This window comes from Scomber scombrus, chromosome 15 (assembly GCF_963691925.1).
Source record: "Scomber scombrus chromosome 15, fScoSco1.1, whole genome shotgun sequence".
In the NCBI taxonomy this organism is placed as follows: domain Eukaryota; kingdom Metazoa; phylum Chordata; class Actinopteri; order Scombriformes; family Scombridae; genus Scomber; species Scomber scombrus.
The window spans coordinates 25,369,942-25,514,120 of record NC_084984.1 but is presented as its reverse complement, the minus strand read 5'-3'; the positions used below and the strand labels follow the sequence as shown (position 1 = coordinate 25,514,120).

Sequence of the window (144,179 nt, the reverse complement as noted above, 5' to 3'; positions counted from 1 at the left end):
GTAGACGTCTGGATGACAGATTCCAGTCCCGGACCTTCTAGCTTCAATGTTTATTTTCTATGTGCTTCTCTCTCCCTCCTATTCTTGCTCTCTCTCCCCTCTACCCCAACCGGTCGAGGCAGATGGCCGCCCACTTTGAGCCTGGTTCTGCCTGAGGTTTCTTCCTGTTAAAAGGGAGTTTTTTCTTGCCATTGTCGCTAAATGCTTGCTCATGTGGGAATGTTGGGTCTCTTTAAAATTAAACCTGAAGAGTTCGGTTTAGAACCTGCTCTATGTGTAAAGTGCCTTGAGATAACTTTGTTGTGATTTGGCGCTATACAAATAAAGATTGATTGATTGATTGATTGAAAAATAATTACAATGAACTGGATGAAGCCTAACCCTCCTGTGATAGCACAATGGGTACACATTGTTCTATTTCTAAGGAGATGGGCATCTGTTATTCTCTACCTTGATTACACCAATCACATTCAACCATACATCACATTCTTTATGTGATGTATGGGCCTATATGTTTATGTCTGAATTCACAGAACAGCATTTGTTAAGGCAGTCCATTTACAGACTACTTTTTTTCCCCTTTTAAATGATACCAGTTTTTCTAGATGTCCTTCCTTCTTCCTTTTAAATTCACTTTAAGAGCATGAAAGCTGAAGAGGAACCAGGAACTGTATCTCACACATTCAAGGAAACACAAGGAGGAGGAAGTCCTCACATACCTAACTTTTTGTGTCCACCCACCCACGCATGCACACACACACATTATCAGAAGGAAAGAAAACACTTGAAACAAAGTGTTTAAATGTAAATTTGAGGATTTCAATGACATTTGGAGAAACTTTAAACCATGAGCTGAAAGAACACATTGTGAACTTTTAGTCTTCATTCATAAATTAAAAATACAAAAATGTCAAATGTCAAATGAACTACTGCACCTGAATTATACAACTCCCAGAACTGTCTATCATATCATGCAGGACTGGATAAAACAAATATTATAACTTTACAGATTGAGCATTTTTACAGTTTTTTGGCTCAAACTCTCAACACTAAACTTCACTGCAGAGATAATGTTGCTGCACTGTGTCTGTGGTGGAGGGGAAAGGGTTTCCTGCCTATGTTGTAACAGCAGTCAGGATTCTTGGAGCATCTAGTGGCTGATATAGGAACTGCAGCTGAACGTTAATTAATAAACAGTGAGCCAAGAGCTAACAGCTAGCTGTGCAGCCTCATTTGTTTTTAACAACGAATGATAATAATGCTAACATGATTCAGGAGTATTTTTTTTCTTTTAATGTAATTCACATATAAGTGCTATTCATTGCTATTCTATTACCAAAATAAAAGTTTTTTCATACTAATTTGTCATATTTTTGGAATCTGTTTTAACTGTATGTACCTGTATGAATACATACACTTGTTGACTTAAGTTACTATTAGTAGCCTACTGTTAAAAACATTATTAGTGTATTTAATGTTGCTTTGGGTAAGTGTGACATGTTTTGACATTAACCATCGTTCAAAGACGTAAAAGCTTAAGTTTAGTCTGAATGTGGTAAAAAAAAAACAAAGAACAAACCCGACCTAAAAAACCCCTCATACAACCATCTCTGAATCATGTTTTATTCATGTGCAGTTTATTTCTGAAGACAAGGCAGAACAAAAAGATGAAAATCTGATCCTACGCCACTGAAGATAACTGTGTGATAGGCTGCTACCCAACCGTTGATGGCACGTCTCTCTTTCTCTTTATTTCAGGAAGGAAGTTAAATGTTCTTTGATAGATGAAAAGTGCACAAAATCTTTTTTTGCGATTGAATTCTGATCCAATCACTGACAGAAAGAAGCTTTACTCAGCTGCTGAGACAGGGTCAGAATGATGGTCCTCAAGTACAATGATGAGAGAAGTTATGTGTGTGTGTTTGGCTAAGCATTTTTTGGACAAATATTTTGAGTATCTATGATCTTTTGAAAGCTAATTACAACACAAGAAACATCAGTTACAGGAAATAACTAATAATTGAAAATCATTATATATAGCTGCTGTTACTGAAGCAAGAAAGAATTTTGACCTTAATGCTTTTTAGTGTAACTAATTCCTGTAACTTTCTGTGTGAAGTTGCAAACATTAAGATATAGATGTTTGATTTATGTGGCTTTGAATTTGAACTATGGACAATTTGAATAGAATAAATATGTTAGAAAAAAAGATTTCTAAGGTTAATTAAAAAGCATGTAAAACATTCTTCTTTTTTTTTCTTCAGAAGAAACTGCACTGATTTTATTACTGTTTCAATAATCAGACAAAGAGCACGAGCAGAGGTGGAAATGATCAGATGTAGTTTTATAGCAGCAGGATAGAAGAGTCAGTCGGGGGGCTGAGTGCAGCAGGTAGTGGTGGGGGATTTAACTGCCTGCGATGGCATCTTGAGATTTTAACTTCAGATTTGAGGTCTGTTACTCAAAATAAAACTGCTTTAGGGAAAATATATACTGGAATATTGTAGTGAGACATGTGATGGCTCACGGAGTGCTGCCGCGTGTCAGGCCGATGTTTACTGACAGCGTGTGTGTGTGTGTGTGTGTGTATGTGTTCAGGGTCGGCAGCGCTGGATGAATCGTGGGTACAGGCAGACGTCTCTGATGTGATGTCTGTTCAGGAGCCAGGTGAGGAAGCGCTCCAGACCCAGACCGTAACCACCATGGGGGCATGTGCCATACTTCCTCTGAAAAAAAACACACACACAGCCGCCTGTTAATACACACCACTACACAAATAAAGCAACCCATCGAGGCCAAGTTCTGACACACTTCAACACCTCACTCAGGCGATTTGTCTGTATATCATCATCTGCACATCATGATCGTAAAAATCAACAATTGATCATTCATAACTTGTATTTTTGCCTTAAAAAAACAAAAATCACTTAAATAAAAATGGTGTAGTGTATTGTAGTACAGTGTAGTGTGGTATAGTATAGTGTAGTATATTGTAGTACAGTACAGTGTAGTATAGTACAGTGTAGTGTAGTGTATTGTAGTACAGTGTAGTGTGGTATAGTATAGTGTAGTATATTGTAGTACAGTATAGTGTAGTATAGTACAGTGTAGTACAGTATAGTGTAGTATAGTACAGTGTAGTGTAGTATAGTACAGTGTAGTGTAGTGTAGTACAGTATAGTGTAGTATAGTACAGTGTAGTATAGTACAGTGTAGTACAGTACAGTATAGTGTAGTATAGTACAGTGTAGTATAGTGTAGTACAGTACAGTGTAGTATAGTACAGTATAGTGTAGTATAGTACAGTGTAGTATAGTGTAGTACAGTACAGTGTAGTATAGTACAGTGTAGTGTTGAGTAGTATAGTGTAGTGTAGTATAGTACAGTGTAGTACAGTGTAGTGTAGTATAGTACAGTGTAGTGTAGTATAGTACAGTGTAGTGTAGTACAGTACAGTATAGTGTAGTATAGTACAGTGTAGTGTAGTATAGTACAGTGTAGTGTTGAGTAGTATAGTGTAGTGTAGTACAGTATAGTGTAGTATAGTACAGTGTGGTGTTGAGTAGTATAGTAGTGTAGCGTAGTACAGTGTAATATAGTGTAGTAAATTGAAGTGTAGTGTGGTACAGTGTAATAATATAGTGTAGCACAGTGTAGTACAGTACAGTGTAGTATAGTACAGTACACTGTAGTGTAGTACAGTGTAGTATAGTATAGTGTAGTGTAGTGTAGTATAGTGTAGTACAGTTTAGTGTAATGTAGTACAGTGTAGTATAGTACAGTGTAGTGTAGTGTAGTGTAGTGTAGTACAGTGTAGTGTAGTGTAGTGTAGTACAGTGTAATATAGTGTAGTAAATTGAAGTGTAGAGTAGTCATGGATAATTATTAATTGACATATTATACATCTCTGGGCCTGTTTTTCAGAATTTCTGTAAAAAAACAAGAAAAAAAAAAGAACTGTTGTTGGTGTGTTACCTGGTCATTGTACCAGTAGTACGGGGTTGGGTCAATACCCTCCCTCTTGTATCCCTCCAACAGCTCCTCAGCATCCCAGATACGCATGGAGCCTCCGACGATCTCGCCCACATTTGGCATCAACACATCAACCTAGAGACACGCACGCACACGCACACACACACACACAAGCCCAGGTGGTCAGTTGGTCAGTTACCCACACACTCTGACACAGTCACTCAAATAGTAACCTCAGCTTCCTACGCAGCTTTTAACTGATACCCACTTCATCTACAATACCTTGCTGCACTCCTCAAATAAACCCCCTGATCTTGTGGCCAAAGTTCAAGTAGATTATAGTGTAAAGGTTTTGAGGTTCGTACCGACTCGGTGAGGCGTCTGTCCTCGGGGCAACGCATCATGTAGAAAGATTTGATCTCAGCGGGGAAACGACAGAGCAGGATGGTCTCATTGATGGCGTCCGTCATCAGCCTCTCTGGAGCCTCGGGGATGTCCTGAGACCACGAGACACGACAAAAAAGTAAAAACAGAGAATTAATTAAATATCAAAATGAGGATTCAGTAATTAAAAAAGGCAGTTGATGGGTATAAAACTAATTTCATAGGTTGAAATCCTGCAGTAATAAACATTTCTGGAGCTTGCGAGGAGGAGTTGAGAGCTTCGGAGAAGGTGTGTTTTGTGTGTGTGTGTGTGTGTGTAGAGTCGTCACCTCTCCGAACTCGTAGAAGGTGCCGTCCTCCTTCTTGATGTCGTGCTCTTTGAGCCAATCGATGGCTTCGGTGTAGTTCATCCTCTTGAACGGCCTCTTGGGGGGTTTGAAGTTCTGAAAAGTAATATATCAAAGAAAATATTAACTATTACATATAGAAAATATCTACTCCTAGTGAAGATCATGTGATCAAAAGCTCTAGAACAGATACACTAGGGACTATGAGTAGAAGGACCTTGTTTCAGCTGCTGCCAAGAATAGCAACCGACATTCTGATACACCGATATCTAAATACTGTAACACCCTGTTTATCTCTATTACCACATTAGGTTGATAAGCTTCCCAAAAAGTTAAACCTTTGTAAATACTTGGAGCACATGGAGAAATGTGTGTGTAAAGATCAATTTCTTCAGATACTTAGAAATGTGTAACTTTATTCTCACACACTCTCCTACTGTTCCTTCTTCTACCTGTATTGAAGCCATTCATACATTACTTATTATTATTTATTTCCTGCTTTTTAACTACACTATTTAAATGCTGCTTGTAATGTGTTTTATGATGACCCTGATGCAGGCCACAAGCCCTAACGTGTTGGTCTATTAATAAAGTTCTTCTATACTACGAGTGTTGCAGGAGCTTTGACTTTCTCCAGAAAATTAAACCCTCCCTTCGTGGCTCTAATGTAAGTTTGGCTATCTTTATTGGGTGGTGATCAACCCCATGTATTGCACCAATATCCTGCATCTCATGACCAAGTTCTGCTTTCGCCCTAGCAGGACACACTATGTTTAGTATGCTATCGTCTCCAAAATGTCTTTTAGTTTGTCTTTAGCTTTTTCTGTTGTTTTTTTCCTTTTCTTCCTTTTAATGTTAATGTTCACCCCACCTTACATAATGTTTTCTTTCTACTTGATCATACATACAAGAATTTATTTCTATGTATGTGTGTGAAAATCTTTATTGGAAATTTCCTAAATAAATCCGATATTTGAAAATAACGTATTGACAGCGGCTGATGGAGCGTGACGTACCGGGTTGATGTCGTACAGCAGCTCACCGGCGGGGGATTTGAGCACTCTGTCCACCACGTCACACACCAGGTCCTCCAGTCTGTTCAGCAGGTCATCAAAAGACATGAAGGGACACTCGGCCTCGACATGAGTGTACCTGAACGCAGGAAATTTTAATTATTAAATGTGGATAAATGATCAGAATGCAGGAGGTTGTCACAAATGTTCGTGATCATTTTCCCACTGGGTTTACTGTCAGTGGCACTACATTAATTCTTCTTCAATAAAACGCTGTTTAATTTACATCACTTAACAACCAGTCAATTTTTTTTTTGTAAATGTAAAAAGTATTGGCTATTATATATAGATGTTATCAATCTCTGTTTTTATTAAGACATTCAAACACTACTGTAGACTCACTGAAACTTAAAACAGCTATGATTTACTATTTCTCCTTTCTCTTTTTTATATGGATTAAACTCCTAATCCACAATAATAACATCAATCTACTGAATGAAGAGGTAGGATCATGTGTAGCTGTTATCTAATGACACAATCACCTGTCTCTACTATACAACAGTGGATAATATGTTGTTTATGTTATATGCCTGATCCAATTATACTTCCTCTTTGTGAGCTAAATCTACATCAAACTATCCATTTTTCACATCTTAAACTACAATTTCTCCAATATGTTGTAAATGTCAGTGTTTCACTTTACCTGAATCAGGGTAATTGCCATGTAATCATAATATCACTATTATGATAGTTTTAGCTCTGATAATCACACCTAATAAGAAGAATTTTCCTCTGGGCTCAACTATATTTTTCAACTTAATCTGATATCTGAAGTGAAATTCTGCTGCTTCTCTGGAAGTTAAACCACACTGGGACATCATAGGAGCTAAAAAACTGAAATATCTCAGTCTGAATCATTTTCTCTTTTTCTACTTAATTTGGGTGTTCCTACACAGGACTACAGGAATAGAATAGCATGCTCACTCGGACAAGTGTCTGCGGGTGCGGGACTGCTCAGCTCGGTACGACTGTGAGATGCAGAAGGTGTCACCCAGAGCAGGTATGCAGGTCTCCAGGTACAGCTGGGAGGACTGCGTCAGGTACGCCTGCTCGCCAAAGTAGTTGAGGTTAAACAGCGTGGAGCCGCCCTCCACCTGAGTCTGCACCAGGGTTGGAGGAGTGATCTACATCCAGGAAAGCGAATAAAAGAGGCGGTTAGAGAACATGTGAGAAATACGTGTACCTATCTGCAATCAGACTCAACCTGTGATCTCAGGCTGGTAAAATAATTACTTTAGATTCTGATTAATCTCTTATCTGATCCATCATCACTTCCTTTTGATTTACAAAAAACATGAATTATGATTAGAGCTGACCTATCTGTCAGTCAGCTATTGTTATCACAGCAGATATTGGCCTATAAAAAATATATTGGTACCAGTGTACACGCTGTCCTTTATGCACTCTTTCAAAGACATCAGATGAGACAGTAAGCTACAAGACTATAAACTACAGAAAAAAAAAAAGTTTGTGAGTTGCACAGCTGCAGTAATAAGATTTGAAGACTATTTCAGAATGCAGTTACAGTCTGAAGTCAAACAATGTGGCTGAGATTCAGAAGCAAAGCTGCACAAAAAGAATGCTGGTCAATACTTCCTCTTCCAGTGACCTGTCAATTCTTTTCGTCCAATCAAAGCACTGGCTGCAGCTTATATTATCTGCCATCTGTGACATAAGTCAATTCAACCTCTAAAGAAGCCTTCTATCTGAATGTTGTTTATTTCCCTTTGCAATCAATAAATAAATAAGGGAGAAAAGAAAATATCTGATTTAAGATGTGTTCCTTTGTGCTTAGATCTGCATGTTATTTACCCAACCTTTCTAAAGTTCTGAAGTTAAAAACAATCACCTCGTAGTATCCGCGGTCGAAGAAGTGGTCTCTGAAGCACTGCGTCACGGTGGATCGCACTCGGAGGATCTTGGAGACGTTCTCTCCTCGGATCATCATGTGTCGGTTGTTCAGCTGGACGTCGACGTCCGACTCTTCGTTCACCAGGTTGTCGGCGCCGCCTGCCGGAGCCAAGCCGACCAGCTCCCAGAAGTCGCAGTGCAGCTCGTGGCCTCCGGGCGCCTGGGAGAGGAAGACGAGAAGTGTTTGTTATGATTTGTTTCAGCGCTAAATTCGACTCATCTTAGTGCTGTTAGTATCTGCTTTCTTAGATTTCAAGCAAACATTAAACATGGTTTCTGTAATCAGGGTTGAAGATAAGTTGAAGTTTCAGTAAGAAAGCATGGATTTCTTGGTCATGTATGAATACTGTATAACAAGTTTCCAATTGGCTTTCTTTTATATGCAGAGTCATTAAATTAAAAGACTTTAATATTTGCCATATAATCACTTGTACAGTATCACCAAAATACACTTAAATCATGAGCCACGGTTCTAGTAAGGTCATTTAAGTCTCAACTGCTGCTACAACCAGGTCCCTTCAGTGCATGAACACATGTTCTCTGGTTTATTGTGTGTGTCTAAATGTACTGCAGGTTTCCACTGCTGTAGTGCAGGTGTGCGTTTTTACCTGTTTTCCTTCAGGGACTGCAGTAACAATGCCGTACAGAGCCACAGTACTCTCTGTGGACAACACCAGGCCATTGTAGCACTGACACTGGAAAAAACAAAAACAAGAGAAGAAGTCAGTGGTGGGAGGAATCAGAGGACAGAATGTGACTGTAACATTTGTCTTGAACGGTCAACAGTTTCCCTGTTTAGCCCTGTATCAATTGTTCATTTATCTCTTTATATGCCAAATATGTAAAAAATTACTGTCTTTCTCTTCCTCTAACATAGTTTCACGTGTTTGATGACTCATCCTGCACTCAGGGAAGTTTCTCCAGTCAGGCTGAGGTCTGATTCATTCATCTCTCCTGTATCCTCCTCCTGATCTAACCACAGGTGAGGGAGGTGTGTGTGGAGCCAATACCTCTCTGTATAGTGCTCCATACACACCTTATATGTCTTCTTCAAAACCTGAATCGCTTTTCCTGTTTCACATTCACTGTTTCAATTTAATCCAACTTCAAAATAAAATGACTTTATTATTCCCTTCACACCTACACATTAATGGCTGCAGCGATTAATTGATTATTTGCCAACCATTAAATTAAACCACTACCATTCATTTTGATAATATATTAAGGTGCTTTGAGTCAGAAAAAAGCATTTTGTAATTCAAGCTTCTCAAATGTTAAAATATTCTGGTTTATTTAGTCTTCTAGAATAGTAAACTCAATGTCTCTTAGTTATGGACACAACAAAACATTTAAAGACATCACCTTGGGCTCTGGGAAACAGTGAATGACCTTTTTTAAAAACTATTATCTAACATTTTATGGACCCAAAAACTTGATCAATTATTGATTAATCATGGAAATAATCAAAAGATTGATTGGTAATGAAACTACGGCTCTAGTTCTAATAGCTGCATTTTTATAAACGTCATTAAAGGATAAAACTAACAGCACAGCAATGTAAAAAGATAACAGTCAGATTAATGATTAATTAATGATAAAGCTATAAAAGTGTACCAGTTTATCAGACAGGACACACTGCAGGAAACCGGTTCCATCTCTCAAAACAATGAACATCAGGTTCTTCCCTGCAGACACAAAATAAAGAGTCAACAGTCAGATCTGGATGAACAGCATGAAGTCAAACACATCAAATTCAATTCCTTGTATCAGGCTTCTCACCCTGTCTTCTGAGGCGATGAACCCATCCGAACACTTTGACTCTCTGACCTCTCTTTGCCTCCAGCTGACGAATTTTAACCTGCATGAACACAGTCAACAATTCACATTAGTCACACAAACCAACCCCTGCATTAAAGGCTTTTCACAGCTCAAAAGCTACCCATTTAGAAAAGAAATGTGTTCTGTGAACCTATATTGGCATGTGTGGTTATATTTGAGTATAATGTGTTATCATTTAACTGTTTATACACCAGTTATAAATGTCCAATCTGCTTATAACCACATTATAATCAATTATAGTGTAACAAACCCTTTATTACATGCTAAGATACTGGTTATAAATGTCAAATATGCGTGAATTGAGTGCATCAAGATTATTTTGCTAGTAGAAACAAAGAGAAATGTGAAAGACGGACCAGGACAGGATCGGGCAGGCTGGGGTCCATCTCGATGCTGATCTTCTTGGCTTCTTCCAGGTTCTTCTCTCTCCTCTCACCGTCCTCTGCCTGCACAACAAACATAGAGCAAGAAATTAAACTTAGACATTTTTTAAAAAACTAATCGTGGAGTGAATTTTGATGAGAATGTGAATAATACAGTAAGACATGCACCTCCTTCTTGTCCTTGGCGTCGTTCTTCATCTGCTCACGGTTGAAAGCCTTTTTTGTGTTTTTCATCTGAGTCTTAGAAATCACAGCCCAACGCTGAGGAAGAGAAAGATTAGAAAGACGGAGAGACAAACACAAATTGGGTGAATTTGTGTAAAATAAGAAGGAAAATGTTTAACCAGGTTGTCCATTTTTTTTCTCAGGCATCCAGAGAATCAAACCTTCTTTTTTTTTTTTTTGTTAGTCAAGGTTTTCCTCCTATTAATCTCCTGAATCAAGCAGCCTCATGGCGTTATTGTGAAAGTTTTTACTGCAGCAGCTGACCACAGTGAGATGATAAAATAATGAATGGAAACAGACATCAAAACTTTAGATGAAATGTGATTATTTTCTCTCTAAAACCTGATGGGATCATTTCCTGTGGGAATAATACATGACGAATGTGTAAGTAGACCAACCTCTCCTTCCTTCTGTGAGTCTACGTAGATGGTCGGGAAAGGCTCCTTCCCAGCAAACATCACAGCCTGTGAAGATTTGATCATAAACACAATCAGATTCCTACTACTAACAATGAGTCCTGTAGCACAAAGCAATCTGAACACAATAGAGCTACTTTAAGCTACATGACCACTCACTTTGAGGGGAGTTTTGAAGGGTTTCTGCTGTGAGCCGTCTCCATCCTGGTCGTTGCCGCTTTTGTCCGACACGTACAGCTCACCTGAGAAACAGAAATACAGTTAGATGTGGCACTCCTTCCTGGCACATACAAAATATCTGTTGGAACCCTCGATTATTGTTCTTGTACAGAATGCAGAAAGAATCTTGAGAAAACTAGAAACATTTGACCATATAAACACCAATTCTGGCTTCTCTTTATTGGTTACCTGTGCAAACTAGAACTGATTTTAAGGTTCTTCTTGCACCACCTTACTTATCTGAGCTAATTATGGCATATACACCGGCACACCCTCTTATCTCTAGAATGACTGTTCATTTTACATATTACAGAAGCACGTTCAGTTGAAATATTTAAATCAAGACAGCAAATCTACCTTTAGTCACTTCATTAATTTAAACCCTACCCTAGAACGTAGCTGGGTCCATCACCTTTTCAACATCTCTTTAACATTGATGTTTTTAAAAGAGGTTGTTTCATATATTTTGTCCTGTGTGCTCTTTTTAAATTGTAAAGTGTTCTGGAACTGTGCTGATTCTGCACTTTAAATAAAATAGATAGATTGATTCATTGACTGAAGAGACAGACTAACACCTTGTTAGAAAACGGTTTTCATGAGAACCCTTCTGATGCTCAGAGTGGTAACGTGAGTGAAAGTGAAAGTGAAAGTCAAGAACCTTCCATTGTCACATTTTGAACTCTTGCCAAGTAATACTGAAACATTTTAGACTGGACAAAGATAGAATTGCTGGAACTGATGCAAGTAGGGCGTTGGTGAGGTCACCCGAAGGATTCAGAAGGTTAACTGAGGTTAAATATTCAACACAATGCATTTTGCGGCCATTAGATTAGACTGGTCAGCTGAGGCAAAACACCCAAAAACATACACTACATGGCCAGAACTATGCAGACAGGTGGTGTATGTTACCAAATTACTATATGAGAGCGACTTTGTGCGCATTATTATCGAAAACATCATTGTATTGCCGCAGCATTAAAATCTTCAATCACTGTGGTTCTATTTATGACCTTGGCACTCTGAATGTTACTCTAGGCCAATAATTAAACCTGCCACCCCACCTACAAAACCCTAAAGCAAACATTTTTAACATTTTATCTAAAATCAGGTTTGTGGAGGAGGTGCAAAGTGACCAAATCACTGAGTAACAGTCTAAAAGTATGTAGGCAAAGGTGTCCACATATTGTTGGTCATAGAGTGTATCCCTCTTTAAATCTTTATAAAAATTGACACCAATTTTAACAGTAACTTTAATAATAGACAGGGAAACCATCTTTATTTGTTCTATATTTGTATTGATTACAGTCACAGCTTTAGGAAGGTAAGCACATATCAGCCATCTGAAAAACTGAAGCTCATCACATTTCAGCTATAAGCTATAATACGCAGACAACTAAGGGTCCCCTAAGCTGTGCCAATCACAATCAATCCCGGCCAGTTACAGATTGGTCACACAGGATGGAGTATCTTGACATTACATTAGGGTCAAAGGAAACCGAAACTTTTTTGGTTTTCGAATGTATAACACACGACTGAATTGTCGGTAACAGGGCGCGGCCATGCAGTCTTTTTAGCACGGTCTATTTCTTAATAAAAGCTTCAAATCATCAAAAAAAGAGAGAGAGAGGTCGTTTTCATACACCAGGTTAAACGAATGACGCAGCCCCTTCACTGACAGCTGTCGTGGCTAAATATTAGCATACAGTTCTCTTCTCATGGCTCACATTTTTATTTTTAATTCAAATTTGCACATACGTTTAGTGACTGTCTAAACCTGCTCCGTATGAATGAATATAACCAGAGTCCGAACACAGTGTTAGCTCGAATGCTAACTGCTATCCTCCCTACAACTGATGCAATACGCAGGGCACACATGTCTATGGGAGCTAACGCTAGCTTAGCTAATACTAGTTGGCTTTTGCTCGTTTTTTTTCCCCTTACCAACTGAGACTTCCTCCACACCTTTAGTTATCTCCGTCGCCATGTCAGTCGAGGTGCCGCTGAGTACGGTAAACGAAAGACTTTGGTTCAAAACAAGGTATCAAACTCCAGAGGCGTCTGCCGGTGGTATCCACTCAGACCCAGACACGCAGCTTTGCATCAGCCACGCAAGTCTACACAGCTCTATAAGGTCCGTAGGAGAGGCGGTGACCCGCCTCGCTGATTGGCTGCTAATGGACAAGTCACTTCCATAAGAGCGAATGACCGACTCCCATTGTTTCTGCATTGATGTGAGTTTGTGCTTTTATTGTTGAAAATATTGATGAAAGTTTTAATTTAATTGGATGAACGTACGTATCGTTTGGTCTCATGGAAAATATCAGAAACATTTTCATTAATAAAATAAGATAAATAAATAAGATTATTATAAATATTATATTATAATGGACAATTATTATTTTTATAATGACCAAATTCCATATCTCTAAATGTTACAGGTAAGAAACCATGCTGCTTTATTGCACTTAGCAATGAGATCAAACAATACATTCATTCAGTTCAATTCTCCCTAAAACCGAAAGCGATTAAAACTGTAACACATTGTGCTATGTTAATCTTTATACATATCCTCCATTTCTATTTGTAAAGTGTATATTTTCTTTTACATATGCATGAAGTTTGCTCGGTATTTGTTATATGTAGCCTACCCAGAATGTATACGGTTTTGTACGTTGTGTTTATATATATATTTTAATACTGTCAATAAAAACGAAAAAAAAATCCCAAAGTTTCTTCTTCCCTTTATTGTTCTTAGTGGTTACCGGCGGCCAAAATATCGCATTACCGCCATCTCCTGGAATTAAACTAATATCTCAACTCACTGACTTTCAGCTTCCACACATTTTTCAAACCTCATTCTGTGCTTTTGACATAGACTTGACAACTATCAATCAGTTTAACTTGGCCCGCTTCATTCCTAATCTATCTTTACACAATGTGCTTTTCTGACAAAGCTCCACATCCAGGACTTTTTTTCAAATCCCGATTCATTCACTTTCAACCATGTATGGTTTAATTTTCATGTTCACTCTCCATCTTCCATTTCCCTTGGTCCCTTTCCATTTGTCGGTTCCATCCCGCTGCAAATCCCATTGGTGGTCTTTCATATCAGTTAAAACATGGGTATTTAAAAAAAGTGTTCAATCAAATCAATCAGTAAAATTATGACTAAATTATAAACATTACAATAAAGTAACACCATGTACAGTAATGATTTACTTTAATACACTTTTATGAAAACATGTAGACTGTAAAACATGTTCAAGCTTAAACAGTAAAACCAAATTTGTTACAAGCAAGTGTTATTTCAAAGGAATATCTGATCATATTAACTGAGATTAAATGATTTTTCCCTCAAATACCCAATAATCCACCAAAAACAAACAATTGTAATATTATATTTATCTTGTCCAGTAATGTATTGCTAAATATATGATTTTTTAAATCTCATTATGCTTTTCTTCAAATACAGAGGTCTCACAGTCCTGAAAAAATACATGTTATTAATTATGTCACTACACAGATTTAAAACAAGTCAGAGTTAACATACCTACTTTTTCACTTCCCTCATCATTAATCGTTTTTCAGGTTATCTTTTTGTATTTTTTAGTTCTGTTGATTCATATGCAACTATTTATTTAGAGTATAACAATTCATTCATTTTCAATCAAATGAATAATAAACAAAAAGAAAATAGATGAAAAGTCTCCAATCATCAAGAGAAACAATGACAAGAATGAAGAATGATCACTACAAGTTGTCCCTTGTTTGAAAACTTGTCTCTGCAGGTTTCAATCTTCAAATTAGGTTTGTGATGTCTGCATATCTGTATCTGTATTACAGATTTCAGCTGAAGCTTTTAAATAAAGACCAAGTCCAGGACAGAGTGGCTGAGTGAACGTTGTCTGGACTCTGTAAAGGAGAGTCATGGTGTCAGAGACGCTGTAGAAGGACAGAATACCTGCACTGTGATCCAGGTACACTCCCACTCTGGAAGATTGAGGGCCTGAGATTGACGTTCTGATTTTGTTATGCCTGAATTCATAACTATTGCCAAAACATTGTACTGCCCAAGAATGAGCATTGTGTCCAAATACACTTTCACGTCCGGTTCTGATAATAATCTTGTATGCAACTGCTACAAAAACTTCCCCACGACACTCCACCTCCCAGTAACAACGTCCAGACAGACCCTCTCTGCACAAGACCTGAGACCAGTCCATGAATCTGTCTGGGTGACACTCTTCCATATCTAACGTGCGTCGATAATGCAACCAATCTACTTTTCTCATATTGCAGACTTCTAGGTATGGATGTGCTGTGTTTGCATCCAGTGTGATTTGACATGCATACTTCATGAATTCCTCTCTGGTCTTGGGCTCTGCTTGTGGCAGTAAGGCTTCAACTTCAGTCTCTGTGAGTGAGATCTTGGTCCATTCCTCACTAAGAATGTCCTGGAGTTCATCTCTAACCTCTGAGACAGCTGCTGTCATGTCCTCAGTGTACCTCAGAGGAGGGATATTGATGCTGACTGAGTCTGTAGATTCACTAAGATGTGCCAGGAAGGTGTAATTGTGTAGAAACTGAGTGTGATCCTCTGTGTGTGTGAGCTGCTTCAACTCAATGTGTTTCCTTCTCAGCTCAGTGATCTCCTGCTCCAGCTTGTCCTGAAGCTTTTTGACATGAGTCACTTCATTTTTCTGACGAGATCTGATCTGCTGCTTCACATCTGTGCAGATCTTCTCAATAACCCCCACAGCCTTATCAGCGGAGTGGTTGATATTCTCCACCTCCAGCTGAAGCGTCTTCATGATGTCCTCTCTGTCCTGGATTCTCTGCTGGATTTTTTGCTGACTCACCCCAAGTTCTTTCTGCTTCTCAGTCATTTCTGCTGCAGCAGAAACCATGTCATGTCCTTTATGTTCATCCATGGAGCACAGATAGCAGATACATTTTTGATCAGTGCGACAGAAAATCTTCATCACCTCATCATGATGAGAGCAGATGTTCTCCTTAAACTTCTTGGAGGGGTTGACCAGCTTGTGTTTTTCAAAGGCAGGAGAGTCATAGTGAGGCTGGAGGTGTTGCTCACAGTAAGAGACTTGACACTGCAGACAGGACTTGACAGCTTTCAGTTTTTTTCCAGTACAGACATCACAGGCCACATCTTCAGGTCCAGAATAGCAGTGATCACCTGGAGCAGCTTGGAGTCCGGACGTTTTCAGTTTCTCCATTAAATCTGTTAATGTGGTGTTTCTCACCAGGACAGGCCTCGGTCTGAATAATTTTCTGCACTGAGGACAGCTGTGGATTTTCTTCTGATCCTCTTCACCCCAGTAGCTTTTAATACAGTTCATGCAGTAGCTGTGTCCACAGGGAATAGTGACCGGATCCTTCAGTAAATCCAGACAAATCGAACAGCAAAGTTTGTCCTGCTCCATTTTTTGCTGTGCCATTTCACCTACAGTTGTTGTCAAAGAGTTTCACCTCTAGATAAATGCCGCCCTATGAATCATACTAAAACTCAATTGATTCATATACACTTCCTGATTTGCAGTGAATGGGAGTTACCAGCTCTTGTGCCTTGCAGCATGTTGGTTACACCCATCCATACACTGTCAGATCTGTGGAAGGGCATTATGCAAGAAACACATGTTCTCACGGGGAGGGGACTGACTTTGTTTGAGAAGCAGGGGACTCATTCCAGGAAGAGGAGCGACTTCAACAGGGCGGGACATGTTTATAGCCACTACATAGTTTACTACATGAATTGAAGAGTACAGGCCAAACATGGATGAGGTATGGACAAGACGCCTCAGATTAACCCTGCAAAGATGGGCTCTATTTTCATGTCATACAGTCTTGCAATGGTAAACTGACATGTTCTGCCTCCCACAGATGAAAAGATGATATTTCCTGAATCCTGACAAAACAAAACCAAGTATGATAATCGATTATGGGTTTAAGCACCTGCCAATTAGACAATTTTAGCACTATCACTGGGAGTCAACATTTTATACCTGCAGAGCAACCTTATGAATTATTTTATTATTTAATTTGTTTTATTGGTTTAATTTTGTATTTTGGTGTACTTACATGAATGGATTTCTGTTGTGAGTTAAAGATGTGTACTTACAAGTATTCTTTGTGACCTTACAACTAGTTAGGTTTAGTGTACGACTTCAAAAAATGTGATATGAAAACTTGAAATCTCCAGCGCTCATATATGAATGGACTTTAAAGTGAACTGGAGACCAGCAGTTAAACCTGTTTAAATTCAAAATATTTCCATATTTATAGTTTCTGGATTTTGAATGAGGGTTGGGGTTAGAGTTGATGCCATTATGAATGTTTAACTACTATAATCAGTGTCTGAAATCTCAATCTTCTGGTTACCACTGAGAAAACTACTGATTATCTATTATATATGGTGCAGAGAATGTGTGAGTGTAGCCTGATATCGCATTAGAATCCTTTTCGACAAATTATTGTTAATTTTTTTTTAAGATAGATTTGAGGTTATATGGCAGTTGACTATTAAAATATAAATATATACAGTACCAGTCAAAAGTTTGGACACACCTTTCTATTCATTTGAATGAGAAAGTGTAAGATTAACATATTACAGATTATTTTGGTGGCTGGTGGTCAATCGTTTTTTTTAGGATTATAAACACACACACACACACACACACACACACACACACACACACACACACACACACACACACACACACACACACACACACATACACACACACACACACACACACACACACACACACACAACTTCAGTACCTTAGCCTCTTGCTCCTCAAGAGTGCCTCCCTTGATATCAAGGTACTCCTTGAAGTCCAAACAGGGAGCTGGTCTTTCAGTGACCAAGATGAGGTCTTGGTCCACACAGTCCACACAGTACCAGTCAAAGAGAGAGAGAACGGCTGACTCTGATCCACCTGCAACTTTCTGCATAAGGGCCACTTCTATCAGGATCTTAAACACCTGAGAAACCCCCCCAAAAAAACTGATTGGCTTTTAAGATGATCAGAGATCAGTTTACTTACGTTCATTTGATGTACCACATGTGGTCCTTGAACATGTTTGATGGTTACCTATAAAACAAAAGCAAAGGTTCTTAGATTTACTATCTCTGAGGATGTGGGGAATGATTCAGTGTGTGTATATGTGTGTGTATGGGAGAGGGAACATATATGTGATACTTACCGGTAAAAAATCTTCTATTCTGTAGCCATCATACTTAAACAAAGAAACACAGATATTGGTATCTGTAACAAATGTATATTGCTAATACTACAACTAATCTATTACTAATACCACTACTTCTAACTCTAAACCTTCTTATCTTTACATCAATTCTAGTTTTATTCTTAACCTCCTTCTAAAGCTGAATAATTTACACACTGCATGGATCTTTATTTGTTCAGTCTGTACTTAAATGTAAACGTCAATAATTTGTGGTTTTACCTAGAGGCATGTGCTGTAACTATTAGCGCTTACATTGAAATGGTTACTAGTTACTGTAATCTTTGGCCTTCCTGAGCGTGAAGTGAGGGACTATAGTACTAAAAAGACAACTTAAGAAAGATACCCACTTAATTTGTCTAACTATACACACACATATATACTAACTATATACACATATTAATATACTAATATATTAATAATATATATTCACATATATTAATATACATATAAACTATATACTACACATATATATACACAAATATGAGATTAAATAAAGAACATCTACAATAAAAATAAATGAAATAAGAATAGTCTAAAATAGAGGTAAGTGAGCAGTGCAGGCCTGTGGAAGTCAAATATCATCTCCTTTGTTTTGTTCACATTGATGATGAGGTTGTTACCTTTACACCACTACTAGTTCATTCACTGCCTGTACACTGACTCATTGTTTACCAGTGTTTGAGGCAGAGCAATCTCACATGGTGTGAGTGATAAGCTTCTCTTTATAAGCTTTACATATGTTTTTGATGCAAGTAAGAAGTAACAATAGCTATCAAATAAATGTAGTGGATGAGACATTTCTCAAATGTAGTGGGGTATAAACATAGAGTAGCATAAAATGGAAAAACACAATTAAAGCAGGTACCTCAACATTGTGACTAAAGGACAAGACTTGAGTAAATGTTCGTAGTTACTTCCCACCATGTGTATTTAGTGTTTCTCTAGTGTGAACTGACATTTTGCTTATATACTGTACTGTATATGTAGTACATTCAAAATAGGTGACGACGGTGGTGTTTGTTTTGAAATTGTAACTAATTTCAAGTTGAGCTTCATGTTTACTAGTTGTAATAGGCAGAACAGTTCAGTATGGTGACAAAGGTCCAGAATAGTTACTTTCACATCCGTTGTGAGGAGTGTTAGTTCAGTAGGAAAGTACAGTTTCCCCATGCATGGATTTCCTGTCCCCAGAGGAAAAGTGGTAAGAGAAATGTATTCATGTCTTTATCTTTCTGGTCACAGTATCAGGGTATTGAATACAAATCATGTGTTACCGTGGTACTAGCCTTGGCACCCACATTGTTCCTGTTTTACGCCTCTGTACAGTCTGAGTAGACAAAGTTTCTAGTGGTAAAACTGAAATTATGGCCAGTTGTAAGCACTGACTCAAATTTTTCAAAGGACCAGTGTGTAAGATTTAGAGCCATCCAGTGGTGAGGTTGCAGATTGCAACCAAATGAATAGCCCTCCCCCCTCTTCCAAGCATGCAGGAGAACCTAAGGTGGCCGAAAACTTTTTTAAAGTTCTGGGGAACCGTAGAAACATGGCGGTGCAACACGGTGGCGTCCGTGGAAGTGGATCCTCTTCCTATGTAGATATAAAAAGGGTTAGAGGTAACGAAAATAAAATACAATGATTCTTATTTTCATGAAATTATACATTAATTAAAGCATACCTCTGAATATTATATTCCATCTTTGCCAAGTCCATTCCGATACCGGTAAATTCCACACACTGGTCCTTTTTTTAATGCAATATGTACATTTTTGTGTTTCTAGTATTACTGGCACTGCTAGTCGTGTTGCTTATATTATCACAGCCGCCAATACTACAATCACCACTGCTACTGTTCCCTTTACCACTACTAGTTCTACTACTTTTTCTACCTGCTGTACGTCCCACAGAAAGCTGTCGCGACACACATGCCTTTGAAAAAGGATTGTTTTTATTTACAGTGACTTTCATCAGAATTACAATACAAATGATTTATAGACTGAGAGTCTCCACAGAGAGAATTCATTCAGAACTTTAAGGAGGACTGCTGGAGGTTGTTGTGTGTATGTGTGTGTTAGAGAGACAGTAGAGTGTATGTGGCAGCTTTGGCTGAGGGAAAGTCCTTGGATGTATCTGGAGCATCCTTCTCCTCCTCTTCTTCTTCTTGTACTTCTTCTTCGTCGTCTTCTCTTCCTCGCCCTTCGTTCTCCTGCTCAGTGACTCTCTCCTTTCTTTCCCACAACCTGCGTGGCAACATAATAAAATCAACATCCACGTGTACAAGAAACACACCTAAACTAAAAAAAATCAACTCAAGTCCGTACCCTTTTGAAGTCGTTCATATTGGTGGCCTGCACTGGGGTGCCTATGAATGTCAGGTAGTTGATTTTTGTCGTCTCCTCATCTCCTTGGTTTGACTTGATAAACAACTGCAAAAGGGAAAAAAAGAAATACTATAACTAACAGGAAATCAAAATTGGTCACGTCTACGTTTCAGCAGTGATGTTACAGGTCTGGCCCTTACCGTAACACTCTGTACGTTCTGGAACTTGACGTAGCGCAGAGGAATCAACCCGTCGTCTTTGTAGTCTTCCTCCGACAGATCCAAAGCCTGAGTGGCTTCGCTCCGCTCAGCGTCGTCGAAACCCATCGACCGGGGGAGGTTGATGAACACCTTCACCACCTTAGGGGATTGGGCTGATACAGAGGAAAAAGAGGTGGAAGGAGAGATTATTTGTATTGCAGTACTTTCACATTTAAGTAATGAGAGAGCAGAACAGAACTCACCAAATTCTGAAGACTGTATTTTCATAGAGAAGAGCTTGACGGGCTGGTTGAAGGCCATAGTTATCAGCAACTGTGAAGATATGAAACAGTAACCTATCAGACCAAATTCAACTGAAAAAACAGGCAAACAGACTGTGTGCAATCAACTAAAATGGGGCAGTTCTACTTTTAAGATTATTAGTGTTATTATTATTATTTACTTGTAACACTTTTGCTTTCATTTGACATATCACAGGAGGGAGAGACAATGGTCCTGGTTGGGATTCAAACCAGAAATGTTGTCGTAGGCTGAATTCAAACCAACATCAGGACTAAAAGTGGGGTATTAAACCTCAATTTGTAGAGCTGCAATGTTTGGCGATTAATCTACTTAATCTATATTATTGTTAAGAATAAAATGTATTCTTTGATTTCTGCTTCTCAAATGTGAGGATTTCTGGTTTCTTTAATCTTCTATGTTAGTAAACTGAATATATTTGAAAAGACACATGAGGATGTCACCTTGGACTTGAGAAACATTTATGGACCAAACTCATTGACCTGTTAACTGAAAAAATAATGGATGGATACTGAATATAATTGTTAGTCACAGTTCTTCAACCAATACAATCTGACAGTTTCCTTTGTTGTCATGTAAACTGCACATGTGCTGTATGAGAATAGACATTTTGATTGGCAAATGATACCCAGTTCTGGTAAAAAAAAAAAACAAACAGCAAAATAAATTGAAGGAATCTACACTTTGTGACAGTAAGATCCAGTCAGTCGGTCATTACCTGTTCATCACAGTCAGACTCCAAGTAGGTCGAGTCTTTGATTAAGCAGTTATCGAAGCCACAGTCATCGCTCTCGTTGAGGCACTCGCACCCGGCTTTGTTGACAAAAGGCATGAGGTCCATCTGCAAGCACAAAACACATTACGAATTCAACCTCTGAGTTAACTTTCACTTCTATAGAAACTTTTGATTCCCCCACAACGACTGAAGGTGTCAGAAGCATCGTCTACTCACGTATCCCTTTGGAATGTCAGAGTCCTCATTGTTACCGGGGTCGTTCTCTGTGTGCTGTTTGATCTTCTCCTCCAGACCGGCAGAGTCCGCCCCTTGATACTGATCCACCCGCACCCTGTTCCTGAAGAACAAGAAGGTCGGCGTTGCTGAGATGTTGTTGGCTGCTGCCGTCGCCTGAGGGAAAGAGAGATGATTGGTAAAAGTTGCTTCTCGTCCGTCTACAACTTTTGTTTCATAGTAACATCTGAGACCACGATCATTGTACCTTTGACTGAAACTAACTGTTGATCCAAAGCTATACCAGCATCTGTCTTAGCACTCGTGTTAATTCTACATCTCTGTTACTTTCTTTTGATACAATTCGGTAGTCTCATGAGACAGGAGATGAGCCAAAATAGCATTAGATGGTTGATGCTTAAATTGATGATTGTTGATTCCACAGTATTTGGCCATTGATTCATAATAGAATTTATTTTCGACTGAGCCGACACCCATCACATGCTGACACCCATCACAGCAGATGCAAATCATGTGATGGGTGTACTCAGTGAATCTGCACATTTTTAAAGTACAAATGTAATCACTTTTAAGACCTTTTTAATACTTCTTTAAGGGAAAAATAATACCATTGTGGCCGAAAAAGGATATGACAAATTAGATTCAAATCACAAACTATTATTCAAATCATTTAAAACATCCAACTATACCAAAATCATATATATTCTTCAAACCAATTATTCACAAAAATAAATCTCATCTTACATAGGCAATGCATTAACAAACAAACTTATTTCTGATACAATAATGATAAGTACAACACTAAGTTATGTTATTATTTATAAATGGATAACTTTATGTATTTATTTCTGTAAAGCTTTACTCCTCTGTCATAACAAGACAAATTTGGTGTTTTAAAATTGCTCTGCAAACCTCGGTGGAGGAAGTATTTAGATCTTTTACTTGTGTAAAAATACTAATGTCACATCAGTCATAGTCTGCATTACCACATGTGACTGTTGTACTCATACATTATATATTATGAGACATATAATAATGCAAAAGCAGGATATTACTGTTGTAGTGGGTTGAAATGGAGCTCATTTGGAGTCATTTATATAGGACTGCATCTAATGATTAGTTTCCTTATATTTCCAACTGCTGATCTCTTTCTACTTTAAGTTGAATGGTTGGTTATTTAAAATAATCAGAAAATGATAATAATGATAAATAACATAAAATGAAAAAATATAATTACACTCAAATCAAATTGAATACCTTAACTCCGACAATTCCAGACATTTTTTAGATCTTGAATATCCAAAACTAAATTTAAGACATTTTAAGACGACTTTTAAGACATTAAGACTAAGGATGCGCAGGGACCCTGGTACTGTATGTGGAGGATCAGACGTACCTGACAGACATGAACATCTACTTCGAGGAAGACAACCTGTGGGTACTTGTTGCTCAGCATGTTGAAAGCCGGAGCTATTCTAACACAGGGCCGACACCTGCGGAGACAAGAGAGGATGTTATTGATCTGCTCTGTTCTCTCGAGTACTGCTGGAAACAATGGGTCAATTCATTAAAAGAAACCGACATCTGTTTTAATACTCAATGAAATGTTTCAGTTATTTATCAAGTGAAAAGCGTAACTTTAAATGTGAGAGTTCTCTGTTTATCCCTGTTTTACAACATAGTAAACTGAATCATTACAAATTGGCAACTTCCCAAAAAGTGCTGATTATAGTCTGACAAAAAGTAGATTTTCTAGGCATACTTAAAAAAAAATCTAATTATCATTGGATCACCTGCTTAAATAAAAATCATCAACACATAACATAAACCAATATTTAAGATATCCCTTTTTTTTAAGCCATTGTGAACTGAGTGAGACATGTTACAGTCAAAACATGTACTTGCTGGTGCTCTTTAGTTGACAGACTACATAGACCCTGGTTGTAATGATAGCTGTTATTGGATGACATGTTTACCAGTACAGATACGTCTGTAACAAGTTAATATCCAATGATTTATAGGCTCCGATCTTCAAACATTCCCTGCTACCCACAGCTGTACTTTGTTGCATCTCTTTTAGTATAACTTTATTTCTTCCTTGCTCACAGCAGCAAAACCTGAAAATAAGCAGCTGCTGGAAGTAAATATTAAAAAAGGACTCGTTTGCAGTTTTTCAGGCCTGTCTCAAAACAATGATCAGGTGCTAAAATGAACACTGAAACAGGTTTTTCTAGCTGTAATCATTCCTCCTATTCATACTTAGTATAAGAAGATCTCTAAGATGCGCTTACAATGTAAAAATGTGTAAAAATGTATTTAAACGTTGATCTGAGGCTAAAATGAAGCTTCAGCCGTCCAAATAAGTCAAATCAAGTCTTCTTTGTTTCGACGTTAGTGGTTTTTAGTGCCAAAGCTCCTCCTTTTGTTACTATACTTCCACCACAGCTCAACAGGGAAACACTAAGAGGGAATTTGATGCTAAATAGACTGTAAATGTGGCAGATATCACTTGATATGACTGACTCAGACTGCTGAAGCCTGCAGATCAACTTTCAAATGCACTTGTTACTGTGTGGACACTCTGTGGATTTTAGCCCATATCACTTACATTGAAAGCACAGCATTACAGTGAGTTCAAAGTGATATATTGAAATTATTTACTTCATCTGTTAAACTATTAGAAATCCAATTCAACTTAAATAGGCCAGCTTTATTAGCAATGGAAACAGACGTTTATATTGCCAAACTACATTAATATGATAGAAAAACGTACATTTGAGGTAGAAAATTAAAAATACAATAGGTGAAAAGTATATAAAGACTGTATGATGTATTGTTGTTTTTAATGAATTAATTTAAAGTCACTTTTTCTGTATATACAAGCAGTACGTTACTGTACAGAGATCAACACAGCTGATAAAACAGTCTTGAGTGTGAAGACATACACAGACTGTAAGGAGTCAAATAAATCTTTTGTACAACATTAAGTTGGTGGCAAAGTTGCTGTTTTTCCAGCTGTAGATAACACACTAGAGCTGACAGCCAACTCTCCGTTTATTAATACGACACATATTGAAATCTCAGCACAACTCGACAGCCAAGTTACTGTAATACTGCTATGTCATTGTAAGCAGCAGAGCTAGTGAGCTAACGGCAGCATGCTAACCTACTTTACCTCGCAGTAAAATGAGCTACAGTCACAAAACGCAGCTACTCCGCTCATGTCAGCTCCACTAAACAGTTAAACGATAAGCTCTGGATAGTACCACCATCTTACATTAACAGGATACAACACTGTGTTAGCTTCGCGGCCTCGGAGCCGGGTGGTTATCTTACCCGGCCATTGTGAACTTCACCACGGCGAGCCTAGAGCCGGCGGCCGCTAACTCTGGCTGGAAGTCCGGGTCGCTCCCGATCACTTTAACACCGACCATGGTACAGTTTTGGGCTGTGGTGTAAGCTGGTTAGCCGGTGATATTAACGCAGGAAAGTGGACAAGTTAATAAATAAAAACGTGTTGTGTTTTTCAGCTCTCTGTCACTAGCCGTCCTGTTTCTGATTCAGGATTCAGGATGTGGACTTCTGATTGGTCAACAGCTTTTCTTCTTGATGTTTATTTGCGGTTGGCAAACAACGTTTTGGCGCATTACCGCCACCAACTGGTATGCATGTGGATAAGAATGTTTAGTATTTATTAATTAATTTATTAATTTATTTGTATTGAAACAACAACGGAATACACATTCAGGCAAACACCACAGTCTATACTGTTCAGAAATTAGTTACATATATGAGGGAATACACAATATGACATAATAAATTACATATAAAGATAATAAAAACATAATTAAAATACAAGTACTTAAGTAAAATAAAAAATAAAAAAGGTGGGGGTTCATATATATTTATTAGTCAGAGGTTTCATAGTGGTTTATTAACTCATTGCTTTTTAAAAATTATTTACTAGCTTGAGTGATGTTTTTGAGAATGTCAGTTTATGAATAAAAGATTTGGCATAAATAAGGATAACATTAATAAGCTATTCTGCAGTATTATTCTCTGAGGTATAGTAGCAGATGATATCTTTGAGGTAAAAAGAGTATGTAAAGTTAAAAGCTTCCGAAGGTAAGACTGCAGATCAGTCAAATTTTTTTAAAATGTATATTTCACATTCAAAGAACAGGTGTGAGATTGTTTCTGTTTAATGTTTACAAAAGGTGCAAGAAACATTGATGGTCATGAACTTGAAGTAGGATTTTGAAGTGCATTTCTTTAGCTTTGTTTGTGATACAGATCTAATAGTAATTACAAGAAACTGAAAAAAAAACTATTTAGTTTTAATGAAATAAAATTTGACAACATTCACTTCTCGAGCTTTCCTTTCTTCGCTTTTGAATCATATGTTGTCTGTCTTCCTCATATTTCTCAAAGTGTACCATAACATGTCCTATTGTTTCCTTTTGTCCACAGAATTCACATCATGCTTTCCTAATAGGAATAGTGTACTATTCAATCCTGCATGTCGAACTCTGAGTCTTGAAATGGTCTCATCTCTCCTGTTCCTTCCTGCACACCTCATTTCCCCCTCTTTCCTTCAAACTCTGTAAAACCATCATCCTGTCCTCTCTCCTTCCAATTGCCTTTACCACTTTTCTCTCAATCTGCACTTGATATTACTTTCTGTAGCCTCTTTTGCAATCTTATGTTCTGTCTCATTTCCTTTAACACCAATATGCGCCGGTAGCCATAAAAATACCATGTCAGACCCATCATTTGAATTCTGTATGTTGTACTTCCATCAAAATGTGTGGTCTGCTGTCTGAATGGCTGTGCTGTAGGCTGGCTAATGTTAAACTTGAATCTGAAAATGTTTTTGTCTTCAATTCACTGCATTGCTTAGCCAACAGCAACGAGAAAGGCGGGGCTTTGAGTCTTATCTTCTTCTGAGGTTTTCTTTTAGCAGTTTAACCATTTCTATGCGTTTTGATTTCCCTCCACAGGAGACAGAATACATCAGAATCAGGTTTATTGCTAAGTCAGTTACAAGGAATTGGCCATAGTGTTGTTGTGGTGGTGCATAACACTCAAAAATACACACAAAATTAAATAGTCCTAGTCATTAATTAAGCTTTGGATTTCACCACTTGGAGTTTTCTATCTATGTGTATTACTGCCATCTGCAGATCGAAACAGAATACCCATAAACATGATTGCGCTGATTGTATTTTGAAAGAATTGTTGAAATGGGTAATGCTTTTATATCTGTAGTACAAATGTATGGGACACTGACATGACATCATCCAGGTTATTTAGTAGATGGGGTTATTTTCTCCGACTTGACAAAGCTCTGTCAGACTAATGTGAAAATTCAGTGAAGTGCCCCTTTAATATTCAGAGTTCACCCTGTCTGTTACACAGTAAATAGATGCGATATGTATGCATGTTTATCAAAATAAAGCTTTGTGGTGACAAACATCTGGCATTATCTGTGTGTTGAAATCCATATTTTGGCATTTTTAAAACGTGTTTATTGATGTGGAAATGCATCTCTCTAAACTGAGGTGCAATCAGCAGCAACATAATGGGTCCGTGTTGACATAAAGTTTCAATCACACCTTATTGACTTTTCAGTGTAAATGATGTTTCACCAGGATGTTGACCAGGATTCTCTTTAGGTGGCACTGCAGGTCAGCAAATGGAGCAGACTCCATGAGAACTGACGCGCTGCGCTGTTGACAAGTAATAAAAATGAAATGACACCAGATAGGAATGTAATGATTAACATGACTGTCTGGATAAAAATAAAGCAGACAGGCAGCTGGCTGCAGTTCACAGAATCCAGACAAAGAACTGTGCTCCTAAATTACAACATGTATAAACAACAGTGTAAACAGCATTCATATTGCAGCACTAAAAAAACAAAAAAAACAACCATTATGTACAACCATGCATGATGGATAAATCCTGATTTGACTGATATGTCTTTTATTACAGGGAAAAAGTAGACAGTAGATAACTAAGTCAAAGTTATTAATTATTCATGTTAATTTATGGCTGCAACTAATGATTACTTCCCTTATCAATTAATCAATTAGTTGTTTAGTTCATAAAATGTCAGAAAATGGTAAAGAAAAAAGAATAAAGTTGATTACAAAGTTCAAGATGACATCTTCAACTGACTTGTTTTATCCACAACCCAAAGAAAATCTGTTTACTATCATAGAAGACTAAACCAGAATGTTTCTTACATTTGAGAAACTGGAATCAGATAAATAAAAAATAAAAAAACTTTTTTCTTTAAAAAAATGACTCAAAACGATTGATTGATCTCTCACAGCACTGCAGCTGCACTGTTAGCCTTTCGGTTCCTTTGTTTATTCAATATTATTATGTTTTATTTTATTAAATTACTTACTAATTATTTTCACAAGTGTCTTTTTAGATACCATATGTCTATTTTACATCCTGTATTGTTGTAAAAAAGGCGGTATGTAAATATTATATCTACCATGCCTTACAATAGGTAGATTACTTGATACATTTGAATGTATTAATAATAATTTTATGTCATCTATTTTACCTTAATAATCCCATATATTTCACTTATCAAGCATGAAGGACAACCTTTTATAACATTTTCAGGGGTTAAACTCCTTTATCTTTAATATTCTCTTTTATAAGAGTAAAAAGCAGCATTTATGATCAATTAGATGTTTGAGGAATTATAAATCACTAGTTTTATTTGGTTAAATTGTTACTTTATGCCTATTTGAAATGGGTTTAATGGAACAGAAGGAGGAGCTAAGGTTAAAATTAAGAAATGATGTTGCCACTGTGCATTGTCGTTAATTTACTTTCATGTCACACATAAACGTAAATGTAAAATAGCCTAACTAAAAAATCAAAATAGACCTGAGTAAAAAACACAACATGACATATTAAACAGGAACAGGATGCAGCAGCAGCAGCAGCAGCAGCAGCCCCTTTGTTAAATGACCACCTGGTTGAATTAATTACACACCTTTACCTGTAAGTCATGTGACCTGAGCACCTAGGTACCCACTTCCGCCGCTGCACAGTCCCTATACGTGCCACGCTGCTGTTTTTAACAAGATATTTATTGTGTTAGGGAGCGTGTGGCGTGTCGGACCGGTCTGACAGGTTTGTTCGGGAAGAACAGGTGAGGCAGCGGGGGGAAGAAGGGCGGGGAGCCACCGCCGGAGCTCTCTACAAGCAGGAAGAAGAGCAAAACATGGTGCGGTGACTAAACGCCTGGATACCGACAGACTGAGGCTTCACGTTTTTAAACCCACCTGCGAAGGACATAGAGTAAGTCCATTTAAATACATTAACGTAGCCTACCTGTGTGTATGTGTGTGTGGTTTGGAGTGTTTTGGTATGAGTTCTTGGGCTTAAATACACCTGGGCAACTGCTGCTCAACTCACCTTTCCTCTCCAGGGAGCCTGTGGCGTTTGGGGAACTGAAAATGTTCACTGTACAGCTTGTGTTGTAGTTGCAGGTATTTTTTACGCTTCTTATGGTGCTTGCTATGACTTTTCTATCATAACCTATAGTCAAAAAGTCTTGTAGGGTTTTTGGATTTCCTGATTGAATCTTATCAGATGCAACAAAACTTCTCAAAATTGGACTTCCTGTCAAGTGTAAAAGAAAAAGTCACTTTTGTTGAGCTTTACAGACATTTTAAAGGAATATTGTTAAGATATAGGCCTACAAAAGACAAATATATAATGAATGACTTACAGTTATTAGGTATATCTCTTTTGATTATTTGAATGTAGTGAAGCTTTATAGGCTGACACATGGATTGAAAAACATGTGACCAAAGTTGGGGTTATTATTTCTAGTGTTCTGTCCAACCTTTATTTAATTTTTTTTAAACTACAGCCTTCAAAATCACCATAAAGTTCAATCAACACCTCTCTAAAACAGATTCAGACGCAATTCAACATTTTAATGTTGGTCAATGCAGCACTGTTGTATTTGACTGCATTAGTTTCAGTTTGGCATACTAAAAAAAACCAGCAGTACAGAACTAGTGATATATACTAATCAAAAAAACAGAAACTGGTGGCAATAAGAGAGAGATTGACTACTCTCCTGTTTCTCATTGAACCTGGTCCTATACGCCCCACAGTGGAGAAGTATTTAACCAACCACTTTCAGTATGTGTAACATAATAGATCGAATTAGCTCTAAAATTACTCTATGATGACCCTTTTTGAACTTAAAACTCACAGAATCTACAACTTTTTTTGGTCCTTGAGTAGAAAGTTTGAAATTTCCTAGTAATGTTGAGCCTCAGTATTTCATTGGTACCAAGAGGAGATGTAATTTGAATGATTTTAATGAGGTAATTGGACTTCATATTGAGACACACATTACTATTATTGGTATTATTACAAGGACAGTATCTTTTAAAACAATATGTTACAAGATGTCCTGAAGGAGTCTTTAACATTTGAGAATCCGGGCTTTTAAAATCAGCTTGTATCCTAAATTGGCAAAGTCTTGATAGGCTTAAATTTATTCATACGCACACATTATGTATCAAAACAATCACAAAAGTAGGTATTTTTTCCATTCCATCTAAAGTATGTCTTCCACACCCCTTCCCTGGCTCTGCAGAGTTGTCATTTATGTTGAGAAACATATTTTGAAATCAACATTTTCCAGTACGATGATGTTAAAGTGAGAACTCTACCCACTTCTCTGGTGTCCACCTAGATGATCAGTATGCTGCTGCTGAGTAACTGACATAAATCAAAATCTCATCACAGACTTTTAAAGGCACCTTTCTGTCTACAGTAGGTGAATATTTGATAGTAAAGTGAGAGATTTTGGGTGTACTATCGCTTTACCTTGTCACAACAGAAGCCTTTAAGACTTCAAGATCTTTGAGGATCTGATAAACATAAATTTGCATTTGTTAAAGCGCTCTAACTCTCTGAACTCCCTCTCAGTTGTAGCTGTTGTTGTGTTTGAACACAAGTGGCTGCTGGACGCATGCGTCCAACCAGTCTGCCTGTTTTTCCATAAACAAGTAATGATGTTCTTCTGCACACAAAGCACCTTTGAGTCCTTTGATTAGGGAAATGTTCTTTATGGAAATGGTCAACCTTGAAGACGCTGACAGAGAATTTGAATTGTGACTTGACATGAAAATGGATTGAGGGGTTAGATAAGGAGAGGGCGTCCTGGCAGGTGTTTTAAGTATCCTGTATGTCTCCCAATGAAACCAAGTGAAACCAAGAATCAGCTTCACAGCTAATTACTGAGAGCTGTGTCCAATGTTCATGGCCCCCCTAAACCTCCATGGGTTCTAAAAGCCCCAGTTTCATTGTCAGTTGCCCTGGTTGTTGAAGTAATTACAGATTTCATCAGGGAGTTTGCACCACAAAAGCGCAGTATCAATGAAGGTGGGTATGGCATCATGACCCTATCATGTGGCTCTGCTCTTGTATTGTATTGGGTCACTTTGCCAAAAATCTAGGGGGCCAATAAAGGCCCAACAACTCATCTTTGTTCTGGTGCCCACCAGTAAGTTAATTTTGCAATGGTTGACAGGCAAGAAAGATAGAAAGAGAATGAAGGAGATAATATGCAGCAAGGTCCTCTGCTGGAATGCATTCAAGAGTTTAGCTTTCACCAATTTTGAATTAATAGACAAATGAAGGGATCTCTGGCTAGTGTAAGGTTTTTAGTGTTTCAGGGGAAAATAAAGGATTTATTATAGTTTAAGAGGCTTTTGTTTCATAATGAGTAGGGCAAGAAATACAAACTGTATTTGCACTCCTATATAGTGCAAATACAACCAAGGCAAAGTAGGAGTCAAATACAATTTGACTGCATGGGGGATGACGTTACTTGCAGATGGAGACTGACTGCATGATTTCACTCTGTAAATGAAGGTGTCATTTATCGTAGTTTCTGCTGAGGTCAAACACAACGACCAGGGCTTTAGAGTCAGCGGCGGAAAAACTCATGTAGTAGAAATCCGGAACATCCTCATCATCTGCAAAAGAGTTGAACCTCTAAGTTTGGCAGTGTTAGTGCCTTGCTCAGGTTCCCTGGCAGTGTGGGGTCATGTGGTGCTTGCAGTAGCATTTGGTGTCTCTGTAGACTGACTGTCAGTGAATGGATTTTATTACCTGGACTCCTGCTGTGAGTACAACACTGAAGAATCTCAAGACTCAACTCATTATCCCTTATTAAGCTCCAATAGGAGTCAAAACAAACACACAGCATTTGAGTGAGTGTGAATATGCTTCTATATTTACTAGTACTGATTAGTGGATTAATTCATTAGTTAATTAGCATACAATTAAATGATTTTGATGGATTTTTTTATTCTATTTATAAAGCAAATATCCAGATTCATGCATGTGAGGACTTGTGTTTCCTGTAAACCACCGTGTAAGCTGATATTTCTGACATTTTACACATAACCTATATAAACATAGCCTGCTGTGTTGGCAGTAAATACAAAATCAGTCTCTTAATAATCAGGCTGGAACCAAGATCCTTACTGTCACTGTTTGTGCAAACTGAACATAGTAAATATGAAGTGTGTGTGTTGAGTGTCTATCTGTAACTTTATAAAATGGTGTTTATTAATGGCTCACTCTCTGACTGGTGATGATAAAAGTTTTAGATAATACATGTCCACTTTGTTATAGTATGTAGTATGTGTTTTTTCAGTAATATAATTTAATCATTTCCTCTCCTTTTTTTAAAAACCTAAATATGTGACATACTCCACAACTTACATCCAGTCACCTCACATGAACACACAAATATCTTTACAGAAGTCTTAAAAAAAAAGAAGAAAAAAGGATTTACTGATGAAATTGTGTAATTGTATTCAAGTTTTAGTACATTCAGTGATGAAGAGGTGATAAATCATATTGAATCGGACAAACTGAGACTGGAAACAGCCCTGTGTTAAAGGACTGCGTTGTTGTGGGTGAGTTGTTTCAGGAACAGGATGGAGGAAAAAAAGATCAACTATCATCCAGGATGTTCATTTTGAGTAAAGGTTTGACTATATGAAGCTTAAAGCTTATCAGCCTCAGCCATTTGCAGCCTGTATGGTCGAGTGCAGTATTGTCTGTGAGCAAGGTTCAAACCCTGCTGTGCTAATGCAGTGGCCTCATTGAAATGATTGACTTCATATCAACTTATACACTTTATTATCACTCAGGTGAAACTTTTAGAGAGAGACTTGTAAATGTTGGTAGATAAGATAATGGTGGTTTGTTTTGCTGTGTTTGCAGAATCACTGTATTAAGTGGGAACGCAACAGAAAACGGGCAACCATTGTTCCTTGTGTTTTTCGCCTGTTTATCTCACACACACACACACAAACACACACACACACACACACACACACACACACACACACACACACACACACACACACACACACACACACACACACACACACACCCCGGCTCAAACACATTCCCCTCAGGTGCTGCAGAAACCCGACTCCGCATGATACTGTAGTGTCTGTTCCCGCCCGGCCAAGACGGACACATACACACACACACACACACAAATACCTTAAATTCCATCCACTGTAGCCAAGACAGACCTCCATCACACCAGGAACTAATCCTGACCATGACTAAGTAAAATATCTTCCATGGTTAAACTTATGCTCAACTGCTCTTGCTACAGGACCTGATCACTCTAGAAAGTTTTGAATAATTGTTAGATTGTCTCCAAGGAATCTCAAAAACTACCACCAAGATTTAGATGAAATTTGATTCAAGTCCATATTTTATATTAACCAAAATCTGAGAAGCAAGTGATTTAGATGTGAGGGTTTCAGAAACCCAATAGATCAGCCATTGTGACCATTCATAAAAAAAAAGGTTCAGTTAAAAAACATTGTAGTCTGGATTAACTGGGTCAACATACATTTCTGAAATTTGGATTTTTTTCCCCAGCATTACTTACTTTCACCCCTTGGTACAGAGCACATTGAATTGAGCATCCGTTTCGTAATAACTAGATGACAAATTCTCTTAAGCAATAAGATTAATTCTCTATTTGATGGGAATTGTCAGAACACAGGAATCTCACAGGTAACCGATCCCCCATTATCTACAAAATTGCCTCTGGGGACCGGTGACTTTTGGCGTGTGTCTACTTGTGTTACTGTTTGCTGTCAATGTACTGAAGATAAAAGCTTTCTCCAAATCTGCATATATCACGAATACCACCTGCCGTAGGTAAATATCAAAAGCCATCCACTTTGTTGGTACCGGCAGTTTTTCTATAATGGCCATTCAATGTATTTACATTCAGTAATGATAGAGGACAGTCATCAATACAGTGTGTATTGTTACTGGTGGAGTCTGCAAGAGAGAATCACATTAAACTTTAATGTTGGTAATTAAATTGACAGAAACATTCTTGCAATATTTAATGTAATTTAATCTTTTAATTAACTGATATTTAAACATATGGTCATACGTGTTTGTCACTGACCTGTCCCCTTAAAGCATCTATAATTCACCAGTATTTATCAGTTGATCAAATGACAACTGTTAATGGTTGTGGCTCATAGTAATGAACCAACAGAGAATTATCAGTGACTCTGCAGCTCCCCTCGGCTTCACAGAGCTTTATAGTGAGTTTCAGCTCACGCCCTCTCCTGTAAAATTTCCAGCCACAGCAGGCAGCTGTTTTTCAGAGTAAAAGCTCTAAAAAGCCACTGTACGCTACCTGCTCAGCACCAAACAGCAAACAGACACAGTTAGCTGTAGACTAGCTGGTTAACATAGTGGAGCATTTAGCAGCTAAAGAGCGAGATATTTCCCTCAGGAGTTGGTAGAGAGTAAAAAACAGAGTTAAAAGAGAGAGAATATTGGACTTTAAAAAAAAAAAATATTTGGACACCAGCTGTACAGAAACGTCACTATTAGATGTATAAATAGGCAAATGTTGGCGAACAGGTTCAACATATCAACTTAAAAGGTGCTGAAATGTCAGTGTTGTGCTTACATTTTGTTTCCACTGCTTTCAAGTGGTCAAAAAAAGCGAAATTAAACCTTCTTTTCATTCTCCCCTTTAAAAGAACTATTGAAAGATACGTCTCATCAAAGAACTTACGATATACTTTCAAGTGATTCGTCTGAGTGGTACAACCTGAAACTGAAGGAGTCAGCTGCGTGGCGAGAAAAAGAAATGAACACCTACAGGTCAATGGTGTGATTTCAGTGTTCGTTCAATAGCAGAGGAACAAAGTCTCTCCTTGCTTTTTGTTTCGTTTCTCTAAACCATCCTCATCGCCCCTGCTGTCTGAGCGAGAGCCGAACCAGCCCCCCCTCCTCAGGTTTCACTGTCGTTGCTCAGGTACATCAGCACTCCTCTGTCCTACTCTCTGAACCCCTCCCCCTCCTCCCTGTTTGTTGTCTCTATAGTGACACCCATGGCTATACACCTCACAGTCCTGTTGCTGCTGCTGAGCCTCCCCTTGGTTGTTTGTGTGGAGCAGTGTTTTGGGTGGAAAACGGATTAATTCCAGCCGAAATTCTAACTAAACTATCTTTATTTAAAACAACAACTGCTTTTTTACACGCATGTTTCTCTCACCATGCCGTTAATAGACTGACATATTTGCTCGTTGACTATTAGCTGTTCTTCTATTCCTCCCTGTCCATCTTGTGCTTTACACCTTGTATAGGATAGTTTGTGCAACCGTGGCTGCTAGTCTCTCTTAATACACGGAAATAACACAGGACAAAGCATCTTATCTACTGTAGATCCTAAAATCTTGTTAAACAGGCATAATCAGTGAGCTAGTATGTCTGGGTTGGTATAACTGGCAGTGGTTTCCTTTATGTAATGTCAGTTGAATGTTTCAGTCGATGCTTTTCTAAATATAACATGCAGAGTTCTACAGGGTTGAATTTCGGGACCATTAATACTTTTGCTAAAAATAGTGTTGCATTGAATTGTTAGATGGACTTATGTGGTTATATCCCCAATGTTAAGGCCAATAACACATCTGACCTGTCCTGTGTAGTAGACGTAAGAGAATGGATGTCCACAAACTTCCTTTGTTGGAACCATCTTTTGGTTTTTCAGAGTTTATGCTTGGCCCAGAATATCTTGATGCACAGATAAAGCAGTGTCTTGGAACTTTTTCCAGCCTACAGTTGGCAGATGTTAACTGCGGTGACATGAATTGGTGATTACTAGTGCTGGGTATCAGTTAAAAAATGACAATACCAGTACCAATCCAAGTACCCTTAAAGTGAGTACTTCATTCGACACCCATTATGTGAATCGAAGCATTAAATTGCAACTTCATCATCACAGACGGGTTGGAGCTGTGGCAGTGGACCAATCCAATGTCACATTACATCGAAGAATGCTTGCGTTGATTGGCTGTGAGCAAGTCCATACAAATAGTCATATTTTCTTGCTCTGGGCACAAGAAGGATGGATTGCAGGTATCGTTTGATGGAACATTCGAAACTACTTGTTATAGATTTATTTTGGTCGATAACTTAAGGTACCGAATACCGTTACCCAGCCTTAGTGCTTATTGCCACAGCTTCACAATAAAGACCTCCCGAGCAGTTTCCAGTGAGAAAGTTTTCAATGTCAAGCATCTGCAAGAGGTTTTGGGGATGTATTGTCAGTAAATGAACATTATGATGGATTGATATAATAACATCAAAGCAAAAGAGAGCAAATCAGAAAATGGTGATAACTGATGGTCTAAATATAAATGAAAAAGTGAATCAAAACATTAAACTGCAGCTTTTCCAGTACACAGCTCTGAAACTTCAAAAAAATGCAGTTATCCCTAGACAATCATCCAGAATTATTGAGCCGATCAGATTTATGAGTTTGTCAGGTTTCTCGTTAGTCCACTGTAGAAATGATAAACACTTTACTTGCTTCTGTTTCACAATCAAGGAAGAAGTTGTTTTAATAGCACGCATGCCTTAAGTGATCTCAGGTTTCTAAAACAGCTTGCAGGTGTGACGCAGGGCTTTTGTGGAGGTTGTGTGTTCCTTTGGTGTGGCTCATTGTTTCATTGGATATAATGCATATGGATTTTTCTTAAAAGAACACTTTGTAGTAACATTTATCTCTATATGAAGATATTTAATCTTCTTTTGTCCATCTTGACTCAAACTGAAACTGATAGAGACCCTTAAACACTCCTCTTGGACTCCTTTTTAGTTTATTGTTCAATAAAAAATCTGTCCTGTAAAGACAGTTTATCTCCATCTGAACTGTCATCAAGCATGATCAAAACCAAACCAGTTACTCTCAACTTCGACTTCAAGTGGCATTACCTCTCTCATTCTTTACCTCCTCTGTCTTTTAAATGCTTTGCTTTTCTCCCCTTCAGTTTGCATGTGTAGACTTGTGTGACCAGGCAGAGCTCATTCAGTCAAACATAGTTCTTTGAATGCAGTGTTTGCTTTAAAGGTGCAGTGTGTAGAACTTAGTGGCATCTAGCTGAATGGACTTGGCAGGAATTGAATGTAATATTCATATGTATTTTTTTAATTAGTGTATAATCCTATGAAAATAAGAATTGTTGTGTTTTCGTTACCTTAGAATGAGACCTTTATGTCTACATAGGGAGCGGGGCTTCTTCCACGCGGCCCAAAATGTTGCGCTGTGATGTTTCTACGGTAGCCCAGAACGGACAAACCTGGCTCTAGAGATGACCTTTTGCAGTTTTTTTGTTCAAGTTTCGTGGCCACTTTAGGTTCTCCTTCACAGGTGTGGATATGGATATGGGTGTGGGGTGTGGGGGAGGGTGAAGGGAGAGGTATTCAGTTGGTTGCAATATACAACACTGCTAGATGCCACTACATCATACAAACTGGTCCTTTAAAACTGTGTAGAGGACTGTAGTTGTCAGATAGAGCAGAGGTGACTGGATTCTCATCTCAGTTGAACCATTGTAAAAAATGTTTGCCATACTGACATTTTTGAAGCCTGGAGTTTGAGTGTACCCGCCATTTGAGTACTGGACCTCCAATATTTATAAGTACAGACAAAGATGAGTTTGCTTCATTGTGGGTTAAACTACCTAATACTTAAAAAGTTGGCACTGAATGCCTGGTCAGATTGATTTGATTTTGGATTTTACATTATTTTGGAAGAAATCTGGAAAAGTTAAAAGATAACTGACTTACTGATACTTTTTCTACTGCAGAACTTGCAGAACTAATGGCTTTTCAAGTAACCATCAGAGTAACAAAAAGTAATCTGATCACAGCCATGACTCCTTTTTTCTTTTTTTAAGTCTAGACAGATGCAACTTGTTGACAACAGATTCCAAAGATTCCAAGGTTACAAAAATGCAAGAATGTAGTTCCTAAATTGTTAGTGTGTACATGTGTCACTGTCAGATCAAACATGAAGCCTCTGGTAGTGTGTACCTGTGTCACTGTCAGATCAAACATGAAGCCTCTGGTAGTGTGTACCTGTGTCACTGTCAGATCAAACATGAAGCCACTGGTGGAAACTTACCCGCGACTGTACATTAACATTGTGAAATGTTGGTGAGGCACATGCACACAAAAATACACCAGGCTGTGAGCAGGGAAACATGGGCGTGTCTGACATCCACTTGCAAGCACGCACATATGCACATGCATACAAACAAAATATGCCTTTTGTCCCTAGAGCTTTTGTTCAGTCTATGTTAAGACATCTGCCCCTTTTTATTCATGATGTGCTGGCAAAGGTTGGGAAACCTGTTAGGATGGAATGTAGGAATGGCAGTGAATGTCCAGCAGCTGATGGTAATGAACTTTTTTTTTTCCAGTTTGGCTGAAGTATCAAAAAAAGCTCTCACACTTGACTGTCATAGCAAAGTGTATTTGGAAATGTTAAAGGCATCTGCTCCACTGTAGAAACTATTGGTCCCTCAAAGTAATGAAAAAAGCTAAATTAGCTAAAAATGAGCAAAATTAATATCACATTGCCTTCACATTTTCCATAATGTAAGATTACCCCGGAGATCTTTTAATTACGTCATCACATCCGTTTAATTACGTCATCACAATGTAGCCCAAATTTGGGCTACATTTGTATAGAAATTTGGCTTATAAAACATCACAATAGGTTTTTTTTCCACAGCAGACTTTTTGATGTAACATTAACAATTGCTCTGTTCTATTAAATTGTCACAGAAAACCTGGATGTCTTGTATGCACAGTGATTAGGTAAAAAACAAACCCAAAAAATGAAATTTGAAATACACACAGAAAAAAAGATGGAAGTTAAGGCAGCAAAAATTGACTACAGAAATAGAAATATCAGTCTGCTTAAATGACCCCTTCTTTCCATTTAAAACATTTTACAAATTTGAGTGCTGCCATGGTCCCAGCCTGGTCCCATTTGGGGCATTTTAGGCATGTTTGTTTTTGGAAACCAATGCGTCTTATCAGCTGTGCTAATGGACTCCTCCACATCATTAAACATTCAGCTGCCTGTCAGTGCCAATCCAAACCTGGCACCTGCTAATCACGGGCAGTTAGGCGGATGTCGCAGGGATTTCCCACGAGAAAGCGGGTTTGTTACATTGTTGGTAAAGGCAGATATAAAAAATGATCGTCATTGCGTCAGTTATTTTATAGCTACTGAGCAAACCCTATTTAACATCTGCCATAACTGTCTATTAGGTCCCAGTCAACTGACAATTTATGGACATTTGTCAATGACTAATGCCTTATTTTTTCAGCACAAATTCAGCTTTAATCATGAACGGTTGACTGATTGTCTCAAATTATAAAATTATTGAAGTATTCTTTCTTTGTATCCTACAACATTTTATCTCCCTTCTCTACACTGTCTAAGGTACAAAGCCCCAATATTACAGATTCCTATGGAAGACACAAATCTTTAAGAACAACTCACAAATGTATAGTTTCTTTAATAAAAAAGGATCAGTAATTTTCTCAAACAGTTGGGGACTGCAGTTTTTAGCAAACGTAGCTTCAACTGAAGTGTGTGTGGAATTAAGTCAAAATAAATTACATTGTGTTAGATTAAAATATAGACTATGGTCCTTTTTAAAAAGACAGATTCTGCATTTCTGGTAGATTTTGTCCATTCATTGAGTTACAATCTCTTATTTTCCTCGTTTATCTGTTCGATTATCCTCTATTTTCATGATCTTGCTCTACCAGTCACACTTTCCCAGAGACTATAACTATCAGGTTTTCATGGTCACGAGGTGTCTTTGTCCCATATAGCAGTTTTTTCTCAGTCCTTTAACCTGGAAGAAGACATGTTTCCTGGTCATGCTGACATGTCTGGTATGATATTACAGTTGAAAACAGGCAGGAAATCAGCTGGACAAAAGTCACACACTGAACTTTAATGACCCCTGAGTAGATGTTGATAATGTTCAGGAGGGTGTAGTCACATTCCATTCGCATATTTATACATATGCATTAATTACATGACACTTTAACACACAAACACACACTGCAATGTCGTCACACACTCGTCAGATTGCATCACAGGGTTTGGCAAGAAACCAGTCTGTTAAATAAGACAGTAAACCTGAATCACAGCTCTTTATTTCTGCGTCTGTTCTCTGAGTATTGACGGTTGGAATGACTCAACAGGTCAAGGTCGATGTTCTGTCTTTGTGACAGGAATTTCTGCTAAAATGTAAACACTTTAAAATAATTTAATCTTCTTGAAGCAGAACAAAGTGTAACATATCCATAAGCTGTTTGAATATCTGAAGCCTGATGTTGATGCACTTTTTGTATTCTGTGCTGTCAACCTGTCCAAGCATGTCTTACAGAAACTGTCAAACGCCTCCTTTTGTGACATAAATGCTGTAAGGATATGAATTATTTCACGTTACATTTATTGATCGACTGAATCTCTCCTTTTTCAGAGATACCTGAGGTGTTAAGATGAGTCGGCAGCGGGCAGAGTCCCGGGGTTCCCTGGGGCCTGATGATGAGGTCATGCCGTACAGTGACGATGAGACGGACGACGAACTGGCACAGAGCAGTGACGGGGAAGCGGACGAGCTACCACCAGGAGCACCGCACCCCCCAGTGGAAGTTAGAGGCAGCGGTGAGGCAAAGACTTCTAATGATAATGACTTTATTTCAGTTTTATTTATTCTAATCTCAATTATACTTTAGGAAATCTCTTTGGTCAGAGCATTGTTCCTAAAGACACGATAAGATGCACGTCCGATGTGTTTTAGCCTAGCTTAGCACAAAGACTGGAAGCAGGTGGAAACTGCTAGCCAAGCGCCATCCAAAGAGACAAAATATACCTTCCAACAACTCCAAAAGCTGTCTGATTTGCATTGTTTATTGAGCATACCTCTTAAACAAGTTGCAGAAACTTTTTTTTATTCAGTGTTTACATATTACATTTATTTTCAACTATGTTTTTAATCCTGTACACTTTATTTTCAGATGTTACTTGGAAGGTGAAAGCCAATGACCGTCCTTACCACCACCTGCCAGAGTTTCAGAAAAAGGTCTTCCTGTGCTTTAAGAAGAGCAAATACTCTGTAAGTTCACTGCTTTTTAATTGACTTGTCTAAAGGTGTATCTTCCTGTCTTTGTTAGTCCTGGTAAAAAAACTAAACCCTGAGCAGACAGCGCTGAGCAGGGTTGGCACACCACAGACAAAGAGCAGGACAAATATGTGTTTTGCATGTTGTAACCCTCGGAGCAGTTCAATATGCGGAAGATTTGTCAAATCACCCAACAGTCATAAGATTTACTTCCTTCTTTCTAAGGCAGCCATTGTTTTCAGTCCATTGCTAGGAAAGTCAAACCGCACAGATGCTCCATCGCAGTCAACATTTTCTGGTAATGATTACAGTCTTCAGTCCAGACAACAGCGCAGCATTGACAAGTCATACTGATTAAAAAATCAAACATGCAAAACAAACACTAACCAAATGCTACGTCTCATGCCAAGTTCAAAAACAGCGCTTACTTTCAACTGCATTATCACATGATATTCATTGTGATTGAGTATCTACCTTCAGAGGGTTTCAAGATTTATTTTGAAATTTACTAAAACCAGCAGCTGGCCTGAGGGAAGCACATCACCTAACAGAGCTTGACAGATTATTAGATTTTTTTTTTTTAGTTTTTGTTGTTAAAATGGACCAAACCACTGTTGTTAAAATGGACCAAACCATTGGTAGAGTACTGCGTAGGTGTAAAACTGAAAGCCAAGCCTGTCCTGTATCAGCATCTTTTATTGGTACCAAAAAAAATCTGACACCCAAAACTAACCCGGCATTTTTTACTTGCCAGTCTAACACGACACACTGGTTTGATTAATTTTCCTTTGTTCCATTTTCTTGAACCCCACCCAAAACGTGACAGTGGAATCTTTTCTACTTGATAGGGTAACAGAGTTTTGTGTAACAAGATCAAGTGATGAAGTGATACTATGTAATCCAAAGAGAAGTTTCTTATCAAATTTAGTAATAACAAGAAAATATGTCATAATGGCATGACAAATACTTTCATAGCAGGATTAGTGTTTGACAATTTTTACATCCTGAGAGCTGTAAAAATACTTTTTTCTTTTAGCCTGAAATTTGATGCCTTCTCCTAATGTGACCCAGAATATTAAAAAAAGGAAATATATTTGACCCATATAGTCCAAAATAATTCTCATTGTTCACATTTAATATAATTTGTTAAAATAGTTCTCATGTTTTATGTAACATTGGACCATAATATAGTGTTTTTTATATAGATAGATATAGATATAGAAAAATAAAAAATAAACTCTCTCTGCTGAAAGCTTCATTAAGGATGAATCATGTTTATCTGTGACCGATGAGGTCTTTATGAGTGATTTGTGGTTCAGAAGTTAGGTATAGAGACTAATTATGTGAGGAAATACTGTGACGAGTCAGAATATGGACAGTATGTGAGGGTTAAATATACCTTATTAAACTGTAGTCTACAGAAATGTCTTTATCTTTAACTGAACAAACTAAATCGTGTGAGATAGGCATCGGTAAGCAATCGCTTAACCCATGCTGTACATTTCTGTGAGGGACTTTAACCCTAACCCGAACTTTACAACACTTCACATGCGTCACATTAACAGCAGCAAGAAAGCCTGCTTCGTTGATTTGGTAGTTTTCCTCGTGGCTTCCTACTGATGTCACCTGTTGGTTTCTGCTGAGTCATTTCTGACTCCATGGGGGCTCCCTGATCTGCTAAAAGGTCATGTTTTAAATGTTCTGTTTATCCTTTGTCAACTTCTTTGTGTGCTCTATTATTTTAAATGAAGTTGTGTTTGAAAGGGAGCTGAGGTGGAAGGATTTGACTAAATTGCAGCTCAGTGATTGATTTAAAGGAGCGTTCATACCAACATTTTTTGTTTTTGATTGGTTTGGTTTATCATTCAGTTCCTTTTAAGTTACTTCACCCTATGTGTGGAAAGCTATAATTTGGACTACTTTCTTGACTATAAAGCTCCAGCTGACTTTTAAACAGCTGAAACTCAGTGGCGCTACGGTGTTGTTTTTAAGCAGCCGCTCAAGTGTTTTTGTGTAGTCAGTCTTTGTGGAGCCTGAAACTTGATCGCCCAGCTGAGCCGGCGTGCGTCTCACTAATAGACACATTAGACACGTAGAGACCGAAGCCAGAACATGTTTTCAGTAATTTAAATACATATCTATATTACATTAGATTCCAAAATCTAACCATACACCGGTGGAGAGAGAATATTTTAAAAAGCTCATGGACATTTTTGACTGCCCCTGTTTGTCCTTCACATGAATCAGATGATTATCTATAATGAAATGCCTTCTTGGCTCCAGAAACTGTGCCACTGCCTGCACAGTCAACCAGGACACTGACTACAAGGATGGATGCCAGTTATTCTCATGAGTGCTTTAGTAGTAAGGAGAGGAATATCAGTAAAGCAGCACCCTAACCTCTGTCCACACACCTTTGTCTACTTTTGATTCCTGGTTTGGGCTTGGCCTCTCGCTTCTAATAAAGGAAAGTTCATGATACAGCTATTTTTAGACTAGTGTCCTTCCAATTTGTGGCAATAGTTTGGAGAAGACACTGTCCTGTTTCAACACAGCAATGCCCTAGAGATGGTTTCTCAGTTTGGAAAAAGTCGACCTGACCTCAACCCCATCTAGCACCTTTTGGATGAACTGGAACCCAAACTGCAAAACCTTATCACCCTGCACACTGAAAACTAGTCCATAGTGGACAGAGTTCAGAAGGGCTATCTTCTGCTGAAACACAGCACCGCCTCAGTACTGACACCACGATAACTGGACTGATACCAGCTAATTCCTGCTGAATTCAAGTCAGACTGCTTCCTCTTGGGCCACCAGTTTCCCCCTAAAGATGGGATCAATAAAGTGTACATCTATCTATCTATCAATCATACTTACAGGAATTTTAAAATCCAAACCAATTTGGGTATCAGGTTGCATCACGCACATAAAGAGAAACTTAATATATGTTCTTCTCTCTAATCTCAAACATGCACACACTGCAAGATTTGAAAATATAATGGCACATCACTATAGTATATTATTAAGATCATTATTTCTTACATAATATCATGGCTGAGGAGAATCAGAGGTGCTAGTATCATTGTATCAAGTATCAAGTATCATTGACTGAAAGCCAGACACAGTCATTCAGTACTACAGATTACACTGATGTATTGTTTAAAAAGCACTGAGGTTGCATATTTGGCCATAGAAAGCAACATTTCTTAAAATATGCTAATTTCAGTTGGGTCCAAATTTTAGTTTAAACCCTCAATGACTTAAGAGTGCACCTGTGATTTATTATCACACTTCCATGAATTCTGAGCATTAACAAGAGGCAGGTTTTAAAAAGAGAGAGGTCAAAATCGAAGCTGCAGAGGTGAAGATATTCAGAAGTCTTTTAGTATGGGTCAAAGGTCAAAAAGGTCCAAATTCATTCAAACCACACACCTACAGTTTTGTTTGTAAAATTCAAGTATCCAAGCCCAAGCTATAAGATAACCCTGATGACACTGCTTTGACATCATTAGGGCTTTCTCCTCCACATTATACAACTGAGCAATACTCATAAAGGCTAGTAAACTGATTTTCATGTGTAAAAATGATGGAAGGATCTTCTTTGAGAAATATATATACTACAGTTAACAGCATACTAACTGGCTCATCATCACAGTATCTGTTGTATGTTTGTTCTCTGCAGGGGAACGCCATCAAGACGTACAAGTACAACATCCTCACCTTCATCCCCCTCAACCTGTACGAGCAGTTCAGGAGAGTCGCTAACCTCTACTTCCTGGGTCTGCTCATCTTACAGGTACATCTAAAACAATGAACCGCAATCTGTCTCTGTTATCTCAAAATAATCTGTGTACGTGTCATTTGTGCTTTATAAAATGCAATAACATTTGAGCCTAATCTATGAATTCTTTTGATGTTTTTATGAAATGATTGTATATTTTTTCCCTGGTACTGGTCTGTAACCTTCTATATTGCAAGTTAGCAGAATCATCATCCCACCACAAAAATGAGATTTCATCCAGACAAGGACCCATAAATGCCATCTAATGTTTGTTTTTCAGATTATACCAGACATCACCACTCTGCCCTGGTACACCACGCTGATTCCTCTGGTCGTGGTGCTGGGAGTCACTGCCATCAAAGACCTGGTGGACGATCTTGTAAGACTTTGGAAAGCCACCCACATATGCAAATATATCTATGTTAAGATAAAATTGGCCAATAATATTAGTTTAGTACCTTGTTTTATGAAAAAATGTGTGTGACTCATCTTTTAGTGCCTTTCATAATGTCCTAATTTGGAGTGGGACTGCGACTAATGATGATTTTCATTATCAATTGATCCGCACATTAGTAGTTTTGTTTATAAATGTCTTGGGGGGGGGGGGGGACACAACACTTCAATGACACTTCAAGTCATTAACTACCATTACAGCTACAGTATATTTCCGTATAGTAAATAAGTACAAAGTAGCAAGTATTTTAATATTGGTTTGACGTTCTTTCTTTCTTTTTTTTCTTCCAGGCCCGGCACAGAATGGATAAGGAGATCAACAACAGGAAGAGTGAGGTCCTGATAGATGGAAGGTCAGAACAAAGTTAACCTGCTATTAGCTTTGAGTTATGCATTTAATGTAAATGTATCAAGCTTCTTAAAAAAACAAGCTCCTTCAATTTCTGAGAAATGGCAGTAGCTCAAGTGCTTGTTTGACAATATATTTAAATACTGAACCAATGAAAAACTAATAACTTATTCCCCCAAATTTGATGTAAAGCATTTTGGAATATGAAATAATTGAATGAAGTTAATATTGCCTTTTTTGTTGTTGTCGTTTTTGTGTATCAAAATCTAAAGTGTTGACAGCATATAAAAACGCTGATTAATCTCTGCTTCAGGTTTCAAGAAACAAAGTGGAGAGACATTGAGGTCGGAGATGTGGTTCGTTTGAAGAAGAACGACTTTATTCCGGTATGATATTATTTATACAAGATTGTCATACATATACAGTGCCTGTATATGTGACTGATGGCATGACCAACATTGTTGGCCACAAGTGTAAAACTGGCTAAAAAGTATAGGACCTCAAATCGAACCTTGAGGCACTCCATAAGCTCCATATGATGAGAAACATTGATAAAACTGGTATTTTAACTCAAGAGGTAAATTTTCAAAAGGTAAAACTGTGTTCAGTTTTCTGTTTGTAAACATAGACACTGAACCTCACCTGTCATGATGTCATTAAATTGGATGGCAGAACATTTTTAATAAGCAGCTTCTGTTATTTTTGTTAGTACAGCCAGATATGAAATCATTCAAAATCTTATTGGTGTGTAGTTATTAGATCAGCTGATTTTCAAAAGTTTTCTTGTATAATTTGAGACAGGAATGGTGGTGTAAATATGAGATGGAGATGGTAGATGTTGTCAGATTTGAGGGTTAATCCCTCAGAATTCTTGATAAATTTCACAACATTTGAATGTATATTTTTATTCTCTTTCAGGCTGACATCCTGTTGTTATCCAGCTCCAACCCAAACAGCCTGTGTTACGTAGAAACAGCCGAGCTCGACGGGTAAGACTCCTCACCTTTTTAGAATGAACCTTCATTACCAGTCATTAAAAAAGATCATAGTTTTTAACAATAACACCCATATCTGAGTGTTATATTCAGTAACTCTCAATTACTTTAGCAGCATTCTTTTCTCCGATAAGTTTTAGTTTGATTCATTTTTCTCAAGTGCTCTGTCAACAAACTGATAAGAGAGTCAATGTTTAAAGAGCTTTAGCCAAAAGCCAAAAAGCCTCTGCCAAACTCAACTACATGACCAGTGTGTAACCATATATTGTGCGTCTGACTGAGAAACGCCTTTAAATCAAACAAAAGCAATAAAACCGGACCTGCTCTCTAATGGATATTTTACAGTACATGGCAACAAAACACTGATATCAGTATCAGCTGGTTTTTCAGAGCTTTGTGGCATTTAAGTTGCATCAGAGAATTCATTATAAATCAATTAATTTTCATAAAGGAAGCTTTTTATGAAGTATAATCAGCAACAGAAGAATTCAACCTTTTCCCAGAATGTTTCCCTCTTGATCCACATTTTCTGACCCTGCTTTCCTACAGGTTGGTTTTCAGTCCTTTTTATGAATGTTGTTTTTTTAATTTTGCAGAGAAACCAACCTTAAGTTTAAGATGGGACTTCGAGTGACTGATGAGAGGCTGCAGGAGGAACGTCAGCTGGCTGAGTTTAATGGTAAATACCTCTGTGTAATATATAGAAAATTGAATAGCTTTCAGTCACTCAAACTAACACTAACTATTTTTCATTTACAATGTTTGTTGAATTGAGAGGAATAATTGTAATAACTGTCAATTAATATAAACACATCTACATTTTTTCCATCTACCACCACCTGAAAGAGGAATAGCAGTAGCAGTTTTTTGTTAAGTACCAATGAATACACAAAAATCTCATTAACACAAACACACATATAGTGATAAGTTCTAAGGAGACAGATAAGAATTAAGATTACGTCTGTCTCTGTTTGCTATGTGTAATGTGTATTTTATGTAAGACATTCTCAAGAGTCTTGTTATTGTGTTTATACATTCATGATGATTGCTGTGTTTTTTTTTATTATAATAAAAATATATTTTTTATTTTATATTTTTTAAATCATTTTTATAGGGTTGCTTCTTCATTATACATTTAGAACAGGTAGTTTTCCCAATTAATTCTCAACAAACTTAGATATTCTTATCAATATTTTTAGTGAAGTCCCCCTCTCCACTCAAAATGTGTGTTTCTTGTTCCTTCAACAATAATAATACTAATAATAATGAAAATGATAATAATAATGATACATTATTTATATATATGAAACTTTATTTCTATAGCAGCTTTTATACAAAAATGTGCTGAAAGAATAAAATGAAAGATAAAGAAACATTAATAAAATATAAGATGGAAATAAATTAATAATAGTAATCATTTAAAATAGTAAAAATAGGATAAGTACAATATATATTAAATCATGGTGTCTGATCACTTCCTGCCATGCAGACAAAGCTGGCTACTAGCTAGTGGAGGAGCCAAATAAATGCTAGTGTCAATTGGATTTGTAAAAAAAAAAAAAAAAAAAAGTCATAATACTGTTCACTCTGCAGATAAACCATTTCTTTTTTTGTGTTGTGACCATGTTTTTGGTCACTTTTAAGTCATATTTGGCTCATTACTGCTCATATTGTCAGTCTGCCCAACACTTGGATTCAGATGAAGATGTCTGAATTTTTCTGAACTATTTCATGCTCCTCAGAGGATGAACCCTTTTGATTTTAGTAGTCTTTTGTTCAGACTAACCTTCTCATGTCCTTTCGTCTTCCCCCAAAGCTCTGATCGAGTGTGAGGAACCGAACAACCGTCTGGACAAGTTCATAGGGATGATGCTGTGGAACAGGGAGCGCTACCCTCTGGACCTGGACAATGTGCTGCTCCGAGGGTGCACGGTCAGAAACACAGAGGAATCCCACGGCGTGGTCATCTTCGCAGGTGTGAACACTCACTTTTTCACTATTTTCTGACATTTCATAGATTAAACAATTTATAAATTAGTTGAGAAAATTGAAAATAATCATTAATGTAGCCCCAGTCCACAGTGCAATTTTTAGTTATAGCAAATTACATTTGATAGAGATCATAAATACTTTATAATATTGATGAGCGATGAATTAAAATGACGTTTGCTTCATTTGCTGCTGAAGGTGCGGACACCAAAATCATGAGGAACAGCGGGAAGACAAGGTTCAAGAGGACCAAAATTGACGAGCTGATGAACTACATGGTTTACACTGTAAGTCTGAATCAGATGTGACATTCATTACCATCTGTATGAATGTTAAATTTCATCATTTGGCTGCTTGTATCATCCGTTGTCATTTCAACCTAGTGGCTACATAGTCTAAGGAATTTTCTTTGTTCTTTATTTTACCTGATCTCGACTGCTGTTTCCCTTACAGTTTACATACATTTGTGTTTTTGTTTTATTCATACTATTGGATCTAATAGTCATTTAGTGTGTAAATGTGTTTTTTTTCACTCTGTAGATCTTTGTGCTGCTGCTTCTGGTGGCAGCAGGTCTGGCCATCGGTCACTCCTTTTGGTACGAGGAGATCGGCGCCAAAGCCTGGTATCTGTACGACGGAAAAAACGACAGTACTTCCTACAGAGGCTTTCTCAGCTTCTGGGGATACATCATCGTCCTCAACACAATGGTGCCCATTTCACTATATGTCAGGTCAGCAAAAATACTCTTGCTATTACTCTCTCAGAACCACCATTTTTCAGAGAGTAACTCTGACAAAGACAATGATTTTCATTCATGATCATGGAAGAACAAATCCAGAGTAATTGAGTTATTGAGATTAATTTCACAAAAGTTGCAATAGCTGGGTGCTTAGGTTAATGGAAATGGAAAGGATTGGACCATTCTTACTCTAGTTCTTCAAAGTAAAAGTAACAAAAATGACATACATTTTTTTAAATTTAAAAACTCATTGTCTCTAAGGATTTTACTAAATGCAAACCAACACAAATGCAGATGGAGCAGCAGTAGCCTAAAGATGAATTGGTCTAATAGAGGCCACATTCTGACAGCTAATGGTTTGCTCCTCTCTCTCCTTGTCACTTTGTCACTCAGCTTCAGTCTGTAACTTGGCAAGAAAAGCAGTTGATTTCAGGCCACATTTACTGAGTTTTTGTAAAGATTGTAGACTCTAGTCACATGATATGGACTCCAGTCAGATTCAAGTCCTTAATCTAATGATGAATGCTAAACGATTTAAAATGATCAAACACCGTACAATTCTTAATTTTGCTAACAAGGCGTATTATTTAGAAATAATTGTCAAACTAAAAACAGTCCAGTGTGTTAATTTCCTGTTTGTGTGCTTTGTGTTCAGTGTGGAGGTGATACGTCTGGGCCAGAGTAAGTTCATCAACTGGGACCTGCAGATGTATTGTGCAGAGAAAGACACACCAGCTAAGGTACAGTATCACTGCAGCTTTTAACCTACCATTATTTCAGAAGTAATGGTCTAATGCTTTATAGATAATAATAACTTTATATTTTAAAATATAGAGTTATTATTATTATTATTAGTATTATTATTATTATAATTATTATTATTAGTAGTAGCAGTAGCAGTAGTTGTAATAGTAGTAGTATTAGTAAAATACAGTGAAAATAAAAAAGTGCTGTATGTACGTCTAATGCATTTATATAAGTATGAGTCATATTGTAAAAGTTCATATTCATGTATTTTTTACTTCACATATCCTACATTAATAATACAAAGTCAGTTATAATTGCTGCAATAGTGCATTTTGTATTAAATAATTTGTTTATTGTTATTATTAGTAATCTATTTTCAAAAAGTATAACTTCTTGTTTAAGAGAGAAAAACCCTTTTCCCTGTTTTCTGAGTATCTTTACTCAAGGTTGACTTATTAGCTTTTTAGATAAAGGATCCGAAGTTATGATTATTTTGTCAAACTACTTTTCCCAAGGTTGAGAATAACCTTTCACACTAGGTTTTTTTTTTTTACCCATCTAAACAATACAGAGCCAAACTGCAGCAGCAGGTCAGCAGTGCTACTTTTCCCATGTGAAACCTCTCATTGAATAAATTTTTGACCCTTACGCAGGCTCGAACCACCACCCTGAACGAGCAGCTCGGGCAGATCGAGTACATCTTCTCGGACAAGACGGGAACTCTGACACAGAACATCATGCAGTTCAAGAAGGCCACCATCGCCGGACGTTGCTATGGTACCCACCAGCTTCATATCAATATAATCATAAATTAATTCCCCAAAAAGATCTTACAAGAGGGGAACCAGTGAGGACTCAGCCTGTAATCCTGGCAGTATGGACTCTTCACTCAGAGATAATGATCTCTAAATGAACCTTTGCTCAGGGCAATTCCCACACTAACCCTGCTAGTGTCTGTGAATTCAACCTGAGAAGGAAGATGGCAAGATAAAGAAAACTTAATGAGGTGTACATGTGCAGGAAGAGATTTTACAGTGAGAGAGAGACACCTGGTGGTCTTTATTGGAATGACAACTCTTCTCGTCTTTGATACAAATATAGTGAAAATATATCTGGATATGCAGGTTGTTTTTTTTTTTACACATAAATTGATAATAGACACATATATCGAGTTTATGCTATGAATAAATGGTTTGTATTTTCTCTGTCTGTACCTGCTGATAGAGTGTGTTATCAGAAAGATGAAAAATGGGCTTAATGATCCCTTTAGGGAAACTGGCTCATTGTTACAGGAAGGAGTGGGCTATAGATAAGATACAAAGAGGACACATTTGCAAATGGCAAACTATTTTACTATTGGGTTAAAGAAGATAAGAAATAAGCTTAAAATAAAATGGCAAATGTGGGGTTGTAAAACTAGAAGAAACAAATATTTACAAAAGCTTTTGTATAAGACGATATTTATGGAAGTCATTTAAGAGGTTGCAGTTGTAGTCTGTCTGATCTCAATAGGTACTGCACCTCCTGAGCAGGGTTATTATAGTTTACTAAAACTAAGATTAAAACTAGCAGTGAAAAAATTATTTAGTAAACTGAAATAAAAAAAAGAAGACAGTTTTGTAAGAAAAAACCCGACAATGAACAATGCAAAACTAACTCAAACTAAACTGAATTGCAGATCAAATCAGCTTAGTTTTAGTTTTCTTTTCATTTTCTCCATTTTGACTGTATTGTGTTCAGTGTGACTTGTTGAGATAACGGGATAGTACCAGTAGGGAGACAAACACAAACACAGATAATTTTACCTCAGTGTCAGCATTATTTCATCCTTTACAGCTTCTACTAATCAAGGCTTTCCTCCTAATCTAGACTAACACTAAATAAAGACTAAACTAAACTACTTCACTTGTTAAACTAACTGAAACTAAACTGAAATAAAATAGCAAATAGCAAATTTTAATGATTTATGGGGAAAGAAACATGAATGGAGAATATTGCCAAAAGTGAGAGAGCTGGTAACCCTTATTCTGAACAATATTTAAGCACAAAAATCTGCTTCTGGGGAAATTGGAGCAGATTTTGGAGAGAAATCCTCCTGTAAATGTGCAGTTTTGTCATTCCATGTTTTTGCTGTCCCTTTCACAGGTGACCCCACGACTGCTGAGGGAGTATCACTGGACAGAGGAAGGGTAATATATTAAATACACTCACTCACGTCAGACGAAATGTTTAGATGTTAGTTGGAGCAGCATAAAGTATTGAGTGCACAATACTGAAAATCAATAAATGAAAATCTACATTTGTATTTACTGATTAACAAAGTATCACAAGCCATCTTTTACAAATACTTCTTATTTCATATATTTTACTCATGTGCAGCATGAACAGTACATGCATAAAATGGTTAAATAAAGTCACAAAACAAATAACGCCAATGAACACGATATCATTCCAACCAACATTATGTTGATACAGTAGAACTATTGGTTCTCATTTCTTTCTACCCCTTCTCATGTAAGTGGCTGCAAAGCCAATACGACAAAAACTAGTAAAAGGGATAATGACTAAACTGAATAATTACTGATTTTTTTTCTTCTTTAAAAAACGTTCTCCCTTTAGCCAGTGGACTGGAGCTGGAACCGAGACGCTGACAGAAAGTTTGAGTTCATGGATCATTCTCTGGTCGCCAATGTCCGATCCAGTAAGGATAAAGACGCTATGGAGTTCTTCAAACTGCTCTCCCTCTGCCACACTGTCATGGTAGAGAGCAAAGAAGGTAATCCTAATCCTAATCTTAGTTTGGGCAAAGGGGAAGAAGATTTGGACGAGTAAGAAGCAACCACCATGGCTGCAATAGTCTGCGGCTCCTGTTAATCAACCCTTATATGCCATATAAAGCACGAAGTAATATATTTTTTATGGTATTATATTGCATTTATTTTACAAAGTAACAATATTATAATGGAAAAGGAAGCATAGGCATGTGAAATGTGGCCTCTTCATGCATGCTTTATATCTTTCTCTCAGGTGAGCTGGTGTACCAGGCAGCGTCTCCTGATGAGGGCGCCCTGGTGACAGCAGCCAGGAACTTCGGCTTTGTGTTTCTGTCTCGTACCCAAGACACCATCACCATCAGGGAAATGGACCAGGAGGCGACCTATGAAATGTTGGCGCTGCTCGACTTCAACTCCGACCGCAAGCGCATGTCTATCATATGTACGAGTGCACACAGGCGTGCAAACACATACACATTTACTTGTGAATATATAAACATACACACACATTTCGGAATGATGTAGAATGATATACACACACACTTCTGTTGTTGTACTTATATATAGTATATATAATAATAGTAATACTAAGACACTGGACATGCTAGCTGCTCTAAACACTGCTAATTAGCTGGTAACTTACTGGTTATTATATTATATATTATAAAGATCAGCATCACAGTTATTTTGATGGTTGCATTCATCTTTTTCTTTTTTTTTAAGATTTATTTTTGGGCTTATTATGCCTTTATTTTAGCACCACTGATCCTCTATCCTCTTCCTACCATCTCTCTTCCTTCTCTCAGTGAAGTTTCCTGATGGTCGTATTCGTCTATACTGTAAAGGAGCCGACACGGTCATCTATGAGCGACTTTCCCCCAACTCCCGACACAAGGATACCACCCAAAATGCTCTCGATGTGAGTGTATATTGCTTAATCTGCCGGTGTATTCGATAGTAGAAATCATTGAACAGCAGACGTGTGCAAAAGTTGACATACAGTATGTGTTGAGACCTGTTTTTCACATTGAACATGTTTTATGCTACAGACCTTTGCCAACGAGACCTTGCGGACGCTGTGCTTGTGCTACAAAGACATCAGAATAGACGAGTATGAAGCCTGGTCCAGGAGGCACAAAGAGGCCCAGGTGACCATGGTTGACCGAGAAGGCGCCCTTGATCGTGTGTACGAGCAGATTGAGAGCAACCTGATGGTGAGTGGTAATAAACAACTAAGCTTTAGTTTGCCAAATAAAGTCCAACTCAAGGTCCACTTACACTTACATGGTCAGCTGTGGAAGTTTGCCTAGTTGAATTGTGAATTCAGTGTTCAGTTCAACTGTTACGATTTCATCCAAAACACATGACAGATAATTTTTTGTGTATGTGCTCTTTTCATTGGTTTGAAGTGGATGGGACTCCTTTAACTATTTCAATGCACTAGGTAGTATTTAGTAATATTTGAATCAAAATCACATCACACCCACACACTCTGTTACGAACCCCCTACCATACAGGCTTGCTGAGAGGGCGTAACATATTTAAAAGGATGCTCAGACACAAGAGTTCTAAATGACACAAAAGTATTTAAATTAAACAGTAGAACTCTAACAAAGTATCAACAAAGAGAGGATGGAGATCCCAGCTGAAATAAACAAAAAGAAGGTGGAAATCACTGGGCCAGCCACGCAGTGGGCCATCGCACCCAGTTGTCCCCTCTGTTCAGTTGTGAGCTGGACAGTGGCTCGAGAGAGACTGAGGCTCCCACTCAGTCCTTCTCAAATCCTGTCATCCGGTAATTGGCACAACTCCTGTAAATGTATTTGGGCCAATACCCCAGTTAGTGATTAAGTCTAGTCCAAGACTAGAGTCGTTTCTCAATGGATATTTTCACAGAATCTTGTCTTTGGTCTAGGACTCGTCTTAATCTCCATCTGAGAAGCTGGACCTTACTGTGTTCAACTCTTTGTAAAGATGACTATGTAACTTTTGTTGAGCTGTTGCAATTGTAGCAACAAGAGACAATTGAGATTATCTTAAATGCTAAAACGTAGCATTGCAGGTGTACAAGTAGGGAAGTCAAAGTCAGTGAACTGACTCAGCGGTATGGTCCACTATACAGCAATATCTACCTGAAGTTTGTTAGCCACCATAGGCTACTGGTCATACCAGACTGGGAAGGCATATAAAGAATATTAGGGTTTATTAAACAAATTCTGCTGACAATTTTTTGTTGACCACGAAGGGACTCTGACTAATCTTTAGTCAGCAGCTCTTTGGTTCTGAGGATGGAAAGTGAAACAAAAACAGCAGAGAAGCCTGTAAACTGTGTGGAAGTGTCCTTTGAAAACAGCCATGTCCTGCTTCCTCCAAATCCTGCTGAAAAAACAACTTAAATCATTTTAAATAAAAATCTATGAGAGTTAAATACGAAGAGGCAGAGCCATTTCTAACCAGCAGCGTCTCTCTGTCCAGCTGATTGGAGCGACGGCGATTGAGGACAAGCTGCAGGACGGAGTGCCAGAGACCATCGCCAAACTGGCCAAAGCCGACATCAAGATCTGGGTCCTGACTGGAGATAAGAAAGGTACGGTCACCTCTGACTACAGAGAACTATAACAGCTGTGATATGGTGGACAATAATTCCAGAGAGCTATGGTTGATCCATGTAAAGATTGAGACTGAAAGGACTTGTGCCATGCTGTTTATTTTTTTTCTTTACTGTTTTATCTTTTCTCCAGAAACGGCAGAAAACATCGGTTTTTCCTGTTCACTCCTGACAGACGACATGAGTATCCACTACGGAGAAGACGTCAAGTGAGTTGATTCAGAAGTCCTTTGCAGACCAATCCAATCCTCATTGGTTTGATTGTAATAGAGGACTATTGTTGATTGTCATTTCCCGTTCCCTATATTTTCTCGTTTGTATATTTATTATCTAATAAAGGCAAAATGCCAAAAACGAATTGGTTAAAAAAAAAAAAAAACGCACCGTATCTTATTACAAGACAGCTAAAAACAGCTCAGTGGGAATTCAGGCTGTCACAGTACGTTGAATGACACGGTTTGTTGTTACTGCATCTCCAGTGAGAAGCTGAGGATTCGTCAGGCCACGAGGAGAACCGACCCTGCAACTTACCAACGAGGCAAAAAGGAATCTGCACAACGTTTCTTCACGGAACCCGGCAAAAACGCTCTCGTCATCACTGGAGGATGGCTGGTGAGTTCTGTTCAAGATGACTCCTTTAAAATGATGATAAATAAGTAATTTTAAGTCTCTTATAATATTTAGAAATGCAACCAATATTCCACACTTAAAAATGTACATTGTCTTCCTCCAGAGCAAAAACAATATTTCCTTCATGTCGGCTACAATTTGGTTGACTGTGTATTTTGTCCAAAGTCATCATCCTGGTGTCATTTTTTCTCATGCTAAGCTATTCAATATGTATTTCAGAATGAGATTCTGTATGAAAAGAAGAAGAAACGCCGTCGCCTGCGTCTTCGTCGCCTGGGAAAGCGACCGCCACCCAGTAGCCCTCAGGACGGACAGCCAATGAATGACTGGGAGAAGGAGATGAGACAGGTACAACTAACTTAATTCAAAAGTATAAAAGCAGGATATGATTGCATGCCTAAGTATTTAATGGATAATGCATCTCATGATGGTTTACATGATCACAAACATAGTGAAATGTGTTTTTCTGCTCTACAGATTGACTTCGTGGACATGGCCTGTGAGTGCGAGTCAGTCATCTGCTGTCGTGTCACACCTAAGCAGAAAGCCAACGTAGTAAGTTTGGTGAAGAAATACAAGAAGGCTGTGACACTGTCCATCGGAGACGGAGCCAATGACGTCAACATGATCAAGAGTAAGCTCATGAATAGATTTTGCTTTCATTAAAGGAATTGAATGTAATCTAGTGAACTGAATCTAAACTCTCCCTCTGTCCCTCTAGCTGCAGATATCGGCGTTGGCATCAGTGGTCAGGAGGGGATGCAGGCCGTCATGTCCAGCGACTATGCTTTCGCCCAGTTCCGTTACCTGCAGCGCCTCCTGCTGGTGCACGGCCGCTGGTCCTACATCCGAATGTGCAAATTCCTGCGTTACTTCTTCTTCAAGAACTTCGCCTTCACGCTGGTCCACTTCTGGTACTCCTTCTTCAGCGGATACTCGTCACAGGTCAGCAGCACAGCACTAAGTCTTATTAATTCAAGTCCAAGACCCAATTTATCCCCAAATATTTAGATGTTCCTACATGATCCAGGCAGACAGAAACACATGAAGTCCAACTTGACCATTAGATTGTTAAATTTCTCATGTGTAAATTTAAATTTTGTCTTCTAGGTGGAGCTGGAGAAAAGTTCATTTTGCCATTAGAACGATTTAAACCATGAATATCAACAGCATATTTCATGGCATTCTAGGCAGTAGTTTAGATTTTGGCTATTTTTTAATGCCAGAGTTGCGCAATACTGTTGTCTTTTGATGTGGTCACTCTCAGAATAGGCAATAATAGGGTCATAAAAGGGACCAACTTCACTATTAAGTTGACTTCTCCAACACCATCATTCTTCCTTCGCCTCTCGATGTTTACAGTCGTGTGTGTGTGTGTCTGTGGTTAGTGTCACGGAAAACACAATTTAAGTTGTCCAACTATATTGTAGATTGTAGAAAAGATGCTGATAGAGATGCTAAATGATTGTTTTCCTCTCTGCAGGTCGCCTATGAAGACTGGTTCATCACACTCTACAATCTCTGTTACAGCAGCTTACCGGTTCTACTAGTTGGACTTCTTGACCAGGTAAAAAACGGCTTTATCATGGACACAAAAACTTAAATAAATAAATATCCGTCCAAAATTTACATCCAAATTCATGGCAAGGTAATTCGTACGGTTAAAATTGTACAGTTTGATCTGAAAATTAATACATAAGATATCAGCTAAGACACATGTTGATGTACTGAGAATTGACAATAATAACGATCATAATGGGAATAATAAGTCAATTACATTTACTGTCTTTAAATAGACAAAACTAATAAAAACTCCTAAAGGTAAAGCTTTATTTTCAGTTTTCTCTGTCCATCATTATGAACTTGCTTTAAAAGTATACATTGTCGTGATAAATACCAAAGATCTGAAACTCACAATGCATTGTTATAAAGGTTTGGAAATCTGTTACATTCTGTTTGCTCAGTAAGGGATGAACTGAACTTTTTTTTTATGATCCCCTCCTCCTCCTCCTCCTCCCCAGGATGTTAACGACAAACTGAGCCTGAAATTCCCCAAGCTGTACCTGGCCGGCCAGCAGGGGACGTTGTTCAACTACAGAAACTTCTTCGTCAGCTTGTTCCACGGCATCTTCGTCTCGCTCATCATCTTCTTCATCCCCTACGGAGCGTTCCTGCAGACCATGGGGCAAGATGGAGAAGCCCCCTCTGACTACCAGTCCTTCGCAGTCGTCACTGCTACGTCACTGGTTTTTGCCGTCAACCTGCAGGTTAGTCGAACATTTATGTTGAGGTTTTTTTTGGGGAGGGGGGGTTCTAGCAACTGTGTTAGGCATGTTAAAAATATTTTGACGATAACACACTGACTGGCTGTTACTTGTTATATGTTCAGTACATTGTAAACATTGGATAATATGAGCCGAAGTATAATATTAATTAAATGAAAAAGTAATATCCCTATTTCCTGGAAGCATTAAATAAAAAAAAATCCACAATATATTCTGACAGTGTAATTTATTTATTTTTTCAACTAAATGTCCTGCTGACCTTTGCTGTCTCCTTCACCTCTTGTTTGTCAGATCTCTCTGGATACCTCTTACTGGACCTTTGTCAACTGCTTTGCTGTCTTGGGCAGCATAGCAATCTACTTTGGCATCATGTTTGACATCCACAGTGCTGGGATCCACGTCATCTTCCCCTCAGTTTTCACCTTCACCGGTCAGTCACCAACCAGTAATCAGATATTGAGATTAGAATACTACAGTACCCATAAGCATCAGGAGCTATTTCTATTATAAAGAAAATATTAAATGTGAGTGCTTTGTTGTTGGGTTAGATCTAAAATCCAAACTATATGATTCGAGTTCTGCAAAGCTCAACTCTCTCTTCCATTAGTTTCCCAGCAGCAGAGTTTGAAGATCTCTGATTGGATGTTTCTTAAAGCAGCGTTCTGTAGGACTTTGAAGTGTCTTCCCCTTTAAAGTTGATCTGTCTTTGTGGACCGTTAAATGCCATATCAAACCTCTTTTTCATAATTCTCTTTATTTTGTGTTCACAGGTGTTGCATCAAATGCTATGCGTCAGCCGTACCTGTGGTTAACCATCATCCTGACAGTGGGCATCAGCCTGCTGCCCGTCATCTGCATCCAGTTCCTCCATAAATCCATCTGGCCCTCTGTAGGAGACAGGGTAAGACCTCTTGGAGTCAAGCTACCAGCCTGCAGGGAAATGTTGATGAGGCTTCTTGAAATATTACATACTCTAATAATAATGACCATAAATACACACAATTGTGTCCTATCTTGAACAATAAGGGGGGAAAAAAGGTGGATTTTATTTATTTTTTTCAAGTGGCATAAATGGGCTTCCTTACAAGTGTTATTGGTACCACATAAGTTGAGGGAGGGTGTATATTCATTGAAATTAAATGGTTGTATAATCAAAACCAGACATGGCTGAAGGCTATTAAACAAACAAAAAAGTCTTTAATGTGACTTTACTGTCTGCTGTTTTTTTTGGGGGGTTTTTTGTTAAATTTTAGTATCAGAATGACCAGATAAAATTCAGATGAGGACAAGATGAGAATAGAAGTCAGTCATGAAATATAATTAGCTAAATAAAGTTATGACAATCAATGTTTCTCTAATGTGACCTGCTTGTTTCCCATCCCCCCCTAGGTTCAGAAAAACAGGAAGAAGTACGAGATGGAGATAGAAGAGGAGGAGAAGAAAAAAGCACCAACCTTCCAGCGCGGCCGACGTTCCCGCCGCTCTGCCTACGCCTTCTCTCACTCCCGAGGCTACGCCGACCTCATCTCGTCTGGGCGGAGCATTCGGCGGCGGCCACAGCCCCGCAGTGGACCCCAGGACAGCATCAGGGAGGTTTCCCACAGAGAGGCGGAAAACATCTGACGGGGCAGAGCGGAAGACGGAGCAAAACTGTAGCGGGAGGGCTTGTAAATATTTGGAAAAAACGCAAGTAGTGTTTGGTTTGTCCTCATCTTTATCTGTGGAGACGCTGTTGAAATTTTCAACATCGGAAGTTCGGCACAGAATCAACAGCTATTTGGAAGCGCTACTGAATGTACTGTATTTTTTCTCCAGTCAGTGACTCGGTCTCCACAGACTCCAGTTCCTCTTCTATGCACAGACTCTCTCTGTTAAAATGCAAAAAAAAAAAAAAAGCTCACCGAAGAGATGACCGCCGTTACCGGGGGTTTGAGGTCATACTGCGACAGTGTGACCAGCAATGTCATTTAACTCAGGATTTTTAAAATAAAACTTTATTTTTAGTCAGTTTGTCCCCTTGGCTGTAACATTGTTTAATATGATACTATTTTGACAGTCATAGTTTTAGCCCAGTGTCCACTTGTTATATTAATGTTTTCACTAGTGTTAGCTTCATGAAATCAGACCACAATATCTGTTATAGTTTTTGTTCGTTTAGATGTAAACTCAAACATTTTGCCTCACGTTAAAAACAACGGGCTAAAACTTAATATGTCACAGTATCCTCTTTTAATGTTTTATCATAAAGAATGGTTGGATGTTGCTATGCCAGGCTATCTGAGGTGGCAGGATGTTATAAAGTGTGTCTTAATTTAAAAATGAATTGTGAATAATGATCTTTATCCACTGCTGTGTCACAAGTGTCCTTAGAGATGGTTGCTGTAATCACACATTTTGATGGACTTCAGCTTTAGTTTCAGCCTTTAAATCTTTTAAATAGCTTTATTGAGTTCTGGATCTTAATATCACTTGTTCAATACCTCACCTTTGATATCACTCTGTAGACAGGAGATGTAGTTTGTCTTTCTTAAACTGCAGTGTCGCGACATGTTTTCAAGTTTTTACTATTTGTGGAAAGTACATTCAAGTGCATCTTGAGTACATCATCTAATGGGAAAAGAATCACAAGTAGCCCTTGATTTATTTTCATTTGATTATTAATATTATTTTTTACTTATTGGAAGTGAAATCACCCGTTCCCTAAGTCGTCAAAAATAATGACTTTTTCTATGTGTATGTGTGTGTCATTGGTTGTTTACAATGAACTCAAAGAGGACATCTGTGTTTTTCTGGTGCTACAACCAGATTTAGGAAATCTACAAAGCAGTGCATAGCCAAAACTAACACATTATTCTTCTGACTGTTACTTTATCCCCTTCATGATAATGTTACTGTATGCAGATGATGTTTTAATTTACTGAATGAATGGAGGCAGTAGATCAGAACTATTGATTGTACCAGCAGCTATGCTTTGGTCTCTGTCATATATGATGGTATTTTATCATGTGGTTGTTAATAAAAGCCAGTGTTTATTTTATCATGGTGTCTCATTACTCCCATGTTGGTCAAATTGTGGTAGTTTGAAATTTATCATACGGTTTCGGTTATATTTAAATGTTTAGGGTTCTGTTCCCGATAAGTTTTATTACAGATGCACAAATGATACATTTATCAATCACTTAATTTGCTGCTTATATGCTGTTATGCCATAAAATACTTTGCTGTTATTTGCTGTTCTGTGGATTATTCAGAGTAACAGGAACACTTTCCAGAAAGACAGATGAGATCACATGACGGGTGTAATAATTATTAGTTGTATAACTTATCTGTTCACTTATTTTGTGTAATACAATATATGCTTTAGTGTACACAATAATGCAGGCACTGGAAATTACCTGTAATAATCCCCTTAACATGACTGAATTGCTTTTGCTCATTAATTTTGTTAAGGTCCTGACAATCCGATCAGAGTGCAGCATACACACACAGTGTCAAGTTACATGTTTTAAATGTGAATTAATTACTAACTTCAAGAGGCACAAATAACGAGTCAAGTTATGCTTGTGTGTGGATGTGACGCGCATAAATTGCATAGTGCACAGCATCTATTCAAGTCCCATCCTGTTGCATGAATGTTACAGCTGCAGTTTTACAACAAATAAAGGGCACAATTCTTCAAGAAGTCGTGTGCACATAGCTCCTCAACACTGAATTTGATTAAATCATAATTATTAGAACTTGATTGGTGTCTCCTGCAGCATAGATGACTTTAATTATGTCATACAACTTAAGAAGACTTATGTGTTGCTGAGAGTACTGGGTGTGGACATCAGACACATATTCATTATTGCAGTAAGTTTGCAGTTATGTGCTATGAGAAATAAATGTTTTTGATGTTTAAAATCCATGCTCTTGTTGTATGGTGACTGTAAACACATTCCAAGCCCAAACTATTCATCTTCCATTAATGAATCAAAGGCTGTTAGTTGAAATGGCACAGCAAGCACACCAAGTTCAACTGGATTCAGATTTTTTCCATGCTGATTCTAATACAGTATTCATATGCCATATGTGTGCTGAAAGTGTTAGTCACTGTAATCATTCCTACTATCCATACTGTCTGTGAGGCGATGGATTCCTTTGTGGTGTGAGTACAGTGGAAGAAATAGGGGTAAATCCACACCCTTCCATGCTCTGTACAGCCAAAGCTAATATAAGGCTACAGCAGTGTTATCTGGCAAGGGTGGGTATCTGGCAGTCACATTTAGTTTTATTACTGTCTTAGCTATGCAACTACCAGGAAAGGAACCACTGCTGATGAAGCTGCCTGCTGAACTTGAGAATGCATCTTTGCACTGAACGAGGACCTTTAATTTATGACTTTCACTTAAAAGTGACTTATTATTTTAGCAGGGTAAGCTTAGGTTGTTTACTGAGAGCTGAATAAATGTTAAGTAGAATTTTGATGTCTCAATCTCTTTACTTCATGTTGTAAATAGGTGCTATAAATACATGCTGACTTGCTCAAAGAGCTCCTCCTCCTGGACTGTAACTGAGCTGGTTAACCCCTCCCTCTTCTCCCTGCATTCAAGTACAGCCTGTCCTATCAGGACACTATCAGATCTCACAGATCTACGAGTTTACAGATGGGTGTAGCCAACATGCTGTGAAGAGCTGAAATGTATTCAATGCATGTCAGCAAATGAAGACGAGGATTGTAGATCTAGATCAGCTTTTCTCTTGTGAGTGAAAGTAAAAACTATTTGACATTCACTGTCTCTGAGAGGTGAAATGGCGCAGCACACAGTTAAACTGGACCAGGAAAAATTCTCCTGTTCAATCTGTCTGGATCTACTGAAGGATCCAGTGACTATTCACTGTGGACACACCTACTGTATGAACTGTATTAAACATCAAGACAGCTGTCCTCAGTGCAGACAGCCTCATTATGAATCTCCTGCCTTTGAAAAACACAAGCTGGTCAACCTCTCCAAGATGCCTCAGGTGAACATCTGCTCTCATCATAATGAGGTGATGAATTTGTTTTGTCGCACTGATCAAAAATGTATCTGTTATCTGTGTTCCATGGATGAACATAAAGGACATGATACAGTCTCAGTGGAAGCAGAGAGGAATGAAAAGCAGAGAGAGGTAAAGGCTAGTCAGCAAAAAGTCCAGCAGAGAATCCAGGACAGAGAGAAAGATGTGAAGATGCTTCAGCAAGAGATGGAAACTATTAATAACTTTGCTGATGAAGCAGTGAGGGAAAGCGAGAAGATCTTCAATGAACTGATCCATCTCAATGAGAAAAGAAGCTCTGATGTGAAGCAGCAGATCAGATCCAGGCAGGAAACTGAAGTCAGTCAAGTCAAAGAGCTTCAGGAGAAGCTGCAGCAGGAGATCACTTATCTGAAGAGGAAAGATACTGAACTGAAAGAGCTCTCAGACACAAAGGATCACATCCAGTTTTTACAGAACTACCCCTCACTGTCACATCTCAGTGAATATACAGACTCACCCAGCATCAATCTCCGTCTTCTGCAGTACTTTGATAGTGTGACTGTGGTTGTGTCAGAACTCAGAGATAAAATACAGGACGTTTTCAGGGAGGAGCCCAAGACCAGAGATGAGTTCTTAAAATACTCTGTTCATGTCACACTGGATCCAAACACAGCACATATACGGCTGTTATTGTCTGAAGAGAACAAAAAAGCAACAGTGATGAGAGAAGAACAGACGTATACTCATCACTCTGACAGATTCACTGAACAGCGACAGGTCCTGAGTAGAGAGAGTCTGACTGGATGCTGTTATTGGGAGATAAAGAAGGAAAAACACGGAGCCATGGTAGCAGTCACTTACAAGGATATTAGTAGAACAGGAAATGAAAGTACATTAGGAAGTAATGACAGGTCTTGGGCTTTAGAGTGTGATGGTGATGAATATAAATTAATTCATAATAAAGTCAGCACTTCCATCTCAGGCTCTGAGTCCTCCATAGTGGGAGTGTACCTGGATCACAGTGCAGGTATTCTGTCCTTCTACAACGTCTCTGACACCATGACTCTCCTCCACAGAGTCCAGACCACATTCACTCAGCCTCTCTATGCTGGACTCAGTGTTTATGGCAATGATTACTCAGTTGAACTGTGTGAGCTCAAATAGACATTTATTACCAACAAGGTGATGAGTGACAATCTTTTTTTTGTTTCTAAATTGATTTTGTCTCCATCTTTGTTGCTCAGCTCTCTTTGTTATAATGATGATTCTGCACTGTTTAAATATGCTTAAATATCACTTGTCATTCAACAGCAGGGCACAGTCAAGCTATTGAGTTGCTGTATGTAAAACATATATAAGCCAGTGTTTATTTTATCATGGTGTCTCATTACTCACATGTTGGTCAAATTGTGGTAGTTTGAAATGTATCATACGGTTTCGGTTATATTTAAATGTTTAGTGTTCTGTTCCCGATAAGTTTTATTACAGATGCACAAATGATACATTTATCAATCACTTAATTTGCTGCTTATATGCTGTTATGCCATGAAATACTTTGCTTTTATTTGCTGTTCTGTGGATTATTTTGAGTAACAGGAACACTTTCCAGAAAGACAGATGAGATCACATGACGGGTGTAATAATTATTAGTTGTATAACTTATCTGTTCACTTATTTTGTGTAATACAATATATGCTTTAGTGTACATGTAACCTGTTGGAAAAAGAAACCCAACTGTTACTAAATATGTTGGAAGAAAGTGTTAGAAATATGTTCTTTCACTGAGAATTATTTTTATTTAATTTATACATTTATTATTTAATTCATAACTACATTCTTTATTTTATTCTTCATTTCATTGATCATTTCATTTGATCTCAGAGGTCTTTTTGATTCAGTAGGTGGTCCTGTGAAGAAAAACGTTTCAAATTGATTTCATTGGTTCATTTCAGTTTAGCTGCGTTGCTATTGGTTAAGGCAACGCATGTCCCGCCTCCTTCACGTTAGAGACGCTGCGGTAGTGTGTGAAAAATACACAGAGAGCAGCAAGACGATAATTGAGACACAGAGGTTTTGGAGTGATGAAACTTTAAAAAATACACTTTATATTGTTAAAAGGAGGAACTGTGTAAACAGAGAAAAATCCGGTGAACCACTGAAGCGACCCTGGGAACATCTTGTGTTTGTTTTATTATTTTATTGTCCCGGTGAGTACTGTATTAGTAAATAGCTCTTTGAATTAGCTTAGCCTCGTGGTGGGTTAGCTACCGAGCGGGAACATAAAGTCACAGTGTTGTGGTATTTTTCTAATGATAGTAAAGGAAAACGGGAATATGTGTGTAAAATGAGTATGTGTGCATGTTATTTACATTGTATGAACAGAGAAAGACATAATTTAGCTGAGTTTCATGGGTTATGAAGCTATATATTCTGTATATTACTGTGCTGTGGTGTGTATAGGTACGAGGTATCAGTAATCTGAGCATTTAATGGTGAACTGTGAGTGGTTTTATATTAATGGTTTTCACTACAAAACAGTGAAGTGGACATTTCATGTGTTAATATTGCGATGCAGCAGTTATCTTTTAACAAGTTAACAGTGAAAAGTTGCATTATACATTGATATTGATAAAATTAAACTGTACAGTTAAGAAGGGTTGAATAGATTTATATCAGCCCTGTTATGTTATACAGGCTGGGTTTTTTGGATACCCTGAGATCCTGGACCGTGGATTTGGAGTGATTCTCTCCCTGACGAGGGGGATGGCGAGCTACCCGTGTGAGCATTTGGATTGAGGAGGAACCTTTCCATTCTTCATTCTCTGTCCTGCCAGAGTGGTAGGGTTGTGGGGAAGGACTTCCAAGAACTTTCGAATTGAACTATTTCTTTTGGGTAAAACATTTTATTTTATTTAGGGTGCACCCAGTTAAAAAAGACATTTCAAACAAGAACAAAAGTAACTGCCGGCAGTGTATGTAAACTGTTTATTTTCTATGTATGTTTAATACAGTGTTTTGCTTAAATTTACCTGTGTGTTCCTTTTACTCATTGCTGTGTCCAATCTCTTCTTATTACTTTGCCCTGCGAACCTAGTGTGTACTTACCTGTCAAGTGGGTTACACAGTAAAACTTGGCGAGCTAGCCAGGAGCAATTCATGAATTCACATTCATAATCAAATTAAATGGACATCTTTTGAGTAACTGGACTGTGACCGAGTGTATTTGGAAGAGAATTCAACATTTGAGGTATTTTGGTTGTTATTAACCCATATCATTTTCAAGTTTATTCACATTTCAGTTTTACCTTGGTTAAACATGGATATTATTTTGACAGAGAGTGTGAAGATCCCAAATGCTGTTTTAGTTAGTGGGTTAACCAACACTGAGGTTGACAATGAAATCTTTGATTTACTCAAGCAATATGGATCTATCGCTAGGATAATCAGAGTACCTAGCGCAGACTCTGAGACCCAGGCAATTGCAGAGTTTGAACATGGCACTGCTGTGAACGACTTTGAAGCCAACGTCTTACCTTACCGAAGACCATGCACTGCCAATCCTGAAGTTATCCACCATGTTCAGAGTCTTGCCAGCGTTTACACAAGTGATGCAGGCACCAGTGCAACAAATACTTACCTTTCTGGGTTGAAAGACTTAGCCAAGTTGAGCGGCAGGGAGTTTGTAGACATCCTTCGTGAGGAGCTGGCTAGGATCAGTAAATCCATTAGAACTGAAACCCCACTTGAGGTCAGTGAAGAGCCTGTGGAAATTGAGCCACCCCTTACACAAAGTGATATCCAAGCTGCAGCCCCTAGCTTTGTCAGTGTCCCCAATGAAGTGAGTCAGGACTCTTACAAACCCAAGACTGGCATCGAGGTCAGAGATTTTCTCTCTCCAAGAGGAGAAAGAACTAGCACTTTCCACTTGCCTTCAGATCAACTCAGCACACCAGAAGTACAGCGTGTTGTGGTTGAGCACATTGTCAAGAGCAGTGAAGTTTCATCTCACATTCAATCTCCTTGTAAACTGAAACAGTTTTCTGGGCGACATCCTCAGCCAAACTTTGAAGTCGACTATGACACGTGGCGCAACAGTATGGAGTTCTGCTTGCATGACCCATCTATCCCTGACTCCCAAATGGTGAGGAAAATTGTTGAAAGTCTTTTGGCCCCTGCTGCAAACATAGTCAAGTCATTAGGGCCTCAAGCGTCACCAAAAGAGTACCTGAACTTACTTGATTCTGCTTATGCCACTGTCGAAGATGGGGATGAGCTTTTTGCACGATTCTTGAACAACAATCAAATTGCTGGGGAGAAAGCGTCTGATTACATGCAGCGACTTCATAGAGCATTGAGATATGTGGTCAATAAAGGAGGAATCGCTGCCGGCGACTCTGACAAACAACTTCTCAAGCAATTCTGTCGTGGATGTTGGAATAGTATTCTGATCACCAGTCTTCAGCTTGAACAGCTCAGGAGTAAGCCACCATCTTTTGCAGAGCTCCTGCTCTTACTGCGAACTGAGGAGGACAAACAGGCTAACAAAACCAGCAGAATGAAGCAGCACCTCGGGTTCACAAAGCCAAAAGTCATGTCAAACATGCACGCTGCACACATGTCCTACGACGAGGATATTGTCATGCCACAGAATACAGAGGATGCCTTCTTAAACATGACCAAAGACATACAGAAACAGATTGCTGAACTTCAGGTTCAGGTGGCAAAACTCAGTGCATGTAGCTCAGAGAACCCTGTGAAAAAGAAAACAACAGTAAGTGTAAGACAGAAACAGAAGACAAAAAATACCCAGCCGGAAGGACAACTCCAGCAAATGACTGTGACAGTGAAACCGAAGCCATGGTATTGCTTCAAATGTGGTGAAGATGGTCACATTGCATCTACATGTGATAACATACCCAATCCCACCCTTGTGCAGGCCAAGAAAGCAGAGCTCCGGGAGAAGCAGCGTGCTTGGGAAGCTCAGAATGGCTCATTCACCACTCCCCAGTTAAACTAGAACAGGCTTCTGTTGAGGGGAAAATGGAAGCCAAGAAACCACTATATCCCCCATCTACAGGCGAACAAAAACCCATGACTCACAGCCACAGAGTCAAACGAAAAAGGGAATTGCCAAAACGTCTTGTAGGCAGCAAGTGTACAGCCAATGTAAATGTGGATGGGGTGGACTGTAGTTGTTTACTAGACACAGGGTCACAGGTCACCACGGTGGCCAAGTCCTTTTATCAGACCCATCTATCTGATCATCCTATCAAGCCCATCAGCAACATCCTTGAAGTAGAGGGAGCAAACGGCCAACCTGTTCCTTACCTGGGTTATATAGAGGTTGACCTCAAGTTCCCTAGAGCCCTTCTTGAGTCAGAGCCTGAAATTTCAACCTTGGCTTTAATCGTTCCTGACCTCCGGTCAAACAGTGGTGTCCCATTGTTGATCGGCACCAACACTTTAGATCCCCTCTATGATCAGTGTTGTGATGAGTTTTCACTTTCCCATAATTCATCCTGCTATGGCTACAGACAGGTCCTTCGCACACTACAACTGAGGAGAAAACAAGCAACAAGCGGAGAACTCGGCTTTGTGAAGCTCAGAGGAAGGGAACAAGCAGTTCTCCCAGCAAAACAAAGAGTGATGCTTGAAGGCTATATGTGTGTCAACCTAGTCAACACAGAGAAATGTGCTCTGATTGAACAACCATCCAGATCAACTCTGCCAGGTGGCGTGTTTGTAGACTGTTGTCTCATTTCCTTGCCAGAGCATGGCTCCAACAAATTGCCTGTTCTCCTTAGAAATGAAACTGAACATGACATCATTCTACCTACCAACTGTGTCATTGCAGACCTGACTGTTGCAGATGCTGTAGTGGAGAATCACCTAATTGATGGGGATGGTCAGAAGCATGTTGTTGACTGCTCCACTCATCAAACGGAGACGTGTCCTGGAAAAAGCTTTGACTTTGGGCCCTCTCTACCTGAGAAGTGGAAGGAAAGAGTCACTCTGAAGCTCAACACCTTCTCTGATGTGTTTGCCCAGCATGACCTTGATTTTGGTCATGCGACGAAAATCCAACACCACATCAAGTTGAAAGACGAGACACCCATCAAACAGAGACCCCGCCCAATTCATCCTCGTGATTATGAAGCAGTCAAAAAGCACCTCCAAACCCTTCTTGATGCAGGCGTAATCCGAGAATCAGAGTCCTCATTTTCATCGCCAATTGTGGTGGTGAGAAAGAAGAATGGCGATGTACGCCTATGTGTGGACTATAGAAAGTTAAACTTGCAAACGATAAAAGACTCTTATGCCTTACCAAACCTGGAGGAGTCGTTTTCTGCTCTCGCTGGATCCAAGTGGTTTTCAGTGATGGACTTGAAGTCTGGGTACTACCAAATTGAGATGAATGAAAGTGACAAGCCAAAAACTGCCTTTGTGTGCCCCTTTGGATTCTGGGAATTCAACCGGATGCCTCAGGGAGTCACCAATGCACCGAGCACATTCCAACGGCTCATGGAAAAGTGCATGAGTGACATTTATCTGAGGGAGGTCCTGGTCTTCCTTGATGACCTAATAGTGTTTTCGGACACTCTGGAGGAGCATGAGTCTAGGCTCACCCACGTGCTCAACCGTCTCAGGGAATATGGCTTGAAGCTTTCACCTGATAAATGTAAGTTCTTTCAGACTTCAGTGCGTTACTTGGGGCATATTGTGTCCAGCGATGGAGTGAAGACCGACCCTGAAAAGGTTCAAGCCTTGAAAACCTGGCCGAGACCACAGAACTTAAAGGAACTCCAATCCTTCCTCGGATTTTCCGGTTACTACCGGAGATTTGTGAAAGATTATTCAAGGATAGTCAGACCCTTGACCAAACTCACTGCTGGCTACCCACCACGGCGGAAAGGAGTCAAGATAGGCCTCAGTGATGGGAAATACCTCAACCCAAAAGAGCCTTTTGGTTAACGCTGGGACACTGAGTGTCAACAAGCCTTTGAGGCGATCATACACAAACTGACATCATCTCCAGTCCTTGGTTACGCAGATCCTAAACTTCCTTACGTGCTCCACACTGATGCCAGCACGACAGGATTAGGAGCTGCTCTATATCAAGAGCAAAACGGGAAACTGCGTGTAATTGCTTATGTCAGTAGAGGACTCCCGCAGTGAAGCAAGATATCCAGCGCACAAACTTGAATTCTTGGCCCTTAAATGGGCCATCACAGAGAAGTTTCATGACTATCTGTATGGAAACTCTTTCACTGTTATCACTGATAACAATCCCTTGACAAACCTACTTACCACAGCCAAGCTTGATGCTGCGAGCTACCATTGGTTAGCTGCGCTCTCAACATTCACTTTTGACATCAAGTATCGAGCTGGCAAGCAGAACATGGATGCTGATGGTCTGTCAAGGAGACATCATGGTGCGCTGGAAAATGATACCACATCACAAGAGGAAAGCCAAAGGATTGACCAGTTCACTTCTCAGCTACTGACATCCATAAACATGTTTGAACTGGTGACTCCAGAAATTGTCAAGCTACTTGTCAAAGACATACTGTGAAGCAAGATCAAGAGCTCTCACCTTTCCCTGGCTATGTTGACTCACTTGCCATTCATGCAGATGCAATTCCTGCTGTCCTTGAGGAGGATGAGTCACAGGATGGGATCCTAACAGTGCCTAAATACAGTGAGTCTGATCTCATGAAACTGCAAAGAGAAGACCCTGGCATCAGCAGTGTTATCAGTTTGGTGGAATCCGACAACTTACCTGCAGATCACACGGCAGATTCTCCTGAAGAACGGTTGATCCTGAGAGAGTGGAAACGGCTTCAAATGAAGTCAGGCCTTTTGTACAGGACACGGGAGTGTGAGGGACAAACCCTATTTCAGCTGGTACTCCCAGATGTCCTACGGCCTATTGTACTCAGGAATCTCCATGATGACATGGGACATTTAGGGATTGAACGTACCCTTGAACTCACCAGATCACGATTCTACTGGCCAAAGATGGCTGCTGACGTAGAGAGAAAAGTGAAAACATGTGAGCGATGTGTTCGAAGAAAGACCCAACCGGACAAGGCTGCCCCACTCGTGAACATCAAAACAACTAGACCAATGGAGTTGGTCTGTATGGATTTCCTTTCACTAGAGCCAGACAGCCACCCCAGCAAACACATAACGTTCCGGTGACCTTCCCAAAACGTTCCCAACAAGTTTTCTATTGAACATTCCCTAAAGAACATTTTAAGAACGTTGTATAAATGTTAGTGTCTAACGTAACATTCCCAAAACGTTCTAATAACCAGATGAAATAACGTTTTTATAAAGTAATTTTTAGAATGTTCCCCTAAAGTTCCCATTTGGTAGAATTTTGGGTAACCTTCCCACAACGTTCTAAGAAAGTTCTATAAATGACGGTTTTTATATAACATTCCTAAAACGTTCTAATAACCAGATGAAATAACGTTTTTATAAAGTAATTTTTAGAATGTTCCCCTAAAGTTCCCATTTGGTAGAATTTTGGGTAACCTTCCAACAACGTTCTAAGAAAGTTCTATAAATGACGGTTTTTATATAACATTCCTAAAACGTTCTAATAACCAGATGAAATAACGTTTTTATAAAGTAATTTTTAGAATGTTCCCCTAAAGTTCCCATTTGGTAGAATTTTGGGTAACCTTCCCACAACGTTCTAAGAAAGTTCTATAAATGACGTTTTTTATATAACATTCCTAAAACGTTCTAATAACCAGATGAAATAACGTTTTTATAAAGTAATTTTTAGAATGTTCCCCTAAAGTTCCCATTTGGTAGAATTTTGGGTAACCTTCCCACAACGTTCTAAGAAAGTTCTATAAATGACGGTTTTCATATAACATTCCTAAAACGTTCTAATAACATGATAGTTGTAACGTTATTTGAGGGTAATTTTCTAACTTTCCCCAGAGGTTCCTGCACCAAGAGAAGTTATTGCACATATGCCATACAAAAATAATAATAATACAAATATTGCACCATTCCCCACAATATAATCATATTTACAATTGCCTCCAACTGAACACCACAAAGACAAAGGAAATGATAGTGGATTTCCAAAAGTCCAAGCTCCTTTTTCAGTCAATTCGTGGGGTGGATATTGAGGTAATGCTAACCTACAAATATCTGGGAGTTCACCTGGACAACAAGTTGTACTGGTCCCCTAACATAGATACACTCTACAGAAAAGGACAAAGCTGCTCTCTTTCTTAAGGAGGCATCATATCCTTAGACATCTACAAAAATATGCTGCAGATGTTTTTACCAATTGTACTGTTCTATGCTGCGGGGGAGGCAACATAAAACAGAAAGATGAAAGACAGCTGGACAGGATGTGGTGGAGCAATGCACACACAAAGGAAGTTGGAAACCATCTTTTCGGAACTCTGACCATCCTCTTCATAGCGCCTTAGTGGAATGAAAGGGATGAGGCAGAGATCCACTGATCCAGCTACGTTGCTGAAAGATTCTGAAAATGTTTCATACGAACTGCCATCAGAATACATCATTTGTTTTGTTGAGCTACAAAGCAATTGAATTTGCCTTCGAGAATCAATAAGTTCTATTCTATTCTATTCTATTAATTCCTCTTCCCCTCCACCTCACACACACATCATCATTGTAGCAGTTTGATTGAAAAAGTAAAAGAGAATTGTTACCTATTCAGTATACGGCAACATGTAACTTCCACCCAATGGCATCAGCTGATACTCTATGTAATGAATGTGATTTGGGTTGTACGTGATCCCTGAGGGTGGATTGGGGCAGCACAACAATGTTTTTGCCAGCCCTCTGGTCATATTTTGTTTGTTTTAGCTTTAACAGGTTGCCATGTAATGGATAATGCACAGCAAGGTGGTCACTCTTGGGGCGGCTGTGGCTCAGGAGGTAGAGCGGTTGTCCTCCAATTGGAAGATTGGCGGTTCGATTCCCGGCTCCTCCAGTCTACATGTCAATGTGTCCTTGGGCAAGACACTTAACCCCTAGTTGCTCCCGTTGCTGTGCCAACGGTGTATGAATGCGAGTGAATGGTTAGATTCCTCCTGATGTGCAGGTTGGCACCCTGCGTGGTAGCTGCCTGCCATCAGTATATGAATGTGTGTGAATGCGGTGAATGAGTTGTAGTGTAAAGCGCTTTGAGTGGTCGAAAAGACTAGAAAGGCGCTATATAAGTACAGTCCATTTACCATTTGAGGATAAAAATCCTGACGTTCTAATAACCTTCTCAAAACGTTCTGGGAACATCAAAATAACCTTCTGGTTACGTCAGAAAAACTTGCCGTTTATACCAGTATACTGGGTTGTGTTGCAACGTTAAAAAAACGTTCCTACAACTAAAAAAAAAACGTTCTCATAACGTTTTGAGAACCGAAATTTGTTTACTGGGACAACACTAAGGACATCCTCGTTATTACGGATCATTTCACTAAATATGCCGTAGCCATCCCTACCAGAGATCAGAAAGCTAGTACCGTTGCTAAAACCTTATGGGAACACTTCTTGGGCCATTATGGTTTTCCTGCCTTCACAGCGACCAGGGTAGGGACTTTGAGTCTCATACCATCAAGGAGCTATGTGCATTGGCAGGTATTCGTAAGGTGAGGACAAGCCCTTACCATCCCAGGGGAAACCCTGTTGAACGGTATAACCGAACACTCCTTAGCATGTTAGGCACTCTGAAAGACAAAGAGAAGATACAGTGGCGAGACCATGTCAAACCTCTCACTTATGCTTACAATTGCACCCGAAATGATGTGACCGGGTTCTCCCCATATGAGTTAATGTTTGGGAGACAACCCCGGTTACCCATAGACTTAGCCTTTGGATTGCCAGTCAAGGGAAAAGAGTCCAGTTCACATTCTCAGTATGTAAGGAACCTGAAATCTCACCTGGAAGAAAGTTATCAGGTTGCCATCGAAAACTCTCGCAAGGTCGCAGAGAAAAACAAGAGGCGATTCGATAAAGTTGTCAGAGAATCTACACTGGCTGTCGGGGATAGAGTCCTGGTCCGTAACCTCCGCCTCCGGAACAAACATAAACTGGCTGATCGTTGGGAGCCCATGATCTATGTGGTTACCAAGCAGATGGGAGACTTACCTGTCTACTCTGTGAAACCAGAAAAGGAGGAAGGTCCCCTACGGACGCTACACAGAGACCTTTTACTTCCATGTGGATTTCTTCCTGAAACTGAGAGAGAGGAACAAAAGATGAAAAGCAGTCCTAAGAGACCTCGAACAAGGCAGCAAAGTGCCATCCAACAAGATGAAGAACCCTTTGCTTCAGACGATGTTGACAAGTGTGAAAGCTGGAATGCAACTGCTGCCTTACCAGATGTCAAAGACAGGAGGTTTGTCAAAGTGTATGATAAACCAAGACACAATCCATCACCCGCCCTGGGTAATCATAGTCAAAGCCCTGCAAAACCTCACCCATATCAGGTCAATGCGGATTCAGACCCAGGAGCTGTAAGGCCAAGTGATGTCCTTCAGTCTGAAAAGGAAACAGAAAACTCACCTGAAACGGAAACAGGAAACTCACCTGAAAAGGAAACAGAAAACTCACCTGAAAAGGAAATAGGAAACTCACCTGAAAAGGAAACAGAAAACTCACCTGAAAAGAAAACAGAAACTCCATCTGAGAAGGAAAAAGCAAACTTACCTGGGATGGAAAATCAAAATGTACCTGAAATGGAAACTCATAACTTACCTGGAGACCTACCTGATACTAGTTCAGAACCTGTGGAAGGAAGTCTTATGGAACCGGAAGCTAAAGATCATACAGAGGCAGAGATACCAACTCAAGAAAAGACAGAGGAACAAACAGAAGCAGACATTCCTGTCAGAAGATCACTCAGACAACGTGAGCCATCACGTAGGTTCCATTACCCTGAGTTGGGGAATCCCCTAGTTTCTGTTGTTACTTCCTTGTTTCAAGGATTGAGTACCGCCTTCACCAATTCTCTTAATAACAATGCCAGTAGAGATTGGTTAACAAACATTCCTTTGGAAGTGGCAGAATCAGTAGTTACCCAGCAGCCCTTTGTGTATGCAACGGGACGTGCATACAATTAAGGGGGGAGTGTGTAACCTGTTGGAAAAAGAAACCCAACTGTTACTAAATATGTTGGAAGAAAGTGTTAGAAATATGTTCTTTCACTGAGAATTATTTTTATTTAATTTATACATTTATTATTTAATTCATAACTACATTCTTTATTTTATTCTTCATTTCATTGATCATTTCATTTGATCTCAGAGGTCTTTTTGATTCAGTAGGTGGTCCTGTGAAGAAAAACTTTTCAAATTGATTTCATTGGTTCATTTCAGTTTAGCTGAGTTGCTATTGGTTAAGGCAACGCATGTCCCGCCTCCTTCACGTTAGAGACGCTGCGGTAGTGTGTGAAAAATACACAGAGAGCAGCAAGACGATAATTGAGACACAGAGGTTTTGGAGTGATGAAACTTTAAAAAATACACTTTATATTGTTAAAAGGAGGAACTGTGTAAACAGAGAAAAATCCGGTGAACCACTGAAGCGACCCTGGGAACATCTTGTGTTTGTTTTATTATTTTATTGTCCCGGTGAGTACTATCTGTATTAGTAAATAGCTCTGTGAATTAGCTTAGCCTCGTGGTGGGTTAGCTACCGAGCGGGAACATAAAGTCACAGTGTTGTGGTATTTTTCTAATGATAGTAAAGGAAAACGGGAATATGTGTGTAAAATGAGTATGTGTGCATGTTATTTACATTGTATGAACAGAGAAAGACATAATTTAGCTGAGTTTCATGGGTTATGAAGCTATATATTCTGTATATTACTGTGCTGTGGTGTGTATAGGTACGAGGTATCAGTAATCTGAGCATTTAATGGTGAACTGTGAGTGGTTTTATATTAATGGTTTTCACTACAAAACAGTGAAGTGGACATTTCATGTGTTAATATTGCGATGCAGCAGTTATCTTTTAACACGTTAACAGTGAAAAGTTGCATTATACATTGATATTGATAAAATTAAACTGTACAGTTAAGAAAGGTTGAATAGATTTATATCAGCCCTGTTATGTTATACAGGCTGGGTTTTTTGGATACCCTGAGATCCTGGACCGTGGATTTGGAGTGATTCTCTCCCTGACGAGGGGGATGGCGAGCTACCCGTGTGAGCATTTGGATTGAGGAGGAACCTTTCCATTCTTCATTCTCTGTCCTGCCAGAGTGGTAGGGTTGTGGGGAAGGACTTCCAAGAACTTTCGAATTGAACTATTTCTTTTGGGTAAAACATTTTATTTTATTTAGGGTGCACCCAGTTAAAAAAGACATTTCAAACAAGAACAAAAGTAACTGCCGGCAGTGTATGTAAACTGTTTATTTTCTATGTATGTTTAATACAGTGTTTTGCTTAAATTTACCTGTGTGTTCCTTTTACTCATTGCGGTGTCCAATCTCTTCTTATTACTTTGCCCTGCGAACCTAGTGTGTACTTACCTGTCAAGTGGGTTACATACACAATAATGCAGGCACTGGAAATGACCTGTAATAATCCCCTTAACATGACTGAATTGCTTTTGCTCATTAATTTTGTTAAGGTCCTGACAATCCTATCAGAGTGCAGCATACACACACAGTGTCAAGTTACATGTTTTAAATGTGAATTAATTACTCACTTCAAGAGGCACAAATAACGAGTCAAGTTATGCTTGTGTGTGGATGTGACGCGCATAAATTGCATAGTGCCCAGCATCTATTGGAGTCCCATCCTGTTGCATGAATGTTACAGCTGCAGTGTAATGAATCAAAGGCTGTTAGTTGAAATGGCACAGCAAGCACACCAAGTTCAACTGGATTCAGATTTTTTCCAAGCTGATTCTAATACAGTATTCATATGCCATATGTGTGCTGAAAGTGTTAGTCACTGTAATCATTCCTACTATCCATACTGTCTGTGAGGCGACTGATTCCTTTGCGGTGTGACTACAGTGGAAGAAATAGGGGTAAATCCACACCCATGCTCTGTATAGCCAAAGCTAATATAAGGCTACAGCAGTGTTATCTGGCAAGGGTGGGTATCTGGCAGTCACATTTAGTTTTATTACTGTCTTAGCTATGCAACTACCAGGAAAGGAACCACTGCTGATGAAGCTGCCTGCTGAACTTGAGAATGCATCTTTGCACTGAACGAGGACCTTTAACTTATGACTTTCACTTAAAATGTGACTTATTATTTTAGCAGGGTAAGCTTAGGTTGTTTACTGAGAGCTGAATAAATGTTAAGTGGAATTTTGATGTCTCAATCTCTTTACTTCATGTTGTAAATAGGTGCTATAAATACATGCTGACTTGCTCAAAGAGCTCCTCCTCCTGGACTGTAACTGAGCTAGTTAACCCCTCCCTCTTCTCCCTGCATTCAAGTACAGCCTGTCCTATCAGGACACTATCAGATCTCACAGATCTACGAGTTTACAGATGGGTGTAGCCAACATGCTGTGAAGAGCTGAAATGTATTCAGTGCATGTCAGCAAATGAAGACGAGGATTGTAAATCTAGATCAGCTTTTCTCTTGTAAGTGAAAGTAAAAACTATTTGACATTCACTGTCTCTGAGAGGTGAAATGGCGCAGCACACAGTTAAACTGGACCAGGAAAAATTCTCCTGTTCAATCTGTCTGGATCTACTGAAGGATCCAGTGACTATTCACTGTGGACACAACTACTGTATGAACTGTATTAAACAACACTGGGATGGAGAGGATCAGAGAGAAAGCTACAGCTGTCCTCAGTGTAGACAAACCTTCATACCAAGACCTGTCCTGATGAAAAACACCATGTTAGCAGATTTAGTGGAGGACCTGAAGAAGACTGGACTCCAAGCTGCTCCAGCTGCTCACTGCTATGCTGGACCTGAAGATGTGGCCTGTGATGTCTGTACTGGAAGTAAACTGAAAGCTGTTAAGTTCTGTCTGCAGTGTCAGGTCTCTTACTGTGAGCAACACCTCCAGCCTCACTATGAATCTCCTGCCTTTGAAAAACACAAGCTGGTCAACCTCTCCAAGATGCCTCAGGTGAACATCTGCTCTCATCATGGTGAGGTGATGAATTTGTTTTGTCGCACTGATCAAAAATGTATCTGTTATCGGTGTTCCATGGATGAACATAAAGGACATGATACAGTCTCAGTGGAAGCAGAGAGGAATGAAAAGCAGAGAGAGGTAAAGGCTAGTCAGCAAAAAGTCCAGCAGAGAATCCAGGACAGAGAGAAAGGTGTGAAGATGCTTCAGCAGGAGATGGAAACTATTAATAACTTTGCTGATGAAGCAGTGAGGGAAAGTGAGAAAATCTTCAATGAACTGATCCATCTCATTGAGAAAAGAAGCTCTGATGTGAAGCAGCAGATCAAATCCAGGCAGGAAACTGAAGTGAGTCGAGTCAAAGAGCTTCAGGAGAAGCTGCAGCAGGAGATCAGTGATCTGAAGAGGAAAGACGCTGAACTGAAAGAGCTCTCAGACACAAAGGATCACATCCAGTTTTTACAGAACTACCCCTCACTGTCACATCTCAGTGAATATACAGACTCACCCAGAATCAATCTCCGTCCTCTGCAGTACTTTGATAGTGTGACTGTGGTTGTGTCAGAACTCAGAGATAAAATGCAGGACATTTTCAGGGAGGAGCCCAAGACCAGAGATGAGTTCTTAAAATACTCTGTTCAAGTCACACTGGATCCAAACACAGCACATATACGGCTGTTATTGTCTGAAGGGAACAAAAAAGCAACAGTTATGAGAGAAGAACAGACGTATACTCATCACTGTGACAGATTCACTGAACAGCGACAGGTCCTGAGTAGAGAGAGTCTGACTGGATGCTGTTATTGGGAGGTAAAGAAGGAAAAACACGGAGCCATGGTAGCAGTCACTTACAAGGATATTAGTAGAACAGGAAATGAAAGTACATTAGGAAGTAATGACAGGTCTTGGGCTTTAGAGTGTGATGGTGAAGAATATAAATTAATTCATAATAAAGTCAGCACTTCCATCTCAGGCTCTGAGTCCTCCATAGTGGGAGTGTACCTGGATCACAGTGCAGGTATTCTGTCCTTCTACAACGTCTCTGACACCATGACTCTCCTCCACAGAGTCCAGACCACATTCACTCAGCCTCTCTATGCTGGACTCAGTGTTTATGGCAATGATTACTCAGTTGAACTGTGTGAGCTCAAATAGACATTTATTACCAACAAGGTGATGAGTGACAATCTTTTTTTTGTTTCTAAATTGATTTTGTCTCCATCTTTGTTGCTCAGCTCTCTTTTTTATAATGATGATTCTTCACTGTTTAAATATGCTTAAATATCACCTGTCACTCAACAGCAGGGCACAGTCAAGCTATTGAGTTGCTGTATGTAAAACATATATAAGCCAGTGTTTATTTTATCATGGTGTCTCATTTCTCACATGTTGGTCAAATTGTGGTAGTTTGAAATTTATCATATGGTTTCGGTTATATTTAAATGTTTAGGGTTCTGTTCACGATAAGTTTTATTACAGATGCACAAATGATACATTTATCAATCACTTAATTTGCTGCTTATATGCTGTTATGCCATAAAATACTTTGCTTTTATTTGCTGTTCTGTGGATTATTCAGAGTAACAGGAAAACTTTCCAGAAAGACATATGAGATCACATGACGGGTGTAATAATTATTAGTTGTATAATTTATCTGTTCACTTATTTTGTGTAATACAATATATGCTTTAGTGTACACAATAATGCAGGCACTGGAAATTACCTGTAATAATCCCCTTAACATGACTGAATTGCTTTTGCTCATTAATTTTGTTAAGGTCCTGACAATCCTATCAGAGTGAAGCATACACACACAGTGTCAAGTTACATGTTTTAAATGTGAATTAATTACTCACTTCAAGAGGCACAAATAACGAGTCAAGTTATGCTTGTGTGTGGATGTGACGTGCATAAATTGTGCACAGCATCTATTCAGGTCCCATCCTGTTGCATGAATGTTACAGCTGCAGTTTTACAACAAATAAAGGGCACAATTCTTCAAGCAGACGTGTGCACATAGCTCCTCAACACTGAATTTGATTAAATCATAATTATTAGAACTTGATTGGTGTCTCCTGCAGCATAGACGACTTTATTATGTCATACAACTTAAGAAGACTTATCTGTGTTGCTGAGAGCACTGGATGTGGACATCAGACACATATTCATTATTGCAGTAAGTTTGCAGTTATGTGCTATGAGCAATAAATGTTTTTGGTGTTTAAAATCCATGCTCTTGTTTTATGGTGACTGTAAACACATTCCAAGCCCAAACTATTCATCTTCCATTAATGAATCAAAGGCTGTTAGTTGAAATGGCACAGCAAGCACACCAAGTTCAACTGGATTCAGATTTTTTCCAAGCTGATTCTAATACAGTATTCATATGCCATATGTGTGCTGAAAGTGTTAGTCACTGTAATCATTCCTACTATCCATACTGTCTGTGAGGCGATGGATTCCTTTGTGGTGTGAGTACAGTAGAAGAAATAGGGGTAAATCCACACCCTTCCATTCTCTGTACAGCCAAAGCTAATATAAGGCTACAGCAGTGTTATCTGGCAAGGGTGGGTATCTGGCAGTCACATTTAGTTTTATTACTGTCTTAGCTATGCAACTACCAGGAAAGGAACCACTGCTGATGAAGCTGCCTGCTGAACTTGAGAATGCATCTTTGCACTGAACGAGGACCTTTAACTTATGACTTTCACTTAAAATGTGACTTATTATTTTAGCAGGGTAAGCTTAGGTTGTTTACTGAGAGCCGAATAAATGTTAAGTGGAATTTTGATGTTTCAATCTCTTTACTTCATGTTGTAAATAGGTGCTATAAATACATGCTGACTTGCTCAAAGAGCTCCTCCTCCTGGACTGTAACTGAGCTAGTTAACCCCTCCCTCTTCTCCCTGCATTCAAGTACAGCCTGTCCTATCAGGACAGGTTTCCTTCTTTCACAGATCTACAAGTTTACAGATTGGTGTAGCCAACATGCTGTGAAGAGCTGAAATGTATTCAATGCATGTCAGCAAATGAAGACGACGATTGTAGATCTAGATCAGCTTTTCTCTTGTAAGTGAAAGTAAAAACTATTTGACATTCACTGTCTCTGAGAGGTGAAATGGCGCAGCACACAGTTAAACTGGACCAGGAAAAATTCTCCTGTTTAATCTGTCTGGATCTACTGAAGGATCCAGTGACTATTCACTGTGGACACAGCTACTGTATGAACTGTATTAAACAACACTGGGATGAAGAGGATCAGAGAGAAAGCTACAGCTGTCCTCAGTGCAGACCGACCTTCAAACCAAGGCCTGTCCTGATGAAAAACACCATGTTAGCAGATTTAGTGGAGGACCTGAAGAAGACTGGACTCCAAGCTGCTCCAGCTGATCACTGCTATGCTGGACCTGAAGATGTGGCCTGTGATGTCTGTACTGGAAGTAAACTGAAAGCTGTTAAGTCCTGTCTGCAGTGTTTGGTCTCTTACTGTGAGCAACACCTCCAGCCTCACTATGAATCTCCTGCCTTTGAAAAACACAAGCTGGTCAACCCCTCCAAGAAGCTTCAGGAGAACATCTGCTCTCATCATGATGAGGAGATGAATTTGTTTTGTCGCACTGATCAAAAATGTATCTGTTATCTGTGCTCCATGGATGAACATAAAGGACATGATACAGTCTCAGCTGCAGCAGAGAGGAATGAAAAGCAGAGAGAGGTAAAGGCTAGTCAGCAAAAAGTCCAGCAGAGAATCCAGGACAGAGAGAAAGATGTGAAGATGCTTCAGCAGGAGATGGAGACTATTAATAACTCTGCTGATGAAGCAGTGAGGGAAATCGAGAAGATCTTCAATGAAATTATCCATCTCATTGAGAAAAGAAGCTGTGATGTGAAGCAGCAGATCAGATCCAGGCAGGAAACTGAAGTGAGTCGAGTCAAAGAGCTTCAGGAGAAGCTGCAGCAGGAGATCACTGATCTGTTAAACCAGTTTTTACACAACTACCCCTCACTGTCACAACTCAGTGAACCTACAGACTCACCCAGCATCAATCTCCGTCCTCTGCAGTACTTTGATAGTGTGATTGTGGCTGTGTCAGAACTCAGAGATAAAATACAGGACATTTTCAGGGAGGAGCCCAAGACCAGAGATGAGTTCTTAAAATACTCTGTTCAAGTCACATTGGATCCAAACACAGCAAATATACGGCTGTTATTGTCTGAAGGGAACAAAAAAGCAACAGGGATGAGCGAAGAACAGTCATATCCTCATCACTCTGACAGATTCACTGAAAAGCGACAGGTCCTGAGTAGAGAGAGTCTGACTGGACGCTGTTATTGGGAGGTAAAGAAGGAAAAACACGGAGCCATGGTAGCAGTCACTTACAAGGATATTAGTAGAACAGGAAATGAAAGTAGATTAGGAAGTAATGACAGGTCTTGGGCTTTAGAGTGTAATAGTGATGAATATAAATTAATTCATAATAAAGTCAGTACTTCCATCTCAGGCTCTGAGTCCTCCATAGTGGGAGTGTACCTGGATCACAGTGCAGGTATTCTGTCCTTCTACAACGTCTCTGACACCATGACTCTCCTCCACAGAGTCCAGACCACATTCACTCAGCCTCTCTATGCTGGACTCAGTGTTTATGGCTATCATTACTCAGTTGAAGTATGTGAGCTCAAATAAACACTTATTACCAACAAGGTGATGAGTGACAATCTGTTTTTGTTTCTAAATTGATTTTGTCTCCATCTTTGTTGCTCAGCTCTCTTTGTTATAATGATGATTCTGCACTGTCAGTCAAACAGCAGGTCACAGTTGATGTGGGAAAAAAATATATAATGTCAAAAAACACAAAAAATCTGTGAGTTAAATAGTAACATGGTGTAATTATTGAATGTGTTTTCCTCTGTTAAGTGACATTATAATGTAGCACCGTCTAAATTACTTAATTTTATATAAATAAATATGCAAATAAATATAATAATTGTAATTGTTAAAAAGCATTTAATTAAAATCAGTTAAGTGGAATGTTTAAATAGTTCATAGTGAGTTAAAATGCTATTTGAAGATAAACAAATCTTTGTCAGTGTGTATAAAGTTCACTGAAATTGAAATTGTTTGTTTAAGGTAGGCCTACACAGAAGAGAAACGTGGTCAGGACACAACCAAATCTCAGAGATATAAGGCTGTCTGTCTTGTCATGTTCTTAATTGCATTGGTTGTTACAAACTTAATATCCAATCGGAAAGTAGAGGGGCGGGATGTAGAGGTGACCCCGGAGCAGGCAGGCACGGGCACGTCAGACGAAGAGATGTCTGATAGCTGTGTAAGCTGCTGGAGCTTGTTTATGTCCATTACAGCGGTGGATGCAGTTTACCGAAGCGTAAGGGATATATTACAGATTGCAGAAGGTAAATACCTCTGTGTTAAAGGTAGGGTATGTTATGTTGTTCAGAAGAACTTTTTGTTATACTGGGTGAAATGGTCATTCTATTATCATAGGTATCAATACATTATGACTTTAGAAAAAGGAACAGAGAAAATCAGACCTCTGTGACAGCCACAGGACTGATAAAACTCCGACCAATCCATGCTCTTCGCACCGAAAAGCAAAAACCAATCAGGTGTCTAATTCTGCATCCGCTGCCCTCTCTCCCTGCCTACTTCGCGCATGCAGTCTTCACCTGTCGCTGTTGACGGAAAAAAACAGCACACTTCTCTGCAGAACTACAGAGTTGGTGGGGCGTGGCTTGGACGGATGGGAGGGGGAGCAGCGGGGTGGAACTTCGAGGAGGCAGGAGTAGGTGATATTTTCAAATCTTGCTAGGTCTCTTGCTAGCTTTACAACACTACATACCCTAGCTTTAATGTTTTGTGACACTTCATCATGATGTAGTGTGGAAAAATCTGATGCTAATCGTGATTAGCGGATTAGCGCGCTAGCTATGTTAGCATATGTTTCACTGTAGTAGCAGCTAATGTTACTGTGTCTTATGTGTTGATGTTTTCATTAGTTTGAAGTTTGAAATGAGATATGTGACTGAGAAAAGCTGTCATATATGTTAGACTGAGGGTCAGGAAAAACTCCTTGGACTCTTGAGACGATTAGCCATCTGCGGCTCGGATATCACGTCATCCAAACTGCCGTGGACAGCTAGCGGGTGGTTCCCCTCATCACCTCTACCTTTCTGAAGTTGTGCCAGGTTTTACTATCCGTCATCCATGTTTTCCAACTGAAAGATTTTGTGAGTAACAAAAACAGTGCACTTGCATTTTATTTGTGGCTTGCAATAGCAAGTGAAGCGACCACTTGTTTTAGGTCTCACCGCTCCCAAGCAATGACTCAGGCCTGCAACAGGGTTTTGTTTAATTAAAGGACACTCTTATTTTGGTTGCAGTGTGTGATGTGTGTGCAAGTGTGGGCCCTTAAGTTCAAATTTAAACTTTGTGTCGTCCTTCCGGGTCAAATTGACCCCGTCTGTTTTGACTGTTCCTTCTTTCCTTCCATCCTTCCTTCCTTCCCTTTCCTTCCTCCCTCCCTCCTTCTCTCCTTCCTTCCTTCCTTCTCTCTTTCTTTTCTCTGTCCTTCTTTCCTTCCTTCTTCCCTTCCTCTTTTCCTTTCTCCCTCCCTCCTTCCTTCCTCCCTCCTTTCCTTCCGTCCTCCTTTCATTCCTTCTTCCTCCCTCCCTTCCTGCCTCCCTTCTTCCTCCTTTCCTTCCTTCCTTTCTTCTTCGTCCCTTCCTTCCTTCCTCCTTTCCTTCCTTCTTCCTCCCTTCCATCCTTCCTCACTCCCTTCCATCCTTCCTTCCTCCCTCCCTTCCTTCCTTCTTCCTCCCTTCCTTCCTTGACTCGAGGACAACCGGAGGGTTAAAGCTGCAGCCGGTAACTTTGAGGAGAGAGAGGACTTAGCGTCAAATTTGAAGAAGTACAACTTTCAGATCCCTCCCCCTCCGCTGCATTCCTGCTCTGCCTCCAAAGTCCCTCCCCCAGAGGAGGCTGACGTGCGCGCGACGACACGCGACCCGGTATGCTGTTGTGGGTCACGGAGGTATCGGTAGTTTTGTCCTCGCTGATTGTTGTTGCTGCGCCATTACTTTCTCTACGCTCCTGAAGCCGCTCTCCCGAGCTGAGGAGGAAGAGATAATTCAAGCAGTTTGCATGTCAAATCCTGAAACTAGTCCTATAGAGTACATACAGTCTCTAGCAAGTACCTTTGGAACCTCGGAGTCAGGGGAGGATCTCTACCTTTTTTTCAGATCTCAGCACCAGAAGCCTGGTTAGCGCTTGTCAGACTTCCTGCGTAGATTGGAGAGATCACTCAATAATGTTGTGCAGAGAGGTGGTCTTCCAGCTAGCGCAGCTAATAAAGCTAGACTTGAACAGCTTATTAAAGGTGCAACTGAGTCCGACCTCATGCTACTTCAGTTGAACTTAAGAGATAGATGAGACAATCCCCCATCATTCTTGAACTTGCTAAAAGAGATCCGCGAAGAAGAAGAATGCGAAGCAGCTATACACAGTCTCAGAAAGCCTACACACCACCAGCATGTGCATACAGTGCAGGTAGAGAAAGGACTAGAGTCTGACATGTGTCCGCAAACTGATCTCAGAGCTAAGATTGAAGAACTGAAAGCAAAGTTGAATGAGCAACTTAAGAAGCAGTCTCAGTCAGCAAGTGATGATCGCTTTGCAAAAGAGTCTAAGGAAAACAAAAAGCAAAAAATGAGGCAAACAGTGAGATACAGTCACTCAGAAAAGAAGTAAAAGTTAACAGATAAGTTTAATATCAGTGAATCCAAAACTAAAGTCAAAAGACACCACTGAGTAAGGTACAGCTCCGCGTCAAACCGCAAGCCTGCTCAATTCAAGGGTCAACCTACAAAAGAGTCGGCTGAATATTTCTGCTACAGGTGTAGTGAAGATGGCCGTATGGCATCAAAATGCACTGCCCCTGAAAATGCTCAGAAACAAGACTGATTCGCCAAGTGCGAGCAGCTGCAGATGGATGTAAAGATAGCACCAAAGACAGGGATAAGTACACTGCCATGGTCAACAAAGTAGGAATCCCTGATGCAGACAGTGGCTTACCTGAAGGTCTTGTGGGTCCACCATCAATTGAACCCATCAAAGTCAATGACTTATCTTGTGATGCTCTCATGGATTCTGGTTCTACTGTGACCATCATTTTTGAGGGTTGGTACAAAAAACATCTGTCACATGTTCCTATACACCTGATTTCTCATCTAGCCATTTAGGGATTAGCAGATTCAGATTATCCTTACAGAGGCTATGTTGTGGTGCAGATGGAATTCCCAGAGGACATGGCAGGAGTCAAGGGACCAGTGGTCGTACTTGCTCTCATCTGCCCTGACCCACCCTATGACTACGAAGCTCCTGTTATTGTAGGTATAAATGCATTCCTGTTCCGCAGATTGTTTGCACTTTCCAAAGAGAGTGGGAGTGAGCGCAAAGTACACTGTATGAGAATACAGGCAGTGTATGAGCAAATAGAGACACCAACTCAGCCCCCTCAGCCAAAGACAATGGACGAAGTACTGGGACAAGTGAAATGGCAAGGTCTGGGTCCGCTCTCCATAGCCCCAGGTGAAAGGTGCTATGTCACCTGCAAAGTAGAACAACTGCCCCCCATGTCAAAAGACATTGTTCTGGTTTAAGCACCTGCTACACATCAGCTGCCCTCCGGTGTGTTTGTACAGCCAGGTGTTCTCCCTAAGGCTGACATAGATGCAAATAGCTTCCCAGTGCTTCTGCAAAATGAGTCCCAAAAGTCCACCTCCATTCAGGTGGGGACAGTCATTGCGGAAATGCATGCAGTTGATACAGTTGTTCTGCCCCAGTCAGCCAACTCACCAGCTAGTATAGATCCAGAGCTCGATTTCGGAGACTCGCCTATCCCAGAAGACAGGAAGGAAAGGCTTTGCCAAGAGCTAGCCAAAAGGCGCAATGTCTTCTCTCTTGATGAATGGGACGTTGGCTTAGCAACAGGGGTGGAGCACAAAATACGCCTAAGTGACACCACCCCCTTTAGGGAAAGATCGCGCCGCTTGGCACCAGCTGACATTAACGATGTGCGTCAAGTGTCTTTATGCCTCACCAATTGTGGTGGTGCGTAAAAAGAATGGAACCATCAGGATCTGCATTTATGGCACCCTGAACAGTCGCACAATACCAGACCAGTACACAACATCTCGAATTGACGACACCTTAGACTGTCTCTCAGGCAGCAAGTGGTTCTCTGTCCTAGACCTTCGGAGCGGCTATTATCAAATACCTATAGCTGAAGAGGGCAAAGAGAAGACAGCATTCATCTGCCCTCTCGGGTTCTATCAATTCGAGAGAATGCCACAGGGCATTACTGGTGCACCAGCCACTTTTCAGCGGCTCATGGAGAAAGCCGTTGGTGACATGCATTTACTGCAGGCCCTTGTCTATCTTGATGACATCATTGTCTTCGGAAAGACTCTTGAAGAACATGAGCACCGCCTCATGAAAGTTCTTGATCGGCTTGAAGAGGTTGGCCTCAAAGTGTCAATTGACAAATGCCAATTTTGTCAGCCAAGAGTCAAGTACGTAGGCCACATCGTATCAGAGGCAGGTATCGCCAACGACCCAGAAAAAGTGGAAGTGGTGAAAAACTGGCCGGAGCCAACAGACCTCAAGTCCTTGAAGTCATTTCTCGGGTTCTGTGGCTATTAACGAAGGTTCATCTCGAACTACTCCAGCATTTTTCGTCCGCTAACTGAACTCACAAAAGGCTACCCACCAACTCAGACAGACAGAAAAGCCCAAGCAAAAGACCCAACCAAGATGTACTTCAAAGCATCTGAACCGTTTGGAGAGCGCTGGGATCATGCGTGTAGAGAGGCTTTTCGAAAGATCATTGACTGTCTTATACATGCTCCAGTGTTGGCCTTCGCTGACCCTTCTAAGCCCTACATTTTACATGTAGATGCTAGCATGAATGGATTATTTGCAGTGTTGAACCAGGAGTATCCTGTAGGTCTCCGACCAGTAGCTTTTGCAAGTCGGAAGCTTAGCAACTCGGAACAACGGTACCCTGTCCACCAACTGGAATTTTTAACACTAAAATGGTCAGTTGTGGACAAATTCCTTGACTACCTGTACGGAGCTAAATTCACAGTACGAACTGACAACAATCCTCTAACTAACCACAGCCCGATTAAACGCAACAGGACATCGTTGGCTAGCCGCTTTAGCCACTTTTGAGTTCAACATCCAGTATCGTCCCGTTCACAGCATTGACGCTGACCTGCTGTCGCGGAAGTACGCCAAAGAGGATACCGAAAATTGGACCGATATCCCTCCATCAGGCATTAAATCTATTTGCAAGCGAGCTTGTGCTGTTGAAACACCTAATGCCCCTGGTAGGCTAGTAGATCAGCTGGGAGTCCCTCCAACAGCAAGACCCGAAGTGTATGCTTGTCCAGTGAGTTTAAGTGCAAGCCCCATTGATCAGTGGGGTCCAAAAGAGTTTAAAGTTGCCCAAGATCTGGATCCAGTTATTGGACCAGTAAAACAAGCACTTGAAGCTGGTTTTATACCAGTTCAGTCCAATAGCGATCTACCTGATGTTGCATTGCTCAGCCGAGAGAGCTCAAAGCTAGAGTTAAAATATGGAATACTCTACAGAGTAAAAAAGACACCAGCTGGTAGAGAAATGGTGGTAACTAACAGTAGTACTAAGGTCATTACACGATGAGTGTGGACACTTAGGAATAGACAGAACCTCGGAACTGCTCAAAGACAGGTTCTATTGGCCCTGTATGACTGCTGAAGTATATCAAAACGTGCAGAAGATATGTTTCCCGTAAAACACTCCCACAGCGTGCATCACCCTTGAACCACATCACAAGCAACGGTCCCTTAGACCTAGTCTGCATTGACTTTTTGCAAATAGAGCCAGATAGCAAAGGGATCACCAATGTGCTAATAGTGACAGACCATTTCACAAGATATGCGCAAGCATTTGCCACCAAAGATCAAAAAGCGATCACTGTTGCCAAAGTCTTGTGGAAAAAATACATTATGGTCTGCCAGCACGAATACACTCAGACCAAGGCAGAGACTTCGAAAGTCGCTTGATCAAAGAGCTTCTCGCTATGCAGAACACTATTGTCAATGCTGGGAACACTAGAAACTGTAAAGAAAGAACTGGAGTCAACATATCAGTCAGTTAGTACATGCATATAACTGCACAAAGAATGACGCTACAGGTTACTCTCCATGTTTCTTAATGTTCAGGAGAGATGCGAGACTCCCTGTTGAAGTGACCAACCATTAGCAGAAGGTGACAGAGTCTTGGTGCGAAATGTTGGCCTTACCGGGAAACATAAGCTTCAAGATCGCTGGAAAGCTACCCCTTATGTCGTGATCAAAAAGTTGCCAAACTTTCCGGTCTACAGAGTCAATGACAAATCTCTCAGATAATGCGGAAAAACTAAGGAAACCTCCAGTCACAAGGATGCAGCATGCCCGCAAGCATCAGAGCCATCACTTACCACTTGATCAGGTATCCAATGATGCGTCCTTTTTGTCAAACTCGGAGCTTGAGGATGTACATGAATGACCAGATGACACTGCCCTTCACGAGTCAGAAAATGAGGATGTGCTAACCGAGGATCATGCTGAGGACACTGATGTAGAGACAGAAGCTCTCACCACACCTAGTTCCCCCGTGAGAGTCACTCCTACGACCAGAAAATCACAACGGGAAAGAAAACCCACCATTCGCTTGACTTACGACCAACCTGGACGTCCTACTGAGGAACCTGTAACCATTGTGCATAAAGGCATGGTTATTCAGTTGAACCTTAGTTCTCAGGAACGAGATGTCAGTACAGCAGGGATAAAAACAAAAACCTCCAAAAAGCTGTCTAACAAGACCAGAAAACACCCATCCAATTTAGGTCAAAGGGACAGAGTTAGATGAGGACATCTAGGCCTTTTAGAAGGGGGAGGGTGTAGCCCAGTCTAAATTACTTAATTTAGACAAATAAATAAATATGCAAATAAATATAATAATTAGGGATGCACCGAAAATTCGGCCACCGAAATACTTTTATCACCGAAACAACACGAAGCTAACTAAAGAGATCAGCTCCTCTGATGCATCTGTAGCAGATGTTATTCCTTTAATTGCAGCACTAAAGTGTAGTACACTCTTAGAGTCTGTCAGCACACGTTTCACTGAGATCTATTTGGATCCTCTGCACTTCATTGCGACTGTACTTGATCCGCGTTATAAAGATCATTACTTGGATGTGGGATTAAAGCAGCGTGCACAAGTAATGATCCGGGCCGCGATGGATGCGGAGAACCGGCTTGGAGACGGAGAAGTGCACAGCACAGGGGCCCTTTAGTTCAAATTTAAGGAAAGAAAGATAAAACCTTTGATTGTGGTGTAATATTATTATACTTGTTTTATTTTTGTTACAGATTTAAATATTTGTTTCCATAACTAAATTCATTATTTGGATTTAAAGTGTTGTGAGTGTGTTGTTTATATTTCATTAAGGTGTGAATTGAGGGAAAAACATGAAGTAGTGATTAAAAACATTATTCTTAGTGAAATTTTAAAAAGTATTGCTTTATATTATATTCTTGCTAAGTGGAGGCACCGCCATACATTGGAAATTCATAATTAGTTTAAAGGGAAAAAAGGGGTTTCAAACTGATTATATCACTTGGTTACACAGGTAAAACGTTAAGCCACAAATAAAGTACCCAGGGCCCCGCCCATAGTACTACAACCCTGGTTATGTAAATAGTAACTTAATAGCTACATGGGTCGGGTGCTACAATAATGAAGAACTTTACTTACATTTCTGAAAAGTATTATAGTATGAAATATTGAAAACAAAAAAGTATGAGTTAACAGTGTACAGGTTTATCTTTTAGGGTCAAAGTATGGAAACAAAGAGTGATACTGAAATTGTGCATTGTAATCTCTCTCTCTGTTTCTCTCTATATTTCTAAACAGTTTAAAGTATATATATGTATGTATATTACTTGAATTTTAATTAAATGTAACCCAACATTTTACAACTGTTCTAATTTTTAAGATTTCTTTAAAAAACAAACTCTGTAGGAACATTTTATTTTGTGTTGAAATTTGTAACCTGGCAGGTTTATATAGCTTATGTGGTTGATGTATATTTGCATTTATGTTCCACTGCATGGACCTTAATGGAGTATGCTATTATCATAACTGATCTTAAAGGTATTTTTTTGTTTGAAAAAAAAGTGTTATCATTATGATAATCATTATAGCATTGATTAGTTTCTCCACAATGGTTGAACTGAAGATAGAAACACTGAACTGGAATTAACTGATTGAAACAATCAATAAACGTGATTTTCACTTAAAAAATTCATAATGTATTTCTCATTATTAATTCCATAAACTACATTAGAGTTACTGAAGAATGAGTTTGTGCACTTATTTAATAAACATGGTTTAATACTGAGAAACCTAAATATCAGGAAGTATTCACTGGGTCATTAATTTGCATAAAATATCTTCATTTTGGTTCAGTTCTAACACACATACAGTATGACTACACATTTGATTCAGTGTTGCAGCTAATGTCTTTCCACATATTGTAGTGTTGACTGTGTTGAAGAAGAAACTTCAGAACAAATAAATGTAGTTCACAGTCAGATTGTCACAGACACTATCACAACTGCAGCTCATCCTCTCAGTATGATAACAGAAGACTAAGCTGCTGTGTGGAGGCTTTTGTCTGGAGACTTTTCATGGAGTCAAAAACCTTCAGAGAGAGATTTCAGCTGAAGGAACTACTTTAAATTGACATTTACAGTATTTCCTGTTTGACATGGAAACCAAGGCTGCATGTTTAAATCAACACTGTACTTTATTAGTTCACATTATGAGTTGAACTGATGATCACATGAATGGAAAGTACAAAGTCTACCTAAAAAAATGTAATGGCTATAAATCTATCAATATTCTATAGAGAGGTTCATTTGTGTAGTCAGTCAGACACATTTCTCTTCACCAAGAAGAAAATGATTTAAATGCTGAGAGGACTAGGTCCACACTTTGACCTAAAATGTGACTTATTATTTTAGCAGGGTAAGATTAAGATGTGTAGTGAGAGGTGAAAACATTTTTAGGTGAAATTCAGAAAGTTTGATTTCTTAATCTCTTCACTTTATGTTGTAAACATGTGCTATAAAAACATGCTTGCTCACTCAAAGAGCTCCTCCTCCTGGACTGTGTCTAAGCTAGATAACCACGTTCTCCTTGTTACGGCCACCAAAACTTACAAATGGCTCAACTGATGGCTGACATATAAGACACCGTACCTGAATTTAGGATTGCCAAAGTTGTTCATTTGAAAATGACCAAAACTATGAGAGTCAGGAGGCCTGGCCAAAAAGAACAAAAGAAGAGGAAGCCCGTGGGCCATAGGACCCAGGAAAAATGCAGAAAACCTAAACTATAGAAACAAAGATGCAAAAACTGAACTAGCAGGCCCCCATCCTCAAAAAGAAACTAAGAGAAAACACAAAAGAAAGATAATCAGGCAGGAGAGAGAGAGAGAGAGAGAGAGAGAGAGAGAGAGAGAACCTTTGCTCTCCCTTATAAAAAAGAAGAGTCACAGGTCCACCGACCAATCAGCTCATGGAGAACACCTGCAGGTAAGAAAAGAGAAAAGGAAGGGGGGAGAGCGTAACACTCCTCTACCTGCATTCAAGTACAGAATGTCTCATCAGTTCACATCTCCTCTCACAGATCTGCAAGTTTGGTGTAACCAACATGTTGTACAGTAATGAAATGCATTCAATGCCTGTCAGCAAGTGAAGACGAGGATTGGAGAAACTGTTTGACATTTGCTGTCTCTGAGAGGTACTACCACTGTACCACTACTGTGCTGATATACCTGCCTGCTGGTGAGCTGCACAGGTGTAAGAAATTATCAAATGTACTCAAACGTCAAAGGAAACCACAACTAAAAAGGTGTAATTGTTACAAATAAATCAATATTCTATAGAGAGGTTAATTTTTCTAGTCAGACAGACACATTTCTCTTCACCAGGAACACAATTATTTAAATACTGACAGGATTAGGTCCACAATTTGACATTAAATGTGACTTATTATCTTAGCTGGGTAAGTTCAGGTTGTGTACTGAGCTGAATACATTTTTTGGTGGAACTCAGAAAGTTTGATGTCTCAATCTCTTCACTTCATGTTGTAAATAGGTGCTATAAAAACATGCTGACTCATTCAAAGAGCTCCTCTTCCTGAATGTATCTGAGCTAGTTAACCCCTCCCTCTTCTCCCTGCATTCAAGTACCGCCTGTCCTATCAGGACACATTTCCTCCTTCATGTGCTCTCACAGATCTGCAAGTTTACAGATGGGTGTAGCCAACATGCTGTGAGCTGAAATGTATTCAATGCATGTCAGCAAGTGAAGACGAGGATTGTAAATCTGGATCGTCTTTTTCTCTTGTAAGTGAAAGTGAAACTATTTGACATTCACTGTCTCTGAGAGGTGAAATGGCGCAGCACACAGTTAAACTGGACCAGGAAAAATACTCCTGTTCAATCTGTCTGGATCTACTGAAGGATCCAGTCACTATTCCCTGTGGACACAACTACTGTATGAACTGTATTAAACAACACTGGGATGAAGAGGATCAGAAGAAAATCTACAGCTGTCCTCAGTGTAGAAAAACCTTCATACCAAGACCTGTCCTGATGAAAAACACCATGTTAGCAGATTTAGTGGAGGACCTGAAGAAGACTGGACTCCAAGCTGCTCCAGTTGATCACTGCTATGCTGGACCTGAAGATGTGGCCTGTGATGTCTGTACTGGAAGTAAACTGAAAGCTGTCAAGTCCTGTCTGCAGTGTCTGGTCTCTTACTGTGAGCAACACCTCCAGCCTCACTATGAATCTCCTGCCTTTGAAAAACACAAGCTGGTCAACCCCTCCAAGAAGCTTCAGGAGAACATCTGCTCTCATCATGATGAGGTGATGAAGATTTTCTGCCGCACTGATCAGCAATTGATCTGTTATCTATGCTCCATGGATGAACATGACGGACACAACAAAGTCTCAGCTGCAGCAGAGAGGAATGAAAAGCAGAGAGAGGTAAAGGCTAGTCAGCAAAAAGTCCAGCAGAGAATCCAGGACAGAGAGAAAGATGTGAAGATGCTTCAGCAGGAGATGGAGGATATGAATCATTCTGCTGATGAAGCAGTGAGGGACAGCGAGAAGATCTTCAATGAGCTGATCCATCTCATTGAGAAAAGAAGCTCTGATGTGAAGCAGCAGATCAGATTCAGGCAGAAAACTGAAGTGAGTCGAGTCAAAGAGCTTCAGGAGAAGCTGCAGCAGGAGATCACTGATCTGAGGAGGAAAGTTACTGAACTGAAACAGCTCTCAGACACAAAGGATCACATCCAGTTTTTACACAACTATTCCTCACTGTCACAACTCAGTGAACCTACAGACTCATCCAGCATCAATCTCTGTCCTCTGCAGTACTTTGATAGTGTGACTGTGGCTGTGTCAGAACTCAGAGATAAACTACAGGACATTTTCAGGGAGGAGCCCAAGACCAGAGATGAGTTCTTACAATACTCTGTTCAAGTCACACTGGATCCAAACACAGCACATATACGGCTGTTATTGTCTGAAGGGAACAAAAAAGCAACAGTGATGAGAGAAGAACAGACGTATACTCATCACTGTGACAGATTCACTGAACAGCAGCAGGTCCTGAGTAAAGAGAGTCTGACTGGACGCTGTTATTGGGAGGTGGAGGGGAAACAAGTAAGAAACACAGTAGCAGTCACATACAAGGATATTAGCAGAACAGGAGGTGAAAGTAGATTAGGAGAAAATGATAAGTCATGGGCTTTAGAATATAATTATCGGAAATATAAATTCATTCATAATAAAGTCAGCACTTCCATCTCAGGCTCTCGGTCCTCCAGAGTAGGAGTGTACCTGGATGACAGTGCAGGTATTCTGTCCTTCTACAACGTCTCTGACACCATGACTCTCCTCCACAGAGTCCAGACCACATTCACTCAGCCTCTCTATGCTGGACTCAGTGTTTATGGTTATGATTACTCAGTTGAACTGTGTGAGCTCAAATAAACACTTATTACCAACAAGGTGATGGGTGACAATCTGTTTTTTGTTTCTAAATTGATTTTGTCTCCATCTTTGTTGCTCATGTCCCTTTGTTATGATGTTTCTGCACTGTCCTGCTTAAATATCACCTGTCAGTCAAACAGCAGGGCACAGTCAAGCTATTGAGTTGCTGTAGGTAAAAAATATATAATGTCAAAAAACTTTAATTAAATAGATAACACAAAAAATCTGTTTCTCTCTATATTTCTAAACAGTATATAGTATATATATGTATGTATATTACTTGAATTTTAATTAAATGTAACCCAACATTTTACAGCTGTTCTAATTTTTTAGATTTCTTTTAAAAACAAACTCTGTAGGAACATTTTATTTTGTGTTGAAATTTGTAACCTGGCAGGTTTATATAGTTTATCTGGTTGATGTATATTTGCATTTCTGTTCCACTGCATGGACCTTAATGGAGTATGTTATTATCATAACCGATCTTAAAGGTATTTTTTTGTTTGAAAAAAAAAGTGTTATCATTATGATAATCATTATAGCATTGATTAGTTTTTCTCCACAGTGGTTGAACTGAAGATGGAAACACTGAACTGGAATTAACTGATTGAAACAATCAAACTTGATTTTCACTAAAAAAATTCACAATGTATTTCTCATTATTAATTCCATAAACTACATTAGAGTTACTGAAGAATGAGTTTGTGCACTTATTTAATAAACATGGTTTAATACTGAGAAACCTAAATATCAGGAAGTATTCACTGGGTCATTAATTTGCATAAAATGTCTTAAGTTTGGTTCAGTTCTAACACACATACAGTATGACTACACATTTGATTCAGTGTTCAGAACTTCAGAACAAATAAATGTAGTTCACAGTCAGATTGTCACAGACACTATCACAACTGCAGCTCATCCTCTCAGTATGATAACAGAAGACTAAGCTGCTGTGTGGAGGCTTTTGTCTGGAGACTTTCCATGGAGTCAAAAACCTTCAGAGAGAGATTTCAGCTGAAGGAACTGACTTAAATTGACATTTACAGTATTTCCTGTTTGACATGGAAACCAAGGCTGCATGTTTAAATCAACACTGTACTTTATTAGTTCACATTATGAGTTGAACTGATGATCACATGAATGGAAAGTACAAAGTCTACCTTAGAATTGCACAGCACTCCAGTGGAGGCTGTTGTCAATGTGACACTCCCTATATTCACTATAAACACATATCCAATATGGTCAACCTTATCACCAATGAGTACACTTGGGTTTGAGGTAATGTGAGTGCGGGTCAGTGGGGGACAGGGGAGGGGGAGTTTCTTCAGCACGGTACGGAACAATTGGCCATAGTGTGAGTGCGCCCTTAGTTTATTTATTCAGGGCTTCAGGGTCCAAAGGTGGTAACATAAACTTCTGCTGCACAGGTACAAGAAATTATTCACTCAAAAGTCAAAGAACGACATACAAAAAAATGTAATTACTACAAATAAATCAATATTCTATGGAAAGATTCATTTTTGGCAACTTTCTATTCACCAAGAACACAATGATTTAAATGCTGAGAGGACTAGGTCCACACTTTGACCTAAATAGTGACTTATTATCTTAGCAGGGTAAGCAGGAAGTTTGATGTCTCAATCTCATCACTTCATATTGTAAATAGGTGCTATAAAAACATGCAGAATCACTCAAAGAGCTCCTCCTTCTGTAACATATCTTAGCTAGATAACCCCTCCCTCTTTTACCTGCATTCAAGTACAGCCTGTCCTATCAGAACACGTTTCCTCCTTCATGTGCTCTCACAGATCTGCAAGATGGGTGTAACCAACATGTTGTAAAGTGCTGAAATGCATTCAGTGCCTGTCAGCAAGTGAAGACGAGGATTGGAAAAACTGTTTGACATTCGTTGCCTCTGAGAGGTGAAATGGCGCAGCATAAAATTAAGTTGGACCACGAAAAACTCTCCTGTTCAATCTGTCTGGATCTACTGAAGGATCCAGTGACTATTCACTGTGGACACAACTACTGTATGAACTGTATTAAACAACACTGGGATGAAGAGGATCAGAGAGAAATCTACAGCTGTCCTCAGTGCAGACAGGCCTTCATACCAAGACCTGTCCTGATGAAAAACACCATGTTAGCAGATTTAGTGGAGGACCTGAAGAAGACTGGATTCCAAGCTGCTCCAGCTGATCACTGCTATTCTGGACCTGAAGATGTGGCCTGTGATATCTGTACTGGGAGAAAACTGAAAGCTGTTAAGTCCTGTCTGCAGTGTCTGGTCTCTTACTGTGAGCAACACCTCCAGCCTCACTATGAATCTCCTGCCTTTGAAAAACACAAGCTGGTCAACCCCTCCAAGAAGCTTCAGGAGAACATCTGCTCTCATCATGGTGAGGTGATGAAGATTTTCTGCCACACTGATCAGCAATTGATCTGTTATCTGTGTTCCATGGATGAACATAAAGGACATGACACAGTCTCAGCTGCAGCAGAGAGGAATGAAAAGCAGAGAGAGGTAAAGGCTAGTCAGCAAAAAGTCCAGCAGAGAATCCAGGAAAGAGTGAAAGGTGTGAAGATGCTTCAGCAGGAGATGGAAACTATTAATAACTCTGCTGATAAAGCAGTGAGGGAAAGCGATAAGATCTTCAATGAGCTGATCCATCTCATTGAGAAAAGAAGCTCTGATGTGAAGCAGCAGATCAGATCCAGGCAGAAAACTGAAGTGAGTCCAGTCAAAGAGCTTCAGGAGAAGCTGCAGCAGGAGATCACTGATCTGAAGAAGAAAGATACTGAACTGAAACAGCTCTCAGACACAAAGGATCACATCCAGTTTTTACACAACTATTCCTCACTGTCACAACTCGGTGAACCTACAGACTCATCCAGCATCAATCTCCGTCCTCTGCAGTACTTTGATAGTGTGACTGTGGCTGTGTCAGAACTCAGAGATAAACTACAGGACATCTTTAATGAGGAATGGACCAGGATCTCACTGAGAATGAGATCAGTGGATGTTTCACTGCCACAAGTAAAACCCAAGACCAGAGATGAGTTCTTACAATACTCTCGTCAAGTCACACTGGATCCAAACACAGCACATGTACAGCTGTTATTGACTGAGAGGAACAAAAAAGCAACAGTGATGAGAGAAAAACAGTTCTATTCTCATCACTCTGACAGATTCACTGAACAGCAGCAGGTCCTGAGTAGAGAGAGTCTGACTGGACGCTGTTATTGGGAGGTGGAGGAGACAGAACCCGGAGCTAGAGTAGCAGTCACATACAATGATATTAGACGAACAGAGGAGAAAATGGCAGGTCTTGGGCTTTAGAGTGTTCAGACTGCACTTATGAATTCATTCATAATAAAGTCAGAACCACCATCTCAGGTCCTAAGTCCTCCAGAGTAGGAGTGTACCTGGATCACAGTGCAGGTATTCTGTCCTTCTATAATGTCTCTGACACCATGACTCTCCTCCACAGAGTCCAGACCACATTCACTCAGCCTCTCTATGCTGGATTCAGGGTTTATGGCTTTAATTACTCTGTTGAACTGTGTGAGCTCAAGTAGACAGGATGTCACAGTCACGGGTGTTATATGTGTTGCCACACCTGCACTTTCACCGAAACCTGATAAACCTGGAGCACACTAACATTTATTACTGAGCTTAAAGGTCTCAGATAGTTGTAGCTGTGGCAGTTAGCCTGTGATTCAAATCTCCTGCTTATGTGACATTATCCTGTTAGCTTTGAGTTGGACTTTGAATAAAGTCATGTTCCATGTATAAAGAGAACTGAATATAGAGTAAGGGCTGAGCTTTGAAGCCAATTTGACATAGCAACCAAACCATGTAATTACATTGTCTGGTCCTACTTTTGGGCCCAAAATGACTTTTTTAAGATTTACATTGTTAAAGAGATGTCCGTAAATGAGTGGATTATATTTTCTGAGTTTCACCATACCCCATAATGACAAAATATGATCTATTTGGTCACATTTCGAAAGTATAGAAGACCCACACAATTGAACTGTTTAATTCTCATTCAAGTTAGGGGAACAGCTAAACCAGAAGTTAGCTGTCTCAGCCTGTGGAAGTTTGACTTTATGTGTCACTGAGCACCTTTCATAGGAAAGGACTGGGACCCGCCTTTGATGCTGTATCTGGTACTTGTTCCCTGTGGGTATTGGAGAGGAACTGATGACTGATGCTACACAACCTCCTGGACAACTTTTAGCATGTTGTTTCCCAATTAAAGACAATTAAAGGATCCTTTTTGATTCCTACTAAAACAGACACTTTTTTTCAGTTGAAGACCGCTGTCCATCAACTCAGAAAGGACTTTTTCAGAACAACATAATACCTATCCAGGTTAAATCTGTAATTGTGTACTTGTGTTATAATGTTATTAAGCCAATTTATTCAAAGATACTGATTTGCTATCAAATCACGGTTCAACTGGTTTTGCCGGCCAAAGGCGGGGGGTTGCAGTGCTCAGAACCCCCACACTTTTAAATTCACAACTCCACCGCTGCAAATATACACTTAATATAAACAAGGTGATGGGTAATCTGTCTTATGTTTCTAAATTGATTTTGTCTCCATTTTTGTTTCTCAGGTCTCTTTGTTGTGATGTTTCTGCACCGCCCTGCCTCAATATCACCTGTCAGTCAAACAATGGGGCAGGGCTGAGATATTGAGTTCATGTAGGTAAAAAAAATATAATGTTAAAAAGTTTAATTAAATAAGTAACACAAGAAAATTCTATGTGAGTATGATTTCTGTGAATGGAGTATTTTCTGTTTAAGCCAACGTAAGCAGCAGTTATTCTGCTTTGTTTTTAATGGGGTCAGTTCATTAAAATTACAAAAACATGTACTTTCTCAACCACTCAGACAGTATTGTTTTAAATTTGGTTTTGGGTTATTTAACATTTGAACAGCAGCTTCATAAATTGTTAGCCTCAGTGGCTTCGAGATGCTGACAGTGACATTAATATTAGCTAACGTAGCTAGCTTTTGGCCCCCATGTTGCCTAGTAGCGGTGTTTTCACAGCTTAACCACATGGACGCCAAGCGTATCATGTACACCACTTCCTATTTTATAACCACAAGCTCATTAGTTCCACGGAAAGGCAGCATAAGTCTCCTAGAAGAAATAAAAACATCAGTAAAGGAAATAAAATGTCTCAGTGTTTAAAGAGTCTGGTGTCCAATCCAGCTAGGAGCTGTTATGTTTTAGTTTTGGTTGCAGCATACGGGTGGTCTCCTCCAGATCTTGGCTGCCTCATGGTGGCTCCAAATGGCGAATACAGAGGGTGAAAACAAATCAACACACATATCTATCTCAGTCTCCTACTGAGAGTTAAGAGTTGATAGTCCAGTTTATTGAAATAATAGTGCACATTCACCCCTCATCAGACTGTGGAATCTGGATCAGTACAAGGATTGGTAACGTCAGTCAAATATCTGATGAGTGAACTACATCAGTATTGGCACCTGATAGAAATATTGGATTGGATTGGTCCCAACTCTATTATAATGTGCTCCATGTTGAAATGTATCAAGCAGAGATCAGTCACACCAGAGCCCTTTCCTTCAACTCTTACTGTTTTACCATTTTCTATAAATGGTCCATTCCTTGATGTATGACTATCTAGTTGTGTCAAGAGCATAGCATAATCACTTTTTACAAGGTAGTCATTCATGTAGAGCTTTAAAAATGTTTGTTTCCTCATATGCAATGACAGACTGTTACAATAGTTTCTAGTACCATTTTCAGACACTAGGTGTCACTGCAGGACTGTGTCTGTTGACTCTTTCAGCTCTGCTCTGACTGGTTTAACACCAAAGGAGAATCATTGTGGAGTTGCAGGATTCATGTTCATACAGGTTTCATGTCTCATATATTTCTGCATCTCTCCATCTGACGGTGCATTTTAAGAGCTGTTAGTGAGGACTTGTGTTTATTATTAAGTTTGTATGGGGAGTGGTGGTCGACTGTATATAAGTTTTCCTAGTTTTACCTCTCCATATATGTTAATGGGGTGGACAAAATATTAGACAACACTTTTGAATGTAATGCACTTCAGTACGTGCTACATGGGAGTTAAAACAAATGAAGCATCCTTGCTACCTTTTAATTATTGATTGTTAAGAGTCTGTCTCAAAAGGACTGTATGGGTTTGGTTTGCTCTGATTTTGAGTGACAATGGGCTTAAAACATGAACAAATGACCCCACCACCGTCACTAGATTCTGATTCAAATGTTGCTAAACTGTGATTGGTTCATGGAAGTTTGTGACATCACCTTTTTCCAATTGAGCCCTGCTGTAATTAACACCATGCTAGTTTGAATATTACTTTGTGCACTGTCAGAATCTTTAAATTTAAGAATTTCATATTTTCAGAAAGTGAAAGAAGGGATCAGGAGACAGAAGATGGAGAAAAGCAGAATGTGGTAATGGAGAAAGAGAAACAGATGCAACATATTTAAGATTGATATAATAGTTTAAAGTTGTAATCCTTTAAGACTATAACTCTTTCTGAGCAGTGGTAACAGCAGCCTCTGTGACCAAAATGGATTACAATGCTTCTCCGTTGATCTGTAATACTCAAAGATGTGTTCATCAAGATGATCAATGTGTTAATCCTCACATGCTAAATATTAAAGCCACCTGTCACAACTTCCATTATGACCCCCGTGGCAGTGATAGAGTAGCTGAGGTACGGGATCTTTCATCAACGCCGTACTTTAAATATTTCATATTCTATAGACACGCTGCAGAGTTTATTGCCTATATTTGAATAAACTAGCAGAAAGGCTGCTTGAACAAACTTTAAATACGTTTTTAAAGAGCCTTACCATTATAAGCAACATTTCAGGCTTACCTTTGGCCTTGAAAGTATCACATTAAGTAGAAGTAAAAAGAAAAACCCAAAACACAATAATTCACTTAATTTTATACCTTAAAAGCTCCTTAAAATGTTTCTTATTAACATTTAATGGGTTGTGTTTCATAAAGCAAACCAGCAGTAATGACATCAGACTCCATGGGGATTTTGAAAGTTGAAATTTTATTCGATTCATCCGTACAACCAATAAAATTACTGCTGTAACACTGCTAACAGCATGTTAAATCATCTTTTTTTTTGGCTGCTATCTCTCAGTCTCTCTGTCAAATCTGCATCAGTTCCACATCAGAGGCCTCCAGGCGGACTTAGATAATGCTCTCCATATTTACAGTGGCAGGAGGATTGGGGGGTTTTGACTAGATCCCATTTGTGTGAACCTATTAGTGCTGAGCGCTCTGAGCTCCCTCTGATACGCCTCTGAGATTAGGCAATGGTATTACTGTAAGAGGATCGACTCGCCTCGAGGTGAGGGCCGAATATACAGGGAGAGAGAGAGAGAGGCAGAGAGAGGGAGAGGAACACACACAAAGACAGGAACATGCTCGCACAGATAGGACCACACACTTCCCAGAAAAAAAAATCAGGACCTGGCAGTGAGAGCTGGAAAGAGATAGAGGGGAACACACACACTTTAAAATGAAAAACTGAGACCAAGGACCTGCGATGATAACGATGGTAATGAGAGAGGGTGTGTGTATGTGTGTTTGAGAGAGAGAACGCAATTAAAAAGAAATTAAACAGCAAATTTAAAATGATCTGTTTCACTCTCCTGAACATGGATGAGTTTGATTTAACCCCCTATGTTTATATTTGGGTCAGTGACAAATAAGGGATGGCAAGATGAGCAATTCAAAAATATCTTTAAACATAGTTTTAAAAGCAGCATCAGGTTTGTTAAAATGTATGTATTTTGTATTTTTGTTGGTTTTGTGTCATTTGAAATGACATTTGTACAATTTTTTACCAAAAGTAAGACTGAATGCTCCTGAAAATGTCAAATGGTGTAACCACAAAAGAATGATCAATATTCAATATTTTATCCACCTACAGTGTATTTAAGTGTACTTATACTAATAATTACTTCATTTAAAGAAAAAAAATGTAAATGGTTCCTGATCTCCATGATTCCCCAGATTAAATGTAATATTTAGAACAATTGTATTCCATTACCTTTATTTAATATAAAAAGTTATAATGTAAGATCATGCCAAACTAGTTGATATGGTGTTTTATTGACAATTTAGTGTGTTTTAAGCAAGTTGAATTATTGATACGTTTTTATGGTTACACCACTTAGACATTTTTGCCATAATGATCTAATATATTCTGTCAAAATGGATTAAAAGCAGAAATGTCAAGCTGGGTCCACACAAAAAAAGAATGTATGCAAGTTATTCATATGTTTAATTTCAAATTTGAACCTCTTTAAATTTGACTAAACCACAAAAATGTAATTGACCCTTATATGATTTAAGCCCACCTCCCCTCATGAACCAAAAACCTACCGGGACCAATTCATTTCAAAAGAAAGAGACCTGAGGACAGTCAGGTCAGACATGAATATACACCTGAGGATAACTCCCCTGACTTTAAGTGGAAGCTAACAGACATCTGTAGTCTGCATTAGCATTAGCTATTATAAGTCCCGTTGAAATGGAACAACCCTATTAGAGTGTATCTAATTTGGACTCAGGTCAGATGTCTGAAATGAGGAAACCCAGCGGGCCTTTGAGAGTTTGCCCATAGAGAAGCACTTGCAGGGATCAGTAGAGTGTATGTGTTCTGAAGGAGAGTTACCCCCATGCATCGACATGTCCTGCTCCAAGTGGAGTGCAGAAAAGAGCCATGTGTGAGCCTCCAGTAAGCCGTTTCCATCACATGTCTTCTACGCAATGGGTTTGATTTTGTTGGACCAGCCTCAGTATCTGAAGCTTGAAATTCTCTTGTGAATGTATAAATGTCTAAACGTACTTCATGACTTTAATTACATTAGGATGAATTTGCTTTTATGTACATACAATGCAAGAGTTTTTTGATATGTCAAATATGTGTATATGTTGTTGTTTTGACCTTTTTTAGTGTCGCTAATGAAGCTCTAATAATTTAGTGAGGAACACATTTCACTTCCAGTATATTCTTCGCCTAAAAAAAAACACCTCACGTTATTTAGTCATTTAAAGCATTTGAAGCAGTAAAGCAGGAATAGTTGGGTTTGCATCAGAGATAACTTTACACAAGTGAAGCTGGCCAATCACAACAGAGTAGGCTCATTGGGAGGGTGGTCCTTAAAGAGACAGGAGCTCAAATTGACTGTAAAATTACACAGGGTCTACTGAATGAATGCAAAGCTACTCAAGTGGAGTCCAAAAATGAAACTTTTAAAGCTGGAAATGAGCATACAAGGTTCTCTTTAATGATCTGGAGAAGATAATCTTTGTGGGAATAGAGTCAAGAAAACAAGTGGATCAGCTGCTGCTAGGCTGCTGGATCACCTCATGAAGATCTCTGGAGTTAATGGGTGACACATAGTAACCATGATGGTACACTAATGTTAGGGAACAGAGAGGTTAGATTAGCCTTCACATGATATCAAAGTATTATTTCTGATGATGATGTTTTCTTTGAAGTAAGTGGCAGATTCATCACATTTACCTGTACAGAGGGGTTCAGCAGTAGTTGATCTGGTGGGATTTATCAGTTTATCAGTTGTGGAGAACATTAAGTGAACTTTACTTTTACTTGTGAGGTGTTGCTGTCTTGAAATGTTAATTTCTTTGTTATAGCAGTTAAGTGTATTTAAAAAAGAAAAAAGAAGTCATAACCTACCTGCAGCTTGGTCTTTTTGTCATATCCTGCCAGGATTATCTGTTTGTGTTTGGACTCTTAAATTTGTTAATGTTTTATTTTGAAATATTTTCCCCTCGTGTTTTCGTTATCTTTACTTCTCATGTTTTCCCACCTTGGTTGATTACCTTCATGTGTTTCACCTGTGTCTTGTTTTACTCAGTTGTGTTCAGTTTGTAATCACCTCTTGTTTATTTAAGTTGCGTTTTAAGTCTGTTCAGTTAAGGTAAGCCTACTGAGTTCAGCTTTGTGGCTGTGTTTCAGCTTCTTTTGACCCCCCCCCCCCCCCCCTCCACACCTCCCATAATATAGACCTAATTTTCAGCCCTGCTTTGATTTTTCAGGCTTTGCATTTGCTCTGCTCTACTTTATGACAATTTCGCCATTTACATTTAGTCCAGTGGCATGATCTTTTTAGCATCCTCACTTCTCCCCAATTCTCCAAAGAGCTTTGGGTTGTCCAATGATCTCTATGTTCTGATGACGACAAACCTGTCCAGTATCAGACTTACATCAGAGTTGAAGTTGTCTATTTCAAGATGACATACAGAGTATGCTTTGTGCGTCATGGACAAAAAACTGATTTTATAAATCTGACTACATTGTCATGTCTCTACACAGGTCATATTAAAAAAAGATGCAAAAATAATCTAAAATTGCAACATCCAGAATAACAATTGCTGTTATATCAAGGCCTTTAGAGATAACTAGGTCGAGGGTGTGTGCTTGTTTGTGTGGGCCCTGTAACATGCTGTGAAAATTCAAATGTTTCTAGCACATTAAGAAAGTGTTTTATGGCAACAATGCAGCCATAGTCAATGGAACATTTTGGCAGCAGCTCAGCAAATTCATCTAGAAAACCTTTTTTGAGCTTTGGGTGTTCGGGGGGTTGGTGATACACTGTAAGTAGCAAGGTTGGAAATATAAATCTAACTATAGTTAGACATTGAAAAGTTGAGAAATCACAGAGAGAAAGAATTTTAGTTTAGTCAGTATAGGGAGCAGCAATCCTCCCGTCCTTTTTTACTGCTTCTTGTGCAATGTGAGAATTTAAAATTAGCAGGTGCTGTTTCAATCAGCTCTTTTTAAAATCAGGTCTTAGTGAGCAGAATATAGTCAAGTTTATTGGCACATTTAATGTCATTAACAAGGAAGGTTTTGTTAGCTAAAGATCTCACACTGAGCAGTGCCATTTTTAAGGCACATGTAGAGGCGTTGGTGCGAGACATAGATGTAGCAAGTTTACTATGAATACGATTTTCTACATGAATGCTATGATGGTTAACAGATTGGATAATTTAACAATCTGCCTGCTGCTTATTCTGAATAGGATTAACCTAGGCAGAGGACAATCTGACTGACAGGGTCAAAAGAATATGATTTCTGGAACGGAGTACAATGCTTTTGAGTTCCACCATGAGCCAGTTGTGCAGGGAAAAAAGTCTTGTGAAGCGGCCTTAAGTGAGAATTGGGCTCAACATGAAAATCAACTTCTTGGAACATATGAGTGCAGTCAAGAGGAATCTAAAACCATAGTTTAACAGTTCAGATTCATGCTTCAGAGTGTCATTAGGTTGAACTTGGTCTAATGAACCGCTGACTCTATATGGGGGAAAATACCATCCATTGTAATTTAACGTATTGTTTTTCTTCTGCCTCTGATGACCACCTCATTCCATTTGGAGGATGTCAGTTTTTCCATCATTCTTTGTGATGGAGATATTCCCATTGTCACATTCTAACTTTTGCCACCAATGGATACAACTCCTTGATGTCTCATTCTAGCTTGTCATGGTTCTAACACTTCGCTACTTTAATTTTGCGTGTGCGTGTCACAGCGAACCACGGTCAGGAAGAGGAAGGTTGACGAGGAGGAAGTCGCAGCCCCCCCTGGCAGAGGGAGAGAGTGCCGTGTCATAATTTATGACTTAAAAAGCATGAATTTTTCAGCGCACAGTGGCAGAGATGGCACTTCATGTTTACGACAATCATTTCCTTAGTGAATGATTCATGTAGATGTGGCGCTTATGAATCTTTCAGGGAACAAACAGAAACACTGATGCTCAGCGCTCTAAACTCCTTTCGCTGGTCGCTGCTTCAACAGCCAAACTAAGTTTGTGGGAACTGAGCAAATACGAAGCGATTGTGGGAATTAAATCTCACCCTGCCTCATGTTTCTTTTCTAAGCACTTCTGAGGTTCACAGGGATCTTAGTCTCGCTTGACAGATATTTCGCTTATATGTCAATCTCTGGATAGTGTTGGTATATTTAGATTTCTTTCAATTTTATGCAATAGATAAACCTAAAAATGTTGTTTGTTGATGTCCCACTGACCTGTAAGTGATTCCTTAACCTAGTGAGTATGAAGCAGAGTTGCATGAATGATACATTTATTCTTTTAGGTCTTAAAAGTCAGTGCAGCTGGATTTTAAGAACAACCGCCTAAATCAAAGATGCCTGGCTAATGCTAGACTCATGATGAATGACTCACAGGAATTGTTCCTATTCTGGTCTGATCCAGGTCTAGACGCAGGTCCTATATTGCTGCCAACTGTTGCTGATTCTCAGCTCCAGTCTGCACCTTCCAAAACTAGGCCAAATCTGGCAGCAGTACATGCCCCAGAACTGGCTCACATTGGATCTCCTAATGCCAGAAAAATGTGTTGAGCCACAATTGTCCTGACTTGTCTGGCTACCTGGGATTTGAAGTTTGGAAGTTTGAAAATGAATAGTCCAACTGATACCACAAAAAAGTATTATTAAATTCACATTTTGAAAAATGGTTCAAAATAGGATAATATGATGATAGTTAAACAGCCAGTAATAGTTTTTATTTTAGGGTGGTGTAGGAAACAGCAACTACTACAACCAAGAAAATGTTTTTTATGAATGGCTATGTTGTTATTCAGTAGAGAAGAGTAGGGTTACGCCTTAAAAGAGTGAAACGTTCAAATATAACTTTATCTGCAGTCTTATCCAAAGAAGTTTGTAATTAACACCAGCATTTAACAGTAGCATGGTGTGAGGAATTAATTTGACATAGTGGCCAAACCGTGTAATTACAACATCACATGACTTTTCGGCCCAAAAATTATTTTCCCCACTGATTTACGCTGTCAAAGAGAAGTTTGTGAATCAGAATTTTTTGCATGTGACTCGTGTCTCTTTCAGAATTTGACCCATTTACTCTGATCACGCTACGAAAGTCTAGAAGAGTTATATGATTGTATTGTTTTATTCCCACTCTAGTTAGCTCGAGGGCTAAACTGGAATTTAGCAATATTGGCCAGTGGAAGTCTCTACTGAACATGCTCCATGGACGAAATTGGGTGGGAAGTCGTTTTTTTTTGGCTTCATGCTTCATTAATCAACTTTAATAGGAATGAACAGGATGCTGCCTCTGACGCTGTATTCAGTTCTCTTTGTACATGCATGGAAAAAATACAGTAGGGTCCAACTTTATACTAACATGAAATACCTATCAGCTCATGTGCTGCCAAAGATTAGCTTCTGGTATATGGTGATTTTGTGTTTGTAAATGAAGTAATGGAACTGTTGTTTTTTTTTAATCAGAAACACGTAGGAATTCCAAAAAATACTTGGAAAATATGTTTCTATATTTTATGTATGATTTGAAAGCAGTATGAGTTTAGACACAAATAATTGACTTAATTTAAACCCTGGCGAAAGGCTATTGTTCAATTTTATTTCAGAGGATATATTAGAGATTCTGATTCACTTGAATGAGAAAGTGTGTCCAAACTTTTGACTGGTACTGTATGCAGTACACTAATAGTTTCACATGATCTTATAGAGCTAACATTAATGCTAGCTTGGCCAATGTATCCTGCGCTTAATGTAACACAACCAGGTTGTAACCTTACAGTAATTTGGAGTATTTCCTCCACCCCTACCACACTATAAGAAAGAGTATTTTGCTCGATTTTTACTTGACAAGATACATTACATGAATGCAACTTTAAGTCTAAAGCAGAGAGATGTGAGTATTTTCAAACCTGGTTAAAATAAAAAAAGAAGAAAAGAAAAGAGAAAAAAGGCAGCTAACAGAATTACAGAACAGAATCATTTCATTTCTTAGGACTTGCACACATTTGTTAGTTGCTTCGATCTACTGGCAAGTTTTAATGATACAACTGAATTAAGCAAACCACTAAGAACTTAGTAAGAACTTAGTAAGGACTTATAGGATTAATGAAGAGTTGGTGCAACCCAATCCTGCTGAGGAATTGACTTTCAATTGTACAAATCTACATCATGTAAACATATTATCATCGTTTTATTTGAGCCTGTACCTGAGATTATTTTAAATTGGTCGCAGTTTGTTCCTTTTACAGGTCAGGTACAGTCATTACCACTACCACATAATAGTAACTAAACTTTAGATTATGGTTCATACTGATATTCATATTGTGCTATTCTACACAAATGCCTCCCTAAATTAGCATTATTGTTTATTTGTGTATGATGCTTTATTCTTTTATGGATGTCCTGCAAGCAACAGTTCCTCTAATGGCCACTAGATGCTGCTCCAAGGAAACTCAGGCGGTATAGAGGTGAATGGGAAAATGGGGTTGAATTGGCTGTTTGAATTAATCGGGGTGGTTCAGATCAGGCATGGGCCAAAATTGTCTTGTGCAACTGTCCATCATACAGAGTGACATCCCTCACTGCCCCAAAGTATTGCTACAACCACAGTTGGCAGCAGCCTCAGCACTGCTACATTTTGTTCTGCAGCCAGCCAGCCAGCCTGTATGACTGTATCATTTGATCAGATTGGAGACAGTTGGGCATGTAAGTAAACATGGCTAACATATAACCAGGCTATTATTAGTTAATACAAAAAAATGTTGGACAAGCCACTCGCACCCTGATATTCACTGTCGCTCTTCTGCTCAGTGAAACCATGTCCTCCTTTAAAAATCACATTTATCTGTTGCCTGGAAGCTGCAGTCGCTTGGTGGAAATCTTTCATCTTGCCTGTGTAGTGCCCTTCAGAGGGCCCTACCGGCTGTTTGGATTTTAGCCAAGGTTACTATAGAAACACACAGAGGGAGAAGTGCAGAAAAACAGAAAAGGCTTGCTCATGCTAATGGAAAACACGCTTATTGATTCCCACACACACACACAAACACAAAAATCACATTTTAAAATGTGTGCACAATGTGCACACATCAGTTGTATTTTTTGTTAGCGTGTAATCTCTCCTTATGAAAGTGACATATTGAATAAAACTGAGTATATACACTGATTTATTTTACATAGATTTGCTGTTTGTTGAATTGATTAATTGACTAAAGACACACACGCACATACACACATACAATTTAGAAACTAATTTGGGATAAATAAATACATTATTCCTTTGAGAGCAATGGAAACTTGAAATTATTAAAATTTATTCACGTTTAGTTCTACTGTTATTGGTGTTTCTCAACAAAGTTAATTAAATTAGTGTGATGTGTGATCTTGTGACTTCATCCAATCACAGGCTGACACTTGGGGTTTTGCATATGTTGTGTGTGTGTTTGTGTGTGTGTGTGTGTGTGTGTGTGTTTGAGAGGAGGCCTCAGAGGAGCGTTATTCTCTTTGAGGTGAGTTTGATATTCATGGCAGACACCTGCACAGATCACAGCTGAAAAATTAAAATGGCGTTGACTGGGAGAGTATAGAACCCGACGAACGAACAAACGAAGGAACAGATGAATGAATTAAAGTGCTGATCAGACACATTAAAGTAAAATGTATATTTGATTGAAGTCAACTACATTGAATGCACCCAACATGCATATTTAAAAACAAAAAAAAAACATGAACATGAATTAATGCATGCATGAGCGAGGGAGTTAATGAATGAATGGATGAACAAATAAGCGACAGCGAATGAATGAATAAGTAAACGTCAAATGAACGGGAGTGTGTGAATGTGGTGAATGATGATAGAAAATTTAGGTAGACAGTTGTGCTTACCTGCTGATCGCTCCCATAACTTTTACACACCAAAATTGTACTCGGGAAAGGATGAAATTTGCCAAATTCAATGTGAGCTAGACTACGGGCATTTAAATCCATCATGTTGCTGTAGTGCCACCTACAGGTGAAATGCATTCAAATTTGGTACGTTCATGTGTTATTTAAATTTGGTTGCAAGGTCGTAAGATGTTCAAGAGTTATTAGCAGTTGTTTTCTTTTCAAATAGGTCACACCTGCAAGAAAATAATGCATTTTTGGGCTCATCTAAATCTAAATCTTCATTGGTGTAGACATTTTGGACATATGGTGCATGGAGAAGTGAAATAAAGTCTTAATTAAGTCAAAGTTCCAGCAACACTTGTAGTATAGAAGAACTTCATTAATAGACCGATTTGTGTTTGGGCTTGTGGCCTTCATCAGGGTCATCATAAAACACATTACAAGCAGTATTTAAATAGTGTAGCTAAAAAACAGAAAAATTGCAAAAAGATAAAAAAAACAAAATACAATAGATAACCAGTTATGTCCAGATATGTATCAGCCAATGGATAATCTACCAAGGTGGGTTGGGTATATGGTCATATATGGCCAATCGTTGTCCTGGATAGGCTGGGAGAAGGCCGGGTGAGCCACTAAGTCAACAAAATGTTGGACCAAGTACTCGTTCTAACTTTCCCTCATCCTCACCTAGTCATCTTTGACATAATCACATTGATACTGATACAGGCTGCAGATCAGAGAAGCTTTTATGTGTTTCTCTGAAGCGCAAAGTGACATTAATTGTACACAATAAGCAGACATAATACAGTTGATTTTCAAGTGTGCTGCTGATGCACGCTCGTCTCCCACAATGCACTTCTCACAGGTAATGGAGGAGCCGCTCACAGCTGGAAAACAGTCTAACAGACTGTTGGTGGTTGCTCTTTCTTTGTGAAGTTTAATTGGCTGTCACATTCTAAAGATGCCGTTTGATGTCCGACTTCACACTTACAATCATTTCCTATTAGTGCAAAATGCTACAGTATGTTTTCATTTTTATACATTATTGGTATACTTTTTTAAAAATCTACTGACTGATAAAATTGTATTCTTTGACAAGTAGTATGCTGTACATGCTGTGTATGTATATATGTATATGTATGGGTTTGGGACAGTGGTGTCTCCAGCTGTTTCTTTTCACCTGCCATTAACTTTTGTAGTACTGGAGCACATACTGGGAATGTGGGGAATAGTAACAACAACAACAAAAAACAAACATTAACCACAAATAGTGTTGTCACATCATAAAAAAATTGTGTTTTTCAGCTGTGATTTGTAACCATAATATAAATTTGTAACCAAATAATGTCATGCTGATACGGGAGTCAGATCAGGACCACTAATGTTATTTAATTTGGAGGCCTCGTTGGGCTGCACAGACACAGCACAGACTGCAGTTAAAACAATGTGTGTTTCACAGCACATGAGTTAAAAAAAAAAGTGCAGCAGTGACCCACTGAATCTATCAGATTTTCAAATGCTTATCAGTTATTAAAAGAATGGAGCAAACCCACCTTCATTTATCACCTCTGTTGTTTGATCTCTGAATCATCACATAATGTTTTTTTAGAAATTTCTGGAGTGCCGTGGTGGGAAAATCAAGCGTACTAAGGGACTTGGCAGGTTTACAGAAGGTCATCTCTCATTTACATACAAATTTAAATACAGACTGCATCACATTTAACTTCTAGGATGTTTTGTGGGGATTTTGTATTGCAGTTTTTTTTTTGTATTTTAGCCATTCATCATTAAGCTCATAGGTCTGGTACATCACAGTGATTTGGAGGTGCAATTACATTAAATACGCTCTGTACTCTAATCTGCATTTAAGCATTTAAAATGTATGCGTGTGCAGCTGGATTGGCCTCATCTACCAGCACACAGGGTTTAGTGGTTTTGGTCTTTATAGAATAATACCAATCTTATTTTTTAAAGTCATAACTACAAGAAAAAAGTCTCTGATCATTAAAGAATGACAAAAATATAATAAGACTGCAGAATAAATGCATCAGGGAACACTTTTCCTATGCATTACAGGATAATGCTCCCTTAAGACTTGTACTTTTCCATTAAAATGCTTCATGCTTTATGTTTAACCTACACTATCATACATTTCTTGGATACAGCGGCTCATTTCTCACAACATTTAAACTCCCTCGGCGCTCTCCGTCCCCCGAGGTTTTCTCCTCTGACTCTGAATCCCTCCCTCTCGTATTCAAATACAACTGCTTTATTATGATTAAACATTTGTAATATTTTGTCCCATTTAGCCGGATGTGGTCGGCGCTCGTTTTAGCACGTGGGGGCCCCCACTGGGAATCAGACCCTCACCCTGGTTGTGTTAGTGCCTTGCTCCAGCGATTAGGGACAGTGGATCAGTAAAACGGCTTCACAGGGGATAAAAAAAACAAACAAAAAAAACAGAGGAGGCGTGGATTTCAACCGATAAATCAAACTGATAGAGGATCATTATGTTAATTTTAACCTCGGGGGGCAGTCTCACTTAGTACTGATGTAGGTGTGTGTGTGTGTGTGTGTGTGTGTACACACATGAAACGCACTTCTGCATTTGTCTCTCTCTCGCTCTCTCTCTCTAACACACACACACACACACACACACACACACACACACACACACACACACACACACACACAGAGAGAAGACATTGTACTCTGCCAGCTGAGGCTCAAACAATAAAAAAAAACTACAAATAATAAAACTCTTCTCTCTCTCCCTCATCCCTCCAGGATAAACAGTCTCTCCGTCTTTCTTTTCCTCCACATTACTCTCCGTTTCTCTCTCTTCTTTCTTTCTTTCTGACTCCAATATTAGACATTAACCACACTAGGTTTGTTCCCTCGTTTTTCCTTTCCTTCTCTCTCTTTCTGTCTCCATGTCACTGTTCAGGTTGTCGTGTATGACATAAAAAATCAGCAGGTCTGCACAAGTTTTGCTTTTGACAGCTGACACAGAAGAATGCTCATTATATATTTAATGATATTTTATTTAAAGCTGCCCTTAGCTATTTTTTGTATATATATTAACAGTTCATTAGACTTTATGTACCCCTGGTCATGATGAAAAATAGATAATTATATCAAACTGTTAGGTTCTCCTCAGTTATATAGAGGTTTTTTTAGGATCAGTATTTTTTATTTTATGGCTCAAAACAAGCGTGTGATAAACTGACTGTACGCTAGCTGCTCAGCAGGGTTGGTGGAGACCAAACCGGAGGTAAAAGGAGAGTGAATATTGGATGTGTTCATCAGGTGGCCTCAATGTTCCTCTGTGTCTGCTGTGTGTGTAAGTAGGAAACTTTGTGACATGTTCACAAAAAACAAGATGCAGATGTGTCACATGTTAAGTTTTCAGCCTGCCCCAAAGTGTTTAAAAAACGAATTAATCCCACTTTAAATAAAGGTTGGTTTAAGTTAAAGATTTACACTTTTACTCATTCTTAAGGCTGGATTACAAAGCATATGGGAAAATTCTCACTTACTTCATTTTGTGGCCTTGCCTTGCACAGTGGCAACGTGCTAAAAAGTAGTTTTAAGACCTTTTATTATACTAGTTTATATTCATATATGTTCACATGTTGCATTTTCCTAAATAAATCAAATCAGATTACCGCTTAAATTACCAAACAAAAAGGAGCCTTTTCAATGGATAGTATTTGGATCATTGCTATTGATTGATCAGCTAATACATCTTTAAGTCTTTTAAGTCTTCAAATTCTGTAAGTCTTTCATTTAAGAATTAAACGTTTTTAATTTAGAGAGAAGAAACAAATTAAACTTAAAAATTGATGTTTTACAAATCCAGCCTTTTTTTATACAAACTGATATCTACCAAATAGATGTGTATCTGCTTTTAATAAGAATCATAAGAGATAAATGTTCTCTTTTAGTTCCACAGCAGTTAAGTCACATTTTTTTGCTGTAGAAAAAAATCTGGTTATTGTTTGTACTTTACACAGATTGATATTCATATATTATTCTTCTCTTTCTCATTTGCTGCTTTTGAAAGGCGACAGAAATATTTCAGTTGAACACTCACACAAATATCCAGCTGACAGAATATCAATAACACATATTCATCTACCAGCATCTGTTTTGTCATCATTCATTTTTTGTTTTTCTCTCTGCTCGACTCAGGGCCAGTGTGTATGTGTGTGTGGTGTGTGTGTTTGTGTGTGTGTGTATAAAAAGTAAGTTTCTTGCACTTGTTTGAGCGTCATTGTGGGATACAACAACTTTAAGGAATTTCACCGATCTTCCAAACGTTAAAGTTGTCTTCCTGAACAATTACCTTGCTGTTTATGTTCTGTAACACAACAGGAGTGTGATGTTTTAGGGGCTGACAACAAGCTGACAGTTTTTACAGATTATCTGAAGCGATTATTTGGAGGTAAAACTGAAAGTGAGCACATTTTCACTGTCCATCACTATACAAGAAAACTGTGTGCACACAACTCCAGTAAGTATGGTAGGTTGAAATGAAAAATGGAGGTTGATCTGTACACTGGCTGTTTGTGGATTTTTTTAAATAACCAGTTCAGTCTAAATGTTTGTGTTTATTGACCCATCAGACTTCTTTTTAGTGACGTCACTGTGTTGCCTGATCTCATCTTGGTGAGTTTAATGTTATTATTCTGATAGAAATGATGGAAACAACTATGAAAAAAGATCAGTGAGTCATTTCTTAGGACCAGAGTGTTTAGAAAACCTGCATCACAAATAAATGCAACTTGCAAACACATCATGTAACCTCCCCCCACCTCAAACACACACCTAATGCTCAGATATTCATTGGTGTGTGTGTGTGCAATCCCCATCTTCATCGTCTCTCTCTCTCTCTCTCTCTCTCTCTCCCTCTCTCACAATCCCACACACACAAACACGCGTGTGTTCAGTGAAGGATGCAGAAACATGAAGCTCCTCTCTTTCCCTCTTCGGCACGTCAGAAGCATTTTGCCGGGTGATTAATCGCCACGGCGAGCGTCCGAGCCCTGCGGTCGGCCCGGGGGCGTCGCCACGATCCCTGCACCTGCCACTCTGATCCACTGACCCCCCACCCCCCCACCCCCCCTCATCCTCATACACACATACAAACACACATTCACACACATTCATAGACAAACATAAAACCACAAATAAATGTAAAAAATGAGCAAGATATGCAAGCTTTGGTGCAGAGGATGAAACACATCCAGACACACACACACACACACACACACACACACACACACACACACACACACACACACACACACACACACAGAAGAATAAACAGAAAACAGCTACATAACAGAGAATAAATTCATTTGAAACATAAATACACACACTTAATTAAAAAATAATAAAACCCAAAATATATGACATGTTTGCAAATACGCATACACACATCATATGTAGATTAATTAGGTTAGACTTAAATAATAAATGAGGGTAAATTCAGGATAAGTGTACATATTAAACAGAACAGCACCTGTAGACCAGCTCCAGTCCTGAGACCAACACCCTGCAGGTGAGACCCAGATGACAGCAACCTTAGAATATGGCAAGACACTTTGTTACAATTCAACAAATATGTTTGGTGTTAGAGGTGTGTTATATTAAAAGGTGTTTCATCCATGTCACCACTCCACAAGTAGTTATAACAGTTCCAGAAATCTATTCCCACTCTGCCCCTGCCTGAGGATACAGATGTGTAGGTGTCATCCTTTTTAATTCTAAATATTTCATTCTATGAATCTCGCCAAAACTTAATACCTCCTCACTGAAAAAACAACATCATATATTTATATTACACAACCAAACTAATTAGGATTCTTCAACTGTATTTTTAAGCAGATTCCAGATACATGGATAATAATAATAATCCTCCTCGATACCATTTTCTAATTTTGGCTCAATCCAAATATCACCCCCCCCCCCCCCCCCCCCAATTATTCCCTAATTCATCAATGACTTTTGATTGAGTATATATATTATATATACTTTATACTGAACATTTTTTTCCTGAAATTCAGATGCAAGTCAGAAAGAGTGCAGCAGCATCTTTCAACAGAAGGAGAGAGTTTCTGATCTTATTGGTCAGCCTTTGCTTTCTCAGCTGGATGAGATTTTAGCTGCTTGTGGTGGCTGGTGGCACAGTTTCAGTTTGGGGACGCTGTGCTGCGCTGTGAAACAAACATCTTGTGGAGACTCAGTGAAGCTCTACATTCTGCTAACTGCAGATACCATGGATACCAAAATAATGTTTAGCGCACGTCTAGTGGAATATAACGGATGTTTTCTGGACATGTTTCCACGTGTGTGTGTGTGTGTGTGTGTGTGTGTGTGTGTGTGTGTGTGTGTGTGTGTGACATCAAGTGCTCTCTCACCACCTGAGTTGGAGGAAGGCGAGCATGTTTCTCAGGCCCACACTGCATCTGTTACACTCCGTGTTTGTGTGTGTGTGTGTGTGTGTGTGTGTGTCGCACCACTGGTTAGCATGTGCATGTGTATGTGTATACACTCTTGGTGATGGTAGTGAGGTGATGTGTGTGTGTGTGTGTGTGTGTGTGTGTGTGTAGCAGATGCCATTTGCTCTGAAATCAGCAGCTGGATCCTAAGTTCCCGGTGGGACCCGTGTTATGTCTACAACAGACACATGTACACACACACACATGCAAACCACCAGCCCTACCTGTGGACTACACACTCGCACACACACACACACACACACACACACACACATGCGCAAGAGCTGTCCCACATGACATCTGCCTGTGTGTGTGCATGTAGGAGACCAACAGGTTGTGTCTCCTAATAGTTGTGCAGGTGAAGTGCTGGTGAGTGTGTGTTCCTGTAGATTTTAGCAGAGCTGAACTTGCTGACCGTTAACATATGGAGCAGATTACCTGCATACATAGAAGTAAAAATAAACATACATACACATTTTATTTTCTGCGCAAACCTCTGAAAAGAGTTTCCCAGGGTTCAGAGGGGAAAGAAAAACTTCATCTTTCTTTTTTCTGTCTATGTTATTTATCTTTTTTCTGCAGAAGCTGATGGAAACAGAAATTGTTAATTTAACATAACATTTCCAAGTAATAACTGCACTTTCTTAAAGCAATATTGTCATATTAAATTAGTGAGGTATTGTTACATTAAACATATTTGAGGAAATTATAGAAAATAAATCTATTTCTAAAAAATATATAAAAACAGTACTTACTGTAATTATACTTCATGAAAACATATTACTGGTGTTATTTAGTGATGTTATTTTATTCAAATATATAAATCAACCAATTAATAATTGTGATATTATTCAGTATTCAATATGTTTTTTCACCACTAGCATTATGGAGCAATATAGTTTTATTGAGCATCAAAAGCTTGTTGTATTTTTTAACCATGGGCTGAGGTACAGTACACAATATTAATTTTTTACACACCTCATGTTTTTATAGAACAAGTAGCATTCAAGTGCTTTCGCGTCTATATTTTCTCCTTACCCATAAGTACATTTGTTTATCGCACTCACAGTATGAAACTAGAACTGTTACACTGCTATTCACATAACACCATAATGACTAGTAATTAAAATAAATGAGCTTTTTTCATTCAGAATAAGAGGCTGAACATATTAACTCCAACAGGAACTTTTGCTTCACTATCAAATTAATGATAGACTATAATGTGTCACATCCTGGTGTAGTTTGTGTTTTATTTTGAAAAGTTATTCTCTCCTTGTGTATTTTGTTAGTTTTACTTCCTGTGTTTCCCCTGCCTTGGTTGATTGCGTCATGTGTTTCACCTGTCTTGTTTCACTCACCTGTGTCCTGTTTAGTTATTACCTCATGTCTATATACTGTAGGTCTTGGTTTTCAGTTCAGTCTTTGTCCGAGTCTGTGCTATCTTGCCTGTGTTCATTCAGCCTGTGCTTATTTATACATTTCTCTTGTATTAGCAATAAAATGCATTATCCAGACTCTGTCAGCCTGTAGTCTGCATTTGGGTCCACCTGCTCTGCAAACCGTTACATAATGTAAACAAAATTAGTCTGACAGGCAAATTAATTAACCTAAAATTTAGGATAAAAGTGCTAAAGTATGACCGCTGTCTGTGGAACATGGGCCCTCTAGTGGTTAGGGGGCCCATTGCAGTCGTTTATAACGCAAACTGGAAAAACAGCCCTGCTTAGCAAGCAAGAGAATGCAAGTGGTGCTATTATCATTTCACGCTATACCACTAATCAATAATTGGTGGCAGTAGCGAGCCATGAAATGTAGCACCACACAAAAATAAAAAAGGTGGGGAGGACCTTTATGTAGCCCCTCAGTTCAGCCTCTGTATCTAACAGGCAGTCTTACCTCCTACATACATTTACCTCATTAATTGCTACTTTGGCCACATTTAAAAAGAATATCCAACATTGTAACATTATATGACTGAAAATAAGGAAAAGTATAATGGGTCCCCTTTAATGATTACTTATCAATTGGTTTTACTGTGTCTAAGAAAACTCTCGGAGTAAACTTAATGTTAATGTATTTACTAGCTTAGTCTGATAAAAGCTGACCCAAGTCTGGTCGTGCAGAACTGAGCCTGACAAGCCAACTCTAAGATGTCCTAAACAGGCCACCATGCAGGAACTAACTCTTTTGATTTAGGTAACCGTAAAACACCCGAGGAATTTAGCCCTGTAGCCAGACACCATATGGCCGTCTCGCACAGGATCTACCCTCATCCTGACAATTAAGACCACAGGCTAAAGCCCTGCTGGATCTGGAGCACCGCCAGATGAGTGGAGGAAAGAGAGAGAGAGAGAGAGAGAAAAAGAGAGCAGATTCAAACTAAAGGCCCAGAGAAAAGAGCTAGAGCAGCCATAGAGAGGTGGTGAAGATGCGAGGAGTAACGAAACACAGGATTCATGCGTTCATTCAGCGTGAAAGAGAAAAAATGGGGTGAGCAGAGAAGGAGGGGAGCAGGGTGACAGTAGTAATAATGGTAATAATAATAAAAAAGAATAAAAGTAGAGGAGGAAAAACTGACTAAGTGGGCTAAACAATGTTTAGCCAATTAAGCGTTGCAGAGGAATCCATGTGCACAATGATCCACCCATGACTGAACGCAGAGACAGAGGCAGAGCTGCTTAATTACAGCCTGAAGAGACGAGAGTCTTCATCAGAGCGGAAATAGGGAGAGAATGGATGGAAGTAGGGAAGGAAAGAAGGATTTGAAGAGTGAAGGAAGGGAATACTTAGGAGCTGACCTCATGTAAGGTGATATTAGTTTTTGATATTCATTTCTAACGGAACCTTAATTTCTTCTTGATGTGCCTATCATGGTGAACACGCCTTTTTGTTACGTGGTGCCAAAATGAACCTGGGAAACTCCTGATCTTTGCAGCACAATGCAATAAAAACACAGTGTGGGCCTATAGCTGGTGTTCCACCAGGTATAAAAGAAGATATAGAGGTCACAGTGTTTTGAGATGCTGAAGAATGAAGGATATAAAGAATTAAATACTAACTATGACGATACGACGATACAATGTCAGTGTACAACCTTTCCAATGCAAAGTTCCTAAAAACATCCATCGAATAATTGAATTGATACGATTCTCTGGAGTGAAAAAAACACAATAAAGTACTGATTAATAGTTAACAGGAAACAGATTGTAAAAGATAAAAAGTGAATTAATGTGACAGCTGAAAACGGGGAATAAACCGTGAATAATAACACTTATTGTCTCAATGCTTCGGAAGGTCTTTTGTGACTAACGTTGATATTTGCACATTTTCTGTGATACTCTTCAACTAATTTAACATATTTGGGCTCCTATGGTTCAACTGTTACTTCGACTGCTTTATTTCCTTACTCTTCAACTTCTATGTAATCTTCAGTGGTTATTCTTTGATTGCAACTTCAACTCCCAAAAGTCTTTACCTTTCATCTTCTTTACAGTCCAACAATTAAACTGTCACTTTGACTCCCTTCTATCCCTTAACACTTCACTTCCACTCCTTTCAGTGACCTTTCAACTCATTTTTATCGCTCAACTGCCACTTCAACCGCTTTATTTTCTTAATCTTTGACTGCCACTTCAACCCCCTCCAGAGGTTACGTTACAGCTTCCCTATTTTCAAATTCTTTTTAAGACATACTTTTCAAGGGTTTCTTTTATTTGTACTGCCTATTTTATCGGTTTTGTCTTTAGAGGCGTTGCCTATGATTGGCCTTTTATATATCAGTTGTAGATGGTTTTCTTTGTTAATAAGTGGTTTGGTGGGCTCTTGAGCTTCACTAATGACCTCTTGAAATGTGTGTTAGTATTTAAGTAGTAAGCCTTTCACATGTCTGTTGTAACCTGTCTGACATGTGTTGGACCTTGTATGGGCAACCTATCTGGTCTCCCATTTAGGCATTAATAAAGTCATCTAAATTTCTTAGAAAGACTTAAATAACAGATGGTGTATCAGAGAAGTAAATGTTATAAAAAGTGAAAAAAACAGTCAATATTAGCAGGTGTATGAATACAGACTATATTAGGACTGAATGTAACAGTTAATTAATAGACTGAACTAGCAAATCAACTCATTTGACACATCTCATAACTGAAAAATGGCTTTTAGAAAGTCTGTTCCTATATGGAGCGACTGAGAGTAAATAGTTCCTCTTCAAGCAGTTTGACCCTGCTTTAATGTTACACATTAAATACAGAAAACATTATATTCTCTTTATCTGTATGTGTACACGCTGCTTAAAAATGAAAAAAAAAAGCGAATAATACTGAATATTTAAGCTGATGTTATGTATCCCTGTCCACCTGATGTATGAGGGTTTATATTGCAGTCCACTGTTGGGGAGGCGGAGAGAGAGAAACTTCTTCATTTATTTTCTGCTGTGCTGCCTGGCACACATGTTTAGCCGGGGGTGACGGCGAGCAGGAAGTATTTCTAAAAACAGAGCAATTCTGGAAAAATCACTGGCAGCGAAAAATCCCCCCCCCCCCCCCCCCCTCTCTCTCTCTCTTCACACCCCCCTCGATGTCTTTGGCTGGGTCATTGCATAATTTAGTAATCAACTAAATTAAGGTACGGAGAGATGAACTTGCAGCTCATGAGCATTTGTGTCAAGTTCATCGGCTTTTGCAGGAAAACTGCGTCCAGGCAGCCGCCGTGCTTTAATGAATCTCAAACTGCCTCCGATTTTCATCTGCAGCGATGAGGGAGGGAATTAGCTGGGGCCCCTGCACACACACACATACACACATACAGGAAACAGGCACCATTTGGTGTTTATGTAAATGTGCAAAAACAAAATGGCTGACTGCCAAATCCTGTCAGTAAACAAAGCTTGTTTGAGTGCTAGGCAGAGTGTTGTTAAGGTGGACCGCTCGTGTTGGAGTCTGAGCGGTAGGTGGCCCAGTGAGGCTGAAACACCTTAAACTAGGGCGCCGGTGACCATTTAAAACAGCCATTAACTTGTGATCGGATGCAGGAGTGCTGGTCTGCATCTCTAAAACAGGAACATTGTTCCCAGGCCTCTTGGTTTGGGGGGGATGGTTGGTTGTCATGGCAGCTGAACAGCCAATAATCATTCAGAGCAAAATAACAGATCTGACCTACATCAGCTTGTAGGTTCTTACGGAGGGTCCATCCAAATCAAACCATCTAAAGGCCCAAAATCATGAGTTCTCTTCAATCTGAGTGATCACTTGATGTACACACAGTGGTGACTTCAAAGGAAGTGGAGGGATCCGTGATCGACTGCAGGCCCGGCCCATCACAGACATCACATATCATACTCATAGCCATCTTTGCCTGTGCATTGTGACACCAGCTGTCCTCTGATTTCTATCAAAAGTATACTGCAAAACAATTCAACAAGAGCATTTTCTGACACTGTCAACATTAAAAGTGTCATAAAGTTTTCACAGGGTATTACACAACCGTTGCCACATCAATTCATTCCAGTGGTGACTTTTGACCTTCCAATTCAACTTTAGGTCCCCTACACTTCAACTGCCACTTCTACTCTACTACTTCTCCTCACTTTAGTGGTTACACGTCAATGGTCACTGCAGCTCCTTTTCATTCTAAAGGTGCGTTCAGACCAAACGCGATGCGATTACATGTTAAGTCAATGCAAACACGCAATTAGACTCGAATTCGCGCCGGGCAGCGATAGCCTATCAGCGTTGAGATTCTCCCGACGTCACTTACGTCACTTAGCTACGTCATGACGTATAGCCCAGCTGGCTTTCCCTTATAAAGTTTTGAAGAAAAAAAAAAAAAAAACAGCTGGCTCTCCCGGCATAGATTCAACAGTTAATTTAAGTGTGTTTTTGTCAGTTGATGTGTGTCGGAGGAAATGGAAGAGCCTCAGGGACACATATGAGAGAAAAGAGTAAGTGATCTCAGCCATGGTTGATGATTGAAGATTCAATGTTGTTGTTATCTAGTGAAAATGGGCGGGCTCGCGATGACGCACATTTTACATTATGGTCACAAAATGGTCACGTGTCGAAACTCGAGCGATAGCACGACAGATTCTCATTTGTCGCGTTCGTCGCGTTTGTTCTGAACGCAGCTTTACACTTACAAGTACTTTTGGTGCTTACTGTTTGAATTGCTTCTTCAGCTCCTTTACATTCGCACGTCAAATGACACTTCAACTACTCTCAGTCCTCACACTTCCACTCCAATTGAAACACCTTTGTTTTGTTTTTTTACACCATTACTGCCAATTTACAATCCTACATTTCAATTTCCACTTCTACTCCTTTACATTCTCCTTTCTTCTTTGACTATGTTGCTTAACTATAACCGCCACTTCAGTTGCTTTCATCTCGTGTCATTGTTAGTGTCTTCTTGTGTCTTCTTGTAGCCGAAAACCATCGGGTCAAATCTTAAAAAGGTCAAAGGTGACGCCAAAAAACTCCAGCATCAAGCATTTGGGTTCATGAGAGATATAAAAATCAGTTTACAGTAAATGTCCAGTTTTTTTTGTTTTTTCAAAATTGTGTTTTTTGGGCAAAATCTGAAAAATCACATACCCCATGTTTTTGATTTGCTGATGACTGTCTCCTGTGAAGTCATTGCGAGTTAAATGGTTACAGGTGTGAGTCTCCATCTCGTCATCTACTTAACTAACACATTAACCACTAAGTGATAAAGCAAATCTCTGTGATCTATATGAGTCATCACATGTGTGACACAATACAAAGCAGAGTCTCCAGTGTGTCCCTGAAGGCCTCAGCAGGAATCTTTAACCACTTGAGAAACCCTGAGGTGTGTTTGGAGGCTTAAAGGATCACGCTGACCTTTCTATCTTCAGGGAGGAGATAACGTGTTGGGTACTTAAGGCAAGTAAAGAAATATTCATTAGCTGTGTGTATGATTAATTGGTGTCATTGAGCGTGATGTATTTAGGCCATTTCCTGGTACCTCAGAGGCAGCAAACAGCAAAACTAAAGACCAAATATTACAGAGGAGGTTTATTTTCATCTCCTCTGTGCTCGGTGCTTGTGACAATTTTTTTGGTTTAATAAGATATAAAATAAGATGTGGTAATTGATACTGTACATAATTAATATTTTAATTTATGTTTCATATATCGACGTCTAATGTAAAGGTGCTGCTTTTGTTTGAAAGTTTTTATTCATTGAAAAAAAGTTTTCCTTCTGTTGAACCTTTTTGGAAAAAGTGTTGATATATTACACTTCAAGAACACTTTTTTAACTTCAGCATAAATAAAATCCAGCATAAATTATGTTTGATATTAGCATGTTTGAAATATCTCTAAAATATACTGTATCTAATATTTAAATTCATACCCTCACTGCATATATTTCTCCCCTGAGCTTCTATCATAACTCCTTTCTTGCTTTATACTTCATTTTTCTTCTTTTTCTTCTGAACACACGTGCACTCTTGACATCTTTCCTTCTCATCCTTGTCTTCCTTCTCAGTAAACATTAAGTCTCCTCCTACACTCCTTCACTCCATCCCACGCTTTCGTTTCACCTCCCCTCCTTTCCTCTGTCCTTCTTCCCTCCCCTCTCTACTTACTCTCCTTCCCTTCCTGCTCATTGCTTCCTTCATCCCTCTTTAACATTTTCAGTTTTTCACTAGTCAGTAGATTAACATCAATTCCTTTTCATCCCTCCATCCAACTCCTTTTCTTCTTCCTGTTCTTAACTCCTCTTTTTTCCCACTTATTTACCTCATTTCTTTTCTGTCCCTTGTTTTATTCTTAATATGATCAAATAATTGATAATTAATGACGATTTCAATTATTGTGCCATCCATACTATAAAATAACATAACTATAACATAAAATGCAGCAATGAGTCCAAAACTAAAGAATGCCAATTTACAAAACTTAAGTAATTATATTTCCTGACCTTCGTGTCTACAACAAAATTCAGAAATGACTAATAGTGCATAATTTGTCATTGTAACCACTGATATCACTTACATAAAAAAACATATTCCTATTTCACAATTCATTCATAACTTCCATCCATCCACCTTCATTTCCTCTGATTCTCTTTTCACTTTTATCCCATTGCTTTTTATCATTAGAGGTAGGACAGGGGGAGAAAGGAAGGATCATTTGCTTCTATACTGCCCCTGGCTCTCAGTTTGTGTAACCGAATAGCAGAACTGATAATAATTAGCAAACAGGGACTGGATTAATTTGGTCGAAGTGGCAGCGGCGGGTGGGGCCCCGTCCCCTGCAGCGCCGCACTGTTTGCTCAGCTCGTGGACGGACGAGAGGGAAAGAAAAATACACCGGCTAATTATTTCAGATAATGCAATTAAGATATGCATATTTAGCATAAATTCCACAATGGAAATGTAGACGTCAGCAGATACAGTGTGTGTGTGTGTGTGTGTGTGTGTGTGTGTGTGTGTGTGTGTGTGTGTGTGTGTTTCATGCACATGGCAGGGTATGTGCAATAGTCTCTGGTGGCGGGTAGCAACATTAATCTTGTCCTGTTTTGGGTCTCTTAACTGTGTAGAGGTTATAGTGTATGTGTGTGTGTGTGTGTGTTTGGCTCTTCTAAAAATAAGCACATTTGAAATCTTTTTAAAAAAATGTTTATTTATTGTCACAGTCAGCTCTGCACAATCATTCACACACACACACACACACACACACACACACACACACACACACACACACACACACACACACACACACACACACACACACACACACACACACAGTATGGGTAATAGAGCAGGTGCACTAGCATATATGTCCACAATGTGTATGTTTGTGTGTGTAGTGGTCGGTGTGTGTTTGTGTGTGTGTGTGTGTGAGTGTGTGTGTGTATACCTGCTACACTAATGATCTGCAGCTGTCAGCAACACACACACACACACACACACACACACACACACACACACACACACACACACACAAATGGAGAGAAAGAAGAGACATGGATTATGGAGAAATACAAAAAAAAAGAAAAAGAAAGTGAAGAAGAGAATTAAGTGAAGAAAATAAAAGGACAACAAACATGTAGGAAAAAAATGAAAGAAAATGAAAAATAAAGATTAAAAAGAAGTAAATGAGATGGAAGGAAAAACTACAAAAAAGTATAGAGAAGGAATGTAGAAAATAACACAAGGAGGAGAATGAGAAAAGTGGAGGGAAGGAAGAGTAAAGAGCAGAGTAAAAAAGCGAAGAAAAAGGAGGCACAAAGAAAAGAAGGAGGAGAGGGGGAAGAAAAAAGTGGAGGGAGAGTTGTTGGCACTTATCCAAGTAACAGCCTCTTCCTCTCCTACGTTCTGGTTTGAATACTGTCATTAGAGCTGCCAATCAACAGCTGCCGCCGCTCCGCTGCAGCGTGCAGCTCGATGCGGGATGACAGCTGCAGCTGACACACAAACCCTGAACGCTGCATGCTTCAGATTTTGAAATGGGTTTCACCTGCAGGACTCATCTTTTATTGAAGATGTTTTCCGTTTTTAATGACTGCTAAGCACTTTGAAAAGTGTTTCGTTTGGCTGGCTCAACCGGATCACATGTCCAGTCTGTAGAGTGGTAGAGAAGCCATGAAGTGGTGTGTGTGTGTGTGTGTGTGTGTGTGTGTGTGTGTGTGTTTTCACCTTTCACATCCAGCTACACGAAATTTAACCAAATGTGACAAAAAAGCTTTAAATTTATGACATACAACAATGTACAGCTTATAAAATGTACTTTTATTAAAGTGCACTAACCCGTGGGAAATAATACTTGTTACTATTAGATCATCCCCAAAGAAATACAATGTACGTAAATATATTATGACACAAGGAAGTTTTTTCATGCTTTTTGTGCATTTTTGTGTATTTTTATACCTTTGCGCATTTTTAGTGTGCTTTTTCATGTTTTTTGTGTGGTTTTTAATGCTTATTGTGCATTTTTTTGTGTATTTTGGAGCATTTTTTGTGTGTGCTTTTTGTGCATTTTTTGTGCATCTTTATACTTTTGCGCATTTTTATTGTGCTTTTTCATGTTTTTCGTATGTTTTTTTAAAAATGTTTTTTGTGCATTTTTGTGTGCTTTCTTATGCGTTTTCCTTTCAGTGCTGTGACTTTTCAGTGTTTTCAAGTTGTTGTTTTTAAGCCATATTGGTGATTTTGACCAGACACTTCCATCACCTCAGTTGGGATTTGATACCACATCTTTGTGTTGTTGCTCACTGTTTCTGCACTAAAATGATCTTGGCTCCAATTATCAGCCACAGACTGAAATGAGATCAGACTGAAGGAGGAATATGCAGAAAAATTCAATAGTAATGAGTATAGAAGAAAACTTTCCAAAAAGTCAAGAAATCCCAAATTCATATTGTACAGAAATGCAGAGTTTAAAATCTGAAACATATTCCCAATGACAACATTTACAAAATTACAGTAAGTGAAAATGTTGAGTCAAACTTGATGTTTATTATCATAATTCTGATTTTGATATCTAATATTCTGAATTCTTGATTTGATTATTTTCTGGGTGAGAGCTGCTGTTGCTCAGAAAGCTGCTAGTTTGCTTATACTCTTTGCATAAGTTTTACTCTTTACTATAAGAAGTGATACATTGGAAAATTCACTATGGTGCCAGTGATGGTTGGAAAGAAGCTGTGTTTCATCCACATGGCCTCCACATGATGGACAGCAGGGTGTTTAGTATTTCTTTGTATTTTTCTTTGGAAAGAAAAGACGCTCCTAATGCACACTTTTCAAAGTTCCTGTCATTTTTCTGAATGAAGAAAGACAGTAGTGTCAGGAAAGAGCAGAATTGAAGAATGAAAGAAAATAATGTGTATTTTATTGCTTCTCTTTCACTTCCTCATTTAGCTGCTAAAATTTCCCAAACACCTGATTCATTCCAAACTGTACCACTATGGGTTTATTTGTCTTCTGTCCTATCGCCTTCATCTCGTTTACTTCAGCCCAATTACTGTACACTTGCATGTGATTAAAGTGTAATTGTGCAGCGCTGGAGTACTGCTCAAATTTAGATTAAAGTATAAAAGCATGGTTTTTGAACATGCAGCCAATGACATCAAAAGGAACGTGACTGATTCTTTCCTACAACAGATTCTGTGAAGTCATTTACACGACTGGGTTTCAACTAGCTACGGAATTTCTTGAATTTCACGGTAAGTGTAATTAATTCTTTATGGAGGCCGGAGAGTGTCTGGGAATTATCCAAACACCTCACAGAACACAGAAAAACGTTCTGACAGATATTCATTCCAACAGATGGTGCGAACCAGGCTGTTCAATTTCAGTTTCAAGCAAATGTGGACATTATATAAGTGTGACGACCCCACGCGTCATCTTGGGGTTTGATCTGGCATTAACCTGCGTCTCTCCTTGTTCTGCAGGTGATCATTAGTGTAACCTGAAACATCTGAGGGGTCCACGGTGCTCCCAGGTTATTTAAGCACGGCTCACGCTCTCACTGACGCTCTGACACTCGGCTGCTGTGCTGCTCTTTTACTTTTTTCTTACTGATTTATCCTTATGACTCAATAGCTGTACCTTACACAGCCAAGTAGGAAATATTTACACATGCATTCACTGAATCTTGGTGACTACTGTCATTCAGTTGAGTTCAAAGCATCTCCTCAATCATTATTATAACTACATCGAATCATCTCATTTGGCTAATAACATTTTACTCTGTGCTATCTTTCTATCTTTCTTACAGCCAGTCAGTAAATTGGGATTCACAAAGAAGTATTGTAACATAAATGATACAACTTTAATAATGAAGTTTGATGTTATCAGAGGAAACCATTGATTTACTTTTTCTCATTAATTAGTGTGTGTTAGGATGCTAGTAAAAGTTATTTGCTGCTGTAAATGAAGTGACTGAAAGGCTCAGCTGAATGACTTACCTCCCTGATCAATGTAAAACAATGCAATGCAGGGGTGGGTTAAAATATTGCATAATAATACAAATGATCTCTTTTTTATTCTTTTGTATTTTCTGTGACATGAGCTGTGTCCTAAGTAAAGTTTTGAATTGAATTGAAATAGTAACTGTCACATCCTGCCTGAACTTTCTATTTGTGTTTTAGTTCCTGTTTTATTACGAAATTATGTCTCCTTGTGTTTCTGTTATCTTAACTTCCTGTGATTTCCCACCTTAGTTGATTTCCTCGTGTTTCACCGGTGTCCTGTTTGTATTTAAGTCTTAATTTTCTATTCGGTCTCTGTTGAATCCTCTGTTAAGTCTCGTCTCAATTTGCAAACTTAATAATTGTCAATTCTTCGTACTCCCCGATCAGTCAGTGACTAACTGCAGAATGGAGCACTGAAACCCAACACTAACAAACAAAACTGACCAACACACACTGCAGGACTTTACTGAACTTAAACCAACTCTGACTGGGTGAAGAAAATAACCTGGTCGACACAGTCTGTTACATTTCAAAACCCCTTCATCCATACAGTGTTTCATGATGATGATGATGATGATGATGATGATGGATTTTCATTTAATGGGTGATATTGGTCAGTAATGATTTCATACACACAGAAGAGGGTAAGACGCTTCCAAATGAATGCAGTTCACTTAAACTAACATTGCAATTCAGTGAACTAAGGACATGAGTCAGCATTTTGCAGAAGCTGTCAGTAGAGGTAGGCAGACAGAAATAATCCAGAATCTGACAGTTTGATTGTATATATGGAAAGATATAGAATATAATTTTGATTAATTAAAAGCCTAAAAATACATTTGCACTTGCCAGATTTAATCTTAGACCGTCCAACATTTCTTTAAGATGACGACGTCCTTTCACACACCTGTCTCAGCTTGAAGGGGGGAAAAAAAACTGGAAAAATAAAAAGAGAGACAAAAACGTAGCGTCACCAGTGGTCAGATTTGAATCTGATACCCTCATTCATCAGTGCAAAGTTTTCCAGACAGGGAAACCCAATGTCAAAATACTGGGACATGAAGAATGTCCGTTGTCCTGGGAACCGGGTAAATATTTAAGGATGTGGGGAGTTTGTTCAACTGGTGAACTGATGGCTGAAGGTTGAGTCTCACCCTTCTGACCCTGTCTGTCTGTCTATCTTTGTTTCCATGTGTCTGTCTTCAAGTCTGATTAACTTTCTCTGTGCATATAATAAAGTTTCATGGACAGTATTCAGCCTGCTTTGCTCTACTTTTGTGTCAAAGACACATTTTTAAAAGTGCTATTCATTTTGAGTTCAAATCTGCCCACCATTGTCATTGTAAACTCCATATTTGCCTGGCTAGGATTCAAAGCTTGACAGGTGTACAATACCAATGATAAAACTGAAAAAACCTAAACCTGCAAAAATCAACATTTGATGTAGCTAAGGATCAATGGTTGAAATGCAATGTGATGACTCTGCATCTTCTCCACTCAGCATCTTTTAATCATTTATTTTTTTAAAGTTTTACAGCCTGGAACAGTCTTTTGATTCACTGTCACTGCTCTCATCGGCATCATTTCCCATAGCAGCAAGCAGCTGTGTTTTAGGAAAAAGCTATAAAATCCCAGTGTACACTAGCAGACATACAACGTTAGTGGATAGCTGGTGAACACATTTAGCAGGTAAAGAGTCAGATACTCTTATGAAGAATTAGTTTAGATCAAAACAGAAGTTTTCTTCAACTGTTTGCTAACAAGTTACTCATATATGTTAAGACATTTTTTTCTTCTGTTATCTATATTATGTTTTGATGTCCGAAATCTATAATAAACAATGTCAAAGTTCCAAAACTTGAGGTGAACATATGAAGAAATGCTGTAAGTCAAAATTCAGGGCTCCAACCTGCTGTGAACACTTGGTTTGCAAGAGTTTATTTTACCTTGCCACTAAGCTGACTTCAGCTTGTTGCGCATGCCCATAATTGGCCGTCTGTTACTAAGGTTGTTGCTAAGGTTTGTCCGTGTGTTATTTGCATTGTCCACTCTCATATTTTGGAATGGGTTATGGCTCAAACATGTACGGATATATTTGAGAGGTGACAAAGAACAAGAAAAAGTGTTGAGATCCTACTAATATAGTTTGTTTAATGGTTTGTTGATGTGGTCTTCCGGAAGATAACCAATCAGAACAGAGTGAACTCATTGGGGAGCCAGTCCTTAAAGAGACAGGAGATGAAACCACCCGTTTCAGACAGAGGCTGAACTGATTCAGCTGTGAATCATGCCAAGGCATTCCCGCAGAGCCACAAAATATAAATATGGACCATGGAATGTGCGTGATACACCCCCTTTAAGAGCTGATAATATGTCAGTATTGTTTGTACTGCCCCCCCCCCCCACAAAAAAAATAGTTAATGTAGGTTTAGCATGTAGCAAAAATCACATTTCAAACAAGTCCCTTTGAATATTGTTAGGCACATATATAAAATAACTTTTCTTCTTGACTTAAATGCAAGTGGGAAGCTCCAGGTCAGCAAAATGAGGCAAATGCATAAGTAACTTAAACCCGCATTATTTCTAATGGCCAGCAGGGGGCGACTGCACTAGCAGTATTGTATAGAGGTCTATGAGAAAATGACGCTACTTTTTACTTGATCTATTATTATTGCTAGTTTCAAGTCTTCCTAGATTCAGCATGATATTCATTTTGTAAATTGTGGTCCTATTTAGAGTACAACCTTATATTTACTATTATTGGGTTTTATTTTTATTTCCAATTTTTTCTGTTAAATGTTTGTTTTATGTAAAGCACATTGAGTTGCCACTGTGTATGAAATGTGCTATATAAATAAAACTGCCTTGCCTTGCCTAAAATAGATGCATGCCTACACTGTGATTAGCATGTCACTACCACAGTGTCATGTACGTTACTTAATGTAACAGAAGATTACAATAGGCGTATAGGTGAAGCTGTTCCTATTTTATTGTATTTTCAGTTCATGAGTTAACTTTAACATTGTGGTCTAAAAAAAGTCATATTTAAAATGTATATTATGTTCTAAGCCTGTTTTTTGCTAGCCAAAATTAGCATCAGCTTTAGTAATATCACAGTTAACCATAAACTTTAAATGTACCATGCTAACCAAACTAGCATCTCATGTTAGCGTTAGTGTCAGCTCCACCCTCCCCAAATATGGTCAACCAAGATACGGTAATGGTCCAAATGCCAAACTACAGGCCACTAAACGGGAGTTCGCAAACCAATGGGTGACACCATGATAGCTACATCCGTTATATTTTACACTCTATGCTTACATGAAGTAATTGTGGAAAGAAAGCAGGAAGAAATATTTCCCATGATAGTAGAGGATGACCAATACTGTCTTACTCTCAGTCCTCAACAGCTGGTCTAACTCTTCCCTCCAGGGTGTGTGTGTGTGTGTGTGTGTATGAGGGATCGGATAGCAGAGCATATTTTCTCACTAGCTGACTGTATGGGAAATGGATTATCCTTAAACCTGCAGGTTTATATTTCATTACATTTCCTCCTCAAAGCCACAACCTTCCAATATATCACAATATCAGACACAGTTCACTCAGCGCTAAAGAGCACTGATTGCTCATGATATGTATTTAATGATTAAGAGATGAAAGATTCGAAACTATTGCTGAAAAGTGAGTTAATTTGCAGTATGTACAGTATATGCGCACAAATACAGGGACTTAGTTATGTGAAAGCCCTGTAAATTTAACAGATAATCGTCCAAATGATAGCTTGAATGTTGCACTTCTGCAAAATGTCCAGCAGAGGGTGTGCCTGCACATAGACTCTCTAATTAGTAGAGTATAAAAACGAACAGTAGAACAGGGGAAAGAACCAAGCCCATACGAACTGTGAAGCCAATTTGACATAGAGGCCAAAACACATACAACTCACACAACTTCCAGGTCCATCACGTGATACACACTGGCCCTAAATGTATTTTCCCCCAGACACAATCAGGCGCAGTTGTAAAATAGTGATTTCATTTTTTTTAACTCCCATGAAATGACTCGTTTTATTATCAGAATTTGATCCTTTCAGTCCAATTATTACATTTGGAAAGTCTAGAAGATTAAATGATGATTAAATTATTTTACCCCAATTCGAGTGAGCGGAGAGTTAACTGGAAGTTAGCCAGCTTGGCTAGCGTTAGTCTCCAGTGATAATGCTCTGTGGGCCCAGGGAAGTGTGAGCAAATCCGGGTAAATTTCTTTACAGCACAAAGCTGATATTTTGGCTTCATGCACCACTAAGCAACTCCTTAATACATCCATAGAAAGAACGCAGAAAAAAACGGATAGTCTTGTGTGCAAGCTAGCTTAAACAGTGAGCGTTTTTTTAACTACTTAAAATGTGATGTTTAAGTTATCCAGGACAGAGTTTCTGTGTTTGAGGATTCTTTTGTTGTGTTTGAGAACTAATATCTAGTGAGAGTATTTTCCTAGCAGCTAGCTCATAATTTTCATGGTAGCGAATGTCATTTGTAAAAGAAACTTTATTGTGAAACATCTGAACAAAAAGATTCAAAAAGCTCCTGCACACTGTCTTGCTTATTGCTGGAGATTGTATTAGCTTATGACATCTTGGTCTGCTGGAGCTTCATCAGGTATAACCTGGTAAACTAATACATACTCTAGCAGTGAGACAGTGTGCGTGAGTTTTTCTCATTTTTATTCAAATGCTTCTTTCCTCCTACACACCTGTCAGAGACATTTCATCTATTTAAAGGCACCATAGAACTTGCACTTTGTGACTTTGAGTGATTGAAATGTGAAATGCTATATCTTGTGGAATGCATTGTGTTCTGTTTTGAGTCAGCAGTAAGAATCATAATACATTATAACTGCAAGGCCTTTATGACTTGTGGTCCATGTGTGTATTATACGTTTTGTATTAACATTATTGTGTTATACAATAAACATTTTAAATGTGATTTTTTTTCTTTTCTTACTGAGACAAATAAGAGTGTGAGGTTGTGGTTTGATTCACTGTGTCTAACGTGATGTAACAGTGATGGCAGCTGGAGTTCAGAGGTCAGGGAGGATGTAAACACACACACGCACACGCGCGCACACACACACACACACACACACACACACACACACACACACACACACACACACACACACACACACACACACACACACACACACACACACAACCCCCACCATTATCAGACTGCAGGTGCAGCTCATTTTCAACCTGCTGCCGAGCATAAAGGTATGTGTGTGTGTGTGTGTGTGTGTGTGTGTGTGTGTGTGTGTGTGGTGTGTGTGTGAGGAGAGACATGGTGCTGACAAGGTGAGAGGGAAAGAAATGTTTCATTTCATTTAGAAAAATAAATTTTATTTCAAATAGGCCTAAAGATAAATTGTTTTATAGTTTAATTGTCATTAACCTTTACGTTGACCTTTATGTGTTTGTTATATGTGTACCTTTGTTTGGCACCTTCATCTACATTATTGGTTCTTTTTTTAATAGGCATAATTATTGTATTTAACAGAATGAGAATGCGAAATTAAATACATGTAAAGTGAAAAAATGGAAGAAAGAATGGATGGAGGTAAAGGAATAGCAGAAAGAGAGAAAAAAAATGAGGGAGGGAGGTGGGCGTTCACCATGAACATCTGGCCCCACGGCTATGAAAGGACTGCCCGTCTAACACACACACACACACACACACATCCCTGTGTAAATCTGTCTGGGCAGGTGAAACGATTCATAGCAACGGAATACATTCTAAAATTATAATCTTAGTCAGGATTTCAGTCATATGTATTTACAGAACACCCTTAACCTGATCTCACAGGAAATATGCTCTTTATTGAATAACATGTCACTGACTGTACATGTTTCCATTCACCATACACATGTTCCATTTGTGCAAAAATAGAAATTAAAAAGCCAAAATACTGCAGAAAAGGTTGTGCTTGGCCGAGGTTCGTGTAGTGTAATTGGAAAAAACGACCAATAGTTAACCTCGATACACTCAACTCCTAGTGTTTGTTTGAACAAGCATTAATTAGACCTTCTGTAAATCCAGTTAAACTTTGTGCTACGTTTGGATGGAAACTTGTCTATTGTTTAAAATGGACAAATCAGGGGTGGTGGTGTTAAGACCATTGCTCTACTTCACTGGTGATAATTAGGGAGTGATGAGTGCTGTTATTTCAGTAACCCTTCTCTTTTGGCTACCACTGTCCTTAGATTGATTTAAGATTACAACAAACCTTGTTAGGGTTAAAAACACATTGCACAGCATTACTCCAGCATCATAAATACTATCTATGTACTTATATTCTGTGATTATCCCTCTATACAGTAGTTTTCATTCCATTCCTGTGCTGGATAAAAACTGCATTAACACACATGAGAGATTCACAGGAAATGATGCACTTGTTGCTCTTCTATTTTATTTCTGACAGTAAGTATTAAACCACACTTGCTCAATCCACCAGTAACCAAAGTCACTGCCGGGAACTGAAATATCAAAGAATTATTGTGGTTTATTTCAACCTGGTGTATTTCTCAAAAATGTGGCCTTTGTGGCTGTATGGGTCATGCTAATTTTGCACATGGATTTGCACATAATAAGGTATATTATGGCAAGTTTTGCAAGTCTGATGAAAAGTAAATCTAGAAAATAACCAGCTGGAACAGCTACATAGGGATCTACACTCAACACAACTTGCTGGCTGACCTCACCACCTTTTTTTCAGACAGCAATGTTGATCAGAGTTGGCAATTTATAATAGCATGTGAAATAATCCGTTTTTACATGCATGTATAAATTGTCATCAACTAGTTTGGCATGATCTTACATTATAACTTTTTATATTAAATAAAGGTAATGGAATACTATTATTCTAAATATTACATTTAATCTGGAGAATCATGGAGATCAGGAGCCATTAACATGAAGTAATTCTTAGTATTAGAACATTTAAATTCACTGTAGGTGGATAAAATATATAATATTTATCATTCTTTTGTGGTTACACCATTTGACATTTTCAGGAGCATTCAGTCTTACTTTTGGTAAAAAATGGTTCAAATGTCATTTCAAATGATATAAAACTTACAAAAATACAAAATGTACATTTGAACAAACCTGATAGTGCTTTTTAAACTAGTTTTAAATATTTTTGACTTGCTCATCTTGGCATCCCTTATTTATCACTGACCCATTAACAAGAGAAATATATAATATAACAACCAACTTTTTATCAGGCGGCCTGTTCAAACAACCATGTGGTGATCACTGTCTGTATATAATTAAAATATGCCAGTGTACAGGGTTTTACAGTCATTTGGATTAAAATGGCTGTAAATGGATTGGATAAAATGATTCCTTATTTATCTCTCACTCGGTTATGACCCCGTCAGTCTGAGGTTCATCTCTGAGAGCATTGACACTCGTTCACACTGTCAGCAGCTGAGGTTAAGCACCTGTGTATGTGTGTGTGTGTCTGTGTTTGTGTGTGTGTGTGAGTGAGTGACATTAAAACTCTAAATAAGGTCACATCCTGCTGGCTGAGTGTCTACTGCAATCTGTTGTTGTCCTGCAAATCTAAAGGTCAAAGGTCACGCTGGTCGGAGCCTAGCGCTGCAGCTCCGTTTTTTTACTAATGAAATGAATAGGAATTAAATCTATAGAGTTAATATGAATCAAATGTGATGACCTGAGGCCAGAGCAGAGCAACAATCTGGAAACATCTCTGTGGAGGATTAAAGACTAAACCAGTTTTACGCTGATTATGTGATGTCATAATGACATAAAAACTGCGGGGTCATGCTGAGCTCAGGACAGGAGGTGGAAGATGTTTTTTGGATAATATGGATGTAAGAAATAGTCTATGATGCTGAAGTCCCATAGCAAATCAAAAAATCACTGTATTAATTGACAGTAGAGGAAAACATGTTAGGGCAAACCTAAATAGCCTTAAAAATAAGAACAATCAATGGTTTTGTACTTGCTTGCACAAGATCATTCAAAGATCTTTGTGTGTGAAGATGAGCCACTCTCTCACTGTCTGCCATTGCTGTGTGTTCTCTGCAGTGAAACATATTTCTCAATGAAGTCATCTTTGAATATGTGATGTTTTTTGGTTTTGTGGAGATAAATATACGGTCTCTTCCTCAGTGAAACATATCTGGCAAGAGTTTATTTAACTGTCACATATAGAGCGGGAAAACCAGTAATAGAGTAAGTCATCTTCAAGTCATATATCAAATCACGTAACTGCAGTGTCTCCTGTTTTAAGTGTTTCCTCTCCAAAAATGACCACAATAATGTTCTTAAAGGATGGATAGATTTTTTCATCCAATCAGGGGTCAGGTGGGTTCTGTCACTTTTGACACAGTCCCTAAAACTTTGCCTCCCATCTCTTCTTCTTCTTCTTTTTTCTTTCTCTCTGATGGACTAATTATTGTCATTGTTCTGCTGCTCGCGCTGCTGGCTGCCAAATGGAATTAAAAACCAATTATTGATAAATGAAGAGTGGCTTTAGCTGTGTGTGTGTGTGTGTGTGTGTGTGTGTGTGTGTGTGTGTGTGTGTGTGTGTGTGTGTGTGTGCGTGCGTGCGTGCGTGCATGCTTGGAACCGAGCCTAGACCAGAGTACTACATCTGTCATCCAAACGCCGTGACAACCACTCATGTGTGGCATCTCATCCTGTGCATTCAACACACACATCTGCACTGCAACGCCTTCTCTGCAGGAGTGTGTGCGCGCGCGTGTGTGCGTGAGTGTAATATGTTTCACTGTGCATCTGTGCTTTCATATGTGTGTTCATATGTCTGTAGGATGCATGTCTGTGATACTTAAGCATGTGCACATGTACATTTATGCAGGTGCGTGTGCAGATGTGTGTGTGTGTGTGTGTGTGTGTGTCTGGGCTGATACTAGCTTTGACTGTGTGTTTGTTGTGTGTTATCTGTGTTTGTGTGACAGATTGACGTGCACACAGATGGCGGATGATGAACATATGAATTTCACTTCACACTTTACATGTTGACATGACAACAGTGTTAAAGCACATATGATTTAAGGGAAAAAAAGCATAGAATTAATCAAATTCAAACTAACTTTATTGATGTGTGTGGAGTGTTTTGATCAGTGCAGCAGCAAAGGCAACATGATTCAGCACAGTGGAAATAAATACAAGTCAAGTGTGTGTGTGTGTGTGTGTGTGTGTGTGTGTGTGTGTGTGTGTGTGTGTGTGTGTGTGTGTGTGTGTGTTGTCCTCTGAATTTAGGATTCAAGAATAAAAGCTGCCTTCTAAGACTGAACTGCATGAATACATTTGACTTCATTTAAAATACAAAATAGCACAATTCAGGCAAATGTAAGAACTCATAATAAACTACAGTATAAGTATATAAGTATTACTTATTGTGCACATGGCAATATATTGTTTATACAAGCAAAAAGGTCAAAAACATGATCAGTAACAAGTGGAGCAAGTTTATTTTTTACAGCGTGGCACCCCAAACTGACTTACATAACACAAAGAATTGAATCAGTGCAATAAGTGGAAATGAAGACTAGAATAAGATAGCATAAATATAGTCCAAAAAAGCAGAAGACAGGTGTTCTCAGCTGATTAACTTTCTGCTCAGGTTTCATGGTAATTAAGTGAGGTCATCAAATTAAAAATAATGATCAGAGTGTGATGGTGTCAGACTAGAGATGGTGTGGTGAAGTGTATTCAGGAGACAGTGCTGGCTGTGTTGTAAGCATCAAGTATTAAAGTAAAACTTTGTTGTCATTACCCTCCTTGTGCTTGAACTCACAGCAGCCAATCAGCAATTCCTCCTTTAAACAAGGTGATAAGTTACTTCTAACGCTGTGTTCAGGTGCTCCTTGTCAATTTGTAACAGTTGGAAATGTCCCAGTTTATCACATGGGACAATAAAGTTGAGAAATAACTTCTGTTATATCTAACAATATGATTTGTGATAATTAACTTCAACACAGGATGCACAGAGGTCTTTGTCAAGTGGGGACTCATTGTTTTCTTTTATATTCAGGTCTTTTTTGTTACCTTTATAGTCTGGTCATTTATTTATTGATGTTTATTTTGAATTTTTTTTTATGTGAATGCTCAAATCTGTTAAAATACGATTATAAAACACATTTCACCAATCACCAAACTTTAATTTTTAATTTTTCTATTTTTTTTTTAAACTTTCTTTCTAGCTTTTAGGTGAATCTTTTTTCTGAGCTAGTTCAACTGTAAACTGTTATAATGTGCAATGTAGAGAGGTGCAATGACATGTTACCCCACACTGCTGCACACGCACACACACACACACACACACACACACACACACACACACACACACACACACACACACACACACACACACACACACAGAACATTATACTCTCTTGCACAAACAGTCACTTCTTGCACTTTTTAAAATATATTGTCCTTGTTTTTTATTTGTATATTCATATATCTGGTCCTATGACATTTGAACTTATGTCTGATACCTGATAAATGTCTTTATATATTTTCATCACTGTCTTACGTTGCTGGGACGATTGACAGAAAAAGAATGTCATTGTACTGTGTGTGTGTGTGACGTCTCTCGTACATATGACAAGTTTGAATTGAATTGAATGTAAAACACTTAGCTTACATGAGTAGAGACCTACAGTACATTCTGCATGAAAAACAATTTAAGATGATCTGCTTCTTTAAAAAAAAAAGAAAAACTATGAAAATGATCAGCGTTAATAATGTGATTAATACAGACAGAAAACACACGTCTACATACATGCAGTTTAACACACACACACACACACACACAGAGTAAATTATTATTAATCCCAGTAATAACGGCCTCACTATGAATCCATCAACTGATCTCTATCTGTAAGAACCAGGCTATTTATAGAACTGCTGCAAGGGACTATGTTTGTGTGTGTGTTTCTACATATATATCTATATATGCATTTATGTGTGTGTGTGTGTGTGTGTGTTTGTGGGGGTCGTGAAACCAGAGTTGTTTTCCAGAAAATAGTTTTGTAATTACATCTGCGAGGGGGGAAACTCGTTATCTGCGTTAGCGAGCGGCCGACGGCGAACGCTTTGAAATATGGCTCCTCTTCAGCGCGGCGACGCCAAAATACTGGTAATAACTGCTGATAAACAAGGCGAGTGTAATTGCATCCATTTGCATTTTTAAATAATGCCGCTGAAAAATAAATATGTTTGCTGTAGACAGTGGCTGCTAGGTGTAAACCGTACAGTCGCTAGCACACGGGGGGCCTGCTTTTTTTTTTTTTTTTTTGTGAATAAAAAAACAACATTTCTCTCTGTTTTCATTTCAGATTATCGTTTGAGCTTTTTAATAAGCTGATATACTATCTCATTATTTCTAGGATTAATATTAGTATTGTTGCAAAGGTTGAAAGAAGCGGAACGCTGCTGCCCTTCAGAAAGTTAGAAATGTCTTTCAGTGACAAAAACATTTGGATTGGTTTGCTCATGTTTCTGTTGCTTTGAATAAAGGCGGCTCTTATTCTCTCTGTCTGTCTCACTAAAACAGAATGTGACTGATATGAACACTTCAAACTTACAGTAACTTAGAGAGGAACTCCACATGAATACATTCTCTTAATTTAAAATTTTACATTTATCTTCATTTCCACAAACAAAGGTATTGTTCTTACCGGTTGATGTAAAGAGGAGCAGACATCAAATTAAAAGGACATCAAAATTAACTTATAGTTACTAGGTTATAGTAACAAGGCAGTTATAGTTATTAAGTTATAGTTTCCAGTATTTCAGTGGTCAAAAAACACGTGTGGCTACAAAACCAAAAGAGTGTGTACAACTTCCAGCTCTGCTCATACCAGCTGATACTACCTGCAATTAGCTACCACCTCAGTCAGCTGGCTGATTATCAAAGAGAGTGTCAGACTCAATCAGCTGATTGTCAAAGTGGCTGACAGACAGGGAGTGTCCACTTTACACTTCAAGACAGCAATTAAATACAATACAGAGAATCCCCTGATTTAGTTTTTCCTTTTTATATATAATTCATCAAATGATCATATTATAAGTATCATTTTGGCTCCAATACAAAAAACTACAGTACAGTTTCTTTTGAGTCGAAAGATCAGCTGAGCCTGATTGGGTGGTCCCTCCTGACTTGTCACGAAACTGCTGAGACAGAGGTTGTTGCTGTTTAGAAGTGTCTGATGCCATGGTGATAGTCATTCACACATTCACTGTCCAGTGATCACTATACAGTACATGGAGTCATATGTACCCCATGTGTTCTGTTCCTCTTACATCAAGGCAAAGTGATGAGTCAGTTTTGTGGTTTGAACCAACACCACCCACACCAACATCATTCATTAGAGCTCTGGCTGGTTCTCTGACTGGAAAACCATGGGAGTGGGAGCTGGTATTAGCAGTTGACGACATTATGAAGCATGCACGCACGCACGCACGCACGCACGCACGCACGCACGCTCTCACACACACACACACACACACACACACACACACACACACACACACACACACACACACACACACACACACAATTGTAAAAGGAATGTCTAAGCTGTGACTAATCAGCCCCACTACAGATGAATGAATGTAGCAAAAGATGTCTTAATGGATTTGTATGTTCCCTGATCAGTTAAAAAAAGGGTTCTGCCTGGAGTGCAGTTACGTGTGTGTGTGTGTGTGTGTGTGTGTGTGTGTGTGTGTGTGTGTGTGTGTGTGTGTGTGTGTGTGTGTGTGTGTGTGTGTGGCCTAAGGGGAGAGCTCTGGTCTGGGGGGTTCCAACAAGAAGTTGGGGGATGCAGCCCACTCTAGCATCCTACTATTGTACATTTGGTCCAACGCAGGATGCAACTTGAAGTCTCCAGTGTCAAAGTCCTGCACCTTGTACTCAAATCACCTCCAGGCAGCACCTAAGTTTCCTCACACTGTATATGAGACAGGATGGTACTGCTGTACAACAGCCTTTCCATTTGCATTTATTACAAGACAGCAGCTTCTGTTCAATGATCCCACATGTTTTGGGGCATCAGATGTGACTAAGTGGCTAATGCAGATGTTATACAAACACAATATTTATCTGAACAAATAGCTGCAGATTTTATTATTAGCACGTAAGTCACCTGACTAAAACAAGTATGATCGCATATATATGTCCGATCTCCACCTCATCTTCTCTTTCTGTCATTATTTCCATTTCTAATTTACCTCTTGTTTCTTCATATCAATATTTTACTTTTACTAATGTTTTACATTTGCTGTCACTTGTCACTTTCTTACATTTATGTCTTATTCGCCACTTTTCTCTCTTTGGTTCTTCCAGCATTCCTTTTTTCTCCTCTTTCTTTGCTTTTTTAGTCTCTCCCTCTTAATCCCCCTGCTTTCCTTTCTCTCTCTGATTCATTCATATCTCTCCATCACTCTTTCCATTCTGTGTGTCTCCACCTATCAGTCTTTCCATTTTGTTCCCTTCCACTTTTTTCTTTCTCAGTGTTCCCTTTTGTGTCTTTTGCGTTACTTTTATATTTGTTTCTCCCCCCTTTTTTCCTTCTTTCTCTCCACCCTACCTCTCCTCCACCCCTTCACGTGTATGATGGCGGTATGTGGGGAGGTGGGGGTGTTAGGGTTGGTTTAATTAATACCACAGCATCTCACTGCTCTGTTCTGCTCCCCTCTCCGGCTCTGGACATTAATCAGAGGTATTTTCGGGGGAAGCGAGGCGGCGCAGGTGCAGATCGTCAGGGGCAGAGAGAGAGAGAGTCAGATGATGTATGGAAATACAAGGTAGACCCTGATCCGGCCTACCAATCATCATCCATCACCATCCGGTCGTCGGGCGGAACAAGCTAT

The 144,179-nt window shown here is 39.0% G+C and overlaps 8 protein-coding genes and 1 pseudogene across 10 annotated transcripts; 6 read left to right on the top strand and 3 right to left on the bottom strand.

Moving 5' to 3' along the window:
• Positions 1-1,609: 1,609 nt before the first annotated feature.
• Positions 1,610-12,873, bottom strand: nars1 (asparaginyl-tRNA synthetase 1). 2 transcript variants are annotated; one of them, XM_062435048.1, is made up of 15 exons: positions 12,711-12,873; positions 10,710-10,792; positions 10,533-10,598; positions 10,078-10,170; positions 9,883-9,972; positions 9,467-9,545; positions 9,302-9,372; positions 8,296-8,382; positions 7,626-7,847; positions 6,701-6,900; positions 5,720-5,855; positions 4,686-4,799; positions 4,338-4,469; positions 3,976-4,107; positions 1,610-2,726 (listed from the first exon to the last, which is right to left on the bottom strand). In XM_062435048.1, the coding sequence occupies exons 1-15, from the start codon at positions 12,751-12,753 to the stop codon at positions 2,595-2,597; spliced, it is 1,680 nt and encodes a 559-aa protein (XP_062291032.1). In that variant the 5' UTR covers positions 12,754-12,873; the 3' UTR covers positions 1,610-2,594. The 2 variants fall into 2 exon arrangements, with proteins under 2 accessions (XP_062291032.1, XP_062291033.1); XM_062435049.1 differs by having other exon boundaries at positions 12,732-12,873.
• A 1,287-nt stretch (positions 12,874-14,160) lies between these two features.
• LOC133995583 (E3 ubiquitin/ISG15 ligase TRIM25-like) lies at positions 14,161-16,225 on the bottom strand. The gene has a single exon (XM_062435046.1). The coding sequence runs from the start codon at positions 16,223-16,225 to the stop codon at positions 14,573-14,575; it is 1,653 nt and encodes a 550-aa protein (XP_062291030.1). The 3' UTR covers positions 14,161-14,572.
• Positions 16,226-19,958: 3,733 nt separating this feature from the next.
• txnl1 (thioredoxin-like 1) lies at positions 19,959-25,401 on the bottom strand. 2 transcript variants are annotated; one of them, XM_062434627.1, is made up of 9 exons: positions 25,181-25,401; positions 23,241-23,337; positions 21,827-22,000; positions 21,593-21,715; positions 20,817-20,886; positions 20,554-20,726; positions 20,354-20,458; positions 20,260-20,272; positions 19,959-20,175 (listed from the first exon to the last, which is right to left on the bottom strand). In XM_062434627.1, exons 1-9 carry the CDS (start codon positions 25,276-25,278, stop codon positions 20,006-20,008), a joined length of 1,023 nt encoding a protein of 340 aa, XP_062290611.1. In that variant the 5' UTR covers positions 25,279-25,401; the 3' UTR covers positions 19,959-20,005. The 2 variants fall into 2 exon arrangements, with proteins under 2 accessions (XP_062290611.1, XP_062290612.1); XM_062434628.1 differs by having other exon boundaries at positions 19,959-20,272.
• A 3,731-nt stretch (positions 25,402-29,132) lies between these two features.
• atp8b1 (ATPase phospholipid transporting 8B1) lies at positions 29,133-60,421 on the top strand. The gene is made up of 30 exons (XM_062434205.1): positions 29,133-29,173; positions 40,771-40,955; positions 41,309-41,406; positions 45,095-45,208; positions 45,474-45,572; positions 45,938-45,999; positions 46,309-46,381; positions 46,914-46,984; positions 47,587-47,669; positions 48,807-48,965; positions 49,178-49,266; positions 49,520-49,710; positions 50,375-50,459; positions 51,120-51,253; positions 51,392-51,422; positions 53,086-53,242; positions 53,494-53,682; positions 54,047-54,159; positions 54,290-54,454; positions 55,716-55,827; positions 55,982-56,057; positions 56,328-56,460; positions 56,698-56,826; positions 56,956-57,112; positions 57,200-57,423; positions 57,962-58,045; positions 58,500-58,745; positions 59,055-59,193; positions 59,534-59,664; positions 60,153-60,421. The coding sequence occupies exons 2-30, from the start codon at positions 40,790-40,792 to the stop codon at positions 60,384-60,386; spliced, it is 3,744 nt and encodes a 1,247-aa protein (XP_062290189.1). The 5' UTR covers positions 29,133-29,173; positions 40,771-40,789; the 3' UTR covers positions 60,387-60,421.
• Positions 60,422-63,554: 3,133 nt separating this feature from the next.
• Positions 63,555-64,928, top strand: LOC133994961 (tripartite motif-containing protein 16-like). The gene has a single exon (XM_062434204.1). The coding sequence runs from the start codon at positions 63,555-63,557 to the stop codon at positions 64,926-64,928; it is 1,374 nt and encodes a 457-aa protein (XP_062290188.1).
• A 13,490-nt stretch (positions 64,929-78,418) lies between these two features.
• Positions 78,419-80,029, top strand: LOC133995022 (tripartite motif-containing protein 16-like). The gene has a single exon (XM_062434288.1). The coding sequence runs from the start codon at positions 78,419-78,421 to the stop codon at positions 80,027-80,029; it is 1,611 nt and encodes a 536-aa protein (XP_062290272.1).
• Positions 80,030-81,992: 1,963 nt separating this feature from the next.
• LOC133995024 (tripartite motif-containing protein 16-like) lies at positions 81,993-83,569 on the top strand. Its single transcript, XM_062434289.1, has one exon. The coding sequence runs from the start codon at positions 81,993-81,995 to the stop codon at positions 83,556-83,558; it is 1,566 nt and encodes a 521-aa protein (XP_062290273.1). The 3' UTR covers positions 83,559-83,569.
• A 10,872-nt stretch (positions 83,570-94,441) lies between these two features.
• LOC133995402 (tripartite motif-containing protein 16-like) lies at positions 94,442-96,117 on the top strand. The gene has a single exon (XM_062434787.1). The coding sequence runs from the start codon at positions 94,445-94,447 to the stop codon at positions 96,053-96,055; it is 1,611 nt and encodes a 536-aa protein (XP_062290771.1). The 5' UTR covers positions 94,442-94,444; the 3' UTR covers positions 96,056-96,117.
• Positions 96,118-97,979: 1,862 nt separating this feature from the next.
• LOC133995578 (tripartite motif-containing protein 16-like) lies at positions 97,980-99,634 on the top strand (annotated as a pseudogene).
• Positions 99,635-144,179: the final 44,545 nt, after the last annotated feature.

What these genes read in the sequence shown, in the direction of transcription:
- nars1 (XM_062435048.1), bottom strand. Translation starts at nt 12,753, where the DNA reads ATGGCGACGGAGATAACTAAAGGTGTGGAGGAAGTCTCAGTTG. An exon ending in ACGCCAAGGACAAGAAGGAG is followed by an intron (nt 9,973 to 10,077) that starts GTGCATGTCTTA and finishes TTTGTTGTGCAG; the next exon opens with GCAGAGGACGGTGAGAGGAG. An exon ending in ACAGACGCCTCACCGAGTCG is followed by an intron (nt 4,108 to 4,337) that starts GTACGAACCTCA and finishes GCGTGTCTCTAG; the next exon opens with GTTGATGTGTTGATGCCAAA.
- LOC133995022 (XM_062434288.1), top strand. Translation starts at nt 78,419, where the DNA reads ATGGCGCAGCACACAGTTAAACTGGACCAGGAAAAATTCTCCTGTTCA.
- txnl1 (XM_062434627.1), bottom strand. Translation starts at nt 25,278, where the DNA reads ATGGTCGGTGTTAAAGTGATCGGGAGCGACCCGGACTTCCAGCCAGAG. An exon ending in GTGAAGTTCACAATGGCCGG is followed by an intron (nt 23,338 to 25,180) that starts GTAAGATAACCA and finishes TTGTCTCCGCAG; the next exon opens with GTGTCGGCCCTGTGTTAGAA. An exon ending in AATACAGTCTTCAGAATTTG is followed by an intron (nt 20,727 to 20,816) that starts GTGAGTTCTGTT and finishes CCTCTGTATCAG; the next exon opens with CCCAATCCCCTAAGGTGGTG.
- LOC133995402 (XM_062434787.1), top strand. Translation starts at nt 94,445, where the DNA reads ATGGCGCAGCACACAGTTAAACTGGACCAGGAAAAATACTCCTGTTCA.
- LOC133994961 (XM_062434204.1), top strand. Translation starts at nt 63,555, where the DNA reads ATGGCGCAGCACACAGTTAAACTGGACCAGGAAAAATTCTCCTGTTCA.
- LOC133995583 (XM_062435046.1), bottom strand. Translation starts at nt 16,225, where the DNA reads ATGGCACAGCAAAAAATGGAGCAGGACAAACTTTGCTGTTCGATTTGT.
- atp8b1 (XM_062434205.1), top strand. Translation starts at nt 40,790, where the DNA reads ATGAGTCGGCAGCGGGCAGAGTCCCGGGGTTCCCTGGGGCCTGATGAT. An exon ending in AGATTGAGAGCAACCTGATG is followed by an intron (nt 54,455 to 55,715) that starts GTGAGTGGTAAT and finishes CTCTCTGTCCAG; the next exon opens with CTGATTGGAGCGACGGCGAT. An exon ending in TCAGCGGATACTCGTCACAG is followed by an intron (nt 57,424 to 57,961) that starts GTCAGCAGCACA and finishes TCCTCTCTGCAG; the next exon opens with GTCGCCTATGAAGACTGGTT.
- LOC133995024 (XM_062434289.1), top strand. Translation starts at nt 81,993, where the DNA reads ATGGCGCAGCACACAGTTAAACTGGACCAGGAAAAATTCTCCTGTTTA.